Consider the following 144,179-nt stretch of genomic DNA (forward strand, 5'->3'; position numbering starts at 1 on the left):
ATACTATAATATATCTAACATGTATAAGACTGCCTGCCATCTAGGAGAAGGGGTGGAGGGAAGGAAGGGAAAATTCGCAACAGAAGTGAGTGCAAGGGATAATGTTGTAAAAAAATTACCCATGCATATGTACTATCAAAAAAAAAGTTATAATTATAAAATAAAAATATTAATTAAAAAAAAGAATAGAGCATATAAACTGGGACAAACTCAGCCAGGGTCAGAGCTGCAGAAGACAAGAGGACTAGAGGTGGGAGCTTAAGCTCTCAGAGCCAAGGAGAGACAGATTCATTCACTTCATCTCACACCACTGTGGTAGCTGGCCTTCTGCATTTCCCCCACTGAGATCAAGGCTGGTCTGAAAGACTCTCAAGAAAGCTAGCTGGGCCCCAGGCATGGAAGGAGATAATAAAGGATTTGGACTTTAACACCTGGCTATTCTTGTAGTGATTAACCTGCTGAAATAAAGGCTGGTCCAGAGACCTCCAGAAAACCAACAAGAATATTACAGAAGCTCTTTGAAAATTTTTGTTTTACAATTACTATTACTAATTGTATTTCCCATCTATTCTCTCTCCTTTCACCCTATATATGTAGAAGAATAGGTTTAGTAGGGCTGAAAGAGCTGGTGGCTATTGTGATGTTACCGCTGGTAATAAGTTCTTGTAGGATAAGTCATTTGGGTATAAAGCCAGTGAGAGGTGGAAGGCCCCCCACGGAAAGAAGTGTGAGGAGGAGGATGACTGTAGTTGATGTTGATTTGTCTCATAGGCCACCAAGGGCTTTTATTTTAGTGACGTTTGAAAGATTGAGGGTTACAAATGTAGTTAGGGTCGCTATGGTATAGATGATGAGGTTAAGGATCCTTATGGTAGGGTTGATATGTACAATAATTGCTATTCAGCCTATGTGAGCAATGGATGAGTAGGCTAGAATTTTTCGTGGGTGGGTTTGGGTAAGTCCTCCCCATCCTCCTAGGATAGTCGATAGAATTGCAAAGGTGATGAGGATGTTTATGTTTAGGCAGGGGGTGATTTGGTACAGGACAAATGTTGGGGCAATTTTTTATCATGTTATTCCTGATAGGAGTGGAATTCCTTGTGTCACTTTGGGTACTTAGAAGTGGAAGTGAGCGAAGCCTAGTTTTATAAAGAGAGCAAGGGTTATTGAGATAGAGGCTCATTGGTCAGAAAGTTGAAAGAGTGTTCATTGATTTGTTGATCATGCATTGTAGACGATAGCTAATATTATTATTATAGAGGCGGTGGCTTGTGTGAGGAAGTATTTTGTGACAGCTTCTGTAGCACATGAGTTGTTTGGGGATGTTATTATGGGGATAATTGCTAGTGTGTTGATTTCTAAGCCTATTCAAGCTGTGAATCAGTGGCTGCTGAATAAGGTGAGACATATGTCGATGAGGAGGCTTAATGATAAAATAATGAGTACGTATGGGAAGGATGTAAACCAACATTTTCTGGGTATGGGCCTGATAGCTTATTTAGCGGACCTTACTAGGATGTGGTGTTTTGAGTTCTTTGGTATAGGTTCGAGTCCTATTATCCTAGAAATAAGGGGGCTTGCACCCCTATTTTATCCTATCAAGATAATTCTTTTGTCAGACATATCTCTACATTTGGGGGGATACATGATAGGGTGATTGGTAAGGAAATGAATCATAGGCATAGTGCTAGTGTCATTGGTAGAAAGTTTTTTCATAGTAGGTGTATTAGCTGATCGTAGTGAAAGCATGGATAGGAAGCTTGGACTCATAGAAAGGCTATGATAAGGAATAGGGTTTTTAGTATGAAGAAGATAGTGTTGATGTGGTGAGGCTGGTGGTGAGGGAAGATCCTAGGAATAGGATTGTTGTGATGGCATTTATGGCAATGATGTTTGCATATTCTGCTAGAAAGAATATGACAAAGGAGCCAGCTATATTCTACATTGAAGCCTGATACCAATTCAGACTCTCCTTTGGTTAGGTCAAACAGTGCTCAATTAGTTTCTGCTAGCATAGAAATTTACCATATTATGGTGAGCAATCATGTTGTGATGATTTCCCTTATCAAAAGTGATTTGCTACTTTTCACTCTCTCCCTCAATATGCCCTCTCTTTTATCACCTCCCCTACTTCACATATTCTATTCCCCTCCTATTTTCCCTGTAGAGTAAGATAGATTTCTATACCCTTATTGAGTTTGTATGTTATTTCCTATTTAAGCCACTTCTGATGAGAGTAAGATTCACTTACTTACCCTCCCCTTCTTTTCCTTCATTGTAAAAAGTTTTGGTTTTTTTTTTTTTGTCTCTTTTTTTTAAAATGGCAGATTTGCTCCATTCCATTTCTCCCTTTCCCTTTTTCCTAGTAAATTTCTCTCTCACCCATAATTTCATCATTAAAACAAAAGATATTTTCCCTTCTTATTCAACTTATACCTGTGCCCTCTCTCTATATGTACTCCTTGTAACTGCCATAATAACGAGAACATTCTAATAAGTTACAAGTATCATCCTCCCATGTAAGAATGTAAACAGATAAAGCTTATGATATTACTTTACTCATTACTTCCTTATGCTTCTCCAAAGTCATGTATTTTAAAATCAAATTTTCCATTCAGCTCTGGTCTTTTCATCGGAATCCTTGAAAATCCTGTTTCATTGAATGACCATCTTTTCCTCTGAAGAATTATACTCATTTTTGCTGGATAGAGGATTCTTGGTTGCAATCCTAGTTTTCCCTATTTTTTCCTCTATGTCTCCTACTTGATTTTCAACGTCCCTTTTGAGCTCTTCCATGGCCTGATCCCAATTATTATTTTTCTTGAAGGCTTTACATGAAGGAGTTTTGATTTTGCTATCATCCTCTGAGTGTGTATTTTGATCCTTCTTGTCACCATAATAACTTTCAATGATCAGAAACTTTGTTTTGTTTTCTGCTCATTGTCCTACCTATTCCTTGGCTTTTACTGTTTGTTAAAGTAGAGCTCTCTTTCCAGGATGGAGGGTGCATTGTTCTACACTTCAGGGGTTTTGTGCAGCTGTTTTCAAAACTCTTTCTAGGAATCTGATCACAAGCACTGTTTTCTACCCTGGAGCTGTTAGGAGTTTCCCCACCCCAGTGAAGTGGTAAGATCTAGTGTGCTGGCTGGGGCCAGGGCTGCTCTGGGACTACAACCAGACTCCCACTCTGTTGCTACAGATCCTCTCCCCTGATCTTCTGAGTCCTCCCTGGTGTCCCCAGGCTGAGAGGTCCAGAAGTCTCCAACACTGCTGCTGATTCACAGGTTGTGCCTTTTTGACACTGGAGTCTGGGCGGGGCTGGGTTGGACCTGTGCTGGGATTACATACCTAGGGCCCACTCTGGTGGGCTGACCTTCTGCTGACCTCCCAGCTCCTCTTTGGTGTCTCTGGGCTGAAAGATTTGGAAGCCACTAGTACTGCTGTTGATTCAGAGGTTGGGCCCACCACATTTGACCTGGGTCTGGGGCTGCACCAATGTGTCCTGCCCTGGGACTTCTACCCTAGTGTTACAGACTTTTTCTGCTGAGATTCTAAGTTGACTTTAGCTGGAAATTGTTCTACTCTATCTTTTGGGGTGTTCTGATGCTCTAAAATTTGTTTAGAGTCATTATTTAAAAGAATTTGGAGAAATTTGGGGACAGTTGGGAAAGTTCCTGCCTTTACTCTCTGCCTCTTGGCTCTCTGCTTCTTTCCTCTTCTGTATATTCTTGCCATCTCTTCTTCTTCTTTTTTTTTTCCTGAGGCAATTAGGGTTAAATGACTTGCCCAGGGTCACACAGCTAGGAAGTATTAACTATCTGAGGCCAGATTTGAACTCAGGTCTTCCTGACTTCAGGGCTGATGCTCTATCCACTGCACCACCTAGCTGTCCCTTGCCATCTCTTCTTACACTCTCTTCAGCTTCTGTTAAGTTCCTACCATTTTGGTCTTTTATCATGCCCATTTTTGCATGAAACACTCCTTTGATATCTAATTTTATTAAAGAAACCTATTGTCTTTTCCATTCTATTGTTTCCTTTTATTTCTTTGTATTGTTCATTTGAGAAAACCTTCTAAGATGGTAGAATAAAATAGGAAATATGAGTCCAAAATTCTCTCACAAATAAAATGGAATATTGCTTCAAAGCAAACTTTGAAATAATTATATAATTAAAATTTAGAAATAATTAAAAGTTATGATAAAGTAGTTGTCTTTCTGAGACAACTTGGGATTACTTTAGAAAAGACCCAACCTTCCAGGGTGGTGGTCTGGCCTAACTGAAGTATATATACTTCTAGGCAGATACTATCGAATCAACGAACAATTGCTGAGGATAGCTGATTGGACAGCAGCCTCATCTTCAAGAATTTTCACAGGAAAATGTTGGGGTCAGATAGCTGAGTAGGGGAAGATTGAAGTATCCTCCACTGTCATAGGATGTCAGGCTCAGTAGTGCTGATCATATGTGCTTCTTGGCTATGACTATTGGAAAGAAAGAGTAAACACAGATCTGGTGGTAGCAGAGGGGATTCTGCTAGCTATGGTCTCTTATAGGACAGTAGAGTCACTGGTTTTGATTTCAAGGCAGAGGAGTGATCTAACATTTTAGTTGTGCAAGGGATGACAGGGGGTAAGAATGTTTACTATGACAGTGTGCCTAGGGCCCCTGCTCTGATTCAGGGAAGAACAGGAATGCCCAAGATCAAGCCCTTAGCTCAGAAAATAACAGTATGAAAAACTTGAACCCTGAGACACCATACTCCATACCTCAAAATTAGAACCTGATTACAATAATTAACTGCCAAAATAATGGTGATGGTGATGATGATTGATTGATTGAGGATCATTCAATGATATAGGTGAACTTCATCTATTTCTGATGAACTGAATAAAAAATTTGATCTCCAAACACAGAACTCAAGAGGCATAAAAAGGTAAAAAGGAAAGAACTCTTGAGAACTATATTTCTGTTATGGGTATATACTTAGAGAGTGCAGGTATAATTTGACTTTATTATGATAATATGAAAAAGAAACTAAAGGTGGAAAGAGGAGTGTACTGGAAAGAGAAGGAAAAGGAGGTAAAATAAGGTAAATTACATCTCATGAAGAGGCAAAGAAGACCTATTATAATTGAGGGAAAGAAGGGAGGGGGATGAGTATTGTGTGAATCTTATTCTCATCAGATTTGGCTCAAAGAGAGAATATTAGACGTATTTGGTTTCACAGAGAAACTTATGTCACATCATAGGAAAGTGGGAGTGGAAAGGTGAAAATAAAGGAGAAGGCTAATAAAAGGGAAAGCAGAAGTAGTAGGAGAAAGGGAGAAGAGCTCTAAAGGCAGTAGGTTGTTGAGGAAGGTGGTGATCAAAAGCAAAATACTGGGGAGGAGGAAAGGGGAAAGGAAGAGAAAAGCATAATTTAGGGTAAATAAGATGGCAGGAAATACAGAATTAGTTATTTTAACTGTAATGTGAATGGGATGAATTCTCCCATAAAACAGAAGCAGATAGCAGACTAGATTAAAAGCCAGAATCCTATAATGTGTTGCTTACAAGAAACACATTTAAAGCAGAGTGATACATACAGAGTGAAGGTAAAGGGCTAGAGAAGAATCTATTATGCCTCAGGTGAAGTTAAAAAAAAAAAAAAAAAAAAAAAAAAAAAGCAGGGATAGCAATCCTGATCTCAGATCAAGTAAAAGCGAAAAGCTAATTAAAAGAGATAAGGAATGACATTTTATCTTGCTAAAAGATACCATAAATAATGAAGCAATATCAATACGAAACATAGATGCACCAAGTGGGATAGCATCCAAATTCCTAGAGGAGAAGTTAAGAAATAATCAGCAAAAATATACTAGTGGAGGGTTTCAACCTTGTCCTCTCAGAACTAGATAAATTTAACCACAAAATAAGAAAAGTTAAGGAGGTAAACAGAATATTAGAAAAGTTAGGTATGATAGATCTTTAGAGAAAATTGAATGGAGACAGAATTTACTTTTTTCTCAGTGGTTCATGGAGTCTATACAAAATTTGATAATGTATTAGTGCATAAAAACCTTAAAATCAAATGCAGAAAAGCAGACATAGTAAATGCATTTTTTTTCAGATCATGATGCAATAAAAATCACATGCAATAAAAGGCATGGAGAAAATACATTGAGTGAGGTTGATTTAGGAAAGGAAAAATAACTCAATCAATGATAGTTCCTATGGCGATAGAAAAGATCTGTGTTCCTATTCAGGAGGAGATAGTGAAGTTAAAAAACCCAGTCCTGCTTAATAGAAATGAGCACGACCATCTCTCTGAATATAAGGTAGTCTAAGAGGGAGAACACTATCTATTCAGAAGATCAGGAAAAACTTCATGGAGAAAGTACTTGAGCTACATCTTGAAGGAAGAGAAGGATTCTGTGAAGAAGTGAAGAGAGAGTGCATTCCTCGGATGAGTGACATCCATTGCAAAGGCACTAAGAGGGAAAATGGAATATGAAGTGTAAAGGCCATTTGGATAAGTGGAGTAATATATAAGGAGACTAAACTGATAAATTAAGGTAAGGTTGCAAAGGGTTTTAAAAACTTAACAGGATATTATGTTTGATACTTAAATGTTGAGACAAAAAACAATGCTATTGGGACTGATAAAAAAAAAGTTGGGGTTATAATTGTTAAGGCTTTGATGTTGATGGGAATTTTATAGATATTGTTACAAAAATTTAGAATACCTCCTGAGAGTCAGGAATATTGTGAGAAACATCAGGAAGACCCTAAGATGTAAGGGAATTCTGTAGGACAGCCATGTATCTTGTTGGCTTAAGTTAGAGGCAGCTGGTCATTGTCAGTCAGACTCTGGACATCTGTTCTATCCATTCTTATGCCCTTTAGAGTCCTTATTTTTTGGGCTGCCTCACTGAGGCTCCTCTTACACTTGGGTCATATGCTACATTCCTGGGTGGAGGCTACAGCTGGCAGGTCCTTTTCTCTTTTCCATAGAAGAACTGGATCGGGGGAAGAGGGAAGATGGGCTTTTTGGACATGGGAGGATGAATATTTTTATATATGTATAATTTCCTCCATTTAGCCGCAAGGATTCTGTGTTTGGAAAGGCATCTGGCTTTGTAGTATATAAATGTAATAGAATGCTATTGCATCATAAGAAATTGTGAATAAGAATTGCGAAGCTTAGGGGAATAATTAATTATTGCAGAGTGAAATAAGCAGAACCAGAGGACTACACAATGACTAAAATAAAAAAAAATAACAGTGAAAGATATTTGAACACTGACAAAATATATTAAGTCTTAACCTAGGAAGGCAAATGATTAAAAGAGGCATAATACTATAGATGTGGAATGTAGCATATGTAAATAATTCAGCATGCTTTGTGTCAGCTGATTTTGCTTAACTTTTTCTTTGTTAAAAGGGAGGGTTCAGTCATAGGTGTATATCTAGAAATGATTAGTGTAAAAACAAAAGGTTTAACTCAAAACATGGAACCATTCATGATATAACAAGTGAGGGATGTCCAAATAATCTACAAGGTTTTGGTCTCCTTCACTTATTTCCAAACAATATTAAAAAAAAACAAAACATTTTTTCTATTTTTCCATGTTCACCATTAATTAATTAGCTGAATATCAATGTGTACATTGAAATAGTTTGAGAGATCTTTTTTAAAAATTCCTGCTAGAATTGCTTTACTGTTTCATCTTTTGTAACAGATTTTGATATATATGTTTCAACAATCTTTATTGTGGTTTCTTTGCTCACCTTGAATACTACAAGGCAAGATTACAAAGTTACCTATTAAATATATATCTTATCGCTCTTGAAATGTTTGACATGCTCATTCCTTATTTGTCTTTCCAAGGAGAATCTAAGACTTGTGATTCATTAAATTTTGTAATGGGCCAGAACTCTGCATTTGAAACAAGGATTCTCATTTTTCTTTTTTTCTCATAGTTTTTCCCTTTTGTTCTGATTTTTGTCTCCCAATCTGACTCATAAGGAAATGTGTAAAAAATGAATGTACATGTAAAATCTAAGAATAAATAAATAAACTTAAATAATATTATTAAATTATTAAATAAATATTAATTAAATTAAATAAATTAACTTAATTAATTAATTTTTATATTTAAGATTTATTTAATTTATATTTTTTATATTTATATATAATATATATATTTTATATATAAATATAAATATATTATATATATAAATATTTTATATATATAAATATATATAATTTATATTTAAATTTAATTTAATTAATTAATTAATTAATTAATTAGTTTAATTAAATTATTAAAGTATTAAATAAATAATATTATTAAATAATAAATAAACTTAAAAAAAGAAAAGAAAAAATTTAAAGTTCTTCAGATTTCCCCCACAAATTAGACAGAACTGTTCCTCAGGGAAAACAAAGAACAATTAAAAACAAATAGAAGTTGGGGCAGAACAGTGGTCCTCTTAGAGCAATTAAAAACGATGCAAAGAAAGAGCCCAGGATGGAAGTTTGGCCCCTGTTAAATATAAACACCTTCAGACTAGTTCCACTGAAATGACATTGCAGTGAACCCTGGGGTTTTAGATGGGTTGAGAGGCAGGCTAGGCCCCAGCCATGGAAATTTTCACTTCCCAAACAGTTTGGGGGAAATTGAGTGAATCTCTGCTGATAAAGAATGCCAGATCTAGCTGTGCTGCAGACACCCTCCATAAGTGCAGAAGCAGATGCTATTGGCTGTGGGCTCTTGGTTTTGGGTTCTAGGCCAGAGGAACCTGAAGCCAGAAGCATCATTTCCCTACTCCCCCACCCCCCCTGCTCCTACAGGAAAAGAGATGCTTATACTGATAAGCTTTTATTTATTTGTTTGTTTGTTTGTTTATTCATTTATTTATTTTTAATTAATTTTATAATTATAATTTTTTTGACAGTACATATGCATGAGTAATTTTTTTTACATTATCCCTTGTATTCATTTTTCCAAATTTTCCCCTCCCTCCCTCCACTCCCTCCCCTAGATGACAGGCAATCCTATACATATTAAATGTGTTACAGTTTAACCTAGATACAATCTATGTGTGTAAATCCAATTTTCTTGTTGCCTGTAAGAATTGGATTCCGAAGGTATAAAGTAACCTGGGTAGAAAGACAGTAGTGCAAACAGTTTACATTCAATTCCCAGTGTTCCTTCCCTGGGTGTAGCTGTTTCTGTCCATCATTGATCAACTGGAAGTGAATTGGATCTTCTTTATGTTGAAGATATCCACTTCCATCAGAATTTATCTTCATACAGTATTGTTGTTGAAGTGTATAGTGATCTTCTGGTTCTGCTCATTTCACTCAGCAACAGTTCATGTAAGTCTCTCCAAACCTCTCTGAATTCATCCTGCTGGTCATTTCTTACAGAGCAATAATATTCCATAATCTTCATATACCATAATTTACCCAACCATTCTCCAACTGATGGACATCCATTTATTTTCCAGTTTCTAATCACTACAAAAAGAGGAGAAGCTCTTATTAAAAAAAAAAAAAGAAAGAAAAAAAAAAAAAAAAGAAAAATGAACAGGCAAAGAAGAAAGAACTCAACCACAGAAAGTTACTGTGGGAATAGGGAAGAATGGAGAAGAATTAGTGAAGTAAAAAAGCTTCTCCTCTCCCAAAGAATAACATTAAATGATTACATGCTCCCCCAAAATGTATAGACTTTAAAGTAAAAATAATTAAAAGGTCAAATGAGAGAAATTGAGCAAAAAGAAAGAAAGAAAGAAAGAAAGAAAGAAAGAAAGAAAGAAAGAAAGAAAGAAAGAAAGAAAGAAAGAAAGAAAGAAAGAAAGAAAGAAAAAAAAATCAATCCCAAGAAAGCAAGATTATGAGAACAAAGACAACTCACTAGAAAAGGAGATTCAGAATTTTAATGAAGAAAATGACTCTTGGAAAATATAGAAGAGAATATGAGATATAAGAAAAACAATAGCTCTGGAGAAGAAATCAAGAAGAGAAAACATAAGAATAATTGGATTGCCTGAAAGATGTGACCAAAAAAAGAATCTGGATATAAGAAATAATTTTTGTTATTATTTAATATTTTTCTTGTTATACATGTATATTAACTTTTAAAATATGTGAATCATGTTTCTTTTTGAATCATGTTGGGAGAGAAAAAGCAGAACAAAAGGGAAAAATCACAGGAGAGGGAAAAAAAAAACAGAAAAAGAAGTGAACATAGTATGTGTTGATTTACATTCAATCTCCATAATTCTTTTTCTGGATGGCATTTTCTATACAGAGTTTATTGGGACTGCCTTGGATCCCTGACCCACTGAGAAGAACCAAGTCTTTCCTACTTGATCACTGCACAATTTTTCTGTTACTTGGTACAATGTATTCCTGCTTCTGTTTGTTTTGCTCAGCATCAGTTCATGTAAATCTTTACAAGCCTTTCTAAAATCAGCTTGTCCATAATTTTTTATAGAAAAATAATATCCCATTACCTTCAGATACAACAATTTATTCAACCATTCCCCAATTATGGACATTTATTCATTGTCCAACTCTTTGTTATCACAAAAAGAGCTGCTACAAACATTTTTTGCATACATGAGGTCAAAAGGTGAGCAATACAAAAAATATTTTTTTCCAGGAAAATTTTTTTTTTCAAAGTACTTTTTTATTTGCTATTTCCCCTAATTACATTCAAAATATTCTTTTTCCTTTTGTTTTCAAGATTTTTGAGTTTTAGGTTTTCTCCCTTACCTCCACCCACAATTAAGAAACCACATGTGAAATTATGCAAAATATTTATATGAATTAAGTTGTGAAAGAAAACATAGATCTAATGAATATAAAAACCCTCAAGAAAAATTAAGTTAAAAATAAAGAGAGATAAAAAATACTTAGATCTGTATTCACACTTGATCAGTTCTTTCTCTGGGTTTGGATTGAATTTTTTCATCATAAATCCTCCAGAATAGGTATGGATGATTGTACTACTGAAAATAACAAAGCCATTTACAGCTAGTCATCCTAGAACATTGCTATTACTTTTTTTAACTAATTAATTTTTTACAAAAAATTTATGCATAGATAATTTTTCAGCATTGAAAATTACTTTTTGTTCCAACTTTTCCCCTCTTTCTCCCCACCCCTTGGCAGGTTGACCATATACAAGTTGAATATGTTAAATTATAAGTTAAATACAATATATGTATACATGTCCAAACAGTTATTTTGCTGTACAAAAAGAATCGGGCTTTGAAACATAATTACAATTATTGAAACTTATTATTGAATAATTGAAAATTATTGAAATTATTATTGAATTATTGAAAATTATTAAACTTATTTGAAACATAATTACAATTAGCCTGTGAAAGAAATCAAAAATGTAGGCAGACAAAAATAGAGGGATTGGGAATTCTATGTAGTGTTTCATAGTCAACTCCCAGAGTTCTTTTGCTGGGTGTAGCTTGTTCAGTTCATTACTGCTCTATTGGAATTGATTTGATTCATCTCATTGTTGAAGAGGGCCTCTTCCATCAGAATTGATCATCATATAGTATTGTTGAAGTGTATAATGATCTCCTGGTCCTGATCATTTCACTCAACATCAGTTCATGTAAGTCTCTCCAGATATTTCTGAAATCATCCTGTTGGACATTTCTTAGAGAAAATAATATTCCATAATATTCATATACCACAATTTATTCAGCCATCCTCCAATTGATAGGCATCCACTCAGTTTCCAGTTTCTGGCCACTACAAAGAGAGCTGCCAAAAACATTCTTGCACATACAAGTCCCTTTCCCTTCTTAAAAATCTCTTTGGGATATAAGCTTAGTAGTAGCGCTGCTGGATCAAAGGATATGCACAGTTTGATAACTCTTTGATCATAGTTCCAAATTGCTCTCCAGAATGGCTGGATGTATTCACAATTCCACCAACAATGTATCAGTGTCCCAATTTTCCCACATCTCCTCCAACATTACGCATTATCTTTTCCTGTCATTCTAGCCAATCTGACAGGTGTGTAGTGGTATCTCAGAGTTGTCTTCATTTGCATTTCTCTAATCAATAATGACTTGGAGCATCTTTTCATATGGTTAGAAATAGTTTCAATTTCTTCATCTGAGAATTGTCTGTTCATATCCTTTGACCATTTATCAATTGGAGAATGGCTTGCTTTCTTATAAGTTAGAGTCAATTCCATATATATTTTGGAAATGAGGCCTTTATCAGAACCTTTGACTATAAAATGTTTTCCCAGTTTATTGGTTCCCTTCTAATCTTGTCTGCATTAGTTTTGTTTGTACAAAATTCAAATTTTCAATTTGATATAATGAAATTTTTCTATTTTGTGATCAATAATGACCTCTAGTTCTTCTTTGGTCATAAATTCCTTCCTCTTCCACTATCCTATGCTCTTCTAATTTATTTATAATCTCATTCTTTATGCCTAGATCATGAACCCATTTTGACCTGATCTTGGTGTATGGTGTTAAGTGTGGGTCAATGCCTAGTTTTTGCCATACTAATTTCCAATTTTCCCAGCAATTTTTGTCAAACAGTGAGTTCTTATCTCAAAAGCTGGGGTCTTTGGGTTTGTCAAACACTAGATTATTGAAATTATTGGCTGTTTTTTTCCTTTTTACTTAACCTATTCCACTGATCAACTAATCTATTTCTTAGCCAATACCAAATGATTTTGGTAACCACTGCTTTATAATATAATTTTAGATCTGGTACAACTAGGCCACCTTCATTTGATTTTTTTTTTTTTCATTAACTCCCTTGAAATTCTTGACCTTTTGTTTTTCCATATGAACTTTGTTGTTATTTTTTCTAGGTCATTAAAATAGTTTTTTGGGAGTCTGATTGGTATAGAGCTAAATAAATAGATTAGTTTAGGTAGTATTGTCATCTTTATTATATTTGCTCGCCCTATCCAAGAGCATTTAATATTTTTCCAATTGGTTAGATCAGACTTAATTTGTGTGGAAAGTGTTTTGTAGTTTTGCTCTTATAGTTTCTGATTTTCCCTTGGCAGAGAGATTCCCAAATATTTTATGCTATCGGTAGTTACTTTAAATGGAATTTCTCTTTGTGACTCTAACTGTTGGATTTTGTTAGTGATATATAAGAATGCTGATGATTTATGTGAATTTATTTTGTATCCTGCAACTTTGCTAAAGGTGTGGATTATTTCTTTGTATTTACCAGATATGTGCATGGGTAATTTTACAGCATTGACAATTGCCAAATCTTTTGTTCTAATTTTTGCCCTCCTTCCCCCCTCCCTCCTGATGGCAGGTTGACCAATACATATTTAATATGTTAAAGTATAAATTAAATACAATATATGTATGCATGCCCAAACAGTTGTTTTGCTGTACAAAAACAATCAGACTTTGAAATAGTGTACAATCAGCCTGTGAAGGAAATCCAAAATGCAGGTGGACAAAAATAGAGGGATTGGGAATTCTATGTAGTGGTTCATAGTCATCTCCCAGAGTTCTTTCGCTGGGTGTAGCTGGTTCAGTTCATTACTTCTCTATTGGAATTGATTTGATTCATCTCATTGTTGAAGATGGCCACATCCATCAGAATTGATCATCACACAGTATTGTTGTTGAAGTAGATAATAATCTCTTCAATCTGCTCATTTCACTCAGCATCAGTTCATGTAAGTCTCTCCAGGCTGATATTATTCTGTTGGTCATTTCTTACAGAACAATAACATTCCATAATATTTATATATCACAATTTATTCAGCCATTCTCCAATTGATGGGCATCCACTTAGTTTCTGGCCACTACAAAGAGGGCTGCCACAAACATTCTTGCACATACAGGTTCCTTTCCCTTCTTTAAGATCTTTGGGATATAAGCCAGTAGTTGAGTGAAATAATAATAATAAGGAGTTACTTTGCCCAACTTTATGTCAATAAATTTGATAACTTAAGTGAAATGGATGATTACCTCCAAAAATATAGGTTTCCCAGATTAAGTTGCTTAAATAGTACCATTTCAGAAAAAGAAATAGAACAAGCTATTAATCAATTCCCTAAGAAAAAAAAAATCTCCAGGACCAAATGGATTTACATGTTAGATGTTGAATTCAGGAGGACCCGAGTTCAAATTTGGTCTCAGACACTTAACACTTCCTAGCTGTGTGGCCCTGGGCAAGTCACTTAACCCTAGCTTCAGGGGAAAAAAAAAAGAAATTAGATGTTATACCACTTGGTGCATATATATTTAGTATTGAAATTGCTTCATTGTCTATGCTGCCCTTTAGCAAGATGTAGTTTCCTTCTTTATCTCTTTTGATTAGATCAATTTTTGCTTTTGCTTGATCTGAGATAAAGATGGCTACCCCTGCTTTTTTGACTTCACTTGAAGCATAATAGATGCTGCTCCAGCCTTTTACCTTTACTCTGTATGTATCTCCCTGTTTTAAATGTGTTTCCTGTAAACAACATATTGTAAGGTTCTGACTTTTGATCCAGTCTGCTACCCACCTCTGCTTAATGGGAGAGTTCATCCCATTCACATAGCTTTTTAGTAGAATCTCTGCATTCTCTAAGTATACTATCATATCATCAGCAAAGAGTGATATTTTGGTTTTCTCATTGCCTATTCTAATTCCCTTAATTTCTATTACTTTGATTACAGTATATTTTGCTTTGTTCATGGAGGACTTTCCAGGTTTTGAGTGTATGTGTGTATGTGTGTGTGTGTGTGTGTGTGTGTGTGTATGTGATTTTTTCTAAGAGCATCCTGCTCATCATCTCCCAGAGAACAATAATATTCTATCAGAGAAACTTGTTTCAAATTTTTTATTTACAATTTTTATTGTTAATTGTATTTCCCATTTATTCTTTCTCCTTTCATCCTGTCTCTCCTCAAAAATGTTTTGCTACCGACCACTCCTTCTCCCAACATGCCCTCTCTTTTATCAGTCTTTCCTCCTTCCCACCATCCCATATTCCATTCACCTCCTAATTTCTGAGTTACAAGTATTATCCTCTCACGTAGGAATATAAACAGATAAATCTTATTAAGCTCTGCATGATATTACTTTCCTGATGATCTCCTTATGCTTCTCCAGCATCCTGTATTTGAAAATTAAATTTCCCATTCAGCTCTGGTTTTTTCATCATGAAGGCTTGAAAATCCTTTGTTCATTGAATGACCACCTTTTTCTCTGCTCAGTTCTATTTTTTAAAGAATTATTTTCCTCAGTAAGCTTTTGTATGTTCTTTCCCAATTGGCCATTTGTGCTTTTTAAGACATTCTTCTATTCATTAGGTTTTTTAAAAATTTCCTTTTGCTCCTTTCTCAATTCTTTCCCTATTTTTCCTCTATCTTTCTTACTTGATTTTCAAAGTCCCTTTTGAGCTCTTCCATGGCCTGATCTCATATCTTATTTTTCTTGAAGACTTTGCATGAAGGAGTTTTGATTTTGCTATCATACTCTGAGTGTGTATTTTGATCCTTCTTGTCACCATCAGAAACTTTGTTTTGTTTTCTGCTCATTGTCCTACATATTCCTTGGCTTCTACTGTTTGTTAAAGTAGAGCTCTCTTTCCAGGATGGAGGGTGCATTGTTCTACACTTCAGGGGTTTTGTGCAGCTGTTTTTAAAACTCTTTCTAGGAATCTGATCACAAGCACTGTTTTCTACCCTGGAGCTGTTAGGAGTTTCCCCACCCCAGTGAAGTGGTAAGATCTAGTGTGCTGGCTGGGGCCAGGGCTGCTCTGGGACTACAACCAGACTCCCACTCTGTTGCTACAGATCCTCTCCCCTGATCTTCTGAGTCCTCCCTGGTGTCCCCAAGCTGAGAGGTCCAGAAGTCTCCAACACTGCTGCTGATTCACAGGTTGTGCCTTGTTGACACTGGAGTCTGGGCGGGACCTGGGGCTGGGTTGTACCTGTGCTGGGATTGCATGCCTAGGCCCCACTCTGGTCCACAGACTTTTTCTGCTGACCTCCCAGCTCCTCTTTGATGTCTCTGGGCTGAAAGATTTGGAAGCCACTAGTACTGCTGTTGATTCAGAGGTTGGGCCCACCACATTTGACCTGGGTCTGGGGCTGCACCAATGTGTCCTGCCCTGGAACTCCCACCTTGGTGTTACAGACCTTTTCTGCTGAGATTCTAAGTTGACTTTAGCTGGAAATTGTTCTACTCTATCTTTTGGGGTGTTCTAATATTCTAAAATTTGTTTAGAGTCATTATTTAAAAGAATTTGGAGAGGTATAGGGGAGAAGTTGGGTGAATTTCTAGCTTTACTTGATATATTGTTTCCACCCCCCAATAAAATAAATAACAAATTGACTAAAGTATTAGAACAAGAGTAAAGGGTAAAGTAGAAAAAGAATAAATTCACCAATCACCACCTGAAAGAGATCCTACAAGAAAATTTTTTCAGGGACATTATAGCTAAATTTCTAAACCTCGAGTTCAAAGAGAAAATTTTATAAGCAACAACAACAAAAATTTTCCTATACACTGGAGCCACAATCAAACTCACAGAAGACCTATTAGTAACAATAAAAAACCACAGATACTAGAATTCTACATATTAAAGATCTAAAGAACTAGCATTATAATAAAAAATTATATATCCAGCAATATTAAGTATAATACTCAATGAATTGCCAGATTTTTCAGTATTTTGTGGCAAACAAACTTGAACTAAACAAATAATTTGACATATAAAAGTCAACATCAAAGACTAATTTACATTTTATATATGGAAATATAAATCATATATAAGATTGTCATTAGTAAATGTGTAATTCAAAAGAAATATTGATGTAGAGCTGAATATGATATGATTCTAAAAAAAGTAAAACTTCAGGAAAAGATAAAAACAATAATTGTTATATGAATGAGGGAGGAGAGCGAGAATTGACACAGGAACTAGATAGGGGAAGAAAGTTGGTATTTTTGAAATACTACTTATATCAGGAATGTGTTAAAGAAGGAACAATTCATATAAATCTAGAAGGGTATAAAACTCCAAAATTTATAAAGAAATAAAAGGGGGAGGGAATAGGTTAAGGCAGGTAGAGAAGGCTATGTAGATTAACAGGAGTGGATTAAGAGGAAGGGAAAGAATGAGAAGTAAAGATAAGGAAGGAATCTTTGGGGAGTGAGGAAGTTAAGTAATAGCAGAACAAGCTAGAAGGTAGAAGTAAAATAAAAGAGTTAGCAGAGATAAGAAGCAAGTTATAGACAAACATAGTAATAATGATCAGAAGTAGAATTTTTAGGGGAAAAGGAGGAATCATTGGTTTCAGGCAAAATTAAAATTAAAAAAGATTCAATCAAAAGAGAGCAATATACATTGTCAGTCATATTAACATTGCTTTAGATGTATGTATGTATATGTCTGTCTATGTGTATTTATATATATATGAATTTGTGAATGTATGTATGTGTATATGTTTGTTTACATAGCTATGTCTGCATTTAACCATAGCCTTCTTGGAAGAGGTAGGGAAGAAAAGGGGAAAAAACAGAATAAAGTTAACAGCAGAGAGCAAAACAAAACCTATAAGGAAGCAAAAGATAAGATGCATAGTTCTGACATAATCTGTTCAATTATTATATATCTTTCTTGAAAATTTATTGTAACATATTTTGAATCCTCATTTAGGTACTGCTGTGCACCTGACAATTTTTTCTTTTTTTCTTTTGTATTTGTTTGAAATAAAAATAAATACATTACATTTTTTCCATATTTTTTATCATCCATTATAAATGTCTCTCGCCCTTTTCAATTCAGCATATTCTCTCCCATTACATTAGTCAGAGCTAGATTGGTGACTTGATATTCAGTCTCCATGATAGGAGCATGTGATTAACTTGGGACAACTCAACCTCACTTGTGACAACTCAAATCAGATGATCTTGGGGCTAAAGAAGGAGTCATAGTTGAGCTCCAATCCTGGGATCAACTTACTTTCTAAGGCGCTGAACCTTAAGTAAGTGTTGTTATGTCTTTCAAGGTGAAATACTACAAATACTACAGTTCCTTAGTGGAGAGAAGGGGAAGTTCAAAAGGAGGGGGTCACTGTTCACTCTTTGTCCTAGTAACTGCTATAGAAGTTTAGGAAAAGGAATTGCTCTTTCTAGATCTTGAAAGGACCCGAGTGGAAGAGTAATTTGATTTTGTCACAAATGAGGGAGTGCAGAAAAGTTGTATGGCTAAAGTGTGGGGAAAACAAATAAAGTTGGAGACGATTAGGGTTACAGAATTATATCCATTTGAGAACTAGTATCCATCAAGATGAGATGTTGGCAGTTGAGGCTCAATATGCTTGGGGTGACTATATAATTGGTTCACTATATTATGTACAATATAATGTAATCAAACATGCAGGTGTCTCACAGCCTCTACAGAGAAGTGACAAGGGTACTATGTTCACTAACACAATGATGTATGATCAGAATTACTTTAACAGTAAAACAGTGATAATACTTACTCTACCTACCTAGTCAGGCTTGAGAATAAAAAGCATAAAACAACAATAAATGCTTTGAAAAAGTTTTTATACCACATATCAAATCAGAGGAGTATGCCTGAACCCATTGTGCAGGGGTCCTCAAACTACAGCCCCGAAGGCCAGATGCGGCCTGCTGAGGACATTTTATGCGGGTTATGGCAAAATCAGACCAGAAGTGACGTTTGACCTAAACTCGGGTTAGCAATGCACACTTCCGGCACTGGGCTGAGGTGGGGGAGACAGAGTTTGAGGAGATACAGAAGTGAGGTGAGTTCCTGTTGTGTCCATGTTAGTACCCTGGATATCTTAGAATCAGCCGGCAGTCAGGATAAGCAAAAGTCTTTATTCTTGGTCTTTTAGGGTTGCCTTCAAGGGATTAGATCTAGGACTCTACACACCTCCTTCCTCTCTCTCCACCCTGCCTGCCTGCCCAACCCTCCGATTTCTCCTTCCTTCTCTTTGTCCACACCCACAGATGGAGCCAGCACTGAGTTGAGTAGGGTCATCCTCCAAACATATGTTAATAGAGAATTGTCCATTGGTAATTAGCCTTAAGTGTTAGGTTACCTTATGTTAAGTGCATCTGCTCAGTTCTAGCCCTTTACAAGTTCCCAGGCCAGGGTGTATGGTGTGGGGAAGGGAGAGAGATGCAGAAGATGGAGAACTGATGGCCCTTGGCCTTGTAAAATAACGGAGGCCACCACAACAGACAGGCACAAGGGATGTACAGTGCATGCTGTGCATGTCACAGCCGCTGCAGGGGGAATATATGGGCTATGTCTGGTGCACGAGTATAGTAACAATTAGTACTACAAATCCCAGCTTGACTCTATCATTGTCATTATGCTGTAATGACAATGTAATGGCTTCCTCTCTAGCGCATGTTGCAGAACTAACTAGTATTGTCGCCCAGAGTGAGGCTCCTGGTACCAGGCCAGGGCCCTGTATCCATAATGACCTCATGTCTGGCTGCTGTTGTGGTCATCAGTTTTATCATAAAGAGATGGAATATTGCTAACATATTCATCACCTTATAATCACTGGGGGGTCTGACTTTAGTGCCCCCCCCACTTATCCTGAATATGAGAGGGTGCAGAGCTGGTGTACTGCTTCATACCTCTTCAAATTCTTAAGGTCCCCATACACTTGTGCAGCTTCAAGTCAAATGATGACCTCACCCAGAAGCCCCAATGTACGATGTCACTGAAGCTCATTCTGCACATACAATATATCGCACAGTTATATACATATATCCACAGTCTTGTTTGCGATTATGATAAATTACGAGTGCAGCACATACGATCATGCAGCGCTGGATCATGAGAATTGATCCCAGGATTCAGAGGAAGCCAGGGCATTTGGGTGGACTGCCTGAGTGGTCACTTGTGTGCAGTGAAGGTCTGAAGCGGGAGAGAGAGTGCGAGAAAAGGAGGCATCACAGCGCAGAGGCAGCTTGGAGGAAGTTGGGCATTGCAGTCTGTATATCTCTATGTGGGCAAAGTTATTGCTGGTATATTGTTTTTGTAGCGCTATATGTATATATATATATATATATATATATATATATATATATATATATATATATATATATATGTATATGTATTTTACTAATAGCAATTTGGAATCCCTTAAAAATAATGATGTCAAGAAAAAGAAAAATCGATCTGCAGTGTAGGATATTCAAAGAACAGTAGACTTATGACTACTTTTTCATGCAGTACAAGAGCTGCATGTCTGATATGCCAGAATATAGTGTCTGTGTTCAAAGAATATAATTTGTGTCGACACTATGAAACTCAACATAAAGTTAAATATGATTGTTTGGTTGGAGAAGTGAGAAAAGATAAAATATTAAAACTGAAAAATACATTGACAACTCAGTATCTAAAAGGGATAAAGAACCAAACCAAAGAGAATGGAGCAAACAAAATGGAAGTTTACTTATTGGGAATTGTGTTCTGAATTAGTATTACTTGGAGTCTATAGCAGTAATTGAAAAAAGAGCAAATATATTAAAAAATTTTAAAAAGGAAAAAAAGAAAAAAGTGGGATGGGATTGTATATTGTCCATGGTGCACATGGCATCCAAATTTTCTACTTTTCTCTCTCTTCTCTCATTAACTCAGACTGCCTCCAAGTTGATAGGTTCTGGGGGTTCTCACAGGGAGTGACCATACTTTGATAGCTTACTTTTAGGTCTTAGTTAACAATTCTGGTGGTGGGAAATACATTACTACTAATTATATTGTAGTTCCCTGAGTCCCTACTGGTATGCTTTCCATTTAACAAATCAGCTACAATAAGGTAATTTTTTTTCTTTTTCTTTGAGTTTGTGAGAGTTTATCTCACACAGGCTAGACATGCAGTGGGCACTCATGGACCTGCTTCCACTGTTGATTGTTATGGAATCATTTCCAACATAAGACAGATCCCACCTTATGAAGCTTGGTGGTACCCTCACCTTCTCCTCTATCTTCCACTCCCAAGGGCTCAATCAGATCAGTACAGAGATTAATGGGGACAAGAAATGCTTTAGTCCTACTGCAACTCTGAACTTCTGAATTTAAACAATACACTTAGTTTTTTCAGAAGCAGAGACTAGAGGTGTGTGCTACCATGTTTGGCCATCAGCAACTCTTAATTAGAAAAATTTAATAAACAAAAGGCAAAGAATAACATTATACCTATAAATCTGGGACATACTTTCCCACCAATGAACACAACGTCTACTGCAGAGAATAGGCACAAATATAAAGCAATATCCTGGAAGCTTATGAATAGGGGATATGTGTTCCTGGTGCAACTCACAACCCCAAACTCTAGATCTTGATTACTATATCTTTCTCAGAGAAAATTGCACTACATGTGCTTGATGGGCAGAGCTGACCTTCTTTTGGGCCTCTCTACTTTGCTACTAGCAGTTTTGCTTCTTTATAATACTCAAATTACTTCTTTTTTGGAGATGCTAAAGTAATGTTAAGCTCTTTCAACTAAAACAGATACTGTAGGCCTGAGAACTATAGAGCTGTCTATGGTCTAGTTCCTTGGCTGGGATTTTTAAACTTATAATTAAAAAAAAAAAGCCATGGAGAGATATTTTTCACTAATGTGGCAATATAAAGCAAAATATTAAGAAGCAATAACTTGTAAAGAAGGAAAATTAAGATGTCAGTTTCTTAATGAATAAAACAAAACAAAATCTTGACAATTATCAAAGGAAATGGAATTTACAGATTTTCCTTGATTTCTTTTTATGAAGCAATGCCAATTTGTTCATAAAGGAAGGATAGCTGTTGTAATACAGGAGCTACCTGCCAGTGGCTGCTGGAGGTCTAACTCAGTCCTGTAGAATGGATCTCTTCATGTGAGAGGATGATAATGATACAAGAAGACTGAGAGGCAGTTGCATTCTCTGACCTCTCTCTTCTTCTCTCTTGCCTCCAATTTATTTCATTTCCAATCCACAAGGAACATCTGTCTTAGTAAAAGTTGCTTTACAGCTCCTTCAAGTATTATGATTCACAGCTGTGTAGGCTCTCAAAGAATTAACCTGTCCTTTCAGTTAGGCATGGTTCTTGGCAGATAGCATTTGCAATCGGAAAAAAAAAAGACAACTATAAATAATAAATATATTCTCACAGACATAATAAGAAAAAAGGCTATAACTACTAAGTGAGGCATGAAATGTATTGTAGCAATTGCAATTTAGATGGCCCTAACATAGGATGTTATTATTTTATGTTGTTCTATTGCTTATTTCTATCTTGAATAATGATTCTGTTTCTCAACTCAGTGATAACTAAGAATTAAATGACTTATACCTAAGTTAATTTCAGACATTTATTACATTATCTGAATAGTAGAAAAATAAGACAAGAGATGATTGATTAATGAGATTCCAATAAGTTATAAACCTAGGGCCAAATGATCCAGAACTGCTATGAATTATATTTATAATACAATAATTAAGATATAATAATAAAGATATATAATAATAATTAAGATTATATAATAATTAAAAACTGACTTTAGATAGCAAACTTTGTACTTTAAAACTTTCAAAGTACCTTACATGTACTATTTCATTTTATGTTGATTATATTTCACTAAGATTCATATTGCAAGTTTTATTATTTCTGTTTTACATGTAAGATAATTGAGGCTAAGAAAAATTAGATGACTTGCCCACTCTGACATTGAAAGGGAGTGTCAGATATAGGATCTCAACCTATATCATTTTTATTCTAAGTTATACTGCTCAAGGCAATATAATATACTGAATTGGTCTATTGCCTCTACTGCCTAAATAGTTCATTTATTGACTGTGTCCCTAAATTCTTCAGCATTTTCTAGAACTGCTGAGGTAGCAATGGGCCATGGAAATTGTAACCTCTCTTCATTATAATTTCTTTCTTGGAATCACAGCAAGAGGCAGGGATTTCAAAGCATGTCAGGGAACAATCCTTTCTCAGAATAACCAAGTTCTTAACTTTCCACTGACACATAATCCCCTCACTATGAAAAAGCATTTAATCCAGAAGGCAACTGCTGAAGAGGCTGACTTCATGCTGAAAGCAGAGGGAAGATCTGAAGAATGCCTCTTCCTGATCTGTGAGACACTGTTTCTATTTATATCTGAAATAAAAGGCAAAGCAAATATATAATTTAGGGAAAAGTATGAGTGGCATACAATAATATAGAACACAATTTCCATCTTTATGCCTACATGTCTATGTTGTATTCTTAGGACACAGGACATTTCTTTCTACCTTAATTAAGAGTAAATTCAATTCTCAATTCTATATCAATAAAATTGCTGGAAGAAATAGAATACTGCTAAGTAAAGGTTAAAAGAATTATGGCTGCTCTTGTCCTTATGAAAAGGTTAATAAAAGTTATTAATATATTTCATTTTTGTAACTTCAGTGGGAAAGATGACATTCCTCAAAAAGGGCATTTTCCCTTGAAGTGCCAAAATGCTTGAAAAAATCAACAGCTATTTTTCTAAAGTATATTTCACAGTCCTTTATCATTAAAAATTACTTAAGGAATATAATTTAATCTTTTATTGACAATTAAGGCTCTCATTATGGAAATTAAATTCTGAGCAATGATACATAAGTTTCTTGGGAGCTATGAGGTACGTGGAGCTGCACTAAAATACTCCAGACTGTTTTTGTGTCTTTACATACATGAATATATGTGTATACATAGGGGTTTTTTTAAATCTCTTTTTACAGTAAGGATGTAAGTTGTCAATGTATGCTATTATTACATACCAGCTACACATTCATTTCTTCCTTTTAATTAACTCAAAACCTGTTTACTCACATAAAGATGTATTTCTTGGGTAGTATGGAAAATCATAAAGTCTGGCTTACTCTTGCATAGAGTAAGAAAAGGGCTTTTCAATCTAGTAAGACGCTCCCAGGGTCTGGGATCAACGAGACTGTGATTTATCCTCTAGATTTCAAGACTAGTTAGTAGGTAGAATTGTATTTAACTACTACTGCTCAAATATCTCTAACATAGGGATATAACCTGAACATAGCCATTTCTCTTATTGTTCTTAAGAGGGAGAGGTTCTTTGATTGTATTCACCAGCTTGGCCCCTGCCATCAAATGCTAATTATACAAAAGACCATTACTATTAGTAAATATTAAATAAAACCATTTGTTTGAAGCAAAACAGCAAATTGTAATTAGAGAAGGTCTACATATTAGAATCTAACAAAGAATATATAAAAGTAAATAAGACTTTAAAAAGAGAGAGAATAAAATCTCAGCCCAAAACATGAAAGAGAACTAACTATCTTATCTTGGGAAGATCCACTTTTGTACTCTCTATAGTAACAAGTTATAGAGATTAAGGGGCATGATGGAATTCATCATGCTCAAAATTCTCCAGTCTATAAATAAAAATTTCATGCCTCTACTTGACTGTAATGCTATAAAAAAAATGAGGAAAATGATGAATACAGAGAAGCACAGAAAAATTTAAATCAACTGACACGAAGTCAGAGAGCCAGGAAAATAGCACATACAATGACTTTTTTTAAAATAGTTTTTATTTGCCAGATATATGTATGGGCAATTTTACAACATTGACAATTGCCAAACCTTTTGTTCTAATTTTTCCCCTCCTTCCGGGGATGGCAGTTTGACCAATACATGTTCTTTTTTTTAAATTTTTTTATTAATTTTTATAATTATAACATTTTCTTTGACAGTACATATTCATAGGTAATTTTTTACAACATTATCCATTGTTGCAAAGGAAGAATTGGATTCAGAAGCTAAAAATAATCTGGGAAGAAAAACAAAACAAAACAAAACAAAACAGTGCTCACAGTTTATACTCATTTCCCAGTGTTCCTTTTCTGGATGTAGCTGATTCTGTCCATCATTGATCAATTGGAATTGGATTAGCTCTTCTCTATGTTGAAGATATCCACTTCCATCAGAATACATCCTCATACAGTATCATTGTTGAAGTGTATAATGATCTTATGGTTCTGCTCGTTTCACTTAGCATCAGTTGATGTAAGTCTCTCCAAGCCTCTCTGTATTCCTCCTGCTGGCCATTTCTTACAGAACAATAATATTCCATAACATTCATATACCATAATTTACCCAACCATTCTCCAATTGATGGACATCCATTCATTTTCCAGTTTCTAGCCACTATGAAAAGGGCTGCCACAAACATTTTGGCACATACAGGTCCCTTTCCCTTCTTTAGTATTTCCTTGGGATATAAGCCCAGGAGTAGCACTGCTGGGTCAAAGGGTATGCACATTTTGATAACTTTTTGGGCATAATTCCAGATTGCTCTCCAGAATGGTTGGATTCTTTCACAACTCCACCAACAATGTATTAGCGTCCCATTTTTCCCACATCCCCTCCAACATTCATCATTATTTGTTCCTGTCATCTTAGCCAATCTGACAGGTGTGTAATGATATCTCAGAGTTGTCTTAATTTGCATTTCTCTGATCAATAGTGATTTGGAACACTCTTTCATATGAGTGGAAATAGTTTCAATTTCATCATCTGAAAGTTGTCTGTTCATATCCTTTGACCATTTATCAATTGGAGAATGGCTTGATTTCTTATAAATTAAAGTCAATTCTGTATATTTTTGAGATGAGGCCTTTATCAGAACCTTTAACTGTAAAAATGTTTTCCCAATTTGTTACTTCCCTGCTAATCTTGTTTGCATTAGTTTTGTTTGTGCAGAAACTTTTTAATTTGGTGTAATCAAAATGTTCTATTTTGTGATAAATAATGGTCTCTAGTTCTCCCTTGGACACAAACTCCTTCCTCCTCCACAAGTCTGAGAGGTAGACTATCCCATGTTCCTCCAATTCATTTATGATTTCGTTCTTTATGCCTAAATCTTGGACCCATTTTGATCTTATCTTAGTATGTGGTGTTAAATGTGGGTCCATGCCTAGTTTCTCCCATACTAATTTCCAGTTTTCCCAGCAATTTTTGTCAAATAATGAATTCTTATCCCAAAAGTTGGGATGTTTGGGTTTGTCAAACACTAGGTTGCTATTTTTATTCACTATCTTGCCCTGTGAACCTAACCTATTCCACTGATCATCTATTTCTTAGCCAATACCAAATGGTTTTGGTGACTGTTGCTTTATAATATAGTTCTAGATCAGGTACAGCTAGACCACCTTCATTTATTTTTTTTTCATTACTTCCCTTGAAATTCTTGACCTTTTGTTGTTCCATATGAATTCTGTTGTTATTTTTTCTAGGTCATTAAAATAGTTTCTTGGGAGTCTGATTGGTATAGCACTAAATAAATAGATTAGTAGGGAGTATTGTCATCTTGATTATATTCACTCGGCCTATCCAAGAGCACTTAATGTCTTTCCAATTATTTAAATCTGACTTTATTTTTGTGGCAAGTGTTTTGTAGTTTTGCTCATATAATTTCTGATTCTCCTTTGGTAGATATATTCCCAAATATTTTATATTGTGAAGAAAAGGGGTAAAATAAGGGGAGGATGGATTTACAGGTGAATTTTACCAAACATTCAAAGAACAATTAGCTCCAATGTTATATAAGCTATTAGAAAAAAATAGGGAATGAAGGAGTCCTACCAAATTCCTTTTATGAGACAGACATGGTATTGATACCCAAACCGGGTAGCTTGAAAATGGAGAAAGAAAACTATAGACCAAAGTCCCTAATGAATATTGATGCTAAAATCTTAAATAAGATATTAGCAAAAAGACTACAGAAAATCATCCCCCAGGATAATACATCATGATCAAGTAGGATTTATACCAGGAATGCAGGGCTGGTTCAATATTAGGAAAACTATCACTATAATTGGCCACATTAATAACCAAATTAACAAAAATCATATGATCATCTCAATAGATGCAGAAAAAGCATTTGATAAAATCCAACATCCATTTCTATTAAAAAACACTTGAGAGTATAGGAATAAATGGACATTTCCTTAAAATAATCAGTAGCATCTATTTAAAACCATCAATAAACATCATATGTAATGGGGAGAGATTGCAATATTTCCCATTAAGATCAGGGGTGAAACAAGGTTGCCACTATCACCATTACTATTCAATATTGTATTAGAAATGCTAGCTTTGATGGCAGAAATTAGATATGGATCCACACTTAACACCATATACCAAGATAAGATCAAAATGGGTCCATGATTTAGGCATAAAGAATGAGATCATAAATAGATTAGAGGAATAGAGGATAGTCTACCTCTCAGACCTGTGGAGGAGGAAGGAATTTATGACCAGAGGAGAACTAGAGATCATTATTTATCACAAAATAGAACATTTTGATTACACCAAATTAAAAAGTTTCTGTACAAACAATACTAATGCAAACAAGATTAGAAGGGAAGTAACAAATTGGGAAAATATTTTTACAGTTAAAGGTTCTGATAAAGGTCTCATCTCCAAAATATATGGAGAACTGACCTTAATTTATAAGAAATCAAACCATTCTCCAATTGATAAATGGTCAAAGGATATGAACAGACAATTCTCAGATGAAGAAATTGAAACTATATCCCTCATCTGAAAGAGTGTTCCAAATCACTACTGATGAGAGAAATGCAAATTAAGACAACTCTGAGATACCACTACACATTTGTCAGATTGGCTAAGATGACAGGAATAAATAATGATGAATGTTGGAGGGGATGTGGGAAAAATGGGACACTAATACATTGTTGGTGGAGTTGTGAAAGAATCCAGCCATTCTGGAGAGCATTTGGAACTATGCCAAAAAAGTTATCAAACTGTGCATACCCTTTGATCCAGCAGTGCTACTATTGGGCTTATATCCCAAAGAAATACTAAAGAGGGGAAAGGGACCTGTATGTGCCAAAATGTTTGTGGCAGCCCTTTTCATAGTGGCTAGAAACTGGAAAATGAATGGATGTCCATCAGTTGGAGAATGGTTGGGTAAATTATGGTATATGAAGATTATGGAATATTATTGCTCTGTAAGAAATGACCATCAGGAGGAATTCAGAGAGGTTTGGAGAGACTTACATGAACTGTTGCTGAGTGAAATGAGCAGAACCAGAAGATCACTATACACTTCAACAACAATACTATATGAAGACATATTCTGATGGAAGTGGATATCTTCAACATAAAGAAGATCCAATTCATTTCCAGTTGATCAATGATGGACAGAAACAGCTACACCCAGGGAAGAAACACTGGGAATTGAATGTAAACTGTTAGCACTACTGTCTATCTACCCAGGTTACTTATACCTTCAGAATCCAATACTCAATGTGCAACAAGAAAATTGGATTTACACACATATATTGTATCTAGGCTATACTGCAACACATGTAAAATGTATGGGATTGCCTGTCATCTAAGGGAGGGAGTAGAGGGAGGGAGGGGAAAATTTGGAAAAATGAATACAAGGGATAATGTCATAAAAAAATTACTCATGCATATATACTGTCAAAAAATCGTATAATTATAAAATTAATTTTAAAAAATGCTAGCTTTGGCAATAAGAGTAGAGAAAGAGATTAAAGTAATTAGAGTAGGTAATAACAAAACCATATTATCACTCTTTGCTGATGATATGATGGCATACTTAGAGAATCCCAAAGAATCTACTAAAAAGCTATTAGAAAAAAGCCACACCTTTAGCAAAGTTGCAGGATACAAAATAAACCCACATAAATCATCAGCATTCTTATATGTCACTAATAAAATCCCACATTTAGAGTTACAGAGAGAAATTCCATTTAAAGTAACTACAGATAGCACAAAATATTTAGGAATCTCTCTGCCAAGGGAAAATCAGGAACTATATGAGCGAACCTACAAAATATTTTCCACACAAATTAAGTCTGATCTAACCAATTGGAAAAATATTAAGTGCTCTTGGAAAGGGTGAGCAAATATAATAAAGATGACAATAATACCTAAACTAATCTATTTATTTAGTGCTATACCAATCAGACTCTCAAAAAACTATTTTATTGACCTAGGAAAAATAACAACAAAGTTCATATGGAAAAAGAAAAGACCTTTTCAAGGGAATTAGTGAAAAAAAAATCAAATGAAAATAGCCTAGCTGTACCAGATCTAAAATTATAGTATAAAACAACAGTTACCAAAACCATTTGGTATTGGTTAAGAAATAGACTAGTTGATCAGTGTCCAAAGGACAAAATAATCAATAACTCTAATAACCTAGTGTTTGACAAACCCAAGGACCCCAGGCTTTGGGATAAGAACTCAATGTTTGACAAAAATTGCTGGGAAAATTGGAAATTAATATGGTAGAAATTATACATTGACCTCACTTAACACCATACATCAAGGTCAGGTCAAAATGGGTTCATGACCTAGGAATAAAGAATGAGATTATAAATAAATTAGAACATAGGATAGTTTACCTCTCAGACGTGTGGAAGAAGAATGAATTTATGTCCTAAGAAGAACTAGAGATCATTATTGATCACAAAGTAGAACTTTGTTTATACCAAATTGAAAAGTTTTTGTACAAACAAAACTAATGCAGATAAAATTAGAAGGGAAACAATAAAATGGGAAAACATTTTTACAGTCAAATGTTCTGATAAAGGCCTCATTTCCAAAATATATAGATAATTGACTCTAATTTATAAGAAATCAAGACAATCTCCAATTGATAAATGGTCAAAGGATATGAACAGACAATTCTCCGATGAAGAAATTGAAACTATTTCTAACCATATGAAAAGATGCTCCAAGTCATTATTAATCAGAGAAATGCAAATTAAAGCAACTCTGAAATACCACTACACACCTGTCAGATTGGCTAGAATAACAGGGAAGATAATGCAGAATCTTGGAGGGGATGTGGGAAAACAGGGACACTGATACATTGTTGGTGGAGTTGTGAATACATCCAGCCATTCTGGAGAGCAATTTGGAACTATGCTCAAAAAGTTATCAAACTGTGCATACCCTTTGACCCAGCATTGTTACTACTAGGCTTATATCCCAAAGAGATCTTAAAGAAGGGAAAGGGACCTGTATGTGCAAGAATGTTTGTGGCAGCCCTCTTTGTGGTGGCCAGAAACTGGAAACTACTTGGATACCCATCAATTGGAGACTGGCTGAATAAATTGTGGTATGTAAATATTATGTAATATTATTCTTCTGTAAGAAATGACCAACAGGATGATTTCAGAAAGGCCTGGAGATACTTACATGAACTGATGCTGAGTGAGATGAGCAGGATCAAGAGATCGTTGTATACTTCAACAACAATACTGTGTGATGGATGTGGCCATTTTCAACAATGAGATGAATCAAATCAGTTCCAATAGAGCAGTAGTGAACTGAACCAGCTACACCCAGCAAAAGAACTCTAGGGGATGACTATGAACCACTACATAGAATTCCCAATCCCTCTATTTTTGTCTGCCTACATTTTTGATTTCCTTCATAGGGTAATTGTAATTATGTTTCAAATAAGTTTAATGATTTTCAATAATTCAATAATAATTTCAATAATTTCCAATTATTCAATAATAAGTTTCGATAATTGTAATTGTGTTTCAAAGCCCGATTCTTTTTGTACAGCAAAATAACTGTTTGGACATGTATATATATATATATATATATATATATATATATATATATATATATATATATATATATATATATATATTGTCTTTAACTTATACTTTAACATATTCAACATGTATTGTTCAACCTGCCATTTGTTGGGGGGGGTTGGGAAGGAGGAGAAAAATTAGATGGGAACACACTTAATTTTGTTGCTGTACTTTCCTTTGACACTGTTTTAATTGTTGTATGTTGTTTTTCTGGTTCTGCTTATTTCACTTTGCATCAATTTATGTTGTTTTTTCTATTCTTCTTTATATTAAACATTTTCATCATTTCTTAAATGATGAAATATTTTATTACATTCATATAGAAGTGTGAACTTTTGAATACCAGACTAAGACTCTTAGAACTTTGGACAAATATGGGAATTAAAGTTCACATTATAGTTGATACTAGTCCCATCAAGTCCTTTGGCCTCCAGGGCTCTAAAAACTTCTAGGGGTGGATTTCCCCAGGGTAAGAATTGTATCTCTTTCCTGGTTTAAGCCAAGATCATATTTTGCCTCTAGCCAAAGATCTTTTTACTCATATATTACTCACTTCATTTCCTATAGTCGAGTAATATTCCATAATATTTGTGAACCAAAATTTGTTCATTCTGTATTTGATGTGCAAATATATGATTTCATATTCTTTGTGAAAACAAAAACTGCTGCTGTAAATATCTTGGCATATATGGAGGGACTTTCTCCTTATTAATGACCTTGTTGGTGGTATATTTCAGGTAGTGGAACCGGGGTCAAAATATGTGAACATTTTGATTATTCCCTTTATGTAATTCCAAAGTGCTTTACAAAGTGGTTGCATTGTTTCATAGCTATCAACAAAACACTAATGTGCCCATCTTTTTACAATATCTTTCATATTGACTTTTCCAAATTTATATTATTTTTGCCAATTTACTGGGTATAAGGTGAAATTTTGGTGTTTTTTTGAGTAATTTCTCTTATTATTAGGACAATTTATTTCATATAGTTGTTTATAGTTTATGATTTTTCTTTTGAGAACTATTTTAAGAAATATTCTTAGAAAACATCTATTGGGAAATAGCTCTTGATCATGTATATATATATATATATATATATATATATATATACACATATATATGTACATATATATACATATATACATATATGTACATTTATATGTATAACTTGCATATGTACATATGTACACATACACATGTTAGTTGTCTATGGACTTTGCATATCAAACCCTATCTGAGAGACTTAAAATTCATATATACATATATATGTGTATATATATTTACATACATATATTTGATATTTGACCTCTTCTCTTCTTAATCTAGAGACATTAATTTACTTTCTGCAGAAGTTTTTCAATTTCATATAATCAAGATTTTGGATTTTATCTCTGTTTCTTGTTTGGCTAAGAATATATCTTCAATTCATAGCTGTTAAAGCTATAGGATCTGTTTCTTTTCTAATTTTTTATGATATGATTTTCAATAATAAGGTAGCATATCCATTTTGAATTTATTGTGGAATATGATATAAGAAGTTGGTCTAAGGCTATTTTCTATATTTATATTTCCCAACTTTTCTAGCAGGATTTTTTTTGAAGAAAAAGAAATTAAATAGTTTTCTAGTAACTTATACTTTCAGGTTCAATGAACACTGGTTATATTTAGTGTTTTATGTATGATTATTATTATAATTTTCCAGTGTTTCTGGTTGTCCTTATATAGTCTATTCCATTGTCCTTTTGTTAACTTGATTGACATAGCATTAAAACTATACTATACTATATAAAACATATATATATTATATATATACATATATAAACTAATATATTATATATATACCCATATATACTATATAAAACTATATTTATAATACACACACATATATATATATATTTTAGTTGTATTGTCATTTTTATTATATTGGCATAATCTATTCATGAACATCAAATATTCCTCTAGTTATTTAGGTTGTTCTTATTTCTTTAAAGAACAGTTTGTAATTGAACACTATACAAATATTTTACGAGTTTTGGCAGATTAACCTCCAAATATTTTATACATTTAGTAATTACTTTGAATGCAATATCTCTTTCTATTATTGCCTACTGGTTTTTGTTATTACCTTTTAGAAATGTTACAAATTTTTGTGGGCTTATTGTGTAGTGCTTAATCTTCCTGAAGCCACTAATTATCTCAATTAACATATTTCCTGATTAACAAATAGGGATAATCTTATTTCCTCCTCAACTATCTTAATGACTTTGATTTCTTCATCCCCTACAATTGCTATCATTTCTAAAATTATTTCAAATAATGAAAAGAAGAGTGGGCATGCTTTCTCCTATACTTATTGGAACAGAATCTAGTAAATTCCCATTGCATAAATTTTTGGTTTTAGAAATGAAATTTTATTTATTTATTTATTTATTCTATTATTATAGCTATTTATATAACATAGACATGGGTAATTTTCCAACATTCACCCTTGCAAAACCTTCTGTTTCAATTTTTTCCCTCCTCCCTCCCCCTCCCCTAGGTGGCAAGTAGTCCAATACATGTTAAATATGTTAAAATATATGTTAAATCCAATATATGTATACATATTTATACAATTATCTTGCTACACAAGAAAAATTGGATCGAGAAAGAAAAAAAAAAAAAAAAACCGTGAGAAGGAAAACAAAAATGCAAGCACACAATAACAGAAAGAGTGGAAATGTTTTGTTGTGATCCATACTCATTTCCCATAGTTCTCTCTCTGGGTATTAGCTGATTCTCTTCATTAGTGAACAATTGCAATTGGTTTGATCATCTCATTATTAAAGAGAATCACATCTATCAAAGTTGATCATCATATAGTCTTGTTGCCATGTATAATGATCTCCTGGTTCTGCTTATTTCACTTAGCATCAATTCATGTAAGTCTCTCCAAGCCTCTCTGAAACAATCCTGCTGGTCATTTTTTACAGAACAATAATATTCCATATCATTCATATTCCACAATTTATTCAGCCATTCTCCAATGGTATCCAGTCAATTTCCAGTTTTTAGCCACTACAAAAAGAGCTGCCACAAACATTTTTACATATGTGAATCCCTTCCCCTTCTTTAAAATCTCTTTGGGATATAAGCCCAGTAATAACACTGCTGGATCAAAGGGTATGCACAGTTCAATAACTTTTTGAGTATAATTCCAAATTGCTCTCCAGAATGATTGGATTCCTTCACAATTCCACCAACAATGTATCAGTGTCCCTATTTTCCCACATCCCCTCCAACATTCATCATTATCTTTTCCTGTCATCTTAGCCAATCTGAGAGGTGTGTAATGGTATTTTAGAGTTGTCTTAATTTGCAAGAAATGAAATTTTATAAAAATTTTTAAAAGATTCCTTAATGCTTGTACTTGAGTTTTTTAAAAACTAGATGAGTGTCATACTTTGACAAAGATTTTTTCTACATCTATTGAGATAATCATATTTGTTTATATATTTTTATTTTTATATTATTGTTATTCCAATTATTTATTTAGTGGTTCTAATGTTTTTTCTAAAGTGGAGTCATTCTTACATGCTCAATATAAAGCCAACTTGGTCATAATAAAAAATTTCTTAATTTTAATCACTATTCTCTGATAGAATCTTATTTAGAATTTTTGAATCAATATTCATTAATGTTATAAGTCTATATTTCTACTTTGCTTAATCATTTTCAGGTTTTGCTATCTGGATTTTTTCCCAAAAAAGAAGAATAGAGTACTTTATGCCTCATTTTAAAAAATAATAGCTTTTTATTTTCAGAATATATTCAAAAATACTTTTCAACATTCATTTTTGCAAAACCTTGTGCTTGGAATTTTTTTCCTCCTCCCTTTCCTCCACTCTCTCTCCTAATCATCAAATAATCCAATATATATTAAATATGTGTAAGTCTTCTCTATGCATTTCCACAATTATCATGCTGGACAAGAAAAAGCAGATCAAAAAATGGGAAAAAATGAGAAAGAAGACAAAAAACAAGCAAACAATAAAAAGGTAAAAATACTGTATTGTGACCCACATTCAGTTCCCACAGTCCTCTTTTTCTGAATGCAGATGGCTCTGTCCATCAAGTCTATTAGAATTGGCCTGTTCTTCAGTTTTTGAGAATAATTTGTGTAGTATTTGTACTAATTGTTCTTTAAAGGCTTGATACTTTTCCTCTGCATCAGGGACAGAAGTTTTTTGCCTTCTTGGAAATTTTTTTTGTGGATATTAGATTTCCCTTTATGACAACAGAATACTTAAGATCTATATTTGGTATTTTGTTAGTTAATGTATATTTTTGAATGTGTTGCTCTTTTTCTTTTGTGTTATCAGTTTTGCTATCACATAACTATGCATAGTAATTTCTGATGATTCTTTTTAACTTTTGTAATTGTTGTGATTTCACTTTGTTCATTTGTGATTTTGTTGATTTTATTTTCAGTACTTTTTTTGGAAACAGGTTAGTTAAATGCTGTCAAATTTTGTTAGCCTTTTTAAAGAACTAGCTTTTATCATTTTATAATCTTTTTGGTTTTCAATTTATTTTTCCTCTAATTTTCAATATCATTTCTCTTCTTTGCTACTATGAGTCTTTAGGGAAATTTTTTTTTTCTATGAAGGCTGCCTGTATCCCAATTTTGATATGTTCATCATTGCCATTCTCTTTCATTTTTCTTTTTTTTATATAAAGCTTTTTATTTTCAAAACACATGAATAGATAGTTTTCAACATTCACTCTTGCAAAATCTTGTGTTCCAATTTTTTCCTCTCCTTTTCCCCATCCTTTCCCCTAGACAGTAAATAATCTAATATATGTTAAACATGTGCAATTTTTCTATACATATTTCTACAATTATCATGGTGCACAAGAAAAGTCAGATCAAAAAGGAAAAAAATGAGAAAGAAAACAAAATGTAAACAAAAACAACAAAAAAGTGAAAATACAATATTGCTATTCATACTCAGTCTCCACAAACCTCTTTCTGGGCAGATGGCTCTCTTCATCATAAGGTCATTGGAACTAGCCTGACTCACCTTGCTGTTGAAAAAAGCCATATCCATCAGAATTGATCATTGCATAATCTTGTTCCTGTGACTTATCATCAGTTCATATATATCTCTCCAGGCCTTTCTGAAATCATCCTGCTGATCATTTCTTATAGAACTGTAATATTCCATAACATTCATATACCATAATTTATTCAGCCATTCTCCAACTGAGGGTCATTCATTCAGTTTCCAATTCGTGTTACTACAAAAAGGGCAGCTACAAACATTTTTGCACATGTGAGTCCTTTTTCCTTTTTTATGATCTCTTTAGGATACAGGCTCAGTAGAGACACTGCTGGATCAAAGGATATGCACAGTTTGAAAGCCCTTTGGGCATAGTTCCCTATTGCATTCCAGAATGTCATTCTCTTTTATATAATTATTTCTATTTTAAGAAATAATTTGTTTGAACCCCTGCTCTATTCCAATCAGTATTAACCAATTTGATAGAATCATATCACAGTTCTGAATATAAGATCCCAGAGTATGAAATGTAGATTCTGAGTTTATTTGTTAATTATAGGAAGTTAATTAAAAGCCCTCCACCTTTGTTTTTCCTTGTCATGGTAAGTAAGTTCAGCAAAGGCAGAGATGACAACTATATGGAAAGTCCCCCAACATATTTTTGTACCTCCAGACCAACCTCTTGTCCAATTCCATCTTATAACCTTTTAAATCACTGACAATGATAGTTTGTGCTATTTCCTCCTGTTGTCCATCTTGTGTGTCAATATTCCTTGATTTGCTCAATTTATGACCTGATTGATGTATTATTTTGCTTATTTTAGCTAATGCATCATATGCTAATCAATGGGATTATTCTGTATTTGATATAGCTGTTCTTGAATGTCTAGACATCTGTTATATAAAAATAAAGCCCTGGAAGGAGGAAACTTTTCAAATCAAGAAGAAGATCTGAGGTTCACTTCACGGGCCTTTTGATAAAGTACCATTGGTTCCGAGCTCTCCCTCAGTCTCTTTTATTATCATGAGATAATTTTAATTTCATGTTATGATTTATTCTTTGAACTACTTATTTTTTTAGTATTTAATTATTGTCTCTATTTAGATCCTTATCTTTTGTTTATGCTCCCCCCCAAACTCTGTTTTTCACTATATTGTTTTTTATATTCTATATTATTGTAAAAATATTATTTTTGTTCTATTATCATCTGGAAAGGATGTTCCAGTTATTAGAATGTTGGGCTTGGACTAAGGAAGATCTGAATTCAACTATTGTCTCAGACTCTAATTATGGGGTTTTATTTTCTTATGAATTGTTTAGTCCATTCACATTTAAAATTATAAGATTAAGTTTATATTTTCCTCCATTTTCTTTCTTTTTTATGAATTAGGATTTTGTTTGTTTTTCTTGTTCCTCTTTTTTATTACCTGGGATCCTATTACTACTTCCACTATATAACGATTACTGTAGTCTTCAAAGATTTTAGAGAGAGTTCAAGCATATTTCCATTGAGCTGGAACTAATTGCTACATTTTATATATTATAACTTCAAATAATTTAAGTATGGATACATGAGAACACTTCAGATGATTCATTACTCATACTAGTTAGGACTTAGTTATACAGAATATGGTCTGATCTAGGCCATTGTCTTATAGTTGCCTTCCAATATGGGCTTTTTAGGATCCCAGTCTTGGTCCTGGTTAGACTGATACCTAACAGACTTAAGATGCTCCTTATTCACTTCTAGTTTTTGTCCTAAAGTACTTCCCATGTGTTGTGTTCACTAACTGAACTTTTCTGGCTAAAATCTTTCCTTTACATCCATATACTTTTTAGCTATCAAATATGTAGACCTGAAGTAGAAAAATTCATTTACTCTAGTTTTACTTTGGATTTCTGGGACTTTTCTGAAAATTGGGCTGTTTCAATCTGAATCCTTTTTCATTGTAATTACTCAATCTTAGTTGGAATTCTTCATATTTCCACTTACATTTGATTGGACAATATGTAGAACTTGGTCAGTGATATAGGGTATAGAGTTTGATTGATTGGAATTTTGATTTCAGAATGTAGAAAGTGATGGGGAAAAGGTTTAAAATTAAAGATTAAATTTAAAAATGTGTTCTGAATTTTGGAACTAATTAAAAAAAACCATTTACCAGAACTTCCCTGTCCCAAATCTTCTGAGTAATGATGAATCTCTCTCAGAAACTGTACATTTTCTTGGGGTTGAAAGCACTCAACAAAATGTCATCTACAAAAAGGAGCATCTTGATGATTGAATAGGGTTCGAAACCTTTAAAATTATGTATATATATATATATATATATATATATATATATATATATATATATGTATGTATGTATATACCATTAGGCTTGTATTCTAATGAAATCATAAAAGGAGGGAAAGAGACTCATATGTGCAAAAATGTTTGTGGCAACCTTTTTTGTAGTGTCATGAAACTGGAAACTGAATAGATTCCCATCAGTTGGAGAACAAGTTACATGAATGTTACAGAATATTATTGTTCTATAAGAAATGATCAACAGGATGATTTCAGAGAGGCCTGGAGAAACTTATATGAATTGATGCTAAGTGAAATGAGCAGAACCAGAAGATCAACAGCAAGATTATACAATGATCAATTCTGGTGAACATGGCTCTCATCAACAATGAGGTGATTCAGACCAGTTTTAGTGGTCTTGTGATGAAGAAAACCATATGTACCCAGAGAGAATTTATGAACTGAATGTGTACCATAGCATGGTATTTTCACTCTTTTTGTTGTTTGCTTGCATTTTATTTTCTTTCTCATTTTTTGTCTTTTTGATCTGATTTTTCTTGTGCAGCATGATATTTGTGGACATACGAATAAAGAAATAGCACCTTTAACATATATTGAATCACTTCTGACTAACCAGGGGAGGAGGTGGGAGCAAGGAAGGTAAAAAATCAGAACACAGGGTTTTATAGGGTGAACGTGAACGTCAAAATTTATCCATATATATATTTTGAAACTAAAAAGTTTTAATTAAAAAAACAAATAAACAAAAACAACAAAAATAAAAATATACCATTAGGCCAAGTTTTATATAATTAAGTTAATATATGGTAAAATTTATATGATAAACTTCATAAGCATACCATGGGGAAAATATGGTTAGACAGGAATGCTGACTGAAAAAGATCTAAGAGTTTACATGAATTGCACGATCAATTTGAGTCAACAATGTGATATAGCAGATCAAAATTAGATCATCTGCTTTACTGAAAGGCATTAGGGAGGGCCTTGAATGATGACAGGCTTTAATTCCATTACATTTAAAGGAACTAGGCCATGTTTAACATGAAGAAAAAAAGATCCTATAAAGGCATACTAGATGTCTTTGAGTACAGTTAGGTTTGCTATAATTTGACATAGGTCTTCTTAAAAAACAATGTACCATGCCAAAATCATACAAATTAAACCCACATGGCTTATGAAAAAAGTAAAGTTGGGGAATAATGCTAAAAATTTTATCAATGTCACATTTTCAAAAAAAAAAAACACAGATAAAAACGTAATTAAAACACAATGAAAATAAATTTCATATTAATCAATAAAGCAATACATAAATACTACAATATATAATGAGCCTCACGCCAGCCTCCAAGTTCTGCTTGGCTTATTTCAGTATGAGAATGTTTGGGCAGGTAGCAACTTCAGTCTCAAAAAGGAGTCCATGGCAGATGTGGATAAGGTGCAGATATGAGTGATATGGACCAGATCTTCTTTGCTTACAACTCCTACAGCAAGAGAAGATATACAATAAATGTGGCACTTTACCTTGAAAAAAGACCTGAAGTTTGCTTGTGAAAGTGAATGTTTGTGAGTTATTATGAAGTGGTAGTTTTCTGCATTCTCAATGTTTTTCTGGAGGGCAAATTCAAAATTCCAGTTATACTCAAAATGTTCCCTAATAAATTGATCTCAGAAAAAAATTCCTGTTCTAAAAACATATGTTATAGAAGAACTGATTCTCTAAAAGGCTATATCATGTGGAAAAAGGATTGAACTATATTTCTTGGCTACAAAGTAGATTTGGGAAGCAATGCATGGATGTCACAAAGAAGCAAATTTAACCTTTTAAAATTTGTTTATTTTTAATTAATTTTAATGGATTTTAAGTTAATTACTTTTAATGAATCCGCATTTCTGTTACCTGGCATAATAAAAAATCATTATTGCACACAAAACTATAAATCTGTTATACAACTTGCTATTCATTTAAAATATATAATAAATTTATAAAAAATTCTTTTTCACTTCCCTCCCTCTGTACTTTAGAAATAGCTACTATTAGACACAAATATGTGTGTGTATGGTGTGTGTGTGTGTGTGTGTGTGTATGTGTGTATGTGTGTGTGTGTGTTTGTGTATAAAATCATTTTATACATACTTCTATTTATCAGTTCTTTCTCTGGATACAGATAGTGACTCTCCTCATAGGACCTTTGTAATTCATTTGTATATTTTATAAAATACAAAATGAATTATTCATTAAAAATTGTTCTTAAAACAATATTGCTAAATATGTAGTGGTGAGAAAGTGGAAACTGATTGGATGCTCACTCAGTTTGGAGTTGGAGAATGGCTGAATAAGTTATGGCATATTAATGTTATGAAATATTATTATTCTATAAGGAACGATCAGCAGGATGATTTTAGAGAGGCCTGGAGAAACTTATATGAGCTGATGCTCAATGAAATGAGCAGAACCAGGAGATCATTATACAGACAGCAACAAGATTATATGATGATCAATTCTGTTGGACTCTTTCCAATAATGAGATGATTGAGGCCAGTTCCAATGATCTTGTGTTGAAGAGAATCATCTACATCCAGAGGGAGAACTAATCACTACAAATTTAGCAATATTATTTTAAGAACAATTCTGAGTGAATAATTCATTTTGACCATAATAAAATATACAAATAAATTACAAAGGTCCTATGAGGAAAGTCACTATTTGTAGTCACTCTTGTGACTACATGTAAACAATACTTGTTAAATACATGTAAACAAGTGAAAATACCATCATTCCTGTTTACTTGCATTTTGTTTTCTTTCTCATTTTTTCCCATTTTAAGCTGATTTTTCTTCTTCAGCAAGATAATTGTATAAATATGTATACATATATTGGATTTAACATGTATTTAACATGTTTAACATATATTGAATTACTTGCCATGTAAAGGAGGAAGTGAGGGGAATTTAGAACACAAGATTTTGCAAGGGTCAATGCTGAAAAATTATTCATATATATGTTTTGAAAATAAAAGCTCTAATTAGAAAAATAAGAAAAAAACCCCAATATTGATATTGTTATGTACAACATGTAAATGATATGGAAAAATAGGTAAAGAAGAAATACTGCCAAATTCCTTCTATGACACAAATATGGCACTGATACCTAAACTAGGAAGACCAAAACAGAGAAAGAAAATTATAGACCAATTTTCCTAATGAATATTGATGCAAAAATTTTAAATTAAACATTCCAAACAGATTACAGCAACTTATCAGCAGGATAATATGCTATGATCAAGTGGGATTTATACCATGAATGCAAAATTGGTTCAATATCAGGAAAACTATTACCATAATCAACCACATCAATAATGAATAAAACCAACAGAAATCATATGATAATCTCAATAGATGCAGAAAAAGCTTTTGATAAAATATAGCACCCATTCCTATTAAAAAAAAACTAGAGAGCATAGGGATAAAGGAAACTTTCCTTAAAATAATAAGCAGTATCTAAAACCTACAGCAAGCATTATTTGTAATGGAGAGAAGTTGGATGCATTTTCAATAACATCAGGGATGAAACAAGGATGCCCATTATCACCACTATTATTCAGTATTGTACTAGAAATGTTGGCTTTAGCAATAAGAAAAGAACAAGAAATTAAAGAAATTAGAATAGGCAATGAGGAAATAAAACTATTACTATTTGCAGATGACATGATGCTGTACCTAGAAAATCCTAGAAAATCATCCAAAAATCCACTGGAAACAATTTACAGCTTCAGCAAAGTTGCAGGATATAAAATAAATCCACACAGATCATCAGCATTTCTATATATTACTGACAAAACCCATCAGCAAGAGATAGAGAGATTTCATTTAAAATTGTTGTAGACAAAATAAAATAATTGGGGTCTACCTGCCAAGAGAACTCAAGAACTATAGGAACCCAATTACAAAACACTTCTCACACAAATAAAATCAGATATAAACAAATGGAAAAATATAAGTTGTTCATGGCTTGTTCTATAAAATAATGTTTTGGCAGTTTGGTATGGCACTGAACAAGTAAAACAATTTATGCAGAATTTTCATTTTTATAAATTGTTTTACTTATTCAGTGCCATACCAAACTGCCAAAACATTATTTTATAGAACTAGAAAAAATAATAACAAAATTCATCGGGAAGAACAAAAGGTTAAGGAAATAAGGAATTAATGGGAAAAAAATAGAAAGGATTGTGGGTTAGCAGTACCAAACCTAAAATTATGTTATAAGCAGCAGTCATCAAAACCATTTGGCACTGGATAAGAAATAGTGGTGAAGCAGTAGAATAGATTAAATACACATGACACAATAAGCAAGGCCTATAGTAATCTAGTATTTGATAAATCCCAGACTCCAGCTTCTGGAATAAGAACTCACTATTTGACAAAAATTACTGGGAAACTGGAAAATAATATGTCAGAAACTCAGCATAGACCTACATCTCACATCATGTCCCAAAATAAATAAGGTAAAAATGGATACATGATTTATACATAAAAGATGATAACCATAAACAAATTAGGAGAACAAGAGATAATTTACCTACCAGATCTTTGGAGAAGGGAAGAATTTATGACCAAAGAAGGACTAGAAAACATAATTAAAGTTAAAATAGAAAACTTTGATTACATTAAATTAAAAAGGTTTTACACAAACAAAACCAACAGAAACAAGATTAAAAGGAAAGTACAAAACTGGGGAAAATTTTTACAGCCAGTATTTCTAATAAAAATCTTATTTCTAAAATATATAAAGACCTGTGTCAGAATTAAAAGAATACATATTTCCCAATTGATAAATAGTCAAAGAATATCATCAAAGTCAGATGATAAAATTAAAGCCAATTATAGTTATATTTAAAAAATCCTCTACTATTGTTAGAGAAATGCAAATTAAAATAAATCTGAGGCATCACCTCACAACTCTCAGATTAGCTAGAGTGACAGGAAGGGATAATGATAAATGTTAGAGGGGATGTAAGAAAACTTGGACATTAATGCTGTGTTGATGGAGTTGTGAAATGATCCAACCATTCTGGAAAGCAATTTGGAACTATGCCTAAAGGGCTATAAAACTGTGTATACCCTTTTACCTAGCAGTGTTATTACTGGGTCTATATCCCAAGGAAATCATAAAGGAGATAAAAGGACCCCATATGCACAAAAATGTTTGTAGAAGCTCTTTTTGTGGTAGCAAAAAATTGGAAAATGAGTGGATGCCCATCAATTGGAGAATGGCTAAACAAGTTCATGAAGATAATGGAATATTATTGTTCTATATAAAAAAATGATGAACAAGCTGATTATAAAAAGGCCTGGAAAGATTTACATGAACTGATTGATACTGAGCAAAACAAGCAGACCCAAGAATACATTGTACACAATTATAGCAAGAATGTGTGGCTTGGTTTCCTTTTGAAAGGCTTGGTTCTTCTCACTAGTTCAGTTATCCAAAGAAATCCCAATTGACTTAGGACAGAAAATACTTGAATGTAAATCAACACATGCTATGTTCACTTCTTTATTGTTTTGTTATCTCTCCCATGGTTTTTCCCTTTTGCTCTGATTTTTCTTTCCCAACATGCTTCATAAAACAATGTGTATTAAAAATAAATAAAATAAAAGTGGAATTTTAAAATGGAATATGAAATACTGCTTTTCACCTTCATTTGGTATCTTTAGTTAGGATCTATTTGACCACTTCTGGAAAGTTGAAGTAAAATTCTTCTGATGCCCCTTCCAACTCTAACATTCTGTGTATTTCCATGGCTCTAATACCTAGTCCTTGCTAATGTATGATAAAGGGAGGACAAAAGGAGTGATGACAGGAAACTGAAGTTCATTTAAATAATGATTTTCTTTTTTTCTTTTTTCCTAGGGAGGCAATCAGGATTAAATGACTTGTCCAGACTCCTGCTTTGGAGGTTACATTGAATTTAAATCCTCCTGACTCCAGGACTAGTGTTTTATCCATTGAACCACCTAGCTACCCCAAATAATGGCTTTCTAAAGACAGTGCTCTCAATCTAGATATTAACTCAAAGGAATTATGTTAATGTTTCAACCCAGATAGGAAGAGAGAGAAATGATATGGCAGGTTTGTGGATGTTCTATTATTGAGCAGTAAGGAACTTGCGGAATCCTCATATTCTTTTATGTGATTGCTTTTTTTCCTTAAATATAGAATCAATACACAGGAAATTCATTGACTGACTTATTGCCAGCTCTTTTGGGGCTAAAATAATTTGAGAACTATTTCATAGGTTTTTCTAAAAAGTGTCCCTGTGATGATCCAGACCTATAATACTTCTTTGATATTGTACCTTTTAGACCAGTCTCCTATCTCTGATCCCGGTTTGGAGGCATATCAGGGAACAATAATGTCTGTATCAATGAAGTGGAGCTGGAAATTCTGAATTGTTTCTATTTGGTTTTTGATTTTTTTTTCCTTTTTTGTTGTTATTGTTGTTGTGGGTTAAGTGACTTATTCAGAGTTATACAGCAACGAAATATTAAATATCTTAGGTTGAACTCAGGTCTTCTTGACTCCAGGGCTAGTGCTGTATCCACTGTACCACCTAGTTGCCCATTCTTTTGCAAAGTTAGAAAAGCCACCCCAAATGTTCATATAGAGACTATTTGTGTCCGAGTAGTGGCAGAGCATTCCAAGCTTGTGTTAATGTGATCAGCCACAGTCAGACGCAGTGTAATACAACTCTAATTTAGTGATGTCATTTTGGTCCTCTTGGAAAAGGAAAGACAATAACAACAAAAACAACAAAAAAATGTTGGATAGGTTTCCCATCTCCTTATAGTTTCAGCTTGTGAAACAAAATTTGGGCATCAAAGCTTTAAATTCAATCTTACCTCTAACCTTAGGGGGAAAACCAGAGAAATATTTTTCATAATATAATTAGGAAATGTCTCAAATTTGCCTTCTTTTTTACCTCTCTGCCACACCCATGCCCCTTCTATCCCACCTCCCTCAGCAGCTGTTCTTTCCTAATTGGTAATGTATCTTAATAATAAAAGTTCTCAGAAACAGCTGTTGCTGAATACACTAACAAATCTAATAGTTGTTTGTCACTGAGTATTAACTTATTGGTCCTACTGGTAATTAAGGAAAGAGCAAGTTGATAAAAACATAATTAGAGGGAATGTTGGTCAATTAAAGAGAATGACTTCTAGCTCATTTTTAGCTATAGGATGAAAGCTGACCTGATTTAGAACTTCTTCCCTTTCTTTACATGATACTCTGATACCTTTTTGTTAACAATAATAGATTACAGAGGGGAAAATTTGGAAAAATGAATACAAGGGATAATGTTGTAAAAAAAAAAAAACTACTCATGCATATGTACTGTCAAAAATTATAATTATAAAATTAATTACAAAACAATAATAGATTATAAGAATATAGTACTGTAATTTAATTAAGTTTAATTCAACAATGATCAAATACCCAATATATTAATATAATATAATATTATTAATATAATATAATAAACACTAGGGATACAAAGATAAGACAAAATAGTCTCTGAGTTGAGATGCTTTATAATTTAACAGGGAGTTTATAATTAAATTTTTTACATAATTTTCAAGACATTTCTTGTTCATCTCATTTAATCTTCATAATAAATTTCATGTGCAAGTATTATTTTTCTCTATTTTCAGATGTGAAACAAGACTCAGAATAAGTGACTTGCTTACCACTGCAGAGCCAAGGATTCTAGTTCTCTGCCTATTTCCCTAGCCTGCCAAGTGGTTTTGGTCAAGCCACTTAACGATAATGAAAATTTAATACTAGTGTGAACAAGCCTCTTCTATTGGAGGTTCATTTTCCTCACTTTTAAAATTAAAGTCTTGGACTAGGTCTGTGTTTCTAAAATGAATTTGTCTATGGAAACATATCAAGGTGATTTCTATTGTAAGAAACAATAAAACTCAGCCAGAATGATCTGGGGTCAAAAAATGCCTCTGGGATATGAGATTTGAGGAAATAAAGCTTATTACTTTCATACAAAAATGTTACAGATAGTGCTACTTACTTACATTTAAATATTGACTGCCTTTCTTCTTGGGCAAGTAACTTCATTTCTCTTGGCTTCAGTTTCTTTATTTGGAAAATTAAGTTGTTCAACTAGATGATCACTAATTTCCCTTCCTGATTTAAATTCTGGGATTTTATATGTATTTTAAAATTACATATGATGGAATTATGCATGATTTGATATTTAATATTTCAGAGGAAAATATTGGTGGGATAAATATTTTTTTCCAAGTAGCCTCTATCTATATCCTGCCATAAGAAGTAATACAGTTGGGGAAATGCAGGATTAATATATAATATATTAGGTATTGTATTGTAATAAATAATAATAATAAGAAATCTCACAAATTTAACATTATTAACAGGTTAGTTCAATTTCTGACTTGAAATAATTTTTTTTCTACCTTCAAATATTTTTTGTTGGCTATATTCATATGAGTGGGGGAATGAGAATGATAGGCAGCTTTTCTGCTTCCATTCTGTCTCTCTGCTTTATGGCATGGTTTACCCAGATTAGACAGACATTGAGATCATTAATCCTGAATTTGCATGCCCCCTACATCTAGGTATGCTTTGCACTCTGATTCTTAGGAGAGAGCAAGGGCTCATGTATCACGTGTTAAATGAAGAGCCTGCTTGTGCTCCAAGGACAGGAATTCCAAACCTATCATGTGAGTTTTCTGCATTTGGAAAAAATCATCATGGATCACACTCCCTTCCATATATGTTTTTCCTGGCAACACCCAAAAAAAAGTGTGGGTGAGGATAATAGTCTTTATTGTTGGGCAACAGGTCTTCCAAATATGGAAAAGGGTTGGACCAAAGAATTAGTGAGCCTATAAAAGCAGAGAGATGAACAATTTCTTGGTAGCTATCAAGGAGGGTTGAGGTAAGTAAAATGATTTGCTTGCATGTATCTCTCCTTTTTAAGTTGCTAGGGATGTCACTAACTCAAGTGTGTCATTTTCTTCTTAGTAGAGGCATACATTGTAGGATTAGGAATGGCCTTGGATTTTCACAGAATCAGCTAAGTGTACTGTTTTTTATTCCTCCTATTTTTATCTAGACCTACAATACCTTTAGATAGAAGAAAAAGATAAATTCAAGAAAAGTATCTGTACTCTTTTTTTTTTAATGTTTCCTTTCCTTCGCTAAATTTCCCCTTAAAAATATCCTTATCAGGGCAAAGTCTTATAGATTCATCCCAATTTCTCAGACTTGTCTCTTTATGGCCACATATCCTTATACCCATCTACTCAGAAGATTTGACAAACAAAATTATGAAGTTGGCAGTTTTTCTTAGGTTTCCTTCAAGCTATTGATACCCAACATCAGGTATCTAGAACATTCCTTAAATTACCCCCTGCTGTCACCTGTTTGTCCAGGACAATATCTATCTCTGGACCTCTACCTTCCTCTCAACAAAACTTATCTAAAGTATATTTATTTTTATAGGGGCCTGCTTTCATTTTTTGTTTTTCCTGATAAATTCATACTAGGTTTTTAATACCTAAAGATCTTTTCATGAATTATTTCTTCTTTTGTAAGAGAACAATGCTTAACCAAGCAAATGAACCTGTAATTGTAGAATTTCAGGTGTGTGTGTGTGTGTGTGTGTGTGTGTGTGTGTGAAAATTTAGACTGTCCATTGGTCTTCAACTCATACCACACAGGTAGATTCCTACCCATAAAGACTAGATAGGACCCTTTCTCCATCCTGCCTAGTAGGCAATTAGTATCTGTAGAAACCTGGGAAGATTACTTAACTTTTCTCATTCTTAGTTGCCTCCTGTAAAATGGATAATACTTGTAACAACTGTTGGTAACTATTGTAAAATAATGAGGTAATATGTGTAAAGGACTTTGTAAATCTTAAATCTCAACATAAATGTTAGCAATGCTGTTAATTGTCCAGAGCATCTTAGGTTACCCACCCAATACTGTTTCATGATGACCCAGAGTTTCATGCTGCCATCTTCTTATGCCTTAATTCACTTAAAAAAAACCCTCCCAACCTATAGCTCCCTTCCTCAAAGCCAGATTTATGGTGATTTGCAAGCTTTCACTTAGTAAATGTAACTTATTTATGTTAATAAGAGCTGGCATAATTTTCTAGGAAATGTGTTGCTTTTAAAAAATATTTTCTTCAGATAGCATCACATCTTTTTATTTCAGTCTAGAGGAATGGGAATTTCAAGTTGGATAGAAGGAAGGGAGTGATATTGTCATAGAAAATTGGTAAGAGGGCTGTTTAGGGCACATGGGTTTTTATCGTAGCTCAAATTATTATGTGTGTTGGGCAGAACCTGCTTATACCTCCCATAACCCTGTGAATTCAGCATTCCCCCTTCAGTTTGATCAACAAGTATTTCTAAGCATTTTATTTGCCAAGAACTGATTAACTAGGAAAACTATTTCTTTGATATTTCTGAATTTTCTCTTTGGTTTATCTATTCAAGGTCACATATTTCCACCAGTTCTCTTCTTGTTGTTGGCATAATTATAAGGTAAGAATTCTGACCATAATATATTATAGATTCTTGAGCTAGTCTAAAACTCTCATTGACTCAGAAAGTGACAGAGCTCTTTCTTGCTTAGAGCAAGTTGCTCAATATGACTGTGAGCAAGTTTTCTCATTTGATGTTTTGGTTCTTTCATTTTCATTTAATAATGATCTTCTCTGGCCTTAGACTGATCTTTGAATAGGTAGTACAGTCAATTTCTGTCTCTATACTTGAAGCATTTCAATTTTGGTAGGACTTATTAGAATTTGTACTTTGCTAGTATGAACTTTGGTATGTCCAGGGATTGGCAGTGTCCACCAAATCTAATTGATTATGTGGAAACTATGGAAAGCATTAAGTTAAGTAGCTCTTCTAGGATTAGGGTCCTAAAAGAGTTAACTGTCTCTGCCTCAGAATCCTTAAACCTACTCTGATGCACAGAGTAATTATTATAATCTTTAAATTTCAGATAGTGGTGAAATTAGCTTACCTGAACTTGGAGGGATTCTTGCTAACAATAGAATTGTTTTGATTCTGGAGTTCCCAGTTTTGGATTGTGAAGGCTGTGAAATTCAGGCATTTAACTTTGCCAGAGCAAAAGAATAGTGCTTCCCACTTTTAAGATTGTCAGTACAGCTGATAGAGAGAAGGAGCACCATGAAGCACCATCTTCCTGGTGGGACTCAGCTCCATACATAATCCTGTTGATATTGATTGCTTTTAGTTGGCACCATGAGTAGTGATGCTGAGATGGAAGTATTTGGCACAGCTGCTCCTTTTCTCCGCAAGTCAGAAAAGGAGCGGATAGAAGCTCAAAACCAGCCATTTGATGCTAAAACCTACTGCTTTGTGGTTGATGCAAAGGAAGAATATGCTAAAGGGAGAATCAAGAGTTCTCAAGATGGGAAGGTCATGGTGGAAACTGAAGATAACAGGGTAAGCCCTAATTTATTACATCCTCATGACACACTTGTCAGGTTGCCATTATTTTCAATTAACAAAAGAGAAAACTGAGGTCCAAAAAAGTAAGTGATATGGTTGTAAAATTATTCTTCAGCTCACCAGATTGTTGCAAGGAAAGCATCCTGTAAATTTTATGGTGCTATACAAATGTGAGTTATTATTATTCACTTATAATCCTCCTGCACACATTCTTCAGCTTCTTTCAAGGAAGTGAAACTTAGTATGGTTTGTTGTATAAGCTTGCTGAAGGGGACCAGACAGCTGCTTTTAAAGTATATAGGGCCATTCAAGGAATTATGCTGATGGTTCTGGCCTAAATCATACACATCAAGGAACAGTCCCCTTTCTACTCTGGGTTCTGTCCTAGGAATGCCAAGGGATAAGGAATATAATATCTTTTCTGTGAAGGCAGAAAAGCACAGATCAGCCGAGTTAGATGGTAATTTAGGTGATTGCTATGGAAACAAAAGAGCCATGTGGTGTAGTAGAAAAAGAACTGGCTCTGAAATAAGAAAGTATCAGTTCAAATCAAAGCTTTTAATGCTGGGGTTTCAGTTTCTTCATCTGTAAAATGATGATTTCTGATGTTTCTTCTAGCTTGAGATTTATGATCCTGTGAATTTCCACTTCAACTATTCTATCTCATCTCAGTTTTCCAGTGCTTCTATCCTCTGGAGTTCCAAAGGTTTTAATTTTACAACATTGGGTCCTAGTTGGCCATCCTTTCAGAGTTCCCAAAATGTTGACTAATAATCCCCAATTTTCTTTCTTACTGCAGGCATTGGTGGTTAAACAAGAAGATGTGTATTCAATGAATCCACCCAAGTTTGATAAGATTGAAGACATGGCAATGCTGACACATCTGAATGAGCCAGCTGTCCTATATAACCTTAAGGATCGTTATACTTCCTGGATGATCTATGTAAATAACTTTTTGGTCACTTCTGGGAGAGTACATGAAAGACCATGGGCTATGATTTAGAAAAGGGAATAATATATGCGCGTTTAGATGGCTTTTAAAAGATATACTCAAATGAAAATAGAGAAAAGGGGGAAAAGTATGGGTGGTAAAAAAAAAAAAAAGGCGAGAGGAAGGTTACAATGAGAGAGATTAAAGAGAATTGAAGAAGAAAAAGAAAGAAGTAGATGAAGGAAATATATCTTCTCATTAAGCTTGGTAAAGGCAGTCAGATCCATTACTTAAGACCATTCCAACCTCTGCTTGGCTTTGTAAATAGTTTTGTGCCTTCTGGCTTCATATAATTGGGTCTAATGAGTCAAAACTGTTACTGATTGACAAATAAGACTGAGTTCCCAGTGGGCAAGGACATCTTTGGGTGCTATTACTGTTGTTGAATTGTTTCTTAAATTGGGACCAACAAAGACTGCCTTATTGGAGACTTGCTTACAGTGTTGACTCATTAGTACTTTAAACATTACTTTAATAATTTCAAAAAGAATGATTCATTAGGAAAAAATTTCTTCACCAATGAAGATCACACTTCTATTAACCATAGGCAATCTGATTGGTTATAAGATTGTCCAAATTTTGTTAGGATGGTTCTCAGATACAGTCTATCACAAAGCCTATATCCAGAACCTTTCCAACTAATTATATAGTTACCAGAGCTTATACTGCACTCACATAGCATTCAGGGACCCAGGCTAATTTCCATGCCACGAAAATAGATAAAGAGGGGTTTTAGTAAAGGTTTTAGACAATATTATGAAAAATGATGGGAAATGATGTTATTTTTTTCTATAATAAAGGAAAAAAAAGACTAGCTTAGTGATTTAAAGTTTTAGTCATAGTTCCTAGAACCTTGAAATTTTCATTTCAAAGAGTTATATTAGTTATAAATGCAAAACTCAGATTTTTCTTGTTTGGAAAATATTAAAATTTACTAGAAATGCTGTCCCTTTTACTCAAGAATCTAGACCCTGTTTATAAATAGCTAAAGTTTATTTGTCACTATTATTTATTTATTTTCATAAGGGATCAGTAGAACAAAGGAATTAGCCTTGGAATTTGCCTCCTTTGCCTCTCTTCATAAGTCTAAATAATGCTCTAAGAAAACTCTATATTTCATTGAGGCCAGGAAGAAGAAAGCTGTTTCGCTATAGCTAGTAAAGAATAAGTTAGTATTTGGGCTCCATCAAATTGGGAAAGTCACACTCTGCAACAAGATTAATTTTGCTTCTCTTTTTTTTTTTTTTTTTTTTTTTTTTGGAGAGTTATTCGAAACTCAAAACATGTATAAGGACTTTGGTTTTTAAAGAAAATGAACTCTAGAAATCCTGTTTATATTGTAATTTTTGTTTGTCTTCTTTCAGACTTATTCTGGCCTCTTCTGTGTCACTGTCAACCCTTACAAGTGGCTACCAGTATATAACCCAGAAGTGGTGAATGCTTACCGAGGCAAAAAGCGCCAAGAGGCTCCTCCCCACATCTTCTCCATCTCTGACAATGCCTATCAGTTCATGTTGACTGGTATGTTTCATTTAAGGAAAACAGAGCAGAATATCTTCTGCTAAAGCCACTCCAGTGAATAGAGCTATCAATTTTTATCTTCTTTTTTGACCCCACCCTCTAATTATCCTGGATAGTGAAGAATGTAGTGCTGGAAAGACTATCAATATCGAGTGAAAAAGAATATAGTCAGGGCCCTGGGTTGTAGAATTGCCTTTTTAAATAGCTAACTATATGATCTAGAGGATATCACTTCCTATTTTGGGGTCTTGATTTCCCCTTTATGTAAAATAGAAGAAGGAAAGTAGCTCTAATGATCTCTAAGGTCTGTAGTGTAATAGAAGATATATTGGACTTAAAATTTGGGATATAGTTTCAAATCTTGGCCCTGCCCTTTGTTTCTGTGTGACCTTGACAAGTCATGCCAGCGTCAGTTTCCTTTTCCATTAAAAGATATTTTGTATATGTTTACATATGTATGTCTTCTCCAATAGAATGTTTTGACTTTATATCCTCAGTGCCAAACATATTTAAGTGATATGGTGATTGTTCTATAAGATATGGTGATTGAAGCCTGGAATTAGGAGCCTGGGCTCCTAAAGCAAGAATTTTAGACTAATTTCCTTTAACTTTCTTAAATACAAAATTGACTCATAGAGCCAGCAATTGGCATATCAATGGGTTCTGTTAAAATTTTATGATAACATGACCATTAAAATTTCAACTAATGTACCAGATATTACAATGTGATTGGATGGGAGTCCTGTAACACAGAACTAAAGAAATTAAAAGTTGGCAGGTGAATGCATTAGAATAGTAACAGTACCAGCAAGATGTAAAGTAAAGAAAACGAAAGGTAATGGCTCTTTTGGCAGCATTTGGTAATGGTTCCGATGTTTTCCTTTGACAGATCGGGAAAACCAGTCTATTCTAATCACGTAAGTAGCAAAACCATTGCTAATTTCGGTGGTCATGGCTCTCCCTTTTATTTTAGAAAGCAAATGTGTTCTTTACTATGGTCTGTTCACTTTTTTTAAAATTGTGGAATGGGTGGAAGGGAGAACTTTCATGTGCATGTGTATATCTGTGCACATGTGTGAAAGTGAAAGTGGGGCATAGGTGAGGTGACAAATGAGCCTTAAGAAAGCTATACTAAGTTGCACTTTATTTCCCACACTGGTGTTTACTTTGAATTTGGGATTCAGCAGGCCAGGTATGAACATGATAAAGAGAGGCTTAAACAGTTGGTTTCTTTGGGATGCTAAAAAAAGAAGAGAGGACATAGCATCTTTTGTTGAAGCCATTCTAATGAACAGATCTATCAATTTTATTTTATTTTTACTGGATAGTGGAGAATCTGGTGCTGGAAAGACTGTCAATACCAAGAGGGTTATCCAGTACTTTGCAACAATTGCTGCTACTGGAGACCTTGCCAAGAAAAAGGAAGGCCAGATGAAGGTAGGATGAGAATGAACAATGAAATCTGAATCTAAGTTGCCATAATTTTACTTTTGTGAAAAGTGTTAACACTTTACTTCTTCCCTATTATCAATCATATTCTCCTCATTGAAAATGTATTTAAGTTTCAGTTTGAAAGACTTTTCAAAAAATCTTTTGAAAAAGTTTGAGAAACTTTTATGTGACAAAAAGAGAAGAAAAAAACTTGTCTTAGAACAAAAATGAGAATCTCTTAAGAGGCAGCTTGATACAGTGCAAGGAACATTGGTCCTGGAGTTGGAGAATTTCAGTTCAAATTCCATCTCTCATGTTTAATTATAGCTTTTTATTTACAAAACATATTCATGGGTAATTTTTAACATTGACCCTTGCAAAACCAACTTTTTCTCTCCTTCCCCTCACCCCCTCCTCTAGATGGCAGGTAGTCCAATACATGTTAAATATGTTAAAGTATATGTTAAATCCTATGTGTACACATTTATACAGTTATCTTGTTGTACAAGAAAAATCGGATTTAGAAAAAAAGGAAAAAAAAAAAAACAACTTGAAACAGAAAGAGTGGGAATGCTATGTTGTAGTCCACACTCATTTCCCATAGTTCTCTCTCTGGGTGTAGCTGGGGTTAAATTGGATGGTCTCTGAGGTCCCTCAGAGATCTACATGATTGTAAGATTTAGAGCTAGAAGGAATCTTAGAATCATATAGTATAACTTACTTGACAAATGAAAGAAACTGAGATCATTGGAGAAGTGACCTTCACATTTTGACATGTGGGAGTATTAGAATTTGAATTTAGATCTTCTGACTCAATATTTAGAACTATTCTGTCAATTTCTTTTTATTATTTGAATTTATAACTAACAACCTTTAATTCTTAGGGCTATAAAGCAGTGCAGTGGACATTGTACTGAATTTGAAATCAGAGGCCCTGGCTTCAAATTCTAGCTTTGTCGATTACTTTTTGATCCTGAGTAATTCACCTATATAATATTAGTTTCTTTATATATAAAATAAAAAGTTTAGACTCAATTACCTTCAATGCTATGACCCCGTGAAAGGCTTAGGGAAAAAAAAGTCCAGTGCATAGCGATAACTCTGAGAAGTGATCATTTGGTGAAAATCACTTGGATAGGCAGTTGTGAATTGAAATGACACCTTTAACTAATATTACAAGAGAACAATTTCATAAATATGACAAAAGGCAAAATCATCTTAAGGGCAATATCTTACATATTTATTTGAGTTTCAAATTGAGAAACAAGTCGAGAAGTTACCTATCTAAGGAGTTAAAGGAATTTTCTAGGTTAGTGTAATATGTGGTTATCACAAATAACCAGCTACATGCTCATTTTGTTTGTGAAGGTTTTATTTTTTTATTTTTTGAGGCAATCAGGGTTAAATGACTTGCCCAGAGTCACACAGCTAGTAAAAGTTTGAGGTCAGCTCCTTCTGACTTCAGGAAATTTGTGAAGTTTTTTGCCTTAGGAAATGAAGAAATCATCCCCTTCTTATTCTATTTATTTATTTATAAATTTTGATTCTAGGGGACACTTGAAGACCAGATTATTAGTGCCAACCCTCTGCTGGAAGCCTTCGGGAATGCCAAGACTGTGAGGAATGACAACTCATCTCGTTTTGTAAGTCAGATTAGAATGATGATTGGATTTTCAATGTAATCTCCCAAAATCAAGAGAAAGCAAGAGAGGGATTATGGGACAAAAAGAAGGATTTCCTGGAGAACAAAGTTGCCACCATCTTCATTCCCAAGCAAAGATACTACACTTTTTTCTTTTTTGGCTTTTGTAAACCCATGAGCTAGTATAGTATGCTATTAAGCACATAGTAAGTGCTTAATAAATGTTTGTTGAATTGGATTATATTGAATGAGGGAAGAAGGTGAAAGGGAGAATAGGAAGGTCATATACTGTCAATCTAAAAAAAAAGAAAAAGTTTTTGAATAATAAATTTATATTTATTTTTTCAAGTAGACCTCATGGGAAATGTTAACACTCTTTACACTCAGTCTGACTTGGGAATAATATTTATGGCCAACTATGGTTTCTTCTTGTCCTCATAGGGCAAGTTCATCCGAATTCACTTTGGAACCACAGGAAAGCTTGCCTCTGCAGATATTGAGACCTGTAAGTAAATAATTAAGATCAGTTTATTGCTTACACTAACCAGAGGCAGTTTGACAAATAAATATGTATTTGTGTTCTAGATCTGCTAGAGAAGTCAAGAGTTACCTTCCAGTTAAAGGCTGAAAGAAGCTATCATATCTTCTACCAGATTCTTTCAAATAAGAAGCCTGAGCTCATTGGTAAGAAAGATCTTTTACTTCAATGACAAATAAACCAATATTTCTGGTTCTTAGACATTTCAGTCTTTTTTTATCAAGTCAGTCAAATTGGTTTGCCTATAGACATATATATATATATTGAAAGTCAGTGGATTATAAGATTATAGAATAAGATGAGGGAAGAGATTGCTCAGGGGACAAGTGATTTGTTCAAATCTACACAGAACTAGGTTTGGAACTTAAGTTTTTAGACTTCCAATTCTTTGCTCTTCTCATTGCATCAAAATGGAGGCCAGTCCCTTTTGGTAAACTGTTCTGGAATATGTTGACACAGACAAACCTTTAAGAAAATAATTTTTCAAAAATCTCCCATCACTTAATGGCAATGGGGGCTATAGTAAGGGGATAGGGTCAGTGTACTTTGTCACATAATGAAGAAAGTATCTCATATATATATATATATATATATATATATATATATATATGATACTTATATGTATATACATATATATGATACTTATATATATATGATACATATATATATGTATACATCTATAGATATATAAAATTTAAACTACAAGCCCTTTACTTTAAACAAAGCTTGCCTACTATGCAGAAACAATTTTTTTGTCCTTTAGCGCCATCTTGTGTCCTCATACACAATTTACTAATGTGGAAAAAAAATTGGTCACTGATGCGCACTATGTGGAAATCCACTAGTACATTTTTAGTGGAGAAAGATTAAATGGTGGTTTTAACTCCAGACAGTTTCATTTTAAAATAACACACTTCACTGGATCAATGAAGAAGCATTCAAATGGTCCGAGACATCTCAAGAATTCAAATTCCCTCACTGGCTAAGTCCAAAAAAAAGTATTTCTTATTCTGTCTTTTGAGTCCATCACTGGAACTGCGACTTAATAGTATTTTATTATAGTTCTAAAGTCATTCAGCATTGTTTAACAATAGCAATGGTACTGTCATAATATAAATTGTCTTCCTGGCTCTGTTCACTTTCCCAGTTATCTCTAAGACATTTCATTTTGTTATATCTTATGCAAAAATTTCCCATTACATTCACAAACTATAATGTATTTAGTCATTTTTTTCAATAGGTAAGCACTTATTTAATTTCTAGGTTTTTTGCTATTACAAAAAACCTGCTACAAATATATATATATATATATATATTTTTTTTTTTTTTTTCTATATATGAGTCCCTTTCTTCTTTCTTTGGGTTATGAGACTCAGAGCAGTATCCTTGATGATTTTATGGCATAGCTCAGAATTTGCTTTCCCTAATGACTGAACTAATTCACAGATTTATCAATAGTGCATTAGTGTGCCCTTTTAGTGAAGACTCTCCTGTTTGTCTGTATTTCCCTACAAATTTCTTTTTGTTCACTTGAGTGCAGTTTTCAAAATGTTTCAATGGCTCTTTCCCATCTTACTTTTTCTTTCTTTCAGGTAAGAGTGAGTTTCCTTTGATATCTGTTTTCCCCACTCCTTCCTCCATTCTTGTATATACTCTTTTTCATATTTACTTTGATTATAAGAAATAGCTAGCTTTAGCTCCTTCTTCCTCCTTTATATATCAATATATCCCTCCTTTTGTCTTCCCTTCTATTTACTTTCTTCAAATCCTCAGAATAGAACCAATCTATTTCCAGGTCCTCCTTTTTTTATTTAATTCTATCAATATACTATGAAGATATTACAGTTCTGAAGCAACACTTGTTTTTTCTCACTTATTGGAATTCAGTGTCTTCCATTTGCTGAAATAATTTACCTTTCTAGATTTGCCTTGATTTGCATTTGTATTTCCAAGTTTGTGTAAGAGCTTTAGTTTTTTCATCAGAAGTGCTTGAAAGACCACTATTCAAGTAAGGTCTATTTCTCAACCTGTAAAATTATACTAAACTTTTTAAGAAATTGAATCTTGATTTTTTTTTTGCCTTTTGAAATATTGTATCTAAAGATCTCTATATTTTAGGAGAAATTGTTGGATCTTGTGTTCTACTCATTGTGGTACTTTGGTACTTCATTTGCTTCTTTTTGTGTGTTTTACTATTCTATCTTTGACATAGGAGCTCTGGGCTTTGGCTATGAAGTTCTTAAGACTTTTTTTTTCTTTATTCTTTCCTTTCCTTTTTTTTTTTTAAAGGAGGCAATCAGTAGATCTTTGATATTTTCATTTTGATCTTTGGTTCTGATAGATTTGGGTAGTAAAGTAGATACTTTAAGCTTTTTTGAAATATAATGTTCTGAATTTTTTTATCATGGTTTCAAAAATGAAATGATTATTTTTTTATAAAAAAGCAAGCTTTTATTAAATTTTTACTATATGTCACATTCTGTGTCATATTCAAAGGCAAAATCATTCTTATTTATTAATATTACTTATAGCTTTTTATTTACAAAACATATGCATGGGTAATTTTTCAACACTGACCCTTACAAAACCTTCTGTTCCAGCTTTTCCCCTCCTTCCCTCTACCCCTTCTCCTAGATGGCAGGTAATCCAATGCATATTAAATATGTTTAAATATATTTTAAATCCAATATATGTATACATATTTATACAATTATTTTGATATACAAGAAAAATCAGACCTAGAAAGAAAGAAAAAAATCTGAGAAGGAAAACAAGAATGTAAGCAAACAATAACAGAAAGAGTGGAAATGTTATGTTGTGGTTCACACTCATTTCCCATAGTTCTTACTCTTGGTGTAGCTGATTCTCTTTCTTGGTGAACAATTGGAATTGGTTTGAATCCTCTCATTGTTGAAGAGAGCCACATCTATCAGAGTTAATTATCATATAATCTTGTTATTGCCGGGTATAAAGATCTCCTGAAAAATGAAATGATTCTTAAATTATCCCTCTTTGGCCTGTTTTCCAGGTCAGTTATGTTTTATTTACCTCCCTGGATCTTTCTCAGTGGTCTTGCTATTCTAGATGTCACTGAACACAGAGCCTTCCAGTGTACATATGCCTCTGGCCAGTTGTAGAGGCTAACAGTTTGTCTACTGTGGCATTGATTTTGATGATGGCCTCCTTTTGAATTGTTTATGGGCTTATGACTTGACTTTTCATGCAGTTCTGAGGAAGAAGAAGCTATTTATTATAGTTTCTCATTCTATTTCTTGATTATTATTTCATCTAGACCAGATTTTAACTTTTTTTGCTGGAGTACATGTATGTGATAACTGGGTGGCCTAATCTCTTGTTTGTGAATTCATCTTGCACCTAAACTTCCATAAATTTTCAGGGAATTCCTACATTTTTTTTTCTGTGACCAGAATCTATTTACTGCCAGATGAGTGTTTAAAAACTGTACTGACTGGGATATTTTCCATCCTTTAGCTCTTCCGTCTTTAACCCCCAATTTTTATTTCTTTCTATGTGTTATTTAAAATTTTTATAAATAGATCTTATTTGGACAGTAGAAGTAATATAGTCTAACTCTCTCGTTTTTCAAAATAGGAAACTGAGGCCCAGATAGATAAAGATAGTTTTGTCAGTAATGGAACCAGAATTTAAATATTCTGGATTTAAGGCTTATGACACAACACAATAAAATTTATATGAATATCACCTACAGAATCCATGATGAATTTGGTACCCCAGGTCAGCAGATACTTTATGATAGCTGGTTGATGTATATCTTATCTCAAAACTGGAGATACAGTACTATTGGAAGCTAAAATAGATTTCCAGAAGATTCAATGGCAGACTATTCCGGAATAGAGCTCTATTTTCCCCCTACATGATTATACATGCTATTATTTCTTAGTTGAGAAATGTCAGTTTTCATTCAGATTTTCTTGGGCTTTGGTCTCAACGATGGCATATAAAGACAAAAATCAAGATTCTTTTTAAAAGCTTTTACCTAAGTGATATGTGCTGAAGGGTCACAAAGTAACCTAGTAAACTCCAAGGAGTTTAATTTCTCACTGTAAAGGATTTCACTTCTCAGATTTAGATTTGTTTCTAAGAGGAGGCATTCCAGTTCTAGAGCAAAATATAATGTTTAAAATTCATGGTATGGAAACTGTTCTTTCTTCTATTTGATCATTTTTTAAAATGCCTATTTTATTTTAGAGTTGCTGCTTATTACAACCAATCCTTATGATTACCCATTCATTAGCCAAGGTGAAATCTTGGTGGCAAGCATTGATGATACAGAAGAGTTGATAGCTACAGATGTAAGTAGATTGGAACAAATGCAGAAGATTTTTTAATTAGATTTTTTATTTTTAATATTTCAATAGTATTTTATTTTTCCAATTACATGTAAAGATACTTTTTACCATTCGTTTTTTTTTTAATTTTGCATTTCAACTTTTTCTCTCTCTCCCTCCCTTATCTCCCCTTTTCCTAAGACAGCAAGCAATCTGATTCAGGTTATACATATACAATTATTTAAAATATTTCCAGCTTAGTTATGTTGTGAAAGAAAAAAATCATAACAAAAGGGGAAAACCATGAGAAAGAAAAAGGCAAACAAACAAAAAAGTGAAAATAGCTTGCTTCAAAGTGCCTTCAGTCTCTATAGTTCTCTCTGAATGCAGAAGGTATTTTCTTTTCCAAATCTATTAGAATTGCCTTGGATCATTGTATTGCTGAGAAGGATTATAGCTTATCATCGCATACTCTTGATGTTATTGTGTCCAATGTCCCCTTGGTTCTGTTCATATTACTCAGCATCAATTCATGTCTTTCCAGACTTTTCTAAAATCAGCCTGATGCAGAAGATTATTTACTTAACATTCAGATCAACTTATTTGCTGTTCTTTAAATTCTAGAGTGCCATTGACATCCTGGGCTTTAGTCCAGATGAAAAATCAGGAATCTACAAGCTGACAGGGGCTGTGATGCATTATGGGACCATGAAGTTCAAGCAGAAACAGCGAGAAGAACAGGCAGAGCCAGATGGCACTGAAGGTAAAAATCTTGACAATCAACTATAGCCCAGGCAGGAATTCTATTGTAATTATTCTCTAAGTCATTTTTGTGGAAATAACCTGAAAGTTTTCCTTTGGAAGCTGCTGCCTTAACTTTGGGAGTTCCAGTGCCCTCATTTTAACATAAGGAGACCAAAGCATAAAGAACTTAAACAACTAGCCAAAAGCTGGGTGCCGTTTTCATTTTCCTTAGTTCAAATCTGGTCTCAGACACTTATTTACTGTGTGACCCTACTCAAGTCACTTAACCCTGTTTCCTGTCTCAGTTTCTTCATCTGTAAAAATGAGCTGGAGAAAGAAATAGAAAATCATTTCAGTATATTTGCCAAGAAAACCCAAATGTGGTAATAAAGAATAAGACATGACCGAAAAACAACTGAACAACAATTATGACAAAGTCACACAGATTTAGAGGGGCAAAGCAGGGATTTGAACCCAAATCTGACACTCTTACCCCTTACCATATTTGCAAAGGTGGAGAGTTTAGAGATATTGTTACTCACATTTATTAAATTATTAGAATGCTTCTGTTTAATTTCAGTGCCATTAATGTTTGGAGTCACTCTAGATTTAAATCTTTCTTTCTCAAAAGATGTAACATGTTTCCTGAGAGGCAAAAAATCTCCTTCTAAAGATTTTATTCTTTCATTACTGATAACTTTCCTTCTCTGTAGGTCATTGTTGGCCTATGGTTTGAATTCTCCAAGGCGATGTCAGTTTTGTATACTTGATAATATAGATAGTGTTTTTTGTTCAGTGACTTCTCTGTGTTCAGAGAGACTCATTACCAAAATATGGCAATTGACTTTTTTTTTCAACATAATTAATAAAACCATCTAACTAGTGTCTAAAGCATCTGGGAATATTAGTGGAGGGAGTTCCCTATATTGACATAGTCAGTATTCTTTTGAAAGAGCAAATAGAAGAGGTGAAAACTACTGAGGGGAGGGAAAACTATGCATTTGAAAATAGCATCTGAGAATATTTTAATAATGTACTATGTGGCTTTTTCATTTAATTTAACCTCATGTGATCTCATATGTAATTTGTCTTTCTCTTTCTGCCAGTGGCTGACAAAACAGCATATCTGATGGGCCTGAACTCATCTGATCTGCTGAAAGCCTTGTGCTTCCCCAGGGTGAAAGTTGGAAATGAATATGTTACCAAAGGTCAAACTGTAGACCAGGTAAATTACTATCTCAGAGTCAATAAGTAATGCTTAATACTGGACAACAATTGGTTTTAACTTAAACAACTGTTTGTTTTTCTTCCTAGGTGCACCATGCTGTAAATGCTCTTTCCAAATCAGTGTATGAAAAATTATTCTTGTGGATGGTAACACGTATCAACCAGCAATTAGACACTAAATTGCCAAGACAACATTTCATTGGTGTCTTAGATATTGCAGGCTTTGAAATATTTGAGGTTAGTCATGTTCTTTTCTAATAGCAAATTTGCCTGTGACTTTGGTTCTAGGAGCTTTGGTGTTTTTGACATTGCAGTCACTTTAAAATAGCTTTAATCATAAATGGATTTTTTTCTGTTAAAGAGGGATGAGATATTTGTAAGGTTTGAGATTATTTTTAGAAGATGGAATAACCAACTAGAATTTTGAATTATATAGTATAGGTTAAAATAAGAAAAAAACAACTTTATCAAAGATAAACATCACAACTTGACTTGGGAAAATGTTTAGAAATCAATAATGACTATATAATAGTCACAATACAATGTATAATATTATATAATTGTATATTTTAATATATTATAAAATATAATATATTAAATATATATAAAATATACAATATATACAATAATAACTAATAATCAGATGTTTTAAAATCAAAATTCTCTTAGTTGTAATGTTAGGAACAGATGTAGATGCATAAGCGAGATAGTGATTATGATCTACTCAAATTTGATAAGATAAATCATGCTATTTAGAGGCTGCTCTCTGGTCCAAATCCTTCCATTGATGAAAGGATGAAACTGATGAAATTTGATTTGAGAAACAAAGTAGAAAGCAAAGGCTAAGACTGTAGAAAAGTCAGAACTTGAGACAGTGAAGGAAATCTTTGTTTTAAATTTTGATTTGAAGTCTTATGTTTCATACTAAAATCATATGAAATCATACTTCCAGTATAACAGCCTGGAGCAGCTGTGTATCAACTTCACCAATGAGAAACTGCAACAGTTTTTCAATCACCACATGTTTGTCCTGGAACAGGAAGAGTACAAGAAGGAAGGCATTGAGTGGGAGTTCATTGACTTTGGGATGGACCTGGCTGCCTGCATTGAGCTCATTGAGAAGGTATTTACCTATGTACTATAAAAATATCCTCCTGTACAATGTTACCATATTTACCTATGTTAACTTGTCCTGACAAATACAGCCAATGGGCATTTTCTCCATCCTGGAAGAGGAGTGTATGTTTCCCAAAGCCACAGATGCTTCTTTCAAGAACAAGCTATATGATCAGCACCTTGGCAAGTCCAGCAACTTTCAAAAACCCAAGCCTGCTAAAGGGAAGGCTGAGGCTCACTTCTCCCTCATACACTATGCTGGTACAGTGGACTACAGTGTCACTGGTTGGCTGGAGAAGAACAAGGATCCTCTGAATGAAACTGTTGTTGGATTATACCAGAAATCATCTAATAAACTTTTGGCTCATCTTTATGCCACCTTTTCTGCTGTAGATGGTAATAAAAATAAGACGTTATCTTCTTTTTTGTTTTGTTTGATATAGCTGAGAATTTATATTGTTACTTCTTTCAACAGATGGTGGAAAGAAGAAAGTAGCTAAGAAGAAGGGGTCTTCATTCCAAACTGTCTCAGCTCTTTTCCGGGTAGGGGACATTTTAAAAGTACTTTTATACATTAAACTCAAAAGTTATTTGGGAGTTGTTATATTGCTTTAAGATTGCCATCTTATCATCTAATATTTAATGGGATATATTAAGAATATTTATTACAGTTGAAACAGTTATAAAAGTAGATCCAGAAAATGATTATTTTTAATTATTAATACTACAGTGGATGATCTTAGGAAAAACTTTATATTTATATGTATATTTCAGGGTTTTTAGCCTCATTGACTCAAAGTCAAGACAATCCAGGTCAGAATATATCTTCAAAACAGTAGCTTAACTTTTCTTAGATAATAATGGTATTTATCTCACAGGATTGTTTTGAGAATCAAATGAGAAAATATATTTAAATTGTGTTGTAAATCTCAATGAGATATGTAAATAAATGCTAACTACTTTGAGTCAGTAAACTGACTAAAAGAGAACAATGTAAGTGAACATGTATCACTAAAATATTCACTATCTCATAAGATCACCTGTCACAAAAATTGAAAGTTAAAGTTGTTATTCATTTATATTTTTATACAATTTTAAAGAATTTTTCTTATTATTCGATAAAAATTTAAAGATTCTCAGAAAGGAGATGTAAATCAGAAGAAAATTTATTTTGAACCTTTATAAAATGCCTATTTTGTATTTTTTTTTTTTTTTAAGGAAAATCTGAACAAGTTGATGTCAAACTTAAGAACGACTCACCCTCATTTTGTGCGTTGTATAATTCCCAATGAAACCAAAACCCCAGGTAATTCACAATATGAATCTCCAAACACTCTCTGTGCCAGATAATTTAGTATGTATCTGATTTTATTGTTTCTATATCTCAGGTGCTATGGAACATAGTCTTGTCTTACATCAGCTACGCTGTAATGGTGTCTTGGAAGGTATCAGGATTTGCAGAAAGGGATTTCCAAATAGAATCCTTTATGGAGATTTTAAACAAAGGTAAGGAATTAAAAATGTATGCTTTATTTTTCTAAAGAGAAGGAATAATGCTGACATCTGAGTCAAATGAGTGCCAAACATTTATTTTTTTAAATGGTATTTTATTTTTCCAAAGATAGTTTTCAACATTCACTTTTGCAAAACCTTGTATTCCAAATTTTTCTTCCTCTTCTCTCCCTTCTCAAAGACAGCAAATTTTTTCCAAACGTATTTCTATATTTGTCATGCTGAGCAAAGAAAAATCATATCAAAAAGAAAAAAAAAACATGATAAAGGAAAAACAAACAAACAAATAAAAAAACAACAAGAAAAAGGTGAAAATACTATGCTTTGATCCATATTCAGTCATCATAGTTCTCTTTCTGAATGTGGATGGCACTTTCCATCACAAATCTGTTGGGAATGGCTTGATTGTTGAAAGAGCCAAGTCCATCACAACTAACCATCACAATAATCTTGTTACTGTATACAATGTTCTCACCAAGCATTTAGTAAGAAACTATTATATGCCAGGTATTTTGAGGTTAGAAAGAGAATAAGGAAATAGTTCCTGACATTATTATTCCTGACCTTTAATCTGAGGAGGCCACATCTATACATAGACTATATGCAAAGTGGATTACATGATGGGATAAACCAGCAGTTAGGAGGATCTAGGAAGCCTCATGTAAGAAATGACACTTGAGCTGAGCTTTGAAAATAACTAGAAATTCTAAGAGGCAGATAGATAGAAGGAGTAGGTATACTCCAGACAAGGGTGAAACAAAGAAACAAGAGAAAGAATGCCATATTTAAGGAACAGCAAGAATACCAGTTTGGTTGGACTATATATTATGTAATATGAGTAATTTATGACAAGACGGGGGTTTTAAATGCCAAAGGAGTTTTAGAAGTAGAGGTTATTGGAATTTATTGAGCAGGGGAGTGGTATGATTAGCCCTAAGATTTAGGTTTTTTAATTTGTTAATTGAAATGGGGAACTGCTGATAGGAAATCACTTTCAAATGAAAATTGAGACTTTCTTCGGAATTTTAAATTTATCATTAAATTAGATGAATATAAATTTTTTGGAGACTGAATCATGTATTCTAGTAAAGAGATGTTTATACTAATTGTGGTTCTGCCATTAATATGTGCATGATTGGAAATATCACTTCAATTCTTTGAATCTCATTTATATAGCGAGTTGCTTGGATCTGTTCATCTTTAAGATTTTTACAAATTTAGCAAACCAACATTTTCCTTATATTTAAATTTGCAGATACCGTGTATTGAATGCCAGTGCTATCCCAGAGGGACAGTTTATTGACAGCAAGAAAGCTTGTGAAAAATTGTTGGCGTCTATTGATATTGACCACACTCAATATAAATTTGGACATACCAAAGTAATTAATATTTCCAACATATTTTAGTTACTCATATAGTTAGTTACTCACTTTCTTACTTACGACTCCCCCCCCCACCTCTAAGAGCTTTGATTTTTCTCTTTTAAGGTATTCTTTAAAGCTGGCTTATTGGGAACTCTGGAAGAGATGAGGGATGATCGTTTGGCCAAATTAATTACACGAACTCAAGCTATATGCAGAGGGTTCCTCATGAGAGTGGAATTCCAAAAAATGGTCCAGAGAAGGTAGAGTACCATCACACACACACACACACACACACACACACACACACACACACACACACCCCCAGGGGATGAAGATTCTTCTCAAAGTAACTAAGGTTTTCTTACAGGGAATCTATCTTTTGTATTCAGTACAACATTCGCTCATTCATGAATGTCAAACACTGGCCTTGGATGAAATTGTTTTTCAAGATTAAGCCCCTCCTCAAGAGTGCTGAAACAGAGAAGGAGATGGCCACTATCAAGGAAGAATTCCAGAAAATTAAAGATGAACTTGCCAAATCAGAGGCAAAAAGAAAGGAGCTTGAGGAAAAAATGGTGACACTGCTACAAGAAAAAAATGACCTTCAGCTCCAAGTACAAGCTGTCTGTATTTGATAATCCTTTCTACCATTTCCTTTTAGTAGCTTAGTATGATATAATGAAAACAATGCTAGTTCTTAAGTTAAAGGACCTATTCTTCCTCTGTTATTATTTGACTCGACAAGTCACTTCACCTTTGGGCTTCAGTTTCATTATCCCAGAAATGAGGAAGTTGGACTAGTTGATTTCTAAGGTCCTTTTTTATTCTAAACCTATGATCTTTGATTCAATTGAGGTATTAATTAATCTTATTTTTTTCAGTCTTAAAGCTGATATTTACTAGCTGAAAAATATTACATGATGCTTATTGAGTAATTGAGGGTATAAGGCACGCAGAAACTTTTCTCCTAAAAGGAAATAACTCTTTCTTTAAAAGGAAAGTGAAAATTTGTTGGATGCTGAAGAGAGATGTGACCAGCTGATTAAAGCCAAATTTCAACTTGAAGCTAAAATTAAGGAAGTGACTGAAAGGGCTGAGGATGAAGAAGAGATCAATGTTGAACTGACAGCAAAGAAGAGAAAATTGGAGGATGAATGTTCAGAACTCAAGAAAGACATTGATGACCTTGAGCTAACATTAGCCAAGGTTGAGAAAGAAAAACATGCTACAGAAAACAAGGTATGCTCTTTATGGAAATTTCTTCTTGATGTAAGTCAGTGAAGGACTTGGAATGGTTGCTCAGATAATTTTCTGTGCCTTTCTATGTGCTCTTTCACAGGTTAAAAACCTAACTGAGGAATTAGCAGGCCTGGATGAAACAATTGCAAAACTAACAAAGGAGAAGAAGGCTCTCCAAGAGGCACATCAACAAACTTTGGAAGACCTTCAAGCTGAAGAAGATAAAGTTAATACACTAACAAAAACCAAGAGCAAACTGGAGCAACAAGTTGATGATGTGAGTGATAGCCAGTTTGGCAAATGATTGTAATTTGCAAGTTATTTGCTATCAAACTAAAACTATTATTCTTTCAGCTTGAAAGCTCCCTGGAACAAGAAAAAAAAGTTCGTGTGGATCTTGAAAGGAATAAACGAAAGCTTGAAGGAGACTTGAAACTTGCACAGGAATCCATATTAGATTTAGAAAATGACAAACAGCAGTTGGATGAAAGACTGAAGAAGTATGCAATTAAACTACTTATTTTTATTTTTAAATAATGTGCATCTCAGTTTCCTTGTTTGTAAAACAGTTTGGATGATCTTTAATGTTCCTTCTAGATCTAAAAATGTTTTTCTTTATATTTTGATGTTTTCTTTATATTTTTTATTTATTTTTCCTTCCTTAGAAAGGACTTTGAATATAGTCAGTTGCAAAGCAAACTTGAAGATGAGCAGACTTTGGACCTTCAATTCCAAAAGAAAATCAAAGAACTGCAGGTAAAAAGATTCATAGAGATGATGGAGAATTTGAGGCAACCAATCATATGCCCTATTCTCTGCTATATCATTTGCCCCTGTAAAATGTAAAGATTTGCTGGAAATGGCAATTTGGAGAGATGTAAATATTAGTCAGATGTGTCGGGCTTTAGAGCCTATTTGTTCCTCCAAATTTTTTCTCTTTCTGCTCTCAGAAAAGTGAATTCCACAAAGTAAGAAAAACAAATCACCACTGCATCTACATTGAATAGAACATCACACTTTCCTTATTCAACAATACTTTTTTTTTTTAAACACTTAAAAGTTATCCTTGATGTAGTGACCATGATTATCTATTTTATGCAGGCTCGAATTGAAGAGTTGGAAGAAGAGATTGAAGCAGAGAGGGCCATCCGGGCAAAGGCAGAGAAACAACATGGTGATTATGCCCGAGAGCTAGAGGAGCTAAGTGAAAGGCTGGAGGAGGCTGGAGGTGTCACCTCTACTCAAATTGAGCTCAACAAGAAGCGAGAAGCAGAATTCCTGAAATTGCGCAGGGATCTTGAAGAGGCCACGCTGCAACACGAAACTATGGTTGCCACTTTGAGGAAGAAGCACGCTGATAGTGTGGCTGAACTTAGTGAGCAAATCGACAACCTGCAGAGGGTCAAACAGAAATTGGAAAAGGAAAAGAGTGAACTCAAGTTGGAGATTGATGACCTTGCTAGTAATGTGGAAAGTGTATCTAAATCCAAGGTGATTTTCTTTTGAATGTCAAGATCAAAAGCTCTAATTGGAAACTTGAATGTTGATTCAACTGTCAGCAGAATAATGATGCTATGGTTTCTCAACATTTTAGGCAAATCTTGAAAAGATATATCGCACACTGGAGGATCAGATGAGTGAGTCCCGGAGCAAGACAGAAGAAACACAAAGGAGTTTGAATGAGCTGACTGCTCAGAAGGCTCGTTTACAGACTGAGTCAGGTGAGAATGAGAGAGAAGGTAGAAAGGGAATTAACTCAGATATGAGAGTGGATTTTTAAAAGTAAGATATGCTTGTGTCAGTGAGTATCGAAGAATCAATGACAATCATCCCCAGATGAAGAGATAAGAATATCAAAGGCAGAGGCTAAGGACTAGAAGCTTTAGAAGCTGTCAAAGGAAGTTCACTTTTAGAAAGAACAAATAAAAAAGCACACAAAAGGATGTTTGGGGATTTTCCAGAAAAGAAGGATACCTCTGGAGAAGATATAAAAGAATAATTGTGATGTTCTGCTAGGCACAAGAGAATGTTCTGTTTTGTTTTGTTTTCCTTTTTTGTTTTATTTTTTTATTCTGTGTAGAGGGCTGGAACTCTGGAAAGGTATTATTGAAACAAAGATACTTACAGCAGGGTATTTACTCAGTGTGACTGATGGGATTATGGTTCTCTAGTTAAATATATATTTAGTGTGATGTAATGATGTAATCACTCTCTATGGCATAGAGTTAGTGTGATTGATGATGTAATGGTTCTACAGTTGGCACATGCTCAGTGCATTGTAGCAATGCAATTGTACTGAGGTATTTAAGGGCTGAGAGGACTGGGAACTCAGAGTCTTTGGCACAGACACAAAGAAAACTCTAGACTCCATGCTTGACCATCCTTGTGGTGGCTCTCCTGCCTTCATCACTCTTCCTAAAAACCAAGGCCCATCCAGAGAACCTTCAGAAAGCTAGTCCAGACATTACCATTCTGTTTTAAATTTTTTGAAAAAAAAAATGAAAAAAAGAAAAGAATAATTGCCCAACAAATGCTAGCAACCTAGAATTTTAGAGCCTAAATATTGTTTCAGAACCTCAACTTTAGTTTTAGAATTTCAACTTTCTTATTTTACAACTGAGGATGCTGAAGCCCAGAGAAATTAATGGGCATATCCCAAATCATGCAGTGAGTCAGAGATCTGGCACTAAAACATAAACCACAGAATCTTTTAGTTCTGACACTTCACCAATCCTCCATTTTGCCATTAGTGAAATCTAGTGATTCATTTTTTGTGCTTTTTTAAAAATTAGGTTTAACAAGTGTTTTTATTCATGCATGGAAGATAGACATCCTAAAAATGATTTTTTTTTAAACAAAAGACTAATTCTTTATATTCTAAGTGCCTAGTACAGTGTCTAGAATACAGTAGGTACTTAATAAATACTATTGGTTGACTGAATCATTAAAGAAAAGCTATTTTAGGAAAAGGTAATTAATTTTAAGGTTTTGGGGCTTGAAAAAACAAGATTGGAAGCAAATGTTTTTAGTATCTTTGACTGGAATGCATAACTCTTCTCAGATCCTCTATTGCACACAGGTAAATTAACTTGCCAATAGCAACAATCAAAGAACTGAAATGAAGTTTTGTTGAAGTTATTCCAATGGCTTTTATAATGCATCATAGCACCTGACACTTAGCATGTGCTACCTGATACTATTTATGATTTAACATGCATATCCTTTCTCCCCAGCAAAATTATAAGTACAATAAGGTCAAGAACTTCTGTTTCTATAATAACCAGCACAGGACCACATGTGGGTACTTAATAGAAATTTGTTGATGATATTAAAGAGAACTATCTTCCCCTCTCACCTTGGATCACAGGTGAGCTGAGTCGTCAGCTAGAAGAAAAGGAAAGCATTGTTTCCCAGCTCTCTAGGAGCAAACAAGCCTTTACTCAACAAATTGAAGAACTCAAGAGGCAGTTGGAGGAAGAGACCAAGGTAAATACTATAACTGCTATTATACTTACCTACTGCTCTACATTTCTGTTACAATCTGCAGAATAAAATAATTCTGTAGCTAACAAAAATAGTCAAAAATTGAATTCTGCAAGTACTATGAACATTTTATTTTAATCTATTCTGTTTGTCTCTTCGTTCTTTATTTCCTAGGCCAAGAATGCCCTGGCCCCATGGTTTACAATCTTCCCGTCATGACTGTGATTTGTTACGGGAACAATATGAAGAAGAGCAAGAAGCCAAGGCTGAGCTTCAAAGGGCATTGTCCAAGGCTAACAGTGAGGTTGCCCAGTGGAGGACCAAATATGAGACAGATGCTATTCAGCGCACAGAGGAGCTGGAGGAGGCCAAGTATGAAAGTTTTTGTTTTGGAAGAAGAATTAACAATCTAAAAATTCCATGTGAAATGACTAATATTGATCAAGGTTTTCCCCTAATCTAAAATTGATATATGTTGTCATCCTGTTTGGTCAGGTCAAGTGTGACTAAATAAGGTACACAGAGGTCATTAATCAGTTAACAAAAGGAGGTTTACTTAGCCCTTAGAAAGGATATAATAGCACTTAGCTTGGGTAGATATACCCTTCTTTGTTTCCAGATGAACCGGTGTCTGGTCAGCAGAATAAGGTTGTGGTTCTCAGACATGAACCAAGTCTAAAGAATGCCAATTCTCTGTGAGTAGGATTTTTTTATATTCATAAGCAGCCAGTAAGCCCCATCAATAGCGACAGAACCCATCAAGAAGCTATGTCAGGGGAAACACAGCTTAAGCTGTGATCCAGTCTGGGGCTAATAAAGTCATGGCCTTGTCACCTTTTTGAGAAAACCAGGAAGGAAGGAAGGAAGGAAGGAAGGAAGGAAGGAAGGAAGGAAGGAAGGAAGGAAGGAAGGAAGGAAGGAAGGAAGGAAGGAAGGAAGGAAGGAAGGAAGGAAGGAAGGAAGGAAGGAAGGAAGGAAGGAAGGAAGGAAGGAAGGAAGGAAGGAAGGAAGGAAGGAAGGAAGGAAGGAAGGAAGGAAGGAAGGAAGGAAGGAAGGAAGGAAGGAAGGAAGGAAGGAAGGAAGGAAGGAAGGAAGGAAGGAAGGAAGGAAGGAAGGAAGGAAAATATTTTAGGGATGATGTTAGAAAAGAAGCATAAGCAGTAAATTAAAGAAAGGTTACATGTTACAGTGGAAAGAACTTTGGCACTGGAATTGGAGCACTTGAGTTGAGATTCTCCTTCTGTAATTTGCCATAACAAATGTATGACCTTAGGCCCCTCACTTACTCTCTATAGACATCTGTAAAATGAGCTTGGTCTACATGATCTCCAAGATCCCTCCAAATCTCAATACAAATCTATGAGATTGTAAGTTCCTTGAGGAGAGGAGAGGAACTAGATTTACCTTTCTTTGAATCCCTAGCCCAGATGTAAAGTGTAAAGTACTTAATAAATGCTTCTCAACTTGACTTGAATAAATACATTTTAAAAGCATTAAAATAATAGAATTTGCTTTTATTTCTTATCCTTTAAGGAAAAAACTTGCTCAACGCCTTCAAGATGCTGAGGAGCAGGTTGAAGCCGTGAATGCAAAGTGTGCTTCCTTAGAGAAGACAAAGCAGCGATTACAAGGAGAAGTGGAGGATCTTATAATAGATGTTGAGCGATCCAATTCACTGGCAGCTGCTCTGGACAAAAAACAGAGAAATTTTGATAAGGTATCTTCAAAATGCACAGAGTATACTCACAGAGTATACTGTGAGCAGTGGGTTTCAGTAGAAACTATAGTACTTTGGGAGAAAGGATGTCTGGGTTCTCACCATTAAAAAAAGAGTAATTCTTTATATTCCCAAAAGGCCTAGTGTCTAGAACACAGTAGATAGTTAATACTGTTGGTTGATTTAATCATTGAAGAAAAGGTAATTTAGAAAAATTACCTTTAATTTTAATGATTTGAGGCTTGAAATAGCAAGGATGAAAGCAAATATTTATAGTGTCATTGATTGGGAAAACATAACTCTTCCCAGTCTCTCTATTTACCTCCTGCCAACTAGCCACATGATCTTGAACAAGTCATATCTCTCCTCCAATCTTCAGATTTGATGAAATGATCTTTAAAATTCATTCCCAATCTGTCATTCCATGGTTCAATTTGAGCCTGTGGTTGTTTCTATCCATGCAGATTTTCCCAAACTATATTATGTTGTTAAGTTTGAAATGACTTTTAAGGAACAGTAGTGGAAAGCTAGACTTGAAGTTCAAACCCTGGTTCTGCCACTTACAAACTAATGTGTCCTTGAGAAATTTACCTAATGGAGTCACAGTTACCTCATCTGTAAAAGGAAGGAGTATGACTATATGACCTCTGAGGTTCTTTCCAGCTATGTGATTCTATGATTTTTTTTTATCCTGATGCTAGTGAAGATAAAGACCTATTGAAAATCTACCTTAAGTCTTCATATGGAAAGGTCTCTTTCAATGGATATAACCTCCCACTCTGAGGCTACTGATTGCCAGGGTCATACATACCAATCTTCCCTGGATAGACATGGAGACGAGCTTGTATTAAGATGCCAAACAGCCTTTCTTTATTAATAATCTCAGCAGGGGTTAGCAGGAAGCAAGACCAAGTGTATGTATGTCTCAGCATCTCTCTGCATCCCTGAATCTCTCTACCTACCAAGCTGACATAGCATACATGGCAATTCTCAGAAATAAATTCTCTAACATACCCCCCTTGCTGTTTGGCGAGGACCGCTCATAAAACCAGCTTTGATATTTAAAAATATAAAAATATATCTATATATAAAGCATAGGCTCTAAATAGAAAAAAGTACAAAGATGCAATAAAGAGGATGAGAAGGGAAGTATGTTTGAGATTCATTTGTGGCAAAAGAACGAAGGTCTCATTTTCTATAACTACTTCAGGCTGACAAGGGGCATAGAGCTGGCCCTACCCAATGGGATCCAGGCTGAAGAGGAGATGAATGATTTGTAAGCAGCAGCAGGAGCATCTGGTATCAATTGTCAAAATCAGGTCTAAGGTGATTTCATATTGGCCAAATAGTTGGTATTTCTGGAATCCTTCTAAAATCCACTACTGAAATTCCCTATCAGGATCTGAAAGACATAAATATTCCAGCCCTCTCCAAAATACTAAGGTTGGACCTTGCCAGTGTCGTTCCTCATCCTTTCAAAGGACATTTTGAATGTTCTGATGCTTAAAGCCCTGTTTTAAGACTTTATCCACAGCCACCCATCTGGCTCTCTAACTTACATACTACAGCTGTGTCACCGGGCATGATCTTATATCCTGACCCATTAGGTATTCCTGTAATATTCTCTTGTTCTGGTTCCTCAGGGTCTCTGGGAGCAGTCTTCGTTTCAGTTCAGTAATCACCACAGCCAGGTGTTAAAGTCCAAATCCTTTATTATCTCCTTCAAAGTCTCGTCTTCTTTCCTGGGGCCCTGGAGCTTGAGCTCTTGCCTGCCCTCTCTCTCTCTGGCTTCTGAATCTCCCCGAATCAACCTAGCTGAGGCTTCTAGCTTATATGCTCTACACTGAGTATAAACCAATCATTATATCACTAGGAAACCATTATTTGTTGTAGGATTAAATCAATCCAACTGAACCATGCTACATTAGATAACCATTGTCTCTATAAATTCTACTGACTTAGTACCTTGTAAGAATCCTTTGTTTCAAGTTCAGAGTTCTGGTCCATAATACATTCCTATCTTTGTCTCTCAATAAGGCTGTTGAATTCTTCTCTTTTGGGGCCTGGCAATCCTCACTTGTAACCTCTCCCTCAGAGAGGTTACTGATTGCCAGCATGCCTAATCCAAGCCTGCAGATGTCCCTGGCCACTGCCTCATCAAGCAGTGGTTCTTATTCAACAGAGGACCCAGACACAGGAGCTTGCAAGCTCAAGTTTGAAAGACACAGGAGCCAACATTCTCACATCTTTTTATCATCTCAAGGCTTTGTCCTTATCCATGGCTTTCTGGCAATGGGCGTTAGTGTTCTCTCTAACTAATTTCCAGATAAGAAGAGCAGCTGCTTCTCCTTTACTTACTAACCTCTCAACAGCCACCTGTAGGCAAGCCACAAAATCAGGTTGGAGGCTAGGAGAGCCAGCAATTCCTTAACATATAGAGATTCAACCCTGCAAGTACTAACTGCCTCTTTCAATTCCTTAAATTTCTTCCTTCTAATGGGGCCCACATTCTTTCCTGGGAGCTATCAAACATGCAAAATCCTTGCTTCCTGGTTCCCTTTGTTTACTGCCTTTTGTAACATACATCTTAATTCTGTTTGTAAATCTAGTTACTTCCTGCTTCTTTCCTCACTGCCTCTTCCTGTGATGTCATATCTACTTTTGGCTTGCTTTATCAGTCTTGGAGTGTCCTCTTTCTTCCCATGGTTGGACCAGCTGAACTCATGAGTCCCTGGCCAATCCCATCCTTGGTCAAGCACCATTTGTAACCTCCCACTCTGAGGCTACTGATTGCCAAGGCCATACATACTAATCTTCCCTGGATAGACATGGAGATGAGCCTATGTTAAGGTAACAAACAGCCTTTCTTTATAGGTAATCTCAGCAGGGGTTAGCAGGAAGCAAGAGCAAATGTATGTATGTCTCTGTGTGTGTGTGTCTCTCTCTCTCTCTTTCTCTTTCTCTTTCTCTTTCTCTTCTCTCTCTCTCTCTCTCTCTCTCTCTCTCTCTCTCTTTCTCTCTTTCTCTTTCTCTTTCTCTTTCTCTTTCTCTTTCTCTTTCTCTTTCTCTCTCTCTCTCTGTCTCTGTCTCTGTCTCTGTCTCTGTCTCTGTCTCTGTCTCTGTCTCTGTCCTCTGAATCTCTCTACATCTCTGCCTCTATCTATTTTTCTCCACATCCTATGGTAAAGGGCCATTTGTATTTACTCTCCTCTGCCCTATGCCTAGCCCACTCAGCACTGCATAGGTGGATCTGCAGAAGGGAGACACCTGGAGTTAGTGCTGTGTCCTAAGAAAAAAAAAAAGATCTAGCACGATATCATACTCCTCACCTTCTCAAGGAAACACCTGAAAGACACAACCTCCTGCCTTGGAGGCCAACCCCCCTTCTACCTCCTGGGTCCACCCTATCAGTTGACGTGACATACATGGCAATTCTCAGAAGGAAAGTCTCTAACAAAGGGGACCAAATATACTACTTTAAACCCTAAGCCTGAAACATTTTATAGAATCAATTTCTATAATACTAAAAGAACATCCACAGACAACAAACACCATCTCTGTTTCTGTATCTCCCTTCACATATATGTATATGCAATATGTATATGGATTATATCCATATAATCATTTTAAATATGAGGAATATATTAAAAATCCTAGATTACTTATATATAAATATTTGGAAGCATGGAAGAGAACAAAGTCTTGCATGAGGTAGTGATTTTTTGCATTGTGCTCTTTCACAGAATGAGATTAAAGGAAAGGAGAAGTAAGACACAGAAATGGTGTCTGGTTCTGATATTGTCTCTCCATACTAATGGTTGCAGATTTTGGAAGAGCAAAGCAGAAAAATCTGTTAGCTGTATAGTGCTGTGAATGACTCAGTAGACCTTTGTTTTTTCAGGTCCTGGCTGAATGGAAGACAAAGTGTGAGGAAGGTCAAGTTGAGTTGGAAGCAGCACTAAAGGAATCTCGCTCTCTAAGCACTGAACTCTTCAAATTGAAAAATGCTTATGAGGAATCCTTAGATCAACTAGAAACTGTGAAACGAGAAAATAAGAACTTAGAGCGTAAGTTCTATTAGTTATAGAATATTTTGTGAAAATCCCTGTCTTTGCACTTCCGCCACATTATTGTGATAGAATGAGGAATTGTGCTGACCCAGAATGCCTTCAGACTCACTTAGCAATTCCAGCAACACCACAAGAAGAATGTTGCAGCCTTTGTTAGTAATTACCATCAGTGAAATTTGTACATACACAATATCTTCATTCTGGGAATCTAATAATATACTAATTAATGAAGCATTTATTATTGCCTAATTGTGTATCATTCCATGGTTTAATTTGAACTTGTGATTGTTTCTATCCTTGAAGATTTTTGGGTAGACTCTAGGCCTAGCACTCTATTCATTCTTCCATCTAGAAATTTGAGAATTTCAGATTTAGTGGTTGAGAAAATCTTTTGAATTCTAGGCATTTTAACTAACATCCACTTTTTAATTCATAGAGGAGATAGCAGATCTTACTGAACAAATTACTGAAAATGGTAAAACCATCCATGAACTTGAGAAATCAAGAAAACAGATTGAGTTGGAAAAAGCTGATGCACAACTGGCTCTTGAGGAAGCAGAGGTAGGTTTTGGAAATAGGGTGGAAATGACTCTAGCCCTGGATTGGGCTTTGGATATCTGTTTTTATTTCCTATTTTTCTTATTTTATTCATTTTCCTTTCTTTGTCTCTTAATTACTCTTCTGTAAAGCAGCAGTGATAAAACCTTTATTATTCTTTGCCTAGTATTATTGTAAGGTGTAATAATGCTTTTGAGGGCTTTCAAGAAAATTATTCCATAAATACAAATATGAGATTTCAAATATTAGATTTATTATCATTGCCATCACCAATATGGATGTAAACTGAAGATAAGCTGAGAAACTTAGTTTCAAATATTACAAAAATGACAGATGGTTCATTTAACTGGAACTTCGCTGGCAACAGTGTTCTCTAGATTGGTCCTGGTACATTTGTTTTCTTTTTTCCTTTAAAGGCAGCTCTTGAGCATGAAGAGGCTAAAATCCTCCGCATTCAGCTTGAACTGACTCAAGTAAAATCAGAAATTGATAGAAAGATAGCAGAGAAAGATGAAGAGATTGAACATCTAAAGAGAAACTACCAGAGAACTGTGGAGACCATGCAGAGTGCTCTAGACTCAGAAGTGCGAAGCAAGAATGAAGTCATCCACATAAAGAAGAAGATGGAAGGAGATTTGAATGAAATAGAGATCCAACTGAGCCATGCCAACCGTCAGGCTGCTGAGACACTAAAACACCTTAGGAATGTGCAAGGGCAACTTAAGGTTGGTGATGCACACCCTAGTTTTTGACTTACCTAATAAACCCAATACTTCTACTTCCAAGAACATCTTTCTTTTCTTTCTGATCAGGATAACCAACTACATCTGGATGATGCTCTCCAAGGCCAGGAGGACCTGAAAGAACAGCTTGCTATCATGGAGCGCAGAGCCAACTTGTTGCAGGCAGAAGTGGAAGAACTCCGAGCTGCTTTGGAACAGACTGAGAGAGCTCGAAAACTGGCTGAACAGGAGCTCTTGGATTCTAATGAGAGAGTGCAACTCCTACACACTCAGGTATGTAAAACTGAGGAGAGAGAAGAGATGGAACCTTGGACACAAGGCTAACTTCATTCTTTTTCTTTACATTAGAACACTAGCCTTATTAATACAAAGAAGAAGCTTGAAACAGATGTCACCCAACTCCAAAGTGAGGTTGAAGATGCCAGTAGGGATGCAAGAAATGTTGAAGAGAAAGCAAAGAAAGCAATGACAGATGTAAGGTTTTTTTTTTTAATTTAATAACTGCATATTTTTATTTTACAGTCAACTGCCAAGAACTCTAATGTTAGTTAGCATTTTATATGCTGGTTTGCAAAGCAGTTTACTATGTTATATCTATGTCTCACTATGAGGCAAATAAATAATATCATATTGGAGAAAGGAAGAAAGAATGAAATAAATGGGGTAAGAGTAAATCCCACTGCAATAGAGATCTTAGTAATAGAAAATTAAAAATAGATAATACAGGGCCAGCTAGGTGGCGCAGTGGATAGAGCACTAGCCTTGAAGTCAGGAGGACCTGAGTTCAAATTTAGTCTCAGACACTTAACACTTCCTAGCTGTGTGACCCTGGGCAAGTCACTTAACCCCAGCCTCAGAAAAATAAATAGATAATACATATAGGAATTTATATGTATATGTATATGCATATATATTTTCTTTTTCAAAATTTATTTTATTTGAATAAAAAAGAATAAGAAAAAAAGAAAAACATAAAAGAAATACAAAACAAAGCAAAACAAAAGAAAACATTGTCATGTGCCCAGCAGAACAGCAGGGAGGATTCAAAATATGTAACAACAAATTACCAGATCAAGAAAGTATATATATTAGTAGAGGAAATTATATTCATGAATGTCCTTTTTTTTTTTTTAACTTCTTTGTAAATTGTACTTTGTGTACCTTATTTACTTTATTCTTTCCCCCCTTTCATCCCTCCAAGCAAGCTACAATTAAAAAAAAGATATTTTTATGTATATATAGATACATATATACATAAATACACATACATTCACACCTCTCCTCACATATATACCCATGTCTTTTCTATCCCTTCGGCCTCTTAAATTCTGCTCCATAATTTACCTTGTTTAAATAAATATATTTTTTCACAACTACTTTATATATGTAGGTATTATTACTTACCCCATTTTACAAATTGAGTATGAAAAAGGGTAAGTGAAAAAGTAAAAAGCTCAGGGTCATATAGCTAGTAAGCTTCTAAGGCAGAATTTGAACCCAGTCTTCTTATCTCCAAGTTCAGGTAAACTAAACTAGCAGCCTCGTCATTTAATATCAAGATTATTAAAGCATTACTAGAAGTGGTTCTTAACAATCTGTCTAGGGAGTATATATGTGAATGGGTGTGGTCAGTGACATTTTGCTGCAAATTTACCTTCTATGTCTGTTTTTGTATTAAATCCACCTTTTTATATCTCTGGAAATATCTCATTGATTCTTGGGTCTTCTAATGCTACTCACTACAGATCCATCTCTATCCTTTAGCTTTCACTTTCTCTTGAGACCTATGTTTTTTTGCTATCTGTACATCATTAGAAATTATTGGTTTTCATGCCCCAAATCAGAAATTACAAAAGCAAAACTCTATTGATCCAGACATTGTTCTTAGCATTAACACTACCACCACAACTCCCATTTTTTTTCTCTCCCATGACTAGGAAATACAGAATGAATTATTATTATATTTATGACTTCTTAATACTTTGGTAGTTCTATGATCTCTATGACATGAGTTTTATAAACTTCTTTGACTTTTCACCTTTGTGATTATTATCCATATTCTTTCACAGATACTTCCCAAAGAATTTACTCAACATTCTGAAGGTCTCCCTATAAATTCTGCTTTTTTAAAAAATAGAATTTGGAGATGCCAGTGGAGCACCTTTTTCTCTTTCTACATTATTTTTTCTACTTGCTAGTTGATTGAAGCAAATTAGGATGGACCCAAGCAGATGGAATCAAAATGTTACCAAGTTTCCTGAAGATTCCTTAGGAACTTCTGCAGATATCCCAAGTTATAAGGCATAAGATAGTCCTAACATTCACTATTTCACAGTATAGTAAAGAGAATGATGAATTAGTTTTAGATCAATTTCCTCAGTAACCTTGAGAATTTAAGCAAATCAATTTATTTTCCTGGGAGTCAGCATATTTATTAATGTGCAGAATGAGAGAGTTGGGCTAGTTAACTCTAAGATCCCTTGTATTCTGATTCTGTTTTTCTAGAATTTGGTAATAATAATAGAAATGAACCTTTTCATGCTTCAGTTTTCTTTGTAAAATTGATATTTTAATTTCTTTCTACTACCACTGTTAAGTAATGACTAATACTAAACAATAAATGCAGTGAATATAGTTGAAAGAACCAAATGAACACAGCCTAGAAAATAGGGAAAAAAACAGTCTTTACCACTTTGAGAGCTAAAGATTTTATTCTTTTCAATATACTTTAGAATTATAATCATAATTATTTAAAATATTAAAATTATCATTTTTTCTGATAATAATTAATTTTTAATTAGTACCTAATTCTTGCTTATATATATTGAAAGGAAATATTGAGAAAGAGTTGATCTTTGAATCAAGAAGACAAGGTTTCAAGTTTTGCCCCTGACACAATACTGTATGGCTCTAAACAAATCAGTTGTCCCTTCAGTGTCCCTGCTTTCTTCTAATTCTATATGTTATAGTATTGTAATTCTAATTCTATATGTTATTGTATTGTAAGATTCCTTCCCTGAATTTCCTTATATCAATAAACTAACAGGTCTTTATCAAAATTGTACATATAAATTCTTATATATTATGTATTTTTCAATTATTTATTATCTGTTTTTCAATTACTTATTGCTAAGATCTCTATTATACTGGGATTTACTCTTACATCTGGGTTGTAAACCCATTTTTTTTTTATTCTTCTTTTTCTCCAATATGGTCCTCTCTATTAATGAGGAAAATTTTGTAAAGCTTGAAATCCTTTATAAGTATGTGGTATTACTTGAATGTAAATTATGTCACCAGGCAGCCATAATGGCTGAAGAGCTGAAGAAGGAGCAAGACACCAGTGCCCACCTAGAGCGGATGAAGAAGAATCTTGAGCAGACTGTGAAGGACTTACAGCATCGCCTAGATGAGGCTGAGCAACTGGCCCTGAAAGGAGGAAAGAAGCAGATCCAGAAACTGGAGACAAGGGTATCTATCAGAGCTAAATGAAACTTTATATTTTAGAAATAATTGGTTGGGGGATTGTGTCTCCTGGACACTTTCTTCTTTTCTATGTTATACCTGCTAACTATTCTCAATTATTTTTCCAGATCCGAGAGTTAGAGTGTGAACTTGAAGGAGAACAGAAACGAAATACAGAGTCAGTCAAGGGACTAAGGAAATATGAACGGCGTGTCAAAGAACTGACTTACCAGGCAAGTGGAAGAAAAACAAATATTTTCCTTTTTGCCTTTTCTGTTAACTTTGAACCTTACCATTTTTTCCTCTAAAAATGCTGAAATTAGCAATGCCTTAGAATAAGTCAGAAGTAAAGGATAGAAAGAAAGAAGACCAAAGGAAAAAGAAAAGGTGTTTAGAAAATAAGGGTTTTTATGATGTAACTGGGTTGGACAGAAATCAAATTCTTGGAGAAATCCTTAGTTTGGAATTTTAGAATCCCTTGCTTTCTTCAAAGCTCAGCTTAAACTCCACCTCCTATGTGAAGACTTCACTCACAGCACTAGCTGTTAATGATCTCACGTCCAAATTACCTTATATTAAATTGTATATATTTTGAATACACATATATAAATACAAACACATGTACAGACATAGACACATACATAGACATATACACAAACATAGACTGTAAGTTACTTGATGGCAGGTCCTGCTTCATTTTTGTTTGTATTCCCAGTGTCTAGCAAAGTACCTGAAATACATTAGTGACCTAAATGATGACTTTTGATTGAGTAGTAGCAGAGAGCTAACAGTCAGTTTGAAGTTTTGCTAAAATACAGCCTAAATTCTATCAATCAGGTGACAAGGAATTGTCAGAGCCACTGGAACCAGATGGGAAGAATCTTCTTGATGTGATTATCCTGGCAATTAACCCTGGAGGGTTGACTGTGTTAAAGACAATTTAATATGTATTTCTTTCAAATGGTATTCGACATTGCTCTATCATCTATATCTTGTTAAATTTTTTATGGTTGTCTTACCTTTTTAGGGTGAAGAAGATAGGAAGAATGTGCTAAGATTACAGGATTTAGTGGACAAACTTCAAGTAAAGGTCAAATCCTACAAGAGACAAGCTGAAGAAGCTGTAAGTCATACAGAACATATCTTAAGAAATTGACAAACCATCCTTATTTTTTTGTGAAAAACGTGATGAAATCCACTCTGTGATTTTTATCTCCTTTGATTTTCTTGTTTCAGGATGAACAAGCTAATGCTCATCTAACTAAATTCAGAAAAGCTCAACATGAGCTGGAGGAGGCTGAAGAAAGAGCAGATATTGCAGAGTCCCAAGTCAGTAAGCTAAGAGCTAAGACACGAGATTTTACCTCTACCAGAGTAAGTTGGTATTGAAAAACTTTGTTTCTAGGGAGGACTAATTGAATTTAGTTAGACAAAAGGTAGCAAGAATGGGTGAGGGAGCATAAGCTACCACTTTGAAGAATGTTCCCAAAGAGAAAAAAAATAGAAGACCAGTATTGTTCCACTGATCTTTCCTCTTTTTTGATTTCTAAGGATTATATTTTGAGGATTCATCAAAGCAGGGAATTGAATTTCTGATTTTACACACTTCTAACAATCTTTTGCTTCAGATATTATGTATCCAAGTCATTAGTTTGGGGAGAGGGGAATGTCTCTGATAGTGTAGAATTAACAAGATAATAACAAAGAACAAAATAAGACATGACTCATTGGAGAATTATTTCCTATTGAAATATTATTAATTTTATAATTGAAGTTAATGGCAAAATTATTTTAATAAAACCACCACATTTGTGTTATAGTTATGCCTTCCACATCATGGGGGATAAGGGCACAGTGCTCCCACAATCTGGAAAATCCATATAAAATTTTTTGGTCTTCTCTTTGTACCAGAGAAGGAGTTTTTCCTCCCCACTTTTTCTTTATTGTAAAATTTGCATTAAATATTTGATCATAGATTCTGTGAATTTTTGCATAATATCTGCAGCTTCCACAAACTACTCCACAATTCCCATTAAATTTCTTATCCTGACCCATGATATATAGATATATGGGGAAAGTTGCCATATGGAAGAGTGTTGTCATTTTTGCTAAAAAAAAAAAAATCACTATATTTTCTGGCCTGACTTGTGGTTTATTACCTTTTTAAAGAAGCTTTAGGGCCAGAATTTCTAAATAATAGAATGCCTGGAGTTGTGTATGAATCAATTCATAGACATAAGGACTATAAAATGTATTTGAGTTTCCATATTGAAATATGGGTCTGTAAATTCATGAAGGTGCCTTGAGTATGGGTCTAATAGCAAATCAATACAGTGCTATCTGAGGTGAATAAAAAAAGGCTTCCTTTTTTTCCATTCTCAGGTGATACATGAAAATGAAGAGTGAACTACTTCCAGGAGCTGGGCAGAAAATATGCAAAATGTATATTTCTCTGATTCCTAACCATGTGTGCTTGTAGCTGCCATCTGGCTTTTTCTCACCTGTGTATACATGCACATAATAAACTTTTCTTTGCTTTCACTCTCCAACAGCTTCAGTCTATCTTTTCCACTATTCAGACCTGAATAATGTAGAGATCTTTGTCTTTATGTTGATGTCTCTGTGTTCTTTGTTGAGTCAAAAGAGTTTGTATCGATGTTGCAAGAGGATAACAACTACATTACTATCTGTCACAGCTTTGGGAAGAACAAGAGAGTGTAAAAGTACTTTGAAAGCTGTCATGTCATCATGTTTTATCATTGTTATAGAATGGTTTGAAATAACTGATAGTTAAGATCTCATAAATTATCACATACCTTATCACTTCCTTGTCAGAGGAACACAATAGCAAGCTTTATATTCCTCTTCCTGCCCCAATTTTGATTCATGTTGTTTAGCTTTTTTTTAGTAATATCTCAGTCTTTGTGACCCAATTATTTGGAGTTTTCTTGACAAAGCTAGTGGAGAGATTTATCATTTCCTTTTTCAGCTCATTTTGAGGAAATGGGGAAACTGAGACAAAGTGGATTAAATGACTTTCCTTGGATCACACAGCTAGTGATTGAGGCTGGATTTGGACTCAGTTCTTTTTTCAAAACTTTTGACTCAGCAGTCTATCCATTGCCTCTCCTAGTCACTCCAGAATCTTCAGTTTCTGTCATTTTTCCTCAGCTGTATTCCTGTTTCCTTTCTGTTTAATCCTCTTGTATTCCCTAGAAAATCCATAGTCTGGATTAATGGGTGAAAATGACAACATATAGATAGACTCAGGGAATTATAGAAATTGAGAATGGGAAGGGGCATTAGAATATATCTAATACACCTCCTCTATTTTGTAGAAGCTTAGATGGATGCTTTTTTTCAGAGATTTTCAGAACATTTACTCTCAGATATAGGAGAGACAGAGACATTGATCTGTCCTTAAAATAGATGGTAGTCTATTCTCATTGGTGATGAACTACATACTCTCATCTCTCTTCATTCTTTTAGGGACAGTACAGCTCCTGAAAAATAAAGATAGAAAAGAGAGAGACAGAGACTCTTTCCTTGCCTCCTTTCTATCACTTTCTCTCTCCTCATGAGTTCTAGAGTTTATTTTGAACAAGCAGTTTTCAACTAAACTGAAAACTTCTCAAGAACAAGACTTGAATCTCACTTTAAAAACCCCATCAACTCTTGGGCAGAGTAGCAATTTAATAATTTTAAAAATTATATCATATTTCCAATCAATTAGAAAGTATTAGATGGAATCATATTAACTTTACTGACTCTGGACAATTTCAAAGTAAAACATAAATTGAAAGCATCCTTTTCAATATGCAAATAAGAATCTGTAAAACACATGTACACTTGGACTTAAACTCTGACTGCATCTTGGAGGTCTGCCTGAACCTGAATATAAGAGAAGGGAAATGATTGGAACTACTCATAGTACTGATAAGTCAATTGCTTCTTTTGACAAAGAATCAAGTCCTCTACTCCTAACATCTTCCATTCTGGATTGAGTTTGCATCAGCCTTATTCTTTTCCTCTATAACAAATCTCTAAAAAGATCGGAAGGGTAGAGGAGGGAGATGGGAAGGGGAGAGGAGGGAGAGGGAGAATTACTATGCAAAATACAATATTCAAAGTCTTTTGGATATACCTATAGCACTAAGGTCTTCTCACATATGCATTACAGAGGCAACAGGAGTGAGGAGCATGCTGGAAAATCCAAGGAAACAAGTAACTACAAAATTTACGATCTCCTGGGTTTTGCCTTCAGAATAGACATGAGACCATTATTTGTATGAGTCTACATGGTAATGTTTTCAAAGTCGTCTCTAATAACAGTTTTCAAAATTATTTTCTATATATTTAATTTTCATAATAGTTCTGTATTTTAGATAATATAGTATGATTATCCTCATTACAAATGAGGAAATGGAGAGTCAGAGACAAAGTAATTTAACAAAATTCATATTATCAAAAATGTATATAGGGAGGATAAGTGTTATAAATGAAACTAGAACTCAGTCCAATTCCTTGTCTCTGTATATCACAGAACTTCTCTAGAACTGATCCTAGGAATGTGTTTTTGTCTTATTTAAATGTCTCAGTAACAAAATGCTAAGTAATTAAGTGGAATGGATTACAGAGTGGGGATTATCACTGATACTCAGAGATCAAAAATCAATCTAAAAAAACAGGCATTGCCATGGACAAAATGGTCATTTGATAATATAAAGCTATTACTAAAAAAAATTTAGAATGCCTAGTGCCTGGCCCATAGGAAAATTTTTGATTCATTCAAGATCTTTTTTTCTGCGTAGAAGATCTGGCCAATTTTATTAAAGAGACTTTGATGTAAAAAAAAATAAATTAAAAAATCACCATCTGCATTTTAATGAGAATATGTATATAAAAGACAATAATACAGATCTCTTTTTGATTTAAATTACCTAAATTAGGTTATTATATAACATGTCTAAATTGAGAACAAAAAAAGTACAATCTTTAGAAAATTGGGAGCTTCAAACTGAAGTTTAAGATCAAAACCTGATATGTTCATAACAGTTCAGAGTGATTTTATGATCTAGTGATTTTACATACTATAAATTCTAAACATGAAGAAAAAGGAGGAAAATTAAATTCTGGAAGCTGTTCATGGATTTGTCTACTGAAAGAAAGTTTATCTCCTATTCCATTATAATGAAATCATTGGGAAATTAATTTTTTAAAAATTTCCTTTATAGTTCACTTTACTAGAATTCTCATTCTATAGAACACTTTAAATTAACAAAATGCCAAGCTCATTTTTTTTAAGTGGGTAAAAGCACTCAAATAAAAACTAAGAGTGAAAATTAAAGAATAGAAGAGAAGTCCTATCTTAGAAGCAAGGCATCAAAAGATTAAATAGCTAGTAATATGACCAAGAAATAGAAAATCCTAGAAATAAGAGAGTTAATAAAGGAATGGGTAAAGGTTAATATTGGATAAAATTTTATGCCTGCTTTTGAATATATTGATTCTCTTTTTCTGTAAAAATTGTTTCTGTTACTTATTCTTAATAGCGACACTTGAAATAAACAGTCTTTTTCTAATGTTGGAGAGATATAGAACTTTAGATTTTTAAAAGATATTGAGAACTACAGTTTAAGAGAAAATGGAGATGAAGAGTGTGAACAATTTTGATGTGAATGGTTTTGAGATGCCCTGTTATTTGATTGACAATTCCCTTCATATTCACATGTGGGACACTGGTTCTAAAAAAGTAACAAGTCCTTATGGGGAGAAAACTAATGTTTGAAGTTTTCCACCAGCTGGGGAGGTCAACCTTCAATTTCTTTTAGGCTGGTTCATCAGAGCAGCTGAGAATGTGGGGCAAAGAATCTGTCTAGCACACAGGAGTCTGTTTATATCTCTACAAATGGTCTGTTTCTAAAAACAGTGTTGGGATGAGGGGATTTGATAAGCTACTTTCTGGGCCTGAACTGGGATCTGGTTACCTTCAGCAATGCTGAGACATTCCCAGGAGCTAGCCTGCCTCCAGTCTGCATGCCACCATGAGACAGTAACCCCTAAATGGCAAAGTCTATTTTTATCTAAGATATTTTATGCTTTCATGGTCATGAGAAGAAGTCACAACTGGTGACCATTAATAGATCTTTTCCCTTTTGCCTCTGGACCCCAGATATTGATCCTCTTATTTCCCCCTCTTTTTAAAATTTTTTTGTCACTATTCAATTTTCTACTTATGGTTCCCTAATTCTAGGTCTGTTTCTGAACTGGTTAAAATTCCCTTCCTTTCTTGTTCAACAGGAAGAGAACAAAGATCTTGAGTTTTAAAATTGGAAAAAAAATAGAAATTATTTAGTCTAATCCTTACATTTTACAGATGAGGAAATTGAGGCCCAAAGATGGAAAATAGTTTGCTCCATGTCACATAGGTCAAATTATGCTTTCAAGGCAAGTATTCAAACTCTGAATCCAATATTCTTTCAATTATACTACAAACTCCATGGAGATTTTTCAAACAGGAAAAGAGATAGGGGTCAAACTAAAACAATAATTTACTGTAAGTCTTAAGATTACTAATTGTCCTGCATTATTAAAATGTAAATGATAGTGTAACTGGTTTCTAAGCTTTTTTTCAGTATCTCTCTCCTTTTCTGATTATCTACCCCAACTAAATTTTCTTTTGATTTATATTATATAAGTGCTATTTCTAAGAGTCTTTTTTTAGTCTTTATTTTGTACCCTGAGGGTAGTGAAGCAAAGCATAGGACTAATGGTCAGCAGAATATTGCAAAACGGTTAGGAGAGTGACAAGAATAAAATCTTTTTGCTTCTGCTAGCCAAATCTCTTTTTGTTTCTGCGTGCGAAGAATTCTTTGTAGAAAAAGGAGGAAAGCCAGCTAAGACATAATGTGATTTGAAGACCAAAAAAAAAAAAAGAGGGGGGATGAAGGAAAAAAGGAAAAAGGAAACTTTATAGGATCTTAGATTTAGAACTTGAAGGGTAATAGAAATCTTTTAGATGCAAGGCCCATGAAAAAATATAAATGTTTTAGCAAACGACTGCTAAATAGTGGGAGGGAAAAACTCTTGAATGGCTATCTGAGAAGCATAACATTTGTTGGGAATCAAGATGTGATTTTATTGGAGTAGGGGCTTACAAAAGAGCAAACTTTTGTACTAATACAAGTCTTCAACTCTTTCAAAGTTCTCTAGGGACACTTACAAAGTAAGTAATTTGTCTGCATCCAACAGCCAGCATGTGCTCATAACCCCCTCTCAAATGATCCCTCTTTGTGATTTAATCCTCCTGAACCCATTCTTTTCTCCCAAACACATCCAATATTTTAACCCTTAGTACTTTCTCAAGGTGATACCCCTACTCTGACTTTACTTTCCTCCCTTCCTAATTTTGACCCCATAATTAATTCCAACCTATACTGTGCATTGATCCCCCTTTCCCTATTTCTAATCACTCATGTCTTGCCAAAACTTAACTCTGGTTAATTTCCACCAACTTAGCTCATATGTAAATTGAGCTGGAGAAAAGAATAAAAGTGTGTGACTATTAAAAGCATAGCTTATCTAATATAAACTCTGCTCTGGCTGAAGCAAAAAAAAAAAAAAATCCCATTATTCCTTCCTAATTGGTTCTGTATCATTCTTTTCACAGTGGCAGTTCCAAAATTCCTCTTCAATCAAAGCACACCACCCTTATCCTCATCTCTTAGCTTCATTTTAATGACATATAAACATCATCTTTCATTCTCTCTTCATTGCTTCGGTCTCCAGAGCGGGTAACCCTTCTCAGCAGGGCCAAAATCTTTCCATATACTCTGAGCTCATGCATCTGTCTCTTCCAACATATTGCCCTCATGTTGGTGTGCCTCCTATTTATAATTTTCAATCTTATCCACTGGTTTCTTCACCATATACAAACATGCCCAAACCTTCTCCACCTTAAAAAAATAATCTCTTGATTCAAGTTATCATCCTGTGTCTCTTTCTTTTTGAAATCCCACCTCTATACTTTTCCACTTTTTGCAACCTAGTAAACTTCAACACTCAATTGAAACTGTTCTCTACAAAGTCATCAGTGATTTCTTAATTACCATATCTAATGATTATTCCTTAATCCTCAACCTTCTTGGTCTTCCTATACCACTTGGCACTGTTGATCAGGCTGTCTTTCTGGATAATTTTTCCTCTATGGTTTTTGTAACAAAGCTCTCTTGGCTCTTCTTCTTGTCCCACTGCTTTTCAATCTCTTTTACTGGATCATCATTCATACATTTGCTACCCTCTAACTGTAAGAGTACCCCTAAGGATCTGTGTAGAAGGCAGGAACTCTGAGAAAAGCATGCTTGAAGCAAAGATACTTACAGCAGGGTGTTTACTCAGTATGATTGATGAGACAATGGTTCTATAGTTCACATATACTTAGTACTTAGTGTGATGTAATGGTTCCACAATTGGCACATGCTCAGTGTGCTGTAGTGATGTAATTGTACTAAGGTATTTAAGGGCTGAGAGGACTTGAAATAATCAGACTTGAGTGAGAGTGGGTGCTTGAGCTCAGACTCAAGACTCCAGTATCCAGACTCTATCCCTGACCATTCTTGTGGTGACTCTCCTGCTAAAATCAAGGCCCATCCAGAGACTATCAAAAAACCTAGTCTATACATTACATTTTGGCATCCAAACGTGGGGCACTAGATGTGGGGCCTGAGATGTGAGGCTCTGGAGTAAGGACCTACACTCAGCAGTTCCATTGACATGACTGTAAACTCAATGGAGAAATCCCTGTGACCCAGAAATAGTGTGAATACAAAAATAGACAAGCAGGAAACTTTGATAAGGGCTAAACTAGTCACTTTCATTTTTTAGCTGAAATGGGGCAAATACTAAGAAAAGAGCCTTCCCCACTCTGAGGGAAATATGTAGTATGCATAGTTAGGTTAATAAAGAAGCAAGGTTTTCTGGTAGATCATTGGACTCTTAAATATATTAAGACTGTACATCTCCTTGGATCTCTAAGGAAAAAAATTAGAACCAGATAAATGGGAACTAGTGGGAGATCAACTAATTGAATATTATGAAGCTAAGGGTCCTGATTCAGTTCCTGAGGAAACAATCCTTATGTATAACATAATACAATTGGCTCTAAAGAACCCCAGAAGTTCTAAAACAAGGAAAATTTTTAATGACAGCCAGATGAGGAAGTGTGAGGAGAAAGAGCAGGAGGGGGATGGTACTGACAAAGCAGCTGAAAGGCATGGAGAGTTGGACAAGAAAGAAGTTAAGTACCTTAAGTACAGTGCTGATGACCTCAAAGAATGTGCTGCTTCTTATTTTCACAGCTCAGTTTCACTTCTGCCTACACCCAAGCAGCACACTTAGGGCATTCCCCTCTCCTGACCCTCCTCCCTCAATTTCACCTTCCTGGGCAGAGGGAGGAGAAGGAGTGGGAGGGGCAGTGACACTATCAGCACCACCCATGGAGCAGTTTTGTTCACCCCCTGTGACACGATTACAAAAGGTATTAGTTAAAGCTAAAGAGGAAGGACAGGATATATCTGATTTGAGAATAGAAGCATACCATGTTACTGAAAAGTTTGACTTTTCAGGTCAAGCCAGGAGAAGATACACTCCTTTTAATCTGGAAATTATCAAAGATCTGAAAAAGGCTTGCATTCTTTATGGGTCTATATTGTCTTATATTAAGATGGTATTAGAGAATTTGGCTTATGAAATTTTAACCCCTAGTGATTGGAAATCTATAGCAAAGACATGTTTAGAACCTGGACAAAACTTGTTGTAGCTTTCTGAGCATAGTGAACTCTGTAATATACAAGCCCAGTGAAATAAGCAACCTGGAGTTAATATAACAGTCACCTTTGATCAATTATCAGGTTTAGATCCTTATGCAGATATGTTAGTTTAGATTAATTACTCTATAGCAGCATATGAGCAAATTGCTTCTGCTTCTATGAAAGCATGGGGCACCTTCCCAGGAAGACAAAATAGAGAGGAAGTCTTTACTAAAATAGCACAGGGTTCACTCTTTGCTGATTTTGTGGGATGTTTGCAGACAGCTGTCATACGAACTATTGGTGAAAATGTAGCAATAGAAATTATGATAAGACAACTTGCTAGAGAAAATGCTAATGAGGAGAACATAGACGCTGTGCCATAGTGGGCACAAATGCTTTTTATACCCAGGCTAGGATGCAGACTTGTCACGATCTGAACATGGGAAGACAGGGTCACTTTTGGCAAGGGACTTCCAGAGAGACTCATCAATGCTTTCACTGTGGTAAAATAGGGAATCTGTAGGATCTCTCAGGACCTGGTCACACCCACTCAGTACCCAGAGTGACTCAGCACACTCTCAGAGCGCAACCACTGTGCAGAAGTAGTGCAGCCATTGCTGTCACATTGCTGCTTCACTGCTACTTCCGGTTGTTGGTAGAGAAAGTTTGGTAATACCATATTGCCCAAAAAGCAGACTGCTTTTTCTTTTTTTTTTTCCCCTTTGTTTCTTTTGTGTCAAAATGAATAAAAAAGTCAGCTCTAACTATAGATAGCTTCTATATGGATAGAGAGCAGATTTTAAACTGTGGGAGACTAAAAACAGACTGTCTTTAGATGAAACCCCAAAGGGGGATATGATCTGGGCCCTTCCACACAAGGTGTCTCATAGAAGAAATTTAAAAGACTCTTACAAGAGAACTAGAAGAAAAATGGGGAAAGGAAAGGGAAGCTTGTCAAGAGGGTATGGATAAGTCATTCCACTCATTAAAAGATAGAGTGGATAAAGAAATCAAATCCCTGAAAAACAAAATTAGTGAATTGGAAAAGGTAAACAATTCCAAGGAAAATAGAATTAGTGAATTGGAAAAAGAAAATAGCTCTCTAAAAAATAAAATTGGTGAAATGGAAAAAAATTCAATAGAACAAAACAACTCATTTAAAAATTAAATTGGACAATTACAAAAAGAAATTTAAAAAGTAAATGAAGAAAATAATTCATTAAAAATCATAATTGAACAAATGGAAATGAATGACTCTAGGAGTCACCAAGAATCAATCAAGCAAAACCAAAAAAAAAAAAAAAAAAAAAGGAAAAAAATATTCTTGGGAAAACAACAGATCTGGAAAATAGATCTAGGAGAAATAATCTGAGAATTATTGGACTTCCTGAAAATTATGATGAAAAAAAGAACCTAGACACTATTTTTCAGGAAATAATCTGAAAAAAAAAATAAAAAAGTAAAATAAAATAACTAATAAAAGTAAAATAAAATTTAAATTTAAAAATTAAAAAAAAATAAAGAGAAGTGCCCAGATGTTATAGAAACAGAGGGTAAAATAGATATTGGAAGAATTCAACAATCACCTACTGAAAGAGATCCCAAAATCAAAACTCCAAGAAATATTGTGGCTAAATTTCAGAACTATCAGACCAAGCAAAAAAACATTACAAGCAGCCAGAAAAAAACAATTCAAATACAGAGGAGCCACAATAAGGATTACTCAGGATCTAACAGCATCCGCATTAAAGGATCTAAGGGCCTGGAATCTGATATTCTGAGAGGCTAAGGAACTTGGTACAACTAAGAATAACTTACCCAGTCAAAATGAGCATTTTTTCCCCCAGGGAAGAAGATGGACATTCAATGAAATAGGTGAATTTCATCTATTTCTGACGAAAAAAACGGAACTAAATAAAAAGTTTGATCTCCAAATATAGGACTCAAGAGAAACATAAAAAGGTAAAAAGAAATGTTGAGAACTATATTTCTGGTATACATAAAGAATACGTGAATAATTTGGTTTTACTATTATAATATAAAAAAGAAACTAGAGGTGGAAAGGAAATTGTAACAGAAAAGGATAAAGTGGGGGTACTGCATCTCACAAAGAGGCAAAGGAAACATTATATCTGAGGGAAAGAAGGGAGGAGGATGAACTTAATGTGTATCTTAGTCTCATCAGAACTGGCTTAAAGACAAAAATATTAGACATATTCAATTTACAGAGAAACTTCTCCCATATCATTGAAAAGTGGGAGGGGAAAAGTGAAAAGGAAAAGAGTAAGCTAAGTAGAAGAGAATACAGAAATTGTGAGGAAAAGGGGTAAGAAAAGGGGAGGAATTCTAAGGTGGGGGGAGAGATCCTAAAAAGGGAGGGCTGTGTGAGGAAAGTGGTGTTCACAAGTTTAATACTGGGGAGGGGGTAAGGGGAAAAGTATAAGCTGGGGTTAACAAGTTGGCAAGAAATACAGAAGTAGTAATTTTAACCATAAATGTGAATGGGGTAAACTCCCCCATAAAGCAGAGGCAGATAAGTACACTGGATTAAAAGCCAGAATCCTACAATATGTTGTTTACAGGAAACACACTTGAAGCAGGGTGATACATACAGAGTAAAGGTAAAAGGTTGTAGCAGAATCTACTATGCTTCAGGTGAAGTAAAAAAAAACAGGGGTAGCCATCCTGATATCAGATCAAGCAAAAGCAAACATTGATCTAATTAAAAGAGATAAGGAAGGGCACTATATCTTGCTAACGGGTAGCATAGATAATGAAGCAATATCAGTATTAAACATATATGCACCAAGTGGTATAGCATCTAAATTTTTAAAGGAGAAATTAAGAGAGCTGCAAGAAGAAATAGACAGCAAAACTATAATAGTGGGAGATTTCAATTTTGCACTCTCAGAATTAGATAAATCAAACCACAAAATAAATAAGAAAGAAGTCAACGAGGTAAATAGAATACTAGAAAATTTAGGTATGATAGATCTTTGGAGAAAACTAAATAGAGACAGAAAGGAGTACACTTTCTTCTCAGCAGTTCATGAAACCTATACAAAAATTGACCATATATATTAGGACATAAAAACCTCAAATTCAAATGCAGAAAGGTAGAAATAGTAAATGCATCCTTTTCAGATCATGATGCAATGAAAATTACATTCAATAAAAAGCCAGGGAAAAATAGACCAAAAAATAATTGGAAACTAAATAATCTCATCCTAAAGAACGATTGGGTGAAACAGCAAATCATAAACACAATAATTTCACCCAAGAAAATGTCAATAATGAGACGTTGTACCAAAATGTGTAGGCTGCAGCCAAAGTGATAATAAAGGGAAAATTTATATCCCTAGAGGCCTACTTGCATAAAATAGAGAAAGAGAAGGTCAATGAATTGGGCTTGCAACTAAAAATGCTAGAAAAGGAACAAATTAAAAACCTTGGTGTCAATCACTAAACTTGAAATTCTACAAATAAAAGGAAAGATTAATAAAATTGAAGGCAAAATAGAGCAATGTTGGCTCTATTTTGAAAGCTCAATGTTGGCGTAAAAACAGGGTGGGAGAACAAGACCCAAAACCCCATTTTTAAAATGCAACAAGAGTTTCCATTAGGCATCAGAATGTAAATTGACTCAGGGAAAGAGGAAGCAGGGCTCAGTTCCAGGGCCCCACTCAAAAAAACACTTGGAGCATGATGGCAGCCATTGTTACACCCAGAGAGTCTCCACCCACAGAAGGCAAAATTCAGGGAGGGTCAAGAGATGGGGAATGCCCTAAGTGTGCCTGCTAGGGAGTAACTGAGCTGTGAAAATGAGAAGCACCACACTCTTTAAGCTAATCAGCATGGTACTTAAGATCCAACTCTCCATGCCTTTCAGCTGCTTTATCAGTACCATCCTCCTCTTCTTTCTCTTTACACTTCCTTGTCTGGCTGTCCTCCTTAGAACTTTTCCTTTTTTTTTTTTTTTTTTTTTCTTTTCTTTTCTTTTCTTTTTTTTTTTAGAGCTTGTGGGATTCTTTAAAGCCAATTGTATTACATTGTTCATAAGGAATGTTTCTTTAGGAATCGAATCAGGACCCATGGCTTCATAATATTCAATTAGTTGATCTCCCACTAGTTCCCAACATATCTGGCTCTACTTTTTCTTCCTTAGACAGCCAAGGAGACGTCCACTCTAATATATTTAAGAGTCCAGTGATCTGCTTCCAAGTTACCGATAAACCTTGCTTCTTTATTAACCTAACTATGCATTCTGCATACCTCTCCTGGGGTGAAGGAGACTCTTTTCTTAGTATTTGCCCCATTTCAGCTAAAAAATGAAAGTGACTATTTTAGCCCTTACCAAAGTTTCCTGCTTGTCTGTCTATTTTTATACTCACCCTATTTCCAGGTCACAAGGGCTGGTCAAAGATGGAGTCTAGCATCTGAAGTCTGGAGCCTGAAGTCTTCTCTGTGTCTGTGGCTGAGAGAGCCTTCTGTGTCTGAGACTCCCTTAAATATCTCTGTATGATTACATCACTACAACATACTGAGCTCACGCAAGCATTATATCATCATAAGCACCTCTTCAAAGTTCTGGACCTCTACAATGTTCTACAGTTCTACAGTTGGCACATGCTCAGTGTGATGTAGTGATGTAATTGTACCAACAAAAATGAATCTGTTCCTGCTTTTGAAGAGCTTGCATTCAACAGTGGGAGGAGTGGTGTTTCCTGGCAAGGGCAGGGTGGGGGGCAAGGACTTGAGAAGTACATAGAAAAATAAATACAAGACATAGGCAATAATTTCCTGTGAGGGGGAGTTGATTGGGAATCAGGCTAGGCTTCTTTTTTTTTTTTTTTTTTAATTTGAGCTTTGAAGCAAGTTAAGGATTATATGAGGTAGAGTTGGGAAGAAATTTGTTCTAGACATCCATGATAGTTTGTGCAAGATCTTGGAGATAAGTCATTGAATGATTTTTCCCCAATTTTTGTTTTTAAAAGAATTTAATAGGGGCAGCAAGGTGGTGCAGTGGATAGAGCACCAGCCCTAAAGTCAGGAGGACCTGAATTCAAGTCTGACTTCATATACTTAACACCTAGCTGTGTGACCCTGGGCAAGTCACTTAACCCCAATTGCCTCAGCACTAAAATAAATAATAAAAGCTTTTCTTTTTTCTTTTCTTTTTTTAAAAATAATAGCTTTTCATTTTCAAAATATAGGTAAAAATGATTTTCAACAAAATTCTTTCATTCTTGCAAAATCTTGTTCCCAATTTTTTCCCTTCCTCTCTTCCTTCCTTCTTCTAACTCCCCTAGACAGCCAGTAATGTTAAACATGTCAATTCTTCTGTACATATTTCCATAATTATCATGCTGCACAAAAAAAATCAGATCAAAAAAGAAAAAAGAGAGTGAAAACAAAAAGAAAGCAAACAACAACAACAAAAAAGGGTGAACATATGTTGTGATTCACATTCAGTCTCCATAGTCCTCTTTCTGGATGCAGATGGCTTTTTCCATCACAAGATGGAACTGGCCTGAATCACCACATTGTTGAAAAGAACCACATCTATCAGAATTTATAATTGCATAATCTTGTTGTTGCCATGTACAATGATCTCTTGGTTCTGCTCATTTCATTTAGCATCAGTTCATATAAATCTCTCCAGGCCTTTCTGAATTTATCCTGTTGGTTTCTTACAGAACAATAATATTCCAAACCATTCCTATACCATGACTTATTTAGCCATTCCCCAAGTGATTAGCATCCACTCCCTTTCCAGTTCCTTGCCGCTACAAAAAGGGCTGCTACAAACATTTTTGACATGTGAATCCTTTTTCTCTTTTTTATGATTTCTTTGGGATATTTTGAACATAGTTCCAAATTGCTCTCCATAATAGTTGGATCAGCTCACAATTCCATCAATAATGAATTACTTTCCCAGTTTTTGTACATCCCCTTGAACATTTATCATCATCTTTTCCTATCATCTTAGCCAATCTGAGAGCTGTGTAATGGTAACTTAAAGTGGTCTTAATTTGCATTTCTCTGATCAATAATGATTTAGAATATTTTTTCATATGACTAATGGTTTTAATTTCCCCTTGAGTTAATTCTCTCTATATTTTAGGAATGCATCCTTTATCAGAATCCTTGGATATAAAAATTTCCTCCAGTTTTCTGCTTCCTTTTTAACTTTGTCTGCATTGGTTTTGTTTGTACAAAACCTTTTTTAACTTAATATAATAAATTTATTTTGCATTTCATAGTTCCTTTTTGGCCACAAATTCTTTCATTTCCCACAGATCTGAGAGGTAAACTATTCTTTGTTTTTCTAATTAGAAAATATTTTTATTTTCAAAATATATACAAAGATAGTTTTCAACATTCACCCTTGCTAAACCTTGTGTTCCAAATTTTTCTCTCTTCCTTTCCCCAGGCAGTAAGTAATTCAATACAGACTAAAAATATGCAATCCTTCTAAACATATTTCCATATTTATCATGTTGTACAAGAAAAAAAAATCAGATAAAAAAGGAAAAAAATGAGAAAAGGAAAAAAAAAGCAAGCAAATAACAACAAAAAAGGTGAAAATACTATGTTCTAATCCACATTCAGTCCCCACACTCCTCTTTCTGAATACAGATGGCTCTCTCCATCATGTCTACTGGAATTGGTCTAAATCAACTCATTACTGAAAAGAGCCAAGTCTATTATATAATCTTATTGCTGTGTACAATAGTCTCTTAATGAGATTGAATAATTTTAATGAGGAATAGCAATCAAGTCAATTAACCTGTAATAAATGTGGGAAAGGAAAGTATAGAAGGTATATGTGAAGGAGAGCTACACGTAATATCCTAGAAAGGTAGGTTGGAGTCATATTTTGAAGGTCTTTGAAAGTTTACTGGAGGACTTGGAGCTTATTGATTAGAGGAGTGATGTGGTAACATTTGCATTGCTCAGGGTCAGGCTAACTCATTCTGACTGCTGATGGAAGATAAATCATAAGAGAGAGTTGAGGCAGGGAGATTAATTAAGAGGTTGTTTTTTTTTTTTCTTTCTGTATTTTCAATACCTTTTTCAAAGCTAGCACACAGCAGATATTTAATAAATGTTTGTAACATGAATTAATTGAATGAATGAATGAATGTTGGTACCCTGTCATTGCTTTCCCTGTCTTGTCTGATTTGTGTGCTTTCCTTTCTTAGATTTAGTTGAACAGTTTTTCTCCCTTAGTGATTCCAAAATGCATTTAGGACAAAATGCATTAGTGACATTATTGACAAGGATAGAATAGTGGAGATCTCAATAATTTTATCTGGAGTACCTTCCCCTTAAGCAGAACTGAAGAAGAGAAAATGAATGAAGTGTCAGAATGTATGGAAATAGGTGGGTAATAGACCCATGGGAAGAGACAAGGATAAGATGGTATTCCTTATAAGTAGAATAGGAGAAGGAAATATGTTGTGTTCTCTTGGTCCATGACTTCTACTTAAGGCTGCTGATGTTCCAATCTTTTAAATTCACAAGGTTATTTTGCCTCTATACTCATTCTCCTATTCACTGTGCCATCTGCCTGCCAATTCTATAACCTCCTGGGAGCTCAATTTCCTCATCCAAAAATAGCAGGGTTTGGACTAGGTCCTATGATCTCAGCCGCTTATGGTCTTGTATTTAACAAATGAATGCAGAGAAATTCTTAAATTTCAGAGGTGGTAAGTACCTTAGAAATGAGCTATTATAGCCCCTGTGTTTTATAAGTAAGAAAACAGAGGGCTAGAACTAAGGTCAGACATGTAAGCAAAGCAGCTATCCCCAGGTTTGGTGTCATGAAGGCTTGAGTTAAAATCCTGATTTAGACATTTAATAGCTATGTGACTCTGAGAAAGTCACTTAATTTCTCTCTGCTTCAATTTCCTCATCTGTAAAATGGAGATAATAATAGCACTCCTAAGGTTGTGTGAAGATCAAATGAGATAATATTTGTAAATTGCTTAGGAAGCCTCATTGCTAATTATTATTAAGTGGCAGAGTTCCTCTCATTATAAATACAAAATTATTTCTTTCATTGTAAGGTGAGGGGTTTGGATTGGACAGTTTCTAACTTTCTCTCCAGCAATAATAATCAATTGTTTTCTGATTCTTTTTGATTTCCCATTGCTAGCCATGTTGGGTACTGAGGAAGTCTGGGAAAAGAGATCTATTTAATCAATAGTGCTTCAGGGCCAGCAAATTTGGAATATTGGAGACAAGAAAGTCTAGGAGATAGAGTACTATTTCCACTAGTTCTTTAATCCCCCAAAGACTCTGGGCTCCGTAGTAGGACTACTCACATTAACAAAAATAACCCTCACCAAAAGCCAGCGGCTTCTTTAGAAATTGTAAATTAAACCATCTCCCAAAGATGAGCTAGTCCTTTAAAGAGTATCTCCTAAACTAAGGCGTATTTAACATGACTTTCCACTGGGAGGCAGTGCTGTGCTACAAGTCCACGAAAACCAAACTGGCTTTGTCTAGAGATTGGTTGTGTCAATTTTGTAGCTCAATTAACTACAGAATGGGGATGGGTTGGAGAGAAAATGAAATATGCTCGCGGAAAGAACATTAACCTCCCCCCCCCTTTTTTTTCTTTTCTTTTCTTTTTTTTTTTTTTTTTTTTTTTTACAATCACAGTACTATAAATGAACATTTGTATTTGGAAATCTTTGCTTTTATGTTAACTAGAAAAGGGACACTCACCTAGTAAAATCATCCTTGGCAAGGTTTTGGAACAAATTGTTCTTTGTGATTCTGATGGTCATATTAACCCACACTTCTAAAACCTTAAAGACTTTCCAAACTTTCTTCATAATAGCTATCAGGGAACAGCTTTATAAGTATTTATACTCATTTTACAGCCCTAAGCTAAAGTGAAAAGACTTGTAGTTTGTCACATAGCTAGTAAATACCTTAGAAAGGCAGGACTCAGAGCAAAGTCTTCATATTCCATATGTAGCACTCTTCTCATAATGCCATGCTATATAGACTTTCCTTTTTCACCCTCCCCCCAACAACATTTCTATCAAATGAAATCTGATTCAACTGGACTTCAAGGGCAACCATGTAGGGGAAAGAAGAGAGCATTATATGAGGGCTACTAACAGCTGAATGAATGTTTATGGTTAACTGTTTGTCTTAATCCTCAGCATTTTGCCTTGATGATGGTCTTAAGCCATGTAAAGTAGAAGAAAGAATGCTCGGTTGGGGCTTAGAAGCTCTGTAACCTTGGTATCTACTCTCCCTCAGCTTAAAATATTAGGAATTTGTACTGTAGAAAAATATGATTCTCAGAGACAGGGAAAGCCAACTGGATATTTGGTGCTAACTGATACTAACTAGCATTTCTAGAAAGATTTAAGATTTGCAAAGCATTTTACAAATATCTCATTTTATCCTCAAAACAAACTTGAAAGGTAAAATGCTTATAATTTCAGGAGGAAAACAATATATAGAGGAATCTAAAAGAGTAGTATGGGACAGGGGAAGAAAACATGTGTTGTGGAGGTTACAGTAGAGTCTAGTTTATACAATACAAACTGGTGGAAAAAAAGAAAAGGTGGCTGGACTCTTTAGATGGAGGTGCTGAGAAGAGTTCTTTATTCTTCCAGCTTTCTAATAAGAATAATAAAGAGTACTGAGAAAACTGATGTAGTATGAGTGCCAAAACTGATGCAATCTCCCAGGATGAGGGTTCCTAGGAGCACAATACAATCCAGTTCAAGAACTGAAAGCAGTGTGAATGCCCTGCTAAGGGTACGGAGGTAACTATTTGTTGACCTGACACAACAGAAGGGTTGTGTAGTCCATAGTCTGTGTAATGAGATTATGATGGACCTCTTCCTAAGAGATATCAAATCTGATATTTACTAACCCATTATGATGATTCATGTGGCCACAGATGATTATTTCAAAAGGAATCAAGAAAAAAAATTTCTGAAGATTATGAAATTTTGACCAAGATAGATGCAGAGTATTAAGTATATATTATATTCAAGCACTGTGCTATATGCTGGGGACACAGAAACAAGAAAACAATACCATCCTTATATCATCCTTACTCTCAAAGAGCTTACATTAAAATAGGGAAAGACAAAACATAAAGAGAAATGGGAAAGCAGCAGAGAAAGGAAGTGGGAGTAAGCCAGCTGGTATGGAAATGAAACAGACTAAAAGACTCAGTAGGAAGTGATATGATAAGTATATAATTGTCCCAAGAAAAAAGGAAAAGAAAAAAGATAAGGAGTTTGGGAAATAGGTATGATACAGTTGTTTTGGAAGTCAATTATACAGATATCCACTTGAGTTCTCTGTCAAAAACAGGGCAACTGATAACTTCTTGATTTATAAGCCTATCCTGATGTGACTCACAGGGAGGTAAGAATAAACTTTTCTAGCATTTTCTCCCCCACCAATCTCCAAAGGAGACTTTGGTTCCTGCCAGGAAAGGAGAAGCAGGTGGTTGGCTAGAATTATATCTATCTGTTCCTAATTTGTCAAAGGATGTAGTTTTTAGGTTCAAGCTATTGCTATTCAATGATTGCCATTCATTGATTGGAAAAGAGGCAGGATATACTTTCTATATATTTAAGGCTTGACTCTTTTCCTGTCATATGCTGGTTCTATGGTAAATTCATCTAGCAAAGGGTAAGAAAACTTATTTATTCAAGTCAATAGCTAAACAAAAATCAGAGAAAGTATTCATGTGAGCATATATATCAGACAATACAAATTGAAAGACTTCTCTCACTGGGAGCAAGATATTTATCAAGGGGCACTAGAAGAAGCTATTAAGAGGAGCTGGTGGTCCCCATCCCGTCCCTATCTTTAGTTTGCTATACTAGTGATTCTAGGGATTCTTCCATTAAATTCTCTCTCTCTCTCTCTCTCTCTCTCTCTCTCTCTCTCTCTCTCTCTCTCTCTCTCTCTCTCTCTCTCTCTCGTCTTTTTTCTCTCTCTTTCTTTTCTGTCAGTCTATCTCTATCTCTTCCATGACCTAAAGGGAGGTGGGAATAGTCATCTTATCTCTTGAAATTGGAAGCCAGAAGAACTCTGGCTCTCTCTCTGACTACCTCATCCCTCATGCAGGGCATTGACATACATCAATGAGAAAAGAGTACTATGTCTATGGGCTTTGTGATACATATAGAGGGTACTTATTCAGTTTATACTTAATTATAATTTTATTTTAAAAGGGAGAGACATTGTAGAGGGCAATTTTATTCTGGCTCTTATTCTTATTTATAGTCATGAATTAGCTGCTGAGATGGAATAATAAAAACCTTGAATACAAGTCATCACTTCTTTCTCAAGTTTTGATAGAAAAGAGGAGATCTGAGTATAATTTGTCTTTGCCCTATAGATATTTGGAGAATAGAATTTAAAAGGTTCAGAGGAAGAATAGGTAGAATATCATGGATTAGAAACCTACAGAGTAAGTCATTTTAGGAGGGATGCAAAATTCTCAGCAATGAAACTCTAAAAGCAAAAAGTTAAAAAGTCAGTTGAAGAAAAATGGGTGATATCAGGTAGCCCTGTGTTGAGAAGTAGAAGACTTGGCCCCTTCTATTTACCAATTAAAAACGTGCCATCCATTTGGGATTGGAATATTACCCCAAATAACCAACATAAATCTTTTATATCTTACTCCAACTGCTCCCCTGACACAGCTTTTATCAATATAGGCTTAAAAAACACTTAATCATGAGATCCCATGTAGATATACTCTGAAATACCAGCATTTCACATTCCTTTTGAAATTTGGAAACCACTAAATTCTCCAAGTTCTTATCATCTATATAACCCTTTAATCTCTATCTTTTCATGACTCCTTAATCCTAGTTATTGATTTGAACTGTTTTAGGTGTAAGCTACTTATCCCTATTACCTTTTCATAAACTTTCTCTCTATTCAAATCATTTTCTACTCATCTCCAGATGCAATCCTCTTTTAACTGACTCCTATCCTGTACCATTATGCCATTTGGAATTCTTCTAGTCTCATTATGGTTTTTATATCCTTGAACTTTTCCTCTAGCACATTTTCTATCTCCTTGCTATAACTGAAATCTACCTTCTCTGAGACTATCATATCCTTTCCCTGTTTGCCTCAATTCTTCATCTATATTGGGTTCATACAGAGTCATACATGACTGAAAAACAGCAACAAAGGCACATAGGATAGTGTGAGAAGGACAGTACCAAATTTTGTGACAGGCAAGAGAAAGAAAGACAACCCCCCTCCCCAGTGCCTTGTTCCCAATAAAATATTTTATTACCTTAATTTAAGTTCTCTTTATCACCTGTCTGGATTTTCTTGATTCTACTTTTCTTTCTTTTCCAAACTATTTTTCATAGCATTGACAGAATATCTGACAATATGCATGGACCTGCTCATATTGTTCAAAATCATATTTTGATTTTATATTAAAATATTTTTGAATATATTCAAAATCATTAAACAGTTTGATGTTAGCAAGCTATCCATAATCTGCTATTGCTCCACTACTCTGTCCTTTCTCTCATACTATTTGTCATTTCAATCATGTCTGACTCTTCATGACCCTATTTGGAGTTTTCTTGGCAAAGATACTGGAGTGATTTGCCATTTCCTTCTTTCATTTTACAAATGAGGAAACTGTAAGCAAACAGGGTTATATGATTTGCCTAGGGTCACAGAACTCTATTAACTGTTCCTAATGTCTGAGACCAGATTTGAACTCAGGAAGATTAGCCTTTGTGATTCCTGATTTGGCACTCTAACCACCTCACCACCTAATTGCCTTTGTCATACCATTGTGTGTACTCAGGAAAAATTTTCTATATACTCTTCCCTCTAACAATGTATTCTTATGTATATGTTTTTGCTCATGCTGTATCTAAAACAACAGTAATAAAACAAGCAAAGAAACCCAAAACAATGCCCTCCAGCAGTTGAATGTCTACCTATTCTATAAAGGTCTAAACTCAGATCCACCCTTCCAGAAGAAGCCTCCTGATTTCTCCAGTTGACTGATTTTCCCACTGTTGAATTTCAAATGGAACTTGGTAAACACCTTTCTTGAGCATTTATTATCATTTTGTAATATCTTCCTTTGCAAATTTGTTAAGATTCTACCTGTGCTTCTAATATATTATTAAACTATACTAGAGGGTGCACCCACTTGGTTCTTCTTATCTCAATCTTCTCATCTGTTTGTTCTCATTCTCATTAATTTTCATGGATTTTTTTCCTTCCTTCTTTCCTTCCTTCCTTCCTTCCTTCCTTCCTTCCTTCCTTCCTTCCTTCCTTCCTTCCTTCCTTCCTTCCTTCCTTCCTTCCTTCCTTCCTTCCTTCCCCCACTTTTTTCAAATTGAAGTTTTGTGCAAATCTTGCATCATTTTTCTAATATGTGACCTTTCTGTGTCACATTTTAATAGTTCTCAAAACATTTCAAACTTTTTTCTTATTAGTTTATCTGTAATTGTGATTTGTGATCAGTGATCAGTGTTACTATTGTTAATATTTTGGAGCACTGTGAACCACATCCATATAAGATGGAAACTTAATCAATAAATGCTGTGTATGTTCTGACTGATACACTTATCAATTATCCCCCTATCTTTTTCGCTCTCCTCAGACCTCTCTATTTTATGAAGCACAATATTGAAAAAAATTACATAAACTTAGTGTCAGGGTGTGAGAAGTTTGATGCCAATTTTGAAAGTTTCTGCTGCAGATAAATACTATCAAACACCATTGCTTGGTACAGACATTTTTCATGAAGAATCAACATATGCAGAAAACTTTATTGTTTTCTTATTTTAAGAAATTACCATGGCTACCTCAATCTTCAGCAATCACCAGCTTGATTAATCACTTATCTTGAGGTAAGACAATCCACCAGAAAAAAAAATAAAAAAAAGATTACTATTTGCTGAAAGCTCATATGGTTAGGTATCTTTCTTTCTTTCTTTCTTTCTTTCTTTCTTTCTTTCTTTCTTTCTTTCTTTCTTTCTTTCTTTCTTTCTTTCTTTCTTTCGGCATTTTAAATTAAGGTATGCACATTTTTGGCATAATACTATTGTACACTATAGTTATAGCATAAACCTAACTTTAATATAAATTGGGAAGCCAAAAAATTCTTGACTCGCTTTATTAAGATATTTGCTTTATTGCAATGATCTGAAACCAAACCTGCAATATATTTAAAGTATACCTATCTCTAAACTTTTGTGTTTATATGTTTTGTTCCTCCAGTGGATTGTGAGTTGCTTTAAGAACAAGAATTCTTTTTTCCCTTTTTCTTTTTATTTCCAAGGCTTCGCATGGAACCTTGAATATAATAGGCATTTAATAAATATTTGCTAGATTGGATTAAATTAGAAGGTAGTAATTGATCCATAGAGCTGGATCCTTCCCACACCTTGAAGAATCCACCCTGCTTTGGATGAGTTGAGATAGTTTCCAGCCTCTTGTTCCATATACAAAATTTCCTACTTGCAGATTTGCATTGAATATAACCCACTCATACAGATGAAGAACACGAGTACTAGAGAGGTGGAATAATTTACTTATGTCTGTTATTGTTTAGTGAATCATATTGTCTCACCTGTGCCCTTTGACAGCACAGGCTGCTTTTATTATCTTGAGCCTAAAAAGTACCTGGTACATATTAAGTGCTTAAAAAATCCTTGTTCAATAGTGGACTAAACTCTAATATCCACTAATTTATCACCAGCTTGAGAACTTATCATACACAGAAACAGGATTTGAATCCAGTTTTTTTTTAAACATCTAGTATTGTTTCTGCTATATTGTGATTTATGAAAACAACAAAATGAATTTGGTCAAGCTCTTGTGATTGTAAAAGATGATTACAATTAGTTTCCAGGGAATAAGACTATCACTATTTCTTTATTCACCACTAAGATCATATAGAATAAAAATGACTCTTGTTATCAATGTTATTTATTTTTTAAATCTTTCTTATTATTATTAATATTTTATTTTTCCAAATACATGTAGAGATAGTTTTCAATATATATTTTTGTATGACTTTGTGTTCTAAATTTTTCTCCCTCTCTTCCCTAACTCCCCCCTCCTCAAGACAGCAAGCAATCTGATATAGATTAAATATTTGCAATCCTTTTAAACATATTTACATATTTATCATTCAATAAATCATTTAAAGGAATAGCTTTGTTATGGTTCAAACATTAAACTTGCTCTTAAGGGAGAAAAAAAACAAACTATTCTCTCAGAGGAGTCAAAAACAAATATAGGAAAAAATTTGAGAATAGATGTTATTATCTAACCTCTTGGAATTTTGTTGTTATTAAATATAAAATTCTGAATTTAATTAACAACAAATAAACAAGCAATTCCATATACAAAGTAAACCTGAAAACAGGATTGTACATGAAATTATGAATCTGTTTCATGACAATTTGTTTTTGTTAATAAATATTAATAAATTCAATGTTTTTCAAAGCTATCCTGTTTGCTTCCTACTGACCTTCTTTGCATGAAAACAAATGCTTCAATAAACTTTCTTTATTTCTCTTTTTTATCTTTTTCATTTTGGTTGTTCCATTTCTAGCTCCCTTCTTCCTATAATTTCTTTCCCCACCTCCATATCAGCTACTTAAAGACAAGCAAAACAAATTTCCTTATCGTCCATGTCCAAATATTTGTCTACTTATGAACTTTGAGTTCATTACCTTTCTATAGAATTATGATTGATCATTGTATTAATCAAAATTCTTCAGACTCTCTAAGTTGTTTTTTCATTAAAATATTACTATACAATTGGTCTTGATTTTACTGACTTTACTTTGCATCAATTAATTCAGGTCTTCCCAGTATTTTCTGAAATCATTCTTTTTGTTATTTTTATGTTATAATAATACTCTATTATATACTTATACCATAATTTGTTCATCCATTTCTCACTACTTGGGCATTCCCTTAATTTTCATTTCTTTGTCATCACAAAAAGAGCTGTTAATATTTTGTGTATCTTTTTATTTTTTTTTATTGTTTTGTGGTATAGACCTACTATATCTTGGTGATTCTAAAAGAAAAACTCCCAAATTGCTTTAGAGAATGACCATACAATTCATATTTCCACCAACAATGTATTATTGTGCCTGTTTTCTAGAAGGCCCAAGAAACAGTTTTTCTTTTCTTTTTAATTGTTTTTTGTCATTTATACTGACTTGATGAGACTTAGGTGGAATTTTAGAGTTGTTTATGTTATGTCATATGTATGGAATTTTAAATTCAGCATTCTGTAAGTATTTCTTTGTAAGAGTACTGATGTTTTTCTTTTGCTATATGAATTTTGTTTTGTATTTCATGTTCCCAAATGTAATGCAGATTTTTGGCCTGAAGAATGGAAAGAAAGAACATTTCCTCAGATTGAATTGTTCAACTTTCCCTGTTGAGGCAAATTTAGAAAATGTTGACTGTGCATTAACTAAACAATTCACTACAACCAAAGCTTACATTGAGTAGAATTTGTAGGATTTAGTAAGCTAGCAGACTTGATTGATACTTGAAGAGTGAGAAGGTAATGTTGGAAGAAGGAGCAAGGAAATATCTCTTTAATTAGAGTATGTAAAGGAGGAGCCCTTAAATTTTTTATTTTCTATTTGGAAATCTAAGGCATTTCCACTTCTCTTAATTATTTAATTCTTAGATTAAATGATTTAATTATTTTAAACACTTTTTAATGTTAAAAAATTTAAAACCCAAACTGAGCTTGGCAATAGAGCATGGGAAGTAGGGATGGGATGGGATATTCACCTAAACATTTGCCCATTTGCAAATATAGCACTTCTTATATGTGATATTTTACCTAACTTATGGAAATATTATACTAAAATGTGTTTAAATGACCAGGTTAAGTTATAATTTCAATTCAACAGCTATATACTGAAGTGCAAAGAAGATAATTTTTATCCCCCAGAGTTCTACAGATAGAATATTATGGAAGGAATCAGAGACGGGATGTCCTGCTCTCTTCCTTAAGATTATGTGCCAGCTGTCCCTAATAATGTCTCAGTTGCTTCATTCCTTCTCCTCCCCCCTAACCTTCCTTTTCACTCACTCACTATCCTTCTCTCTCCTCTAACTTATCTTCATCACCTCTCTCATCCCACTCATTCCTTTCCTCCAACTCTGAAAGCTTTCCATGTCACTTACTTATTTAGTAACTAGAGCCCTTCAGCTGTTGGGTCAGAGATTCAAAGGACACCTCTCTGCTTTTCTCAGTTCTTTCTGCAGCAATTTATAGACTTCTTTAGCTGAAGTAACTATAAAGACAGAAGATTGAGATTTGTTGCAAAAATTTCACATTCTAAAATTCCATTTAAATAACTTATCTTGATTTTTTTCCCTGAAATTCCTTTTTCTAATCATTTCCTTCTCTGGTTACTGTTTAGGATTAAGAAAAATGATTTTCTTTTATTAGCAATAATATCATGAGCAGGAAGCCTATTCCTGATCTCCATTGATTCAGGAAAGGAGGAAAGTTCAGAGGCCTTCTAATATATCTCAGATTAATAGGCAGCACACTCATTGAGGAAAATGGAAAATAGTAAAGATCAACAAATACATCAGCATAGTTATAATAAAAATGATAAAAAAAAATTACACCCACATTGCATGAACTTTTTTGTTGATTTTTTTTACATTTTTTCCTACATCCCATAAAATACTGGGCTTCAATGATTTTCCATCATATGGGATTGCTTTGAATTCAGATAATACTAAGTGTTCTGATCCATACTTCCATCCTAAATATTTGTACAGATCCCCAAAGGGAAAGAAGTTGGTTGAATATTAAAATATAGCAAATAGAATAAAATAAACAGGCATTGTGACATAATGGCTAGAACATACGAAACCAGTGAGACTTGAATTTGAATCCCATTTCTCTCACTTACTGGTTATGAGACATTGGGAAGTCAGCTCATCTGCTCAAGTCTCAGTTGTCTTATTTGTAGAATGAGAAAGTTAGGCTAACTAGATGGATTTTAAGATCTTTTCCAGCTCTAACACTAAGATGCCAGGATTATATTTACCTGATATAACTCAATTAGATTATATTAAATTCATGTACAATGTACAATACTACTGAGAAGTAAATATATTGAAACGTCTCTAAGGTCCAATTTCTAAGTTATATTAAATGCTCATATGTTAAGTACAAAGAGCCTTAGACTGGGAAGCATTTGTTTGTTTGATGCCAAGACTAGGATAGGATCATTTTACAAACATAGCTACAAAAATGTTAATGTAATCCAAGGCTCTAGATGACTCTCTTGGAGGGTAATCTGAAGACTCAATGAGCCTGTTAGGCATGTCCTTCTGGCACCCTGAGCTTGGCAGAGAACCACTGGCACAAGCTGAAAATCCCTCAGCGGTTGTTTTTTAGAAGCTAATTGCTGTAGCTACTCAGTCATTTCTGGGCTTGTTCAACTGCAGGATCACTTCAAAGGAGTCTCAGTCGATTTTAATCTTAATTTTTTTTGGAAGGGAGGGGGAAGTGCTTAGAAAATATCAATAATCAGAATAAAAAGACAACAATCTTCCAAAATCATTTAATGATCTTTCATACATAAAATATCTAAACATGAGAAAAGATATTGGCAGAAAGAAATTATTTTTAACAAGGAGGATAACCTAGAATTTACTAATTAACTTTCGAGAGAATGAGTGGCATGTGGAATAAAGAATTGGCTTCTAGAAGAAAGAAAGTTAGTTTAAGATTTCTTTCGGACACCTCCTGATTGTATGATCCTGAGCAGCTACTCATCTTCTCAGTACCTCAGACAATTTTCTCTCCACTCCCCTCAGGGAAACATTTATTTATTTATTTAAAACATATTTCCATATTTGTCATATTGTGCAAGAAAAAATCAGGCCAAAATGGAGAAAAAGAAAAAAGCAAGCAAACAACCAAAAGAAGCTGAAAATACTATCCTTCGATGCAGTCTCCATAGTTCTCTCTCAAGATGTAGATGACATTTTCCATCCCAGATCTCTTAGAATTGTCTTGAATCATCACATAGCAATTTTCCAAGATTATAAATATCAGCATGATTGCTAATCTACTTTAGTAAAAAAGTTCCATACACCAGAGGTATCAAACTCATAGCTACTGACAGCAAGTAGCAACAAAACTCCTGAGATCAGACTGAATCAGACTAAAATATAATTGGGAAACATTTAATAAAATTAATAAAAATGTAATACAGCATAGATGATCTTAATTTATGATTTTCTAAGTTAGTATACAGCTGGCAGAGATTCCTTTCTTTTTGAGTTTGCCAGCACTGCCCTACAGCTATCAAATAATAGATCTGAAGATACAGTTTTTTAAAGTTACTAGCCTTCCAAGGTATTACTCAAAAAATAGATATTCTCTCATTATTTAAAACAAGTGAAACTAGTCATCCTCTCAGACCACAAAGATATTAGCAACATAACAGAGTTAAAATTGATGAATATTGGCTCTCTGTCCATTATACAGCTCTTTAGCTTATCATACCATGTTTGATCACACTATATCATAACAGCATATAACTAAAACTGGCCCAAGTGGAAAATTATATCATTAACTCTTTATGTCTTGGCTGTGGTAAGATTCAGGGAGTTTAATTCAATGAACATTTATTAAGCACCTAGATGCTCCAAAATGGTGTTAAATACTGGGGATACAAAAAGAGGCAAAAAATAAAATTTGTCCCTGCCCTCAAGAAACTCACAATCTAATTACAGGACCAACAGTTGAAGTCTTGGCTTCTGAATTATCAAGGAGCATCTTTTTATGCAAAATTACTTTCAAGGGTAATACATTTCTTCCAAGAGCATTCTTATGAAAATCTGAGGACATTAAGTAGAGGCAGCAACAAAAACTCATTTGCCATAATTAACATTTACATAGGAAGGCACATTATCTTATTTGATCCAGCAGTCACTCTAAAATGTATGTGCTACAGATCAGATATATATTTTATTCTTATTTTACATATGAGATCTCATGCCCAATTTTACACACTTCAATAACATGTTATATTGGTGGATTTGGGATCAAGGAGATCTAGGTTCAAATTTGCTTTTGCTATCAACTAGTTATGTGACAATGGCTAAATTGTTTAATTCTCTGAGCCAGTTTTATCACCTAAAATAAGGATAAAGATAGCTGTAATGTCTACCACATATTATTGTTGTGAAGATCAAGTGATATGTCAACCTTACAGTATTCTCAGTAATGCCTGACAAATCTAAATTTCTTCTTAGGAATATCATTTTGTGTTCAGAAAACTTCATCTCCAGATTGATGCAAATCAGAATCATTAGCAATCAGATGACCCACAGAAGTTACTCACTCCAACTCACCTTGGGTCTCCAGCTTTTGGATCTTCAAAGACATCTTCAGCATGGATTAGAAGTCCCAGATAGTTATAAATTCTACTATGTATACAATTGGAAGATCCATTTAAGGTGTAAAGTGAGTCTGACTCCAAGACTTTCAGTAGCTATTTGTCTTCAGGCCATTTGTCAAAAATGAGTCAGATCCCTAAACATAATTCCAGAAGAAAGTTACTGGGTACTTTAAGTATTCCAAGAATTACTTTATGTCAGTTTCCAGAAGAAAAAGTTGATGCAGATCTTAAAGATCATATTATGGTATTCTCTCATCTTTAGGTTTTAGGATAATGATGCTCACTTCCTGAAAAAGAGACGACAGACCAGATATGCAGGTGTTTTGCTTTTCTTTTGTCAACTATTTCCTTCAATTTAGGTCTGAAGGGAGATGGAAGGAAGAGAAGGCAGATGTTTGTGAATGGGAAAAGAAATTAATATAAAAAAGTATTGTCTATTGATTTCTCTTTGAGGCAGCACTTTAATTTAGTATATCAATCATTGAATTAATCAATTAACATTTATTAAGTGTTTTCTCTGTGCCAGGTATCATACAAAGTTCAGGTTAGGAAGACAAGAGTCAGATGGACCCTCTTTCAAGGAGCTTACATTTTAAAGGATGAGATAATATGGATGTATAATAGTGTTTTACTCATTCAGGCGGCTGATATTTAAAATTGCTAAAATGTAATCACTTTGTAGAATAGCTAAATTAGTATCTTGGATCTACACTATACAAATATCCCCTCCAGGTCAATCTTCTACTAGGACAGGTGAACCGTCGAACTTCTTCCCCCATCAATGGACATCATTTTCAATGCAAAAACACCTTCTGTTGCCAGTCAATTCTTACCAAAAATCCTAGGATCTTTGGTCTTTCAAACGCATAAGATTGGCCCCAAGATTAGATTTTTTCCCTCTCTGAGCATCTATTTAGTCCAATGATCAGGACAGAAATAGAAAACAAAGGCAGGCAAGGATTGAAAGCCCAGGCTCTCCTCACTTAGCTCTGAGTGCTGCTTTAGTTGCCCTGTTCCTGTAGCTACCTTGCAACAGGGCTTTAGGGAAGGGTAATGGACTTTCTCACCTCCTCATAGTAATTCTACTAAGAGCATGACAGAACTAATGCAGCCCTTTCCTCCTCCTCCTTGTCCTCCTCCTCTTCCTTCTTCTCTTCCTCTTCTTTCTCTTCCTCTTCCTCCTCCTTCTCCCCCTCATGCTCCTCCTCCTTCTCCCTCTTGATATATCTCTGTCACTGTCTGTCTGTCTGTCTGTCTGTCTGTCTGTCTTTCCTCACTTTTGCCTTTTGGAATTCCAGATAGCCTTCAGGATTTAACTTGTTTGCATAAAACCTTTGATTTCCTTGAGTTGCCATTGTCATCTTCCTTCCAAAATTACCATGTATTTATTCTGTATATTCTTTATATACTTATATGGAGATTTTGAATTAAAGTACACCCTCCTGGGAAACTCTTCAGCAATTAAAAATTTTAGGTATCTAGGGATATAGGAACTTTAGCCTCCTGATAATAGGAAGAAAGGAACTGTATCAGTTCTGAAAGGTGTAACAACTTTTTATTATTAAGTTGTGTCAAAATCCCAGCTCTAAAACTGGGTGAATTTACCCAACTTATTTATCCCCTCAAAGGCTATGAAATGGTAATATATTTGTATTAATCCCTCAGGACTGTTAGGTATCAAGGAAAGAGTTTTGTGAATATTATAAAGTTCCATATAGTTCAGGGTTATTATTCTTGAGTTGTTAAATTAAATTTATGAGACATTTATTAAGTCTTATTATGTGCAGACATACAAAAGTTAGAAAAGGCATCATCTGTGCCCTTAGAGTCTAATGGGTATTTTTTTTGTAATCTATCTCAATAAAAATTATGTTTCAGCAATATATCAGCATAGAGGTAGTATCTTCTGCATATTAAAATCAGCCTCTCCATTGTGGATTCTCTGGATGAAGTGCTACATAGATATCTCATCAGAAGAATGCAAGAGAAATTCCAGATAGTAGTTGGCTATGGTTCTGGAATTATTACAACAATGAGAATGACTGAAAATGGCAGGACAAAAACTTTCAGTTAATGGGGTGGTAACATGGTGGAGTGCTTTGTCAACATTCCAGAAGCTTAGAGAACTATTAACCTTGGAGCCACTACAGTGATAGGACAAAGATTAAGCCATAGAATACTCATGCTTTGTAACTTTATGAAGCATGTTGACTTCCTACCTGGTTGAGCTCTTACAAAGTGTTTCCCCAGATTTATCTGGTGGCTTTCAAATATCTCCAAACATTTAGTGTACAGAATTCCACTGAATTTTATGTTTTTTGGAGAAACAAATGTTCAGTGATTTCACCAATGGCCAAAACTATGTTTCATATCTTAGTAACACCACAGTGTCTATTGTATGTACTGTGTACTCCACTCCTTTTTTGTTGATTTGATTTGAATTAGAAATGGGAAAGATTATAGTTTCTCATTACATTCTGAATCTGCTCCAATATTGCTATATGATAGCACATAGTCATTCACTCACTCAATAATCATTTACTGAAGATCTATCAAATGTATGGTATTTTAGGGAGATATAAAGGAGCTTAAAATTTAAGGGAAAGTGGCCTAGCTATACCACATCTAAAACTATATTATAAAGTGGTACTAATCAAAATTTGGTACTGGTTAAGAAATAGAGTGATGGATTGTGAAATAGGTTATGTATATAAGACACAGGGATGATAAACTCAAAGATTCCAGCTTCTGGGATAAGAACTCATTATTTGACAAAAACTGCTTGAAAAATTGGAAAAAAAGTATTGTAGAAACTAGACATAGATCAATACTGTATACCAAAATAAGGTAAAAATGGATGCATGATTTACACATAAAGGGTGATACCAAAAGCAAATTAGGAGGGCAAGGAATAGTTTATCTCTCAAGTGGATTGAGAATGGAAGAATTAATGAACAAACTAAAGATAAAGGACATTGTGAAATGCAAAATGAATAATTTTTATTACATTAAATTAAAACTTTTGTGCAAACAAAGCCAATGTAACCAAGATTAGAAGGAAACCAGAAAGTTGGAAAACAATTTTTACAGTCGGGGTTTCAGAGTAAAGAGAACAGAGTCAAATTTATAAGCATACAAATCATTCACCAATTGACAAATCGTCAAAGGATATGAAAAGGCAGTTTTCAAATGAAGAAATTAAAGCTATTGATAATAATAAAAAAGTTCTTCTAAATCGCCATTGATTAGAGAAATGCAAATTAAAACAATTCTGAAGTATCACCTTACACTTATCAGACCAACTAATATGACAGAAAAAGAAAATAATAAAGTTGGAGAAGATGTGGGAAAATTAGAACACTGTTGGTAGAGTTATAAATTGATCCAACCATTCTGGAAAGCAATTTGGAATCATGCTAAAGAGCTATAAAACTGTACATATCCTTTGATCCAGGAATACCACTACTAGATCTGTATCCCAAAGAGATAATAAAAGGGGGAAAGGACCCACATATACAAAAATATTTATAACAGGTCTTTTTGTGGTGGCGGCAAAGAATTAGAAATTGAGGGGGTCAATCAATTGGGGAATGGATAAACAAGTTGTGGTATGTGAATATAATGAAATACTGCTGTAGTATAAGAAATGATTAGGAGACAGATTTAAGAAAATCATAACAACGATTTACATGAACTGATATTAAGTGAAATGAGCAATATCAGGAGAACATTGTACACAATAACAACAACATCATGAGGTGATCATTTGTGATAGGCCGAGTCAACATATCATTAAGTACATATGAGATATATACAGAATAGATGGCAGTTAATCTCAGAAGAGAAAGCTCCAGCAGTTGCAATAATGTGGATAGACTTCTTGTAGAAAGTGAGATTTAAACTGAATCTTAAAAGAAACCAAAGAAAATATGAGATGAGAAAGAACATCATCATAGACATGGAGGACAGCCACTACAAAGGCCTAGACACAAGGAACAACAAGGAGGCTTGTATAACTGGCTAATGTGATATGTGTGTGTAGAAATAAAATGTAAGAAATGTGGAAAGGTAGGCCAGATAATGAAGAACCATAGACTCTAAACTGCAGAGAGCTGGAACTCTGGAGAAGTATACTTGAAACAAGGGGTTAACTCAGTGGAATTAATGAGATAATAGTTTTCTAGTTCACATATATACTTAGTACTCAGTATGGTGATGTAATGGTTCTCTAAGTTCACATATAATTAGTATGCTGTTATGATGTAATTACAATAAGGTATATAAGGGCTAAGAAAGACTGGAAGATGGACATTCTATCTTTGACCAGCTTTATGGTGGCTCTCATGCCTCCTGCACTAAGATCAAGACTGAGCCAGAATAAAGAATCTAGACTCTGTTCTTGACCATTATCGTGGTGTCTACCCTGCTGAGATCAAGGCCTGTCCGAAGGACCTCCAGAAAGCTAGCCTGAACACTCCACCAAATAGAAGATTCATAGTTGATAATAGCAGTAATATGGAGCCAATTATATTTATTTATTAATGAAGTTATATGGTCAGTCTTATTCTATAACATAATCATATTGACAATTAAATGAAGTATTGACTTGAGATAGGAGGGACCTGAGGCAAGGAAATTGATTAGAAGATTATTGCAATAAAATAGGTAAGAGATCAGATAGTGGTTGTGTGAATGTGGAGAAGGATATCTGTAAAAGAAATAGTGTGGAGGCAGCAATGATACGATTTAGAAATGGATTATCTATGTAGGGTGAATAAGATTGAGGAGTTGAAGTGATATTCACATATCTAGGTGATTAGGAACATTGTTATGCCTTCAGCTGTAATAAGAAAGTTTGGAAGGGAAAGTTAAATGAAAAAGATAATGAGTTGTTTTGTTTTTGTTTTTGTTTTTTTTAGATATGTTGGGTTTGAGAGTCCTTTGGGATATACAGTTTAAAATGTACAAAAATAAGTTGGTGATACAGAACTTAAATTCAGGAGAGTTGTGCCAAGTTTGGGAATCTTCTGAAGATATCTGAGCCTATAAAAATTAATAATATCATCTAGATTTTGAAAGTTGAAAAAAGAAGAGAGCACAAGACAGAACCAAGACAATTTCCTTTTTTTAAGAATAGTATTATATTTTCCCAAATACATGCAAAGATATTTTTTAATATTTGCTTTTGCTAAACCTTGTGTTCCAAATTTTTCTCCCTCTCTTCTCTCTCCCCTCCCCTAGACAGCAAGCAATTCCATTTAATTTGATCATATGCAATTCTTCTAAACATATTTCCTTATTTGTCATGCAACAAAAGAAAAATCAGAAGAAAAGGAAAAAAAACACGAGAAAGGAAAAACCACCAGCAAACAAATAACAAAAAAGGTAAAAGTATTATGCTTTGATTCACATTCACTCTCCATTATTCTCTCTGGATGTAGATGGCTCTTTCCATCACAAGTCTATTGGAATTGCCCTGAATCATCACATTGTTGAAAATAACCAAATCCATCAAATAACCAAATCCATCACAGCTGATCATCACATACTTAGTACTTAGTATGGTAATTTGGACAATTTTTTCTTGGTTCTGTTCATTTCACTTAGCATCAACTCACATAATTCCATCTAGGTTTCTCTGAAATCACCCCGCTCATCATTTTTTATAGAACAAAAATATTCCATTACATTCATATACCATAACTTATTCAGCCATTCCCCAACTCAATCCACTTAATTTCTAGTTCTTTGTGACTACAAAAAGGTCTGCTACAAACATTTTTGCATATGTGGTTCTTTTTCCTCTTTTATGATCTCTTTAGGATACAGACACAGTAGAGACACTGCTAGATTAAAGGGTATTGCCAGTTTGATAGCCCTTTGGGCATAGTTTCCAGTTGCTCTCCAGAAAGGTTGAATCATTTCACAACTCCACCAAAAAGGCATTAGTGTTCCAGTTTTTCCACATCCCCTCCAACATTTATCATTATCTTTTCCTGTCATTTTAGCCAATCTGAGAGGTATGAAGTAGTATCTCAGAATTGTCTTAATTTGCTCTTTTCTACTCAATAGTGATTTAGAGAATTTTTTCATACAAGTAGAATTGAGCCTCAGCAATTGAATTCAGAGTAGGAATAGGGGAGAATGGTGAGAAATATATTGGGAAAAATTGCTGAGAGGTAAGAAATGAAAGAGACCAAGGCTTCTCATTGTCTCATGGAATTCCAACATCTAAAGATAGAACATTTCCTTTAATATAGAATTGTGAGTTGCTGGATATGATAAGCAACAAGTTATAACAGAAATATATTAATTATATCTTGAAAGAAAATACCCCATTGGGTATGCCATAGAAATCTATTGTAAGGGCAGTCAGACTATTCACTTATTAGAACAAAGAACAAAACAACTACAAAATCAACAAGGAAAATTACAGTGAAATAATATAAAAAGCAGTTCTGATCTGACCAAATTAAACAAAGTGTTAATGTTAAAAAAAAAAAAGAGAGAAATGATTAAAAGACTGATGTTGTCAGGCAAGCTAATATCAATTCCTATGTTTATTTGACATGTTAATTTTATCAATGATAATATTTTAAAAAGCTTAAAAACCACACAACTACACTTAATCTTGCCAAATAATATGATATGACAATCAAGGAGCTAATACGAGTTTAAAATATAAGCTTGTTTCTTTCACAGTAGGCAGTGTCTTTTTCATGATAGAATCTGAATAACTATCTATTGAATTGAACTGATTTGTTAATGGGAGTTACTTTGTCATTTAGTCAGATAATCTATTGAAAAAAGTCAAATGGATTAAAAATAATCTTTTTCCAATAATTTCCTTTGAATTAAATCCATTTAGAATATCTTAGGCTGATATTTGAGTGAAAGAAGGTAGCATGTGAAATCTGAGAAGCGCATTTCCTTCCCTAAAGTTATCTCCTCAGCACTTTCACTACATGGGTACTTTGTCATCTCTAAAATGATGGGATGGGATTAAATGATCTCTAAGATCCCTTGCAGTTCTAATTCCATGATCTCAAAATCTATTTTAAGGAAACTAGAAGACACCATATAAGGACCTGTGGACAGGCAAAAGGAGATGATCTTGGAAGACTTTAAAAAAAAGCTGGTGATGCCTATAATGAATGTACAAAGCTTTGCTTGACACACAGTAACTTCTGTTTGTAGCTGGGCTGACCATATGCTATGTTCATTCATTCTTCAGGAGTCATCAGTGCCCTTTAAAAATATTAACATGTCAGCGAAAATCTACCTTCTTGTAAAGAAATCTTATCCGAAGGAGCGGGGTTGCTGACACTCATAAAAATAACAGCCTGGGTTTATGGTTTCTCAGGGACAGACACCATGAAGAAGGGATCATAGAGCCCCAAATAGGAACACAGCAATATTTAGAATCTTGAGATCTCAGAATGAGAAGGGACCTTAAAATCTTTTAATTCTTATTCTTCATTTTGTAGATTAAAAAAATGAAACTGAGAGATGAGAAATATTTTGCTTCAAGGTTACAGAGAATGTTAGTAGCAAGCCAAGAATAAAATCCAGGTTTTTTGATTTCCAGTTTGGTGCTCTTTTCCTTCTAAATTTTAAACTTCCCCAGCAGTGTTACTACTGGATTTATATCCCAAAGAGATACTACAGAAAGGAAAGGGACCTGTATGTGCAAGAATGTTTGTGGCAGCCCTCTTTGTAGTGGCCAGAAACTGGAAATTGAATGGATGCCCATCAATTGGAGAATGGTTGGGTAAATTGTGGGATATGAGTGTTATGGAATAGTATTATTGCTCTGTAAGAAATGACCAGCAGGATGAATACAGAGAGGCTTGGAGAGACTTACATGCACTGATGCTGAGTGAAATGAACAGGACTAGGAGATAATTATATACTTCAACAATAATACTACATGAGGATCAATTTTAATGGAAGTGACTATCTTCAACAATGAGAGTATCTAAATCAGTTCAAATTGATCAGTAATGAACAGAACCAGCTACACCCAGCAAAAGAACACTGGGAAATGAGGATGGACCACAACTTAGCATTTACACTCTTTATGTTATTGTTTGCTTGCATTTTTGTTTTTCTTCCCAGGTTTTTTTTTTTTACCTTCTTTCTAAATCTGATTTTTCTTGTGCAGCAAGACAACTATATAAATATGTATACATATATTATATTTAACATATACTTTAACATATTTAACATGTATGGGAGTACCTGCAATCAGGGGAAGGGGTGGAAGGAAGGAGAGGAAAAGTTGGAACAGAAGTTTTTGCAAGGGTCAATATTGAAAAATTATCTGTATATGTTTTGTCAATAAAAAGCTATAATAAACTTCCCATTATGGGTCATGGGCCTCCTGAATCTACTCATGGAGACCAGGTTAAGAAGCCCCAGCTAGAAACTTTATGCAGGATGACAAAGAAAGTAACATCCTACAATCTTGGCCCCAGGTCTTAGCTGCAGCTATGTGGTATCATGGTTAGAGTACTGAACCTGAAGTCAGGAAGACTTGAGTTCAAATTCAGCCTCAAGTCCTGTGACCTTGACAAGCAAGTTATTGCTTCACTTGTCAGATGGGGATAATAATAAAATCTTCTTTGCAGGCTTATTATAAGGATTAAATGAGATTATACTTGTAAAGTACTTAGGCACAGTGTTTTGCACATAGAATATATTTAATATATATACTTGTTGCCTTCTTTCCATTTTTTCTTCCTAGTCTCTTTTCTTTCCTTCCTCCATTTCTTCTGTCCTTCCATGTTGTCTCTCCAATTTTAGTTTAACAACTCAGAAATATGTACATCAGAACTAGTTGTTTCTTATAAAAATTATTCTGAATTTAAACATCAAAATAAGAGAATAAAATCTTTGTATACAAAAGAACATAAAAGATATTCTATATGAAATGTGAATTCGTCTCATTCCACTTTCTTTTATTTTTAAGAATATATAATAAATTATTTATGTTACTTTCAAAATTGTCCTCCTTGTCTGTGCTTCGTTATTATCTTGATGGTAGCATTAGATACTACTTCAAAGGACTTCTTTTTTAAGATTTGTATTGTAACCTAATGATAACCCTATTGTACCTCCAATATCCATTTTCTTAAAATAAAAAAGAGAAATAAACTAGGAAAGAAAGATTGAAAAAAGAGTTTTGTTTTTTTAAAGAAGGTAGGGAGGAAGAAAGGAAGATACGATAGAAAAAAAGGATGGAAGGAAGAAAAAGATAAAGGATGTTTTGTAATGAATAAATATAATTGAGTAAAATAAATCCACATACTGGCCATGTTTAAAAAATGTGTATCTTTGAACTCATCATTTTTAGATGTGGGTAATAATATTCATCATAGTTCCTCTAGAGACATAGTTAATCATTCCCTTCATCAAGATACTTAAAATTTTCAAAGCTGTTTTTTCTTTATAGTGTTGCCCTAATATAAACTGTACTCCTGATTCCAAAATTGTCTCTTTAGTTATTTCTCATAAAGCAACATTTTTTTTATATGCTACAATTTGTTCAGCCATCTCTCAGTTGTCTAAGAGGTAATTCAAGGGACCCTCTTAGATTATATTTCTTTGCTTTTTTCCTTCTGCTTTTAAACTACTTTCCTCAAGCTCAGGAAATTTATTTTACTTGTGAGTTTCCTACAAATAGTCTTTCTATTCTTTCTCTCCCTCTCCACTATTGCTTGTTTTTTTTTTTCTGTTGGGTATGATGTATTTCTAAACTAAACTCTCTTTCTCCCTCTCTCTGTTCTCCTTTACCCCCTCTCTGTAATGTAGTATAATTGGTGTGTCTTTAACCATTCTTTTTTTTCCATTTCATGGAAGAATGAAATTCATCTGATGAACACTCCTCTCTCATCTTTTCCTCCATATTTATAAACTATTCTTATAAATTTCAATTTTGAAAAATGGCAAACCTCAAGATTGTACTTTTTTTCTTCACTGAGGTATTCCTTTTACTCTTCCTCCTCCTTTCTTCTCTTTAACCAACTGAAAAAATCATTGAAGTGACAGGACTTTATTTTTCCTGTTTAACTACTTTAATTGCCTCCAAAGATAACGAGGTTTTGAAAGCATACTTTTTCTTCACCTGTTAGGTTGTTAGTCCTATATCATCATATAATGTCTTCCAATTGCTTTTCTGGCTTTCTCCTACCTCTTTTTGCTTTTACTTCAAGATTCCTATTCAGCTTTGTTCTTTTCATCTGAAAACATTGAAGATTATTTAATCCATTAAAGGTTCAAGATTTTTTGCCCTGTAATTTTATATTCGACTTTTCTAGGTAAGTTATTCTTGATTGTAAACCTTTATATTTTCTTTTTTCTAGTATTGTATTTGAAAATCTCTTCTCATTTATAACAGAAGCTGCTAGTTTTTGTGGCTGTAGTGTCTTGATTCTTAAACTGCTCCTTACTGGATGCTTGCAGATTTTTTTTTTTTTCATGGAAGTGGAAGTACTGAATTTTCATTATAACATTCCTGGAACTTTTCCATTGGGATTCCTTTCAGGAGATGATCAGTGGATTCTTTACTTTGTCCTTCAATTCTCATAAATCTGAGCTATTTCCATTTATAACTTTTTAATGTTTGTGTAATTTTTTTACTTAGATTTCCAGGTCAGTCATTTCTGATATCAGATATCTTACATGTTCTTTTTTTTTCTTTTGATTTTGATTTTTCTTTGATGTTTCTCACCATTTCATGGAATTACTTTTTCTGGTTAGTTTCTTTTAGTTTTCAGGGAGTCCATTTCTTATGTGATATTTACCATTTACTCTTCTGGTCTAATACCTCCTTCCAATTTTTTCCTATAAAGTTTCCATTTCATTTTTATTTTTTGTTTCCTCTCATCTAGATAATCATAAAAGTCCTTGTGTGATATCTTTTTGTTTTCTTCTTTGAATCTTGCTTTGCAGGAATATTGGGAATGGTCTGGTACATGCTAAAGCTTCATTTTGCTGCTTGGTTGATGAAACTTCTACACATAAAAGATAATGAGGATGTGGCTCCATGATGCTGAATAAAGGAAGTCTTGCCCTGAAATAATTATCAAGAGTTCATGATAATGCTATAATTGATTTTTCTTAACCTTGTGAAAGGTGTGAAACCTTCAGAAAGGTTTGAATCAATTTTAGTCATCTCTTTAATTCATTTGCATCTAGGGGAGTTTGGTGACTCTTGCTCATGGCACTGTTTGGTAATAGATATGAGATAAGGTAAAAGGCCTTGATTTCTTTATCTTTGAGGCCATATGTGTTAGCACTTTTGGCCTTTTTCATTTTTTTTTCATTCTAGATGGCAGAGGAGTGTAGCCTACAATTAAGTGATAGTGGATCATGGGAATCTGGGAGTCAGAATTCATGATGACTTCACAGCCAGTGTAGCATCAGTTCCCCAAGAAGTAAATGATGTCTTCAAGAGTAAACTTTGGGACCCCAGTCCAGTGGAAGGAGTTGATTGAGAGTCACACTACATCTGCCCATGAACTTTTTAGGAACAGTGGTACATAGGAACTGAACTAAGTCTTAGTCTTACTCTTTCAAGATGGTAAAGAAGAGCTTATGCCCCAGAAATATTGGAAATAATATTTGTACATTTGTTCTTGCTATGTCTTTGAAGTAAAAATGCCTATATAAAAATCCAATTCATGCCAAGTGGTAAATTGGTAGTAGAGTATATAACAGTGGGGACAAGGAGTTAACCAATGGGAGCTTGAGATAGTAGGGGAAAAGTCTTATAAATCCCTTCAGGCACTAAGGTTTTGAGGGAGGAGATGTGGCCCACCTGTCTCTGAGAGAGAGAGAGAAAGAGAGAGCTCAAAGGATAGTCACTAGCTCCTTCCTGTTAGAGATCTCTAGATCTGCAATGGAATTGAATGCTATTTTTTTTAGAGACTGGTGTGAAGTTCTCATTTTTGTTTAGCAACTTTTGAATTTCCTTATCATTTTCATCAAACAAATCCTTACATTTGTGAATGTTCTGTGACAGATGAGGAAATGTAGTGCTATATACCAAATCTCTGAAAGCTGCCCACTCTTTTGTTATTATCAGTAATGAAGGCTTGTGAAAGATCATGATGCGATTTGTTTGCCTATAGAAGTTCTTCAGTATTATACAGCAGTTTCATGATGGCATGCTTGCGTGGATTCTCAACAAAGGATGCTGCTCTCACACTTTCCTAAGTCATCACTGGAATGAAGCAGAGTTGTATGCTTGCTCCCATGCAAGGTGTTTCTCACAATATTATCAAATTGCTTCAATGAGGTTGAAAACAGTATCATCAGCTATTGCACTGAAACCTTTTTAACTTGAAAAGGCCAGAACTAAATTGGAAGCAGACTTGGTTTATGATTTTTTGTTCGGAAATTACTCATTGCAGCCTCTGAGACTAAGATGCAATGGTATGGATTGATTATCTGCCATTTGTGCTAATTTTGGCTTGACAATCAATAGGAAGAAAAGAGACTTTTTCCACTAACAAAGTCTGCACCGACCATTTATATGTGGAATTACTGATTACAGCAAATAAAGAAATTGTGAAAGTTGTGGATAAGTTCCCAGTACCTTGACCCTAACATTATGATGTCATTGGTTCTCTCTATGTACAAAGGATGAACAATAAGATTTTCAATGATTTTTATACTGTTTGATGTTTTCTTTGATTTACTTATCTCTCAATTTTAGTTCTTGAATTGGGATGATGATCCTTTTTGGTCCTAGAAGAAGACTATGTTTCTATAGTTCTATATAAAATAATTAGGGAGATATTTGGCCAAGACAGATTGCTTAGTTCCTAAAAACACATATGCATACTTATAAATAAATACAGATATGTGGATATGTATGTTTATTCGTCTATAATCTATATGTATTAAACAATGTCATGTTTTTAATATCTAAACATGATTTATGCATGATAAAATAAATGTATATATGTAGGTATCAATATAAATTTATAGAAAGCATAACATCTTTGACTAGAGTATATAACTATAGTTATATAAAAATATGTTTGTATATCTATGGGCATATGTTTGTATATGTATCAGATACACACATAAATGTGCTTATAGTTATATATTACTATTTATAAAATTGTTCATGTCTAAACATAAAAAACAATGAGAACATAGATCTATCTACTTAGGTCTTCTCTCAAGTTATCTTAAGTTAAAAAATTTCCAATGTAAAGTGTCAGTGTTGCAGGATTGACAGTCCCTAGATGTCAATCCAAAGTTATGTGATCATAGGTTTCTAATTTTGGAAAGATTTAAGTCATAGAAATTTAGGAACCTCTTAACAGGCTGCTAAGAGAAGCTATGAAGTTCAAAATGCTAGGGAGTAAACATATAATTAAAATATTCAACATCCAAGAAAGGTTTGTGATGATGGATATATGTCTATGTCTATAAATATATATCTATAAATATGTCCATATTTCTTATACTATAAAACTTTAAAGTACTGAAAAAAGTTGTGTGTGGGGGAACCTATAAGTTGTGGTTTCCTTTTTCAGCACAGATATATTTAAATAAGTCTGGTGCACTGATATTCATTGCACACAGAAACCAGGCGAAATATTTAAGTATGAAAAACAAACAAGTACCTGAGGGAGTCATACTATGGACAGTTTTCTTCTTGAAAGGATTTGTACCCATGAGCCAAAAGAGTCTAAGTTCTTCTAAGAGTGTTAGTAGAGCTGTTAAACAATAAACATGAAGAGAAAATATCAAAAAGGGGAATGAAGTTTGTTGTTTTCAATGTGTGAAAATAAGGGTAGTATATGGGAGGTAGAAGATTTTTGCTTGTAGAGAATAATGAGGTCTAAATGATTCAGGTTCTTAAATCTCCATTATTTTGATTATTTAAAGTATTTTTCTTTCTCTAAGTTTATTTATTTAACTCCCTGAAAGAGATCAATGATTTATTTTAAAGTAATGATTTATTATCCAAATAGATTTACAGTGTTTGATAACCTGTATCCTTGAAAAATTTCAAGTTACATTTCAATCAACTTCAATAACATTTATTAAAGGCAAAGCACTGGTATATACTGAGAATACAAAAAACAGAATTAAATACATTAGGAAAACAAAATTATCCCCGAACTCATATCCTATATGCATTAGGATAGAAATACAAATATACACATGTTAAGTACATATCAAATTTATATAAAATACATAAAAATAATTTTAGGAGAGAATAAGAACTATTGGTTAAAATCAAATAGCAATCAATCAAACAATAAACATTCATTAAGTACCTTCTCTGTGCTAGACTAAGCAGTAAATTAAGTGCTACCTATCTTTAGTTTTCTTTTTTGTTAAACAATAGGGGTTAAATGACTTATTCAGGATCACATGGCTAGTAAATGTGAAGTGTCTGAGACTAGATTTGAACTCAGATCCTCTTGACTCCAGAACAGGTAGTCTATCCCCTAACTGTGCTCTGTCCTTAGCTTTTATTTTTAAAAGTGCAATAAGAATAATATGCATTCTGATATAGGGGTAATGTATATGAAGGCATAGGGGCAGAAAATGGAATACTGTGTATGAGGAATAACTTTTCAGTTCAGTTTTACTGAGATACAAAGAGTACAGAAGGAAATGATATGAAAATAAGATTGGAAGTATGTGTCCAATTTAGTGGAAAGTCCAAATTTATTTAGCAAAAGAGTTTTTGCTAAAATTAATTAAGTAAAATACATAAGCTAGTTAGATATCTAGTTATTCAAAGAATCCTAGAATCAGAAGAATCATCTAAAATGAGACATCCAAATATGTTACTATTTCCATTAGTCATGAGAAGCCACATCTTGCTCTTTCATTCTATGCTATTGATCCCTCTCTAAAATAATCACCAATTTTGAAATTTCTAGTAAAAAAAGGCCCCCAAACTAGATTAAAAAAAAAAAAAACAGTGATTATGATTAAGGGAAAATATCTTAGAAAATAATGAGTCACACTTTGGAAAAAATTTTTAAATAATAGAATGACAGAATATTAGCATTGGGGGGGACATTGAGCTCATCTATGCTTGTGCAAAATATTTATCTGAGGGAGAAGTAGTCAGGGACTGTTGAAGGTCACAATGTAATAAATGTGTTCTTGGCTTGCAGTTGTGAGCCCAAGATTAAGGTGGTTTGTGTTTCATACCAAGTCCTGACCTTTATCACACACTCCTTACAGCAACATTCCTCTTCATGTATCTCTGGCCAGAGCATGCCTGGTTGAGATGAAGGGAGTATGAAGAACCCAAGAGAAATAAGAAAATTTTTTCTTTTACTATTTGAAGATATATTTCATTTCTTGCTCTGATTTCTTCCTATCTCTCTGCCACATAAGTATAGATCAGATTATAGTGGTGAAATAAGATAGCAACCAATTCTTTTGATGCCTTTGTGTAATGAAAAAGATAATGTAATACTATTTCATTTAAGATTATTGCCTGCTAACGTTATAACCATTTATTTAAAAAGAAGTATAATTCTTATTATGCAATTGAAGTAATATGTATAATTCAAACATTAAAGTATATGTACATGATAGCTATAATATGTTGTTCCTAGATCATTCTGAATGCTAAAAACCTATCTAAAATAATCAAGACAATGTCCAAATTAAGTTTGATTTAAGGATTCACTCTGAATTGAAAAAAATGATACATTTAACACTCCAATGTAGAGCCAAGGAGAAGGAAAACAGAATATTATTAGAATAACCCTTAACCATCAGTCAAAAAAAAACAAAACAACTTTTCTCCTATCTTTGAGAATAGTGAAACTAAAAACTGTTTAGGGTCTATAGATATTATTTCAATACTAAGATTTTAAAGACAAAGTACTGGCGGAATACCCTGAAAATAGATATTTCATTTATTTTCTTCCTTTAATTCCTTGGCTTGGCTTTTGATTTCTTTCCATATCTCCGATAAACAGAACTGCAACTAGTACAAGGTAAATGGGACTTTGTCCAGGGTATCAACATCCATGTAAGGAATGGGAAGAATGTTTCTTCCCTCAGAGTTCTCATTTATTTTTTCACAGTGATAGATATCTCTGCACTTTGCCTTGAAGTCCTCTCCCATCATTGAGAAGCCTATGGATTACTCCTCTCCAAGGACATACCCCTTTTGCAGAGCTTGACTCCATCTCTTAATCCCAGGAATGTCTGTGATTGTATTAACTCCTCTTCTAGCATAACTGAACCTGCAATTAGACTTCCCTCTGCCTCATCGACTTTCCTCACGCAGCTGTTTTTATTCTGTGTTCATATGTTGCTTAAAGCTTTGAAAAGTACCGTTAATTTCCTCCTCTTCTCTCTTGTTTCAGAATCCATCTCACAGCTTTTCTAATTCCTTCCTCTCACTCCCACTTTAGACCCTCCATATGCTGTATAACTATTAGCTATGATTTAACTCATTCCATAAAAGTAATACCCTTTTACAGCTGCCTTTTATTCTGCATTATTTCAAGACTGCTACTTTAACTCCTCCCTGTTTTTTAATTGCTTTCCATTCACCAGTCAGTCCCACTACTTTTCCATAGCAGAAGCACATTCCTTAACACTCTACATGACACTGACATTAAACTCCGAGTCTTCTAAGTCATTATGCTTTTCTTTTCATCTCTAAAGCAGCAGGTATTTTGTTGGGTTTGTTTTTTTTTGTATCACCAACATCTTTATGAAACCTTGCAAATAAGTAATTAATAAATATTTATTGAACTAAATTAATAGAGCAATAGACAGAGCTGGAAAAAAACCTTGTAGATCAACTCTCTCTTTTTGTAGAGGAGGAATCTGAAGAACAATGAGATTGTCATTTGTTCAAGGTAATATTGGTACTTCTTTCTGTCTAACTTTGAATTCCCCTCTACAAATTTGTACGGTTTTCTTCTTGATCTTCTTCTGAACTCTTTCTCATGACACTGTCATCTCCCATCCTTCAATTTGACTCTAGCTCATTGCTGAGTTTTGCTTATACTATCAGTTTTCACAATGATGTGGGAGGCAAGTATGTATCTGAAAGCTACTTAGCTATTTGTCTTCAGTATGTGGCCATCAAAGTTTTCTGCCTGAAAGTGGAATGAGCAGAACCAGGAGAATGTTGTACATAGTAATGGCTGTGTTGTCTGATGAAGTATTGAGAATAATTGCTGAGTTATTCCCAGCAATATAATGATCCAGGAGAATACCAAAGGACTCATGATGAAGTATGCTATCTGCCTTCAGAGAAAGAACTGATACTGTCTGAATAAAGGCTGAAGCATGCTCTTTTCACTTTTTTTATTCTTTTATTTACTCAAGTCTTCTTATACAAAATGACCAATATGGAAATGTTTTACATAATTATACATGTATAAACTATACCAGATTGTTTACCATGGGGAGGAGGAAGGGAGAAATAGATTTTAGAATTTAAAACTTTTTTAAAATTTAAAAATTGCTTTAGCATGTAATTGGGGAAAAATAAAATGCAATTAACAAAAACTTTTCTATCTATTATTTAGAGGCTATGCTGTATTGGTGTTTTTGTTTTTAGTTTCTTTTTTATGGGCTTTCATTATACTTCATTTGTAGCATTTATCATTTATATTTAGATGTAGATAGACTCTCTAAGATCACTTATTTAGGAATTTAGGAAGAAATTCTAGTTATTTAGTCCAAGTTCTTCTTCTTGACCCTCTTAAAAATCATAGTGTTATGGACTTAGAACTAGATGGAATTTAAAAAATCAATTAATCTAACCGTGTTTTTATAGATTGGGAAACTGAGATTTAGATGGGTGAAATCATCTGCCACGGATTACATATGTGGTAGAGCAAATAATATAACTTAAGTACTCTGAGTTCAATACAATGCGTTTTTCATGGCATTATACACTCTAATGTGACATTTATGCACATATTTATGTACACACATATAAATAGAAAATGCATTCATACAATATACATGTATTCCTGCCCATGTACTCTGAATATGTATATGTAATATATACATACATAAATATACGTATTGTTTTATATGTGTATATGTAAGGAGACTTTAGAAAAAATTAAGGTCAAAGGAAAGAGAGCTGGTGAGTAATATAAATATCTCAGCTACACATAAAGAGTTCAGCAAGACAATGAATGTACTTTTAGGAAGGTTCAAGAGACAATATTTAGGACTATAATTATTTACAAGGATACCCACAGCACCTTGAGAGTAATAACTGTCATACTTCTGGGAACTCAACCTACAGTGGGAGCATGACTTTGATAAGTGATCTGTAAAGGATGTTACATAAATAGTATCAATTCATTTTGTAGGTTATTATCATTATCCAGAGCATTATACACATGAATTAAAATAACACCTTATCTATTTTATTCCATGCATGTAAACATATATATGTTTTCTTTATTGGTATAATATAAGGACTTTAAGAGAAAAGATGGTCTGATTTTTATGTTTATATTACCTAAGATAGTGCCTGGGTCATAGTATGTATTTAAGAAATGATTACTGTTTGAGTGTATATTCTTGTACATATGTAAACTAAGTAACAATATGACTTATAAGTATCAGTATGGTACTGCAATTGAATGACCATCTCTAGTGTCTTTGAGGCTTGCTTGCAGTGCAGCAACTTGGAAATTTATTAAGGGATCTTTCAAACATCAGATAATATTTCAGCCTACAGTATTCCCAGGGCTTAGGTCCAAAGTAGACAGACTACTGCTTAACTAGAAACACAATGCAAACACACCAAACTATCAATTTCTTAGGTGCCATGCAGCCTACCTCTAAGAAAGAAAAAATCATCTATGAATTTTGGAATTACTAATAGAAGCATAAACATGTTAGAACTATGAATGGGTAGATATCCATTTATCTTGCCCATTTTCTCTGTAATTCTTTCTTCCCCTCATCTCAATCCTTCCCCCTCACTCATTTCTCCCTTCTCAAAATTTTCCATCGTTATTTCTTCTCACCTTGAAAGCATTCAAGTCTCCCTTTTCCTTCTTTACAAAATCCTTTTTTATCTCTTCAATGGAAAATAATATTTTTACCTACAATTTAATATGTAGGAAAGACCTTTGGATTTAGAGTTAAAACGCCGAAGTTTCAATTCTGGTTCTGCTATGTACTGCTAAAATGACTTAGGGTAAAGTATTCTATCTGGTCTTCAGTTTCCTCACTCATAAAAATAAAAAGAGAGATTGTTCTAAATCTAAGTACCTTATAACTCTAAAACTTATGGTCCTATTAGTTGTTCTTTTCTTGGAAGATTCTACTTTTTATAAATATTCACTGGCTGAATGGCAACTTTGACAAATTTTAAATTTTGATACATGCATATATATGTATATGGTATTAGGAACATATACACATCAATAAATAATTTGCTCTGAAAGATAAAATCTGATATGAAGCTAACCTATCCACAATTGTAAAGAATAAGCAAAACCTTGCAATCAGGAAATATTTGATAAATGTTTGATGAATTTGATGGACTTTGTTCTGCAATAAATTTTGGGTCATAATCCCAATTTATAGATGAGAAAATAGAGTCTTAGTGTTCTCCAAAGTGACTAAGATTCACCTTTACAAATTCTATCTTTAGAGCTTTTTTTTTTTCTCCTAAAAGGGATTAGAAGAATTACAAGCTCTAGGAAGGGTAGCAGAAATGATGGAAACATTATACAAATTAAATAATTTTTAAAATTATGCTTTTGACTAGCTCAAATTGTTAGGAAAGCTTTCTTTAAGTCACATAAAAATCTCTTCTACACTTTAACTGATTACTATTCATTGTTACTTTTGGGGCTAAGCAGAGAAATAGGAGAAGTCATCTATGCTTTTCAGTTTACAGATATGGATACTCACACACAGAGAGATTATGTATCCCTCCCTTGAAGCCACAGCCTAGTAAGTAGCAGAGATGAAATTCAAACCCATATTCTCTGGTTTCAAATCTGTGCCCTTAACACTATACTACCCTGCAGTTTGACGAAGATAAGTATATAGACTAAGATAAACATTTAAGTTTTTGTATTTGTGATTAAGCACAATGTAAATAAAACTTCAAAGGCAATTGATCCCCTAAATTCTTTTATCTTTTGAATTCTGAATAGAAATCATGGTGGTGGGGCAGGACTCTTTATAAAATTCCCTTTAAAAGTCTCTTTGAGGGGGCAGCTGGGTAGCGCAGTGGATAGAGCACCAGCCCTGAATTCAGGAGGACCCGAGTTCAAATCTGATCTCAGACACTTAACACTTCCTAGCTGTGTGACCCTGGGCAAGTCACTTAACCCCAGCCTCAGGAAAACAAACAAACAAACAAACAAATAAATAAATAAATAAATAAAAATCTCTTTGAAATAAAAGACTATTTCTTGAGTGAAGATCTATCCCAAACTGAGAGAATCCCAGAGCCCTTTAGACCTCAGAATAAAAGAACACTTCCATCATTCTGAGTGAAGTTGAGGTATTTTTACACAAACTGAGGCTTGTATTTTCCAATAAATTTTTCTTTGTGGATAAGGTAATTTCCTTAAATTTTTTGAAACTATTTAGGCAGAAGCAATAGTACTATTAATTAGTCTCAAAATAATGGGTTTGGCAAGAACCAGATCTTCATGACTATGCTGTAAAGGTGAGAATATGTTAGTCAGATGTAAAAGTATATATAGATACAGTAGCTGTTAAAAATATTCAAACTTCTAGAATTACCAATCTTATGGCTAAGCTCTAAACTCCACTTCTATGGAACAGAACACATGGGACCAGAAAACAATGAATAAAGTTTGAATTACCAACAATTTTGAAGCAGCATAACTAATCAACAAGTGAACTGTCTAAATTTTAATAAGATATCCTACATTTTTTAGCCAATAGCACACATTAATGGTTACATTCCCTGGAGGAAGTATGTTTTGAGGCAAGATTTAAAGGAATAGAGGGGATGTAAGTCAGAGAAAAGGGCAGAAGACTGAATTTTAGATTGGGGAAAGTGTAGTATAATTAAATGATCTCTGTATTCAAATACATTTGATTTATATCTTAGAAACTTCCCTTAAATCAAATACTGGTTTGTAACTCCACTAAGGGTTTCCTTCAGGAAGATTTGAATTTCATTAATTTCAATGAAAACAATTTGAATTAAGATAATTTTATTCCAACATATATGAAAAAATAGGAAGTCAAATAAAGTCAATAGGAATTTTTAAGTGTCTACTGTATGACAAGAAGTAAGCATTGGGGATAACAAGAATGACAAACCTACTCCTCAGTCCTTGTTCTTAAGAAGTTACAATTCAATTGAGATATAATATGAAGATATAACTATGTCCCAAGAGAAATGAAATTATGCATACTCTTTGACACAACAATAAAACTAGTATTTTTATGACCTCCCAAAAAAAGAAAGAGGAAAATACCCAAATATATAAACATTTTTAATAACAGTTCTTTTGTGATGACAAAAAACTGGAAACTAAGGGAGTTGGTGAATCACATTGGTGAATATGATATATGAATGTTATGACATGTTATTGTCTTGTCAGAAATAATAAAGTGAAAGAAATGATGAAGAGAAAACAGAATGCTTTCTTGAAGCTGAACAATTTATATAATAACAACAATAATGTAAAGAAAAACAACTTTGAAAGCTCTAAGAACTCTGATTAGCATAATGACCAACCACAATTCTAGAGGATTTATGGTGAAAGAAGCTAGCACTCTCCTGACAGAAAAATCATAAATTCAGTGTGCAGATTCAGACATATAATTATTAGACATGAACAATGCAGGAATTTTTTATTATGCATATTTGCCTTAGGTATTTTCTGGTATTCTATATCACCCCTTAGGCATACAATATATAGTATTCCAATAAAACAATGGCTGGCCATTTAATGAAATTAAGAAGGATCAGTTAGGTAAAAAAATTGTCCGAGACATCTATGTTTTATTTAAGGATTTATTAGGAGACTGCAAACAACAATAACAATGACATAAGGAGTTGATAAAAAGTAGAGTAGGAAAATAATGAGCAGCAATGAGGTTATGGCCTATAAATTTGTAGTGGATAAAATCTGCTTAATTTCAAGATTTTCTGTAGTAATGCTTGAAGGTATTACTAGAGCAAGAGTGGAGAAATCACTTGGAATTACTCAAGGATAAGAATTCATAGATAGAATTCATAAATCAAGAGATTTGAGGTTCTAGCTAGTGAAACACCAAAGGAGCTTACCAGTCAACTATATAAGGACCTAAGTCAAAACAGAGAAGATGACATAGGAAAATAGAATGAATTAAGGACTAAAAGTCAAGACAAGATGGAAAAATAGGTGCTGTATGAGCAAAAAGAAATGGAAAAGATAGAAGAATAAATGGTCAATAAATATCAATGAGAAGGATGGAAAAGGGTATGCTGTGGGGAAAAGCATTGACTCTACAGTCAGAAGACCTGGGTTCAAATCCAGAAATGGCTCTGGAGAGAAAAGAACTTACTACTTATGTGATCCTGGGCAATTTATTCTCTGGGCCTTAGTTTTCTTGTCTGCAAATTATTTAGGTTAAAATGTATGGCCTACTAAAGTCTCTCTTTATTTATTATCAAAGTACTTGAAAGAAGAAAGATAAGACATAGAAATGGAAGAATAATTTGGAAGTGAAAGTTGAGAGCAAGTAATATGTCCACTCCTCTTTGGCCTTTTGGAGACATAGAGTTTGGAAAGAGTACCCCAGGTGAGACAACTGCAAGGAATGTAGTGTCCTTAGAGTAAAGCTAGATTTCAGAGACCTGAGAAAGACCTCAAAATAAAGAGATGAATAGAATATTGATTGAAAAGTGTCAGTTCTTGCCAATTCTGTCTCCATATCTCTTTCATTTGTCCTTTTGCATTTATTTACAGAGTTCATCATTCCTTCCCACCAAATTAACAGCCTCCAAATAAGCAAATAGGGCTCCTGGCTCTCGTTTTCCACCCTCTTCTATCTATATTTTATATAGAAACCAAAATAATCTTTTTTACATCACAGTTTTGATCAGGTAACACCTCTGTTTAGGAATTTTCAGTGCCTCCTTTCTCTAGAATAAAATATAAATGTCTCAGTTTGACTTTTTAAACTCTTCACAATGTGGTTGGTCTGTCTCTGTCCTAGATTGCCTGGTGACAAAATGTTGGAAGGAGTAAAGCTCCAATACACATCTCCTTTTTACTTTATCATTTGAGGGAGACATCATGGTATGATAGAACTTGGAAATATGGGTAGCAGTCTAGGGAATTATCCCACACAACTTAAAGTAGTGAGAAGTTTTGTCTTGATATATTATCATTTTAGAACACATCTCAATTGTTCATTAAATATGAACAGGACTTAGATATCTCCCTAAGTTCAACAGAAAGCTTCATTGAATTGACTGTGAGAGTTTGGTTATGCATTCTAGCCTATATAAATTGCTGTTATTTTCCCCACTTTGGATTTTTCTTGGCAAAGATATTGGAGTAGTTTCCCATTTTCTTTTCCAGTTCATTTTATAGATGAGGAAACTAAGGCAAACAGGGTTAAGTGACTTGTCTATCACACAGCTAGAGCTCAGATCTTCCTTATTCCAGATAGTACACTGTGCCATCTAGCTGCATGGAGCTAATTGGAATTTACTATGTTCCTCCTATTTTGAGGATCTAGAAGTGGAAAAGGAATAGGGATGTCAAGAGCTGAAACATAAAGAATCAGCCACACAGGAACAACAAGCAACAAGATAAGGATAAAATAAGACTGAATGTTGCAGAGAAGGATAGATTAAGGAGAGTCATCAACCCTCTCTGGACACCTTGGAGAGGAAGACTCAGGATGATGCTACCAATGATAGCACTTCCACAAGATGTGTGAGAAGTTCCAAGAAAACACCAACTCTTTTTTCCAAAGTCCTTATCTTGGTCCCTATCTTTCAATAGATTATATGGTAATACTCAACCATTTCTTGTATACCTAAAAAGGTCAGCTAGTAGATAATTAGAAATAGAAACATAGAAACAACAATCCAGCTGAACTCCACTGTTATTCCCCTCTAAACAACTTTAAAATAACTTCCCAAGTCAAATTTTGGAGTGACTGAGCCAATAAAAGGTTGAATTTGATATTTTCCAGTCTAAAACAACTTAGGGAGTCAGAAGGAGATATCTATGATACTAGGGTGGGGACTAGGCCTGAGTACACCAGGAGCAGTGGACCTTAGAGGCAACTGAAACAGCAACAGCTTTAGGAGTTCTCAGCCCAGCAATAGTAAGGTATAACTGGTCAGAAAGAAATTTACAAATGATTCTTTGTTGGTACTATGTACAGAACTTGGAACTATTTAGAAATTCTGTTGTCCATATTTGGAGCCACAATTCCAAGACAGAGATGTCACAATAGAATAGGGGACCTGGTGGCAATTTCTGTGCCAAAATCAGACTTTTATTGATCCTGACTCTGACTGATTCTGAGGCCCTCCAGAGAACTAGTCCAGACATTATATAAAAGATTATGTAAAAATTCATTGAAAAAAAAAGAACCCCTTTAAATTAAAAAAAAGCAGAATTGGACAAATGAAAAAAGAAGTTCACTGAAGAAAATAACTTCTTGAAAAGCATAATTGGGCAAGTAGAAACTAATCACTCCATGAGACATCAGTAATCAATAAAACAAAGTCAAAAGAATGGAAGCATTGAAGAAAATGTGAGATATTTTTACTGGGAAAACTATTAACTTGTGATATAGATCGAGGAAAGATAATTTAAGAATTATTGAACTAGATGGAAGTCATGATAAAAAAAAAAGATACTAGACATCAAACTTTTAGAGGTTATCAGGGAAAACTGTGCTGATATCTTAGATCAGAGGATAAAACAGAAATTGAACATATTCACTTAGAACATCCGGAAAGGGGTGATTTTCATTGGAATTGATTGAAAGAGGAAAAAAATACACCCATTTTCCCCCTTCATCCCCCCCTCCCAATTGGGTATAGAAATCTATCTTATCTATTAGGGAAGTAGGAGTGGAAGGGGATAAGAAATAGGAGTTGAGGAGATAATAAAAGGAGGACAGATCAAGGGAGGCAGTGATCAGAAGCAAAGTAGACTTTTAAGTGAGACAGGTGAAAAAAAAAAGAATTGGTTAAACAGAAGAAAATTGAAACAGAGGGAATATATAGATTCATGACTATGAATGTGAATGGGTATGAGATCAGCTACAAAATGGACAAAGATAACAGAATGGTTTAGAAATCAGAATATAAAATAGAATCAGAATATTTGCAAGAGACACACCTGAAATACACATATAGAATTAAAATAAATGGCTACAGCAGAACCTATTATAGTTTAACAATCATGATCTCAGACAGAGCAAAGGTAAAAAAAAAATAGACCTAATTAAAAGAAATAATAAGGGGAATTATAGTTTGCTAGAGCATCATAGACTATATTCTGGGGCTTAAAGGAAGTCAGGGAACCTTTGAGATTACAGGAAGGAGAATTTCAAGCAAGGAGGAAAACCAGAGAAAATATTCAGAGCCAAAACTGGATTTTTCTTGTTCTTGGAACTGTAAGGAAAATGAATAAGTGAATGAATTTAAATGCTTATACTATTTCAGGCACTATGTTAAATATTGGGAACAAAGATACAAGCAAGAAAGACAGTCCCAGAGAACTTACTTTCTAATAAGGGAAGACAATAGTTGATACTTGGTTAGCATATCTTTTTCGAGAGAATTGTAATATCAATTTTACTGCTATTCTCAGAGAAAACACAATAGATAAGAGATGAGAGAAGTCAATTCAAATGATCAGAATTCATTTCAGATTGGGATCCAAGTCCTGAAAAGATAAAAAAGGGCCTATTTTACTTTTTTTAATCTTACTTTGTTAATAACATTATTTGTAACCTTTTTAAATGTGTAGCTTCTATAAATGTCAAATAAAATTATGTAAAAATACCCTAGACAATGACATAATATTTTTGCAGAAAGTTCCTTTGATGAAAGTCATTTCTGAAATACATTGGGAACTGAGTCAAATTTACAAAAAAAAAAAAACAAAAACAAAAAAAAAACAGCCATTTACCAAATGATAATGGCCAGAAAATATAGAGTTTTAAGAAAACAAACCTATTTAGATCATATGAAAAAATGCTCTAAATCACTATGTCTTGGGAAAATGAACATTAAAACAACTCTGAACATCTCAAATGTTCAGAAATGACAGATGCTGGAGAGGATGAGGAAAATAGGCACATCAATAAATTGTTGATCAAGTTGTGAATTGGTTTGATCATTCTGGAAATCAATTTGGAACTAAGCCCCAAAGGACTATAAAACTGTGCCTACGCTTTGACCCAGCAAAATACCATTACTAGGTTTGTACCCCAAAGAAGTCAAAGAAAAATGCACAAAAATACTTATAGCAGTTTTTTTTGTTTTTGTTTATTTTTTGTTTTGTTTTGTTTTGTTTTGTTGTGTGTGTGTGTGTGTGTGTGTGTGTGTGTGTGTGTGTGTGTGTGTGGTGGCGGCAAAGAATTTGAAATTGAGAAGATGCTTGTCAATCGGGAAAAGGCTGAACAAGTTGAGGTATATGATTATGACAGAATACTATTGTGCTATAAAAACTGATGAAGGTATGGGTTTAGAAAAGACAGGGAAAATTTATGTGAACTGATGCAAAGTGAAATGAGAAGAATTGGGAGATCATTATGCACAATAAGCAATTGTACATATGATTATCATAATCAATTGTGAAAGATTAGGGATTCTGCTCAATACAATGATCCAAGATAATTCCAATGAACTTATGATAAAAAAAAAATGTTATCCACCTCCAGAGAGAAAGTGATGAATTCGAAGTGTTAATTGAAACAATTTTCTTCCCTTCTTCTCTCTCTCCTCCCTCTCTCCCTTCCTTCTTTCCTTCCTTCTTTCCTTCCTTCCTTCCTTCTTCCCTCCCTTCTTTCTTCTCTTCTTTCTTTCCTTCTCTTTTTTTTCTCCTTTGTTTTTATTTTTGATTTTTTTGTGTGAATATGGAAGTATCTTTGGTTTGATTTCATGTGCATAAATTATATACTTTTGCTTGCTTTCTTAGCAGGTGTGGGAAGGATGGGAAGGAAATCAAGACTTCACAACTCAACATTTAAAGAAAATATCTAAAATAAATAATAAAATGAAAAATTTTAATCATGAATTTTCAAAAGTTATTTCAATATTTTACCCTTATTGTATTTTTGATCAATGACTGTGACAACTACGTTAGAACCCTGGATACCTTAGACTCACCCAGAGTCATGGTAAGCAAAAGTCTTTATTCTTGGTCTTTAGCGGTAGAAGGATATATAGGATCTCTGTGACCTCACCTCCTTGTCTCTCTCGCAGAAGTGACCCTGGCTAGTCTCACTGCACCTCCTTGTTCCTCCCACAATTTTCTGTATACACCAAATGATTGGGCCAGCACAGGATAGTGAGAAGGGCCATTTCCCAAGCATATTCTTATAGAATATTGTCCAATTGGTAATTAGCCTAAGTGCTTGACTGTCTGACTTCAGTGCATTGACTTAAGAGTTTCAACACCTTACAAATGACCAGGTTGTTAAAATCTTAATTATTTAAATAAAGATAATGATAATTATTTTTAAATGTAATTTAGCTTTCAATATTTAGATGGATCAATTTTAAAAAATTTTCGTTGAAAATAAATATGTATGTACATGCATTTATATGTTAAATCTCTAATTGCTAACATTTTTCTTATCTGAGAACTCAGAGCAATTGTGACCATTACTCCTAACTTTTCATTTTTAATGTAAATATTCTAAAAGAGAAGGGAAACACATGAACCATTCAATTAATCCTAATTTAACATAAGCCAATCTTGTAAATTGTTTAAAAAGTATTTTGGATTTTAGGTCAGATGAACTGTGTTGAAATCTCAGTTTTCCCACTATTGATTTTCAGGAAAGCTATTTAGTATCTCTGGCCCTCAATTACCTTTATTTGTAAAAGAAGGATTTTAGATTAGATTAAATTTAGAGTCCCTTCTACTTAAGTTTCAATATTGGGATCTACTTTTCAGCCAACTATTTCTACATGTAAGTCTTTGCTTGCTACTCAAAATTTCCTAGCTAATATAATTTTTTGCAAAATAACATGACAACTTATGGCTTTAAGTTTTTATCTTTATTCTTTCTTATTAAAGGGCAGGACATAGGAACCCAATAGTTCAATTAAAGAAAGTGCTAAGAGAATAAAATAAAAATTCAAGTAAATGAGGGGCATTTAGGGCATAGGGAATGGAAAGCAAGAAATATTTATCTTTAGATTCATTCTCTAACTTTTCATGTGGTACAGAAGAATGACTTGAGTATGCATAGCATTTGACTTCATAGCCTCTCTGACATTTGGTTCACATTACATTAGGAGCATGCTTCTCAAGCTGTGCCAGGTATTCACTCCTTTGCATTACTAGAGCTTTGAATGGATTGCCATCCTTTACTTCAAATTAAAAAAAAAAGTTTCTTCCTCAAGATCTAAAAATACCTCCTACTCTTGGAGCACAGCCTTGTTTTTGCTTTAGCCATCATTTGAGCTAGTTGCCTGACAGAAAAAAAAGAACTTTAAAAATAAAACAAAACAGTTTTGAGAAATTGAGAGTGCCTTGGAAAAAACTCATCTCTTATAATAATGGCTGTGAACAACAAATCTATCTCTTTTAATAATGTAAGATCTCTTTCTCCTAGATAGGATAAGAGCAAAATATTTTGGTTTACAGTTGGAGATAAAGAAGTTATTATAATGGAATTTGTTGGTAGCAGCTCATTTAGTGGTGGCAAAGAATTGGAAATTGAGGGAAATTGGAGAGTGGCTGAACAGGTTGAACATGATTGTGATATAAGAAATCACAAGCAGGATGGTTTTAGAAAAACATGGAAGGAGTTACATGAACTGATACAAAGTGAAATGAGCAGAACCAGGGGAACATTATATAGTTATAGCAATATTGTATGAGGATCAACTGTGAATGATTTAGCTATTCTCAGCAATACAATGATCCAAGATAATTCTGAAGGATTTATGATGAAAAATGCCATTCATCTCTAGATAAAGAACTGATGAAATTTTAATGCAGATTGAAGAATTTTTCCTTTACTTTATTTATTTATTTTGTCTGTGTTTTCTTTAACAACATAACTAACATAGAAATATGTTTTCCATGGCTGCATATGTATAACCTATAGCAAAGTGCTAGCCTTCTAAATGAGGGGGCAGGGAAGGAAGTAAAGAGGGAGAGAATTTGGACTATTTTTTTTTAAATAATGAAAGCTCAAATTGTTTAATAAGTAATTGGGGGGAAATAAAATATTAGAATTTTTAAAATGTAATTTGAGAGATCAGCATGTTGTAGTGAAAGAACATTATTAGACTTGGAAATCCATTGTTTCAGTTTTAGCTATCTTACAATACATCCCTGTTAGTTTCATGGAATCTTTCCTTATAAAAATAGTATAGTTAAACAAAACTCAATATACTGGTTTTCTTCTAGGCACATTAATATTTTATAGGTACCACTGATACTTGGACTAGTTATTATCTCTCATTTTTGCTACTTTTGGCCTTTTTATTTCTCTGCTAAAAATTGTATTAATGATTTTTTTTCTTTTCTTTTTTTTCACACAAACCATGCTTGTAGTTGATATGCTGGAGTCTATTGGCGTTTATTATGAGAAAACAAGATCCTGATACGTGTAAAAGAAAATGAAAGCTAAAGGTTTTGCTACAATGAAATGTCTTCCAGGACCATGTAATAAGGCAGCTTGTCATTAATTAGAGCTCTACAGAATGGCTTCAGATATTTGCAGTGATAGGGTAAGGGAACTATTTTTCCTTAATGAAAGATCCAGAACATCAGACCCCTTTAGGGTCTTGTTTGTTCCTGTAATCTAGCGGATGGATTGGATTGGTAAGTGAAAAAAAAAGTGTTACGAAAACCATTGGAATAAATAAGCAGCTCCAAGTTGCATTAAGAATTGAGGGTGAAAAAGAAGGGGAAGAAAATCAATGTGAAATGGATTCCATGAGAACTCTGACCTTGGAACTGAAATGAGGAAGGAAGGAAGGAAGGAAGGAAGGAAGGAAGGAAGGAAGGAAGGAAGGAAGGAAGGAAGGAAGGAAGGAAGGAAGGAAGGAAGGAAGGAAGGAAGGAAGGAAGGAAGGAAGGAAGGAAGGAAGGAAGGAAGGAAGGAAGGAAGGAAGGAAGGAAGGAAGGAAGGAAGGAAGAGACATAGAGATACAGATTCTGGGACTCACTCCTAAATACAATGTAATTTAATCCTTGATCATACTTTGTGTCCAATTATTTGCTACCACAAAAAGGGATGCTGTAAATATTTTATAGTGTATATAAAAGTTTTCATTTCATAAGTATATGCCTAATACTGCAATCTCCTGGTCAAAATGTTTAGACATTTTAGCCAATTTATTTGCAGAATTACAAATTGTTTTCTAGAATGATTAATAACTTTACTAGCAACAAATTATTGTTTCTCTCTTTTCCCAATATTTTGTCATCTGTGCCAAATTGTTGTATGTGAAATGAACAGATCAAAACAAATCAGATCAACAGATATTTCTGAAGATTCTATTATCTTCAAAGCAGTATGATAAGAGCTGAAAATACAAAGTCAAGGACAAAAAGAATTCCTGTCTTCAGGAACCAATTCCTTGGTTTGGGAGGTTCTTATGATCTTCACAGATATTTATTTCTATCTCTACTACTGATGTTGGTTAGTAAGCTAATGTAATTTCTATGATGGTCTTTTTGCTTATGCTTCTCCTGAGAATTATAATGAAGTTGACAAAAAATTCATGATGTTTCCTATAGTCATTGGTTATACAACAAAGTCAACCTTTTATTCACTTTTATGGGGAGTCATCATTCAATTTAGCTGAATATTCTTCATATCCTCTGATTTCTTTTAGACAAAAATAATCAATACTAAAACAGTCTAGCTGCTTGACTTTAATAATGTGTCAGTTATCCTCAATAATGTATCAATTCATCTATAATATGACCAAAAAGTCATTATACAAAGGCCTTAGATTAAAATAATAGTAGTAAAAATTAATAATTTAATGATGATAATAAACTATTAATTCATGAATACAAATGGTCTAAATACTTTGTGTTCCTTTCTGCTTTCTAATCCTTTCTTGCCAGGCCATCATTCTGCCAAAGTATAAGGAAACTTAAATAGGAATAAGTTCCATTTAATAGTTTTATTTGTTTCAAAGGTAGCCATATCAAAAGTGTTCATCCCCTTGTAGTTAGCCTGCTAATAATGAATTTTTTTTACTAGCAAAGCTGGTTCCTAGAAGCTCAGTTTCATAGCAGGAAGGTCCTTTTCAGCTGGATAAGATCTTTCAAATTTATGTTCTGCTGACAGTCTTTAAGATCTTAAGGTAACCTCTATATGCCAGTGAAATTTTAGAAAAGAATATTAAAGAATATAGTGCTACCCAATTTTAGACTGCAGAATATAGAGAATCATCTCCTTTATACTGGAAATCTTTATGATGTCCAGTATGAAGGAGATATTCTGCCCTCATTAGAGAATATGATTTCTGGACAACATACTTTAGGATGGATATTGGCAATATTTAGAAAATTTCCAAAGAAGAAAAACCAGTGAGGGGTCTGAAGATGAGGCCATATAAGTATCAGTTCCACTTAAAGGAACTGGAGTTGTTTAGTTTGAGTAAGAGAAAACTTATGAGGTACATGATAGAATTTAGTGGACTGCCTTGGAAGGTGATGGGTTGTCTCTCGTTAGAGGTCTTCAAAAAATGTTGCATATCAATCAATCAATATTTATTATTAAGTACCTACTATGTGCCAAATATTGTGCTAAGCATTAAGTATTCAAAAAGCAAAATACAGTTCCTGCCTCAAGGAGCTTACAATCTAATAGGGATGACAAAATGCAAACAAATATATACAAAAGCAAGACATATACTGAATGAATAGGAAATAGTGAACAGAGAGGAGAGGAGTTAGGAAAAGCATGTAAAAGATGGAATTTTGTTGGAAATTAAAGAAGCCAGGCAGGTCAATAGGGATAGTTAAGGAGGGAGAATAGTTCAGATACAGGGAATAAAGAAAATCTTGAGTCAAGAGATAGTGTCTTGTCCATGAACATCAAGGATGCCAGTGTCACTAGACTGAAGATTATGTGTCAGGAAGTAAGATATAAGAAAAATGGAAAAGAAAGAGGAAGGTAAGGTTATGAAAGATTTCGAATGCCAAACAAGATTTTGTATTTGATCTTGGAGGCAATAGGGAGCCACTGAAGTTTATTGAGAAGAGGAGAGATGCAGTTTGAGCTATACTTCAGGAAAATCATTTTGGAGGCTATATATATGTTGGATGGATTGGCATGGGGACTGAGTTGAAGAAGGCAAACCCATCAGCAGGCTATTGAAGTAAACTAGGCCAAAAGTGATGAAGGCCTACATTAGAATGTCAGATGAGAGAAAGGGGTATATATGAGAGAGGTTGCAAAGATGGAGTCAATAGGCCTTGGCAACAACCAATTGCATTACTTTGGCAATAGGCC

At 34.1% G+C, this 144,179-nt stretch overlaps 1 protein-coding gene and 1 long non-coding RNA gene across 2 annotated transcripts; one reads left to right on the top strand and one right to left on the bottom strand.

Annotated features, from left to right (window-relative positions):
* The first annotated feature begins 48,568 nt into the window (after window positions 1-48,568).
* On the top strand, window positions 48,569-83,780 carry LOC141566915 (myosin-3-like). Its single transcript, XM_074312060.1, is given in 41 exon segments — window positions 48,569-48,619; window positions 49,341-49,552; window positions 50,358-50,501; window positions 51,914-52,070; window positions 52,960-52,987; window positions 53,399-53,507; window positions 55,052-55,144; window positions 55,585-55,648; window positions 55,729-55,827; window positions 59,912-60,015; window positions 60,616-60,754; window positions 61,842-61,960; window positions 62,050-62,199; window positions 62,915-63,085; window positions 63,168-63,474; window positions 63,554-63,621; window positions 64,297-64,384; window positions 64,467-64,584; window positions 65,846-65,969; window positions 66,078-66,214; window positions 66,322-66,577; window positions 66,951-67,193; window positions 67,294-67,470; window positions 67,548-67,693; window positions 67,859-67,949; window positions 68,295-68,684; window positions 68,788-68,914; window positions 70,561-70,679; window positions 70,851-70,868; window positions 70,870-71,048; window positions 72,210-72,393; window positions 76,295-76,460; window positions 76,900-77,024; window positions 77,438-77,746; window positions 77,834-78,037; window positions 78,113-78,238; window positions 81,065-81,235; window positions 81,358-81,462; window positions 82,257-82,352; window positions 82,466-82,603; window positions 83,612-83,780. Coding segments are annotated over 40 exon segments (5,817 nt in total). The 5' UTR covers window positions 48,569-48,619; window positions 49,341-49,348; the 3' UTR covers window positions 83,636-83,780.
* LOC141566917 (uncharacterized) lies at window positions 55,532-95,509 on the bottom strand. Its single transcript, XR_012489402.1, has 3 exons — window positions 95,430-95,509; window positions 58,530-58,659; window positions 55,532-55,646 (listed from the first exon to the last, which is right to left on the bottom strand). It is a non-coding gene; the product is annotated as an uncharacterized LOC141566917 (long non-coding RNA).
* Between the last annotated feature and the right edge of the window lie 48,670 nt (window positions 95,510-144,179).

This window comes from Sminthopsis crassicaudata, chromosome 4 (assembly GCF_048593235.1).
Source record: "Sminthopsis crassicaudata isolate SCR6 chromosome 4, ASM4859323v1, whole genome shotgun sequence".
Lineage (NCBI taxonomy): Eukaryota > Metazoa > Chordata > Mammalia > Dasyuromorphia > Dasyuridae > Sminthopsis > Sminthopsis crassicaudata.